At 38.0% G+C, this 144179-nt stretch overlaps 5 protein-coding genes across 16 annotated transcripts in view; 3 read left to right on the plus strand and 2 right to left on the minus strand.

The window, feature by feature from the left end:
- The first annotated feature begins 6377 nt into the window (after positions 1–6377).
- On the plus strand, positions 6378–78394 carry ADAM23 (ADAM metallopeptidase domain 23). 5 transcript variants are annotated; one of them, XM_027731449.2, is made up of 27 exons: positions 6378–6689; positions 7755–7981; positions 17036–17112; positions 29367–29430; positions 31544–31626; positions 32358–32421; positions 34674–34746; positions 35261–35334; positions 36210–36275; positions 39492–39563; positions 42004–42170; positions 44138–44222; positions 45010–45100; positions 46720–46768; positions 48295–48394; positions 50970–51041; positions 51811–51897; positions 52046–52126; positions 54051–54101; positions 54591–54654; positions 55903–56008; positions 57459–57578; positions 58563–58731; positions 60562–60673; positions 68677–68767; positions 71603–71657; positions 75123–78394. In XM_027731449.2, exons 1-27 carry the CDS (start codon positions 6536–6538, stop codon positions 75234–75236), a joined length of 2568 nt encoding a protein of 855 aa, XP_027587250.1. In that variant the 5' UTR covers positions 6378–6535; the 3' UTR covers positions 75237–78394. The 5 variants fall into 5 exon arrangements, with proteins under 5 accessions (XP_027587250.1, XP_027587246.1, XP_027587247.1 ...); XM_027731445.2 differs by lacking the exon at positions 71603–71657; XM_027731446.2 differs by lacking the exons at positions 68677–68767; positions 71603–71657 and adding an exon at positions 64045–64135 and having other exon boundaries at positions 75123–75263.
- A 14354-nt stretch (positions 78395–92748) lies between these two features.
- On the plus strand, positions 92749–96591 carry FAM237A (family with sequence similarity 237 member A). The gene is made up of 2 exons (XM_027731457.2): positions 92749–93157; positions 96236–96591. Exons 1-2 carry the CDS (start codon positions 92749–92751, stop codon positions 96382–96384), a joined length of 558 nt encoding a protein of 185 aa, XP_027587258.1. The 3' UTR covers positions 96385–96591.
- A 4068-nt stretch (positions 96592–100659) lies between these two features.
- Positions 100660–125701, minus strand: DYTN (dystrotelin). Of its 2 annotated transcripts, XM_039389612.1 has the most exons (15): positions 122555–125701; positions 120519–120565; positions 118409–118483; positions 116648–116849; positions 114664–114749; positions 113876–113964; positions 113141–113212; positions 112632–112795; positions 111674–111785; positions 108925–109070; positions 107140–107317; positions 105403–105473; positions 103177–103336; positions 102069–102549; positions 100660–101525 (listed from the first exon to the last, which is right to left on the minus strand). In XM_039389612.1, the coding sequence occupies exons 1-15, from the start codon at positions 122566–122568 to the stop codon at positions 101422–101424; spliced, it is 2001 nt and encodes a 666-aa protein (XP_039245546.1). In that variant the 5' UTR covers positions 122569–125701; the 3' UTR covers positions 100660–101421. The 2 variants fall into 2 exon arrangements, with proteins under 2 accessions (XP_039245546.1, XP_039245545.1); XM_039389611.1 differs by having other exon boundaries at positions 120146–125701.
- A 97-nt stretch (positions 125702–125798) lies between these two features.
- On the minus strand, positions 125799–136893 carry MDH1B (malate dehydrogenase 1B). Of its 5 annotated transcripts, XM_027731455.2 has the most exons (10): positions 133407–133443; positions 132760–132872; positions 131677–131811; positions 131382–131524; positions 130472–130754; positions 130252–130372; positions 129123–129264; positions 128005–128168; positions 126947–127086; positions 125799–126243 (listed from the first exon to the last, which is right to left on the minus strand). In XM_027731455.2, exons 1-10 carry the CDS (start codon positions 133426–133428, stop codon positions 126187–126189), a joined length of 1320 nt encoding a protein of 439 aa, XP_027587256.2. In that variant the 5' UTR covers positions 133429–133443; the 3' UTR covers positions 125799–126186. The 5 variants fall into 5 exon arrangements, with proteins under 5 accessions (XP_027587256.2, XP_039245548.1, XP_027587255.2 ...); XM_039389614.1 differs by lacking the exon at positions 133407–133443 and adding an exon at positions 136879–136893 and having other exon boundaries at positions 126081–126243; positions 130252–130754; XM_027731454.2 differs by having other exon boundaries at positions 126081–126243; positions 130252–130754; positions 133407–133449.
- FASTKD2 (FAST kinase domains 2) overlaps positions 133505–144179 on the plus strand; it is an 11121-nt gene continuing 446 nt past the window's right edge. The window contains exons 1-11 of one of the 3 annotated variants that reach the window (XM_027731453.2): positions 133505–133582; positions 134261–135028; positions 135428–135531; positions 136930–137038; positions 138294–138417; positions 139529–139668; positions 139967–140139; positions 140505–140668; positions 141663–141884; positions 142804–142888; positions 143896–144010. In XM_027731453.2, the coding sequence (XP_027587254.1) occupies positions 134369–135028; positions 135428–135531; positions 136930–137038; positions 138294–138417; positions 139529–139668; positions 139967–140139; positions 140505–140668; positions 141663–141884; positions 142804–142888; positions 143896–144010 (1896 nt within the window). In that variant the 5' untranslated portion in view covers positions 133505–133582; positions 134261–134368. Of the gene's footprint in view, positions 133583–133607; positions 133910–134260; positions 135029–135427; positions 135532–136929; positions 137039–138293; positions 138418–139528; positions 139669–139966; positions 140140–140504; positions 140669–141662; positions 141885–142803; positions 142889–143895; positions 144011–144179 lie in introns of those variants that run through there. The other 2 variants (XM_027731452.2, XM_027731451.2) reach the window with 2 other exon arrangements.

Below are 144179 nucleotides of genomic sequence, written 5' to 3' on the forward strand. Positions count from 1 at the left end.
ACTGTTTGGGTCTTATTTGCATTTGTACAAAGATGATAAAGCAGAAGAAGCAAACCCCTGAAGTATCTACTGCATTATAGCACTGGCAGCTTGAGTCCAGTAATTCAGTAAAATATTGTTGGACTGTGATTTTTCTGTGCTTTGGGAGACTGAAAATTTACTCAGTTTTCCATGGGAAGCAAGAATCTGCTTAAGGAACTAACAGCAGAAGTTAGGCAAAACATTTGCTAGGATCTGTGCATAATTTTGATGCAATGTTACAAAACATCTGTGTTGATGTTACCAGATGCTCTCTTTGGCAGATATATCATGAGAATGACCAAATCTGTGACTGACCTCTTTAAAATTTGGGAATCCATAGGTCCAGACTGATTGGTGGGAAAAAGGTAAGAGAGGACTTTCTTTGGTTGTATATAAAATGTGTAAGGATATTAGTTTAGCAGGTCTTTGGTGTGGGGATCATAACACACCAATCTGCGAACCACGTCCAACACTGCAAGTTGTTTATATGAGAAAAAATGTATTTTATAGCTCAAAAGTGTTGGGGACACCCTAGGATGTCAGTACAACAGTTCGATAATACTTTGCACTGATTTTTCTTAAAGGTTCAGGCCATCTCTCTAGAGAAACTATGATTAAATGTTTTAGGCTTTCTGAGGAATCAGTGCCAAAGCCTAGATACAACCTCAAATAGGAGTCTTTCAAGATAGCATGTTTCATGTCTGATTCATCTCTATGCCTAATTAGGAAAGAAGCTGGGAAACTGGTCCAAATTTGTCTGTGAAGAAAAGGCAGGATGCCTAATTGGATATAACAGTTTCTAGTTTTTTTTTTTTTTTCCCCCTGTTTCGTAGAGCTGCATTTTATAGAAACACCAGGATTTTCCCCATCTGATGAGCATTGCTGCTTCTCAGCATTTTTACCTACCTTTTATAGCTTAGGATGACAGCAGTGATGACACCAGCATCAGGACAGGGGTCTCTGCTGAATTCAGGTCTGTATAGAAGACAAGACTGTGTACCTGAGCAGCACCTCAACACTTGCCTATTATTGAAGGAAAAATTTATTTATTTTTGGGTGAACATTAGAAAAGAAACTATAACACCTTTAAATTCTGCATGTCCGTGCCCAGTGAACCATATTCCAAGTAGTAGTAGCTACAGACTAAGTAAGCTCCTTTTCCCAAGGAGGTTTAATAGCTCAAACATGCATTGTACTGCCGTGGCTATATTCCTTCTGCTTCTCAAGCTAATGCAGCCTTTTCTCTTTGGGGCCTCTCTGTGCTGAGAGATGTTTTCAACTTTAGTCTCATGAAATTTTCACCTACCACTTGGGCTTAGATGCTGTGAGCATTGGGAGCCTGGTCATTTTTACCAACAGGGGGAACAAGCTATTAGTGCTAGCGTTGGCATGAGAACAAATGGGTTTCTGTTGGGCATGAATAAATTTAGGCTTGGAAGTAGGAGGATTTACTTAGTGATTCTAACCACGAGCTTATGAAACAGCTTTCCAGTGGTAGTAGAAGGGCAAAACCCCCAATTACTCTTAAATACAATGTATGGACTGTACAATGGATAGCCAGTGGTAGCTGGGGGCTGCACTTGATGACTCCAGAGATCTCTTGCAGTCCTCTTCTGCCCTATACAAGCGTGTCAGAGAATGAATGACGATATCTTCCCTTCCCTTTCCAAAGGTGCTCTGGAATAGCTGCAATCTAGCTTTTTTAGAACCTACCACTTGGAAATGTTTGATCAGCTGTGGCAAGTCTTTGGGATATGAACTCAATGTATTTATTTTGAAGGATATAAAAATCAAAGTACATATTTAAGTAAGATTTCCCCTGCCACCCCATCTTACTTTCCTGACATTGCTTTTACATTTTACCTCACAAAAAGTGAAACAAGCTAGCAAGAAGGAGGCTGCTGTCACAGCCACAGTTAAAAGTGCTTGCTTATCAGAAGAGCAGCATTTTTTTTCCTGCTGGTGGCATATGTTTTACTTGCTAAGTATATCTGTATCAGAACAGTTGACAATTGTGTTCTAGGTAACCTCACTGACCAGCATGTTTCTGCTGCTGCTCTATCTCTCAGTAATAATTTGGAAAATATGGTGAATAATTGGAGCTTTTAGTATTGTAATATTTCCATTGATGGCATAAACCCTCACTGCAATATCTTGTATGAAATTACCTATATGTGGTTGTTTAAACACTGCTGAGGAATCCTACTAAACAGCTTGTAAAATCCTTTGCCTATGAATGCTTAGTTAATTATACAAGAGGACACGGTGAATTAATTCTGAAATTAGTCTGTCATGGTTTGTTCAAAATAATTTTTCCTGCAATCAGAATTAAATGATTGATGCCGAGTTGCACCTGGATGCAACTTGAACTGCAATTAATGAACCTTCTGACCCATTTGATATTAGCAGCCCAGCTGTGTTCCCTTTCCTTTCCTGCTGAACATTGGTAAGATATATTCTTTTTATAATCTTACTTTCTTCACTTAACCTTAACATTTCACAGGGGTGAGGGGAGGGGGCTGGCAAGTATATCCTAATTACTGTGTATAATGTACCCTGAAGTGGAACATAGAGTACTCGCGAAAGAGTTCATTTGGGCAGTACCTCTGGTGAACAGAGTTATTAATGATGATGTGTACACAGATCTTGGTAAATGAGTGACAGTTCTGAGAGAAAACTGGAATTTTTACTGTATTTTATTTTATAGTATTATTGTGTTTAAAATAGTGTTATGCCCAATATTGTACATAGTTACACTATTGTACATGGAGGGGAAAACTGGGGTTAGGGCTCTGTTGAACTACAAAGTAAGTAAGGAGAAAGCTCTTCCTCCTGAAGTGCATTAGGTTGAAATAAAGAAGATGAAAAAGTGAAGACTAATGGAAACCCAGTTCTGTTAGATCTACAGTTTGAAAAGTGATGCTTGCTTCTGAAGAATCTAGAGTCAATGCTCTGTTTCCTGAACCTGTCTCTTGCATTTTTCACATTACTGTATCACTTACTGCTTCCTCCCCACACACCCCCTCAGTTGCTAAAAAATATTTAAAGAACCTAAAAGAAACAGAATAAACGAAAAGTACTTATTTTTATGACTAAATACTGGTTTGCTGCTGCATTGTTAGGTGGTGGGACGTGTAGCAAGAGATGGTCTTATAATTAAAAAAAGTATTCTAACAGCCCTTCAAATAGCAATATTCTCTCACTCTACTGACTGAGGAACCCTTTGAGAATAGCTGAACATGACGAATCGGTGAGTATTCAAACATGTATGATTAAGAAAAGAAGTTATACTAATGCAATGCATTGTTCATTGCAATTATCAGGTTTTCTTCTAAGTATAAATTATCCATACTTACACTGCATATGATATAAAGTAAAGAAATATGGGTGACATGAAGTTTCAGTTCAGCTTTGTCTTAGCCGTTAACCTCCTGTTGAGAAACAGAGAATGGATACCACAGATTACAGGTTATGTGGATTAGTTATGTGCCAGCTAATGAGGTTCTATTGTTAAATGTCCCCTATGTAATTACTGCTTTTTAGACTTGCAGTGTGCTTGGTACCCCTCCTAGAGCTCTTAGATTTCTTCTGTTATTTACAGCACTGGTGGGGTTATTTGCTACTGCAAATAAAAAGGAAATTTCTCTTAACAGAGATCTGTAATTTTGTCCTGTGTCTGTACAGCACAGAGCACAGCAGGTCATTGGCCTACGGCTGAGCCTGCTAGTGCTACAGTAATATGAATAAATCATAATCAGACGTGACTACTCCCCTTCCTTGAGAGCAGAGTTCAGCAATGGCTGCTTCTGCTGTGCTGTTTGTGCTGCCTGCTCCCCATGGCATTTGTACCCCTTCATTGCCCGAGGTCAGTCAGGAGCTGCCCAATTGGTGTCACCTGTTATTACCAAAGTGACTGACTATGCTAGTGCTGCTATGATAATCCACGCTTCTGGTATTTTGTTTTCAGACATCTGCAGTGCAATCTATCTGGGATTATTTCATAGTGGCTTTCAAACTTGAAAGCAAGTTTAAAGGAAAAAAAAAACAACACAAAAAGCAGCTGTCATTCCTAGTGGGGTACTTCATCTTGAGCTGATTATGTTTGGTGAACTGCATATGACCATCTGAAAGTTTGTAGCAGGTTTATGAGGCACAGCTTAAACTACATGCCCAGGGCCTGAGAGACTAGGCATATCTGCTTTATATGGTTATTCAGGTTATTACTTCTGCTGCAGGCTTGTATGTGAGTTAAAAGAACTTTAGAAGATCTTTACCCTAGACAACCTTGGTAGAAAGAGGCAATCATTATTTCCTCCGCTCAAAATCTGGCCACCAAAATTAAGAATTGATTTTTTCAGAGCAGATGTTTCTAGCATTCATCGTTGCTAGTCTGGGGTTTTTTTTCATGTGTAGCGTAAGTTAGTTTCTGGATTTCTTTTCTTAACTGCATGGTCATTCTACTCTTTTGTTCTTTGCTCTAAAATATTTTTTAATTGTATTTATTTATTTTAGATCTAGCTGCACTGACATAACTGATCCTTTGATCTGTTTATATGTTTATGGGAAGAAACAGGAACTGCTGTTGGTTGAAATGTTCTAGTGATATGTAATGATGAGGAACAGCTGGCCTGGGTGGGCTGCATGGAAAATGTCTGGGAACATGAGTCTTAAGGGAGACCATTTTATATAGAAAATTGATACAGCTTTCTCCCTAGACCCAGAGAAATTCTAAGGGACGTTTTCTGTTCTTTTTCACACCTGGCCATCCCATGGGTCTGTCCCTTCTATGTGTTTGTCTGCTGTCACACACCTAGATTTGAGTTTCCAGAAGCAGCATCTATTTGCCCAGCAAGAGAACTCAGAATTAACTTTTTAAAAAAGGAATAACACTACTGCTATGAAGTAGTCTGCATTGTAGTTTTGATCTGCTTATATTTTTTAAATTAAAAATGATAATTAATTCAGGCTGGAATGTAGAGAAAATTATGCGAAACAGAGAAAATTCCTATCTTTCTGGAAATCCATGTGGTATATACTCAGATTAAAAAGAATAAAAATACAAAGCAATATCCAGAAAAAAAAAAAAAAAAGGAGAAACATCTTTATTTCCTCAGCAGCAAGACTTGCACCAAAATGAAACATATCTATTCTTGGATATTAGAAGTCTGCTGGGCAAAATGTTTGCTAAGAACTCCATATCTAAACCTGTCTCTGAACTCTGGTTTTTTGATTCCTTAAGTCATGGAATGAATACAAAGCAGCAGATTCCTCTTCTCATATCTCTTCGAAGTTATTTTTATCTTTGCAACTATTCTTCATATTGGTGGTTCACCCCAGGCATGCTGGACTGAAGTATGAGAGGTACTATTCACTGCACAGAAATGCACTAATCCTTCTGTTGATGGTCCAGGCTGTCTGCTGCTGAACACAGCAGGCCAGAGCGGATTTACACCAGGTCACAATCTGACTATGCACCTCACTGCAGTCCTTCTCTTTGTTTATTGTACACTTGTCCATTTTCTTTGTCGATATACGCACAGGTTTTTTGGTAACATTTGGTTCTCACCTCCACACCCACTTAATTGCAGGTTGGCTGCAGTCTGTAAGGATGAGTGGGGTCACAGGGACTGAAGAAGTGAGAGGGTGGGATGCAAACTATGAGCTGGAGACGTTGGGAGGGAGCGGAGGGCAGCCTGGAGCTCCTGCTTGGAGCAGGAGCTGTTCCTGGGAAGGGTCCCTTACCTCCCTCTGTAGCAGCTGGGGACTGCCAGCTGTGAAATGGCTCACTTGCAGAACCGCCCGAGGCGAAGCGACCCGCCTGCCCCTGCTCTCGGAAGAACAAGCTGACCCCGCCACTGTTTCACGTCTCCGGACCCTCCTCCCACCTTTCCTCAGGGCTGCCGGATTTCAAAGTAACTTCACTCTGCGCTAAAGCTCTTTAAAATAATTCCCAAGCCGGGCTGTTCGCAGCCGTGCACGCCGCGGGGGCGGGTGCCCCAGCGGTACCGCCCGGGGAGTCGCGGACCCGCTCCTGGCTGCCGGTTCAGCCCGTCCAGGCGCACCCGCGGGACCCCACGGTCGGGAGCGGCTTGTGCGCGCAGCTGGCGGCGGTCACCCCGCGGGCGGGCGGGCGGCACCACCTGGCTTCTCGGCGGGACCCGTGACGGGCGAGGCGCGCCCCGCCCCATGCCATCCCATCCCATGCCATCCCGGTGCGCGGTCCCGGCGGCAGCACATCGGACAGCGGCGGCCCCGCCCGGCCCCGTGCGCGCGTGCGCGGGGCCGCGGGGCCGGAGGCGGGCGCGGAAGGTGCGCGCGCTGCGCCGCCCGCCCGCCCCCGCGCTGAGGTGCCGGCGTTGTCCCTCACGGCGGCGGCGGCGGCGGTGGCAGGAGCCGGACGGGCGGTGCCGCCGCGGGGACCCGCCCGCCCCGCTCCGCCCGCGCCCCCCGGGCACAGCCCGCCGGCCGTGAGGGCTGTGCCGCGCTGCCCCCCCGCCCCGGGGCGCTATGAGCCATGAAGCCGCCCGGCAGCATCTCCCTGCGGCAGCCTGGCTGCGGTGGCCGCTGCCGCCCCGCGCTCCTGCCGCTCCTCGGCCGCCTCGTCTCGCTGCTCCTGCTCCTCCATGGCTCCTCCTGTCCCCGGGCCCGCGCGGCTGCGGCGGCCGCCGGTGGGTATGGTGGGGGTGTATGTGCGTGTGTGTGTGTGTGTGTGTGTGCGTGAGGTGTCTGCGGGCCCCCGTCCCCCGCCATAAACCCTGGCAACATCCATTTACCCTCAACCATCCTTTCATCCCTCCCCGCTTCCAGCTTAGTGTACGTGTCTGTACACGTCCCGTGTGTAAACCCGGGGCTCGGCTAATATTCCCTCGGTTTGCTTGCACGAAAGAGAGGTACGTGCGGTGCCGGTGCTGCAGTGTGTTGGGCAGGGATGCTGTGCGTGGACAGCCGCCGCTGAGGGATGCGACACAAAAAGCTGGGGTGGGCTTTGTGCGTGTCACGGCGCGTGTGGACGGGGATCTGCTAATTTGTCAGTTCGGGATCGGATTTTCTTGCGTTGCTTTGTTGTTTATTTGCTGTTGATTGCACGTAGATGGCATGTGGAAGGTGAATGTAGCCGGTCTGTGCATCGTGTTATTACTGTTATTACACTGCTGTTACGTTGTAATATTGTTATATTGTTACATTGTGTTGATTGACTGTATCTTGAAATTTTAATGAGGAGGGATACAGGATTTCGTTTGGAAAGCTGCTACCGAAGAAAAGAGCTCTCGTCAAAGTTAAAAGAAGTAGAAATCAATTCACCTTACATAATAGGAAGTTTAGCATTCAGTGCACATGGAGTCTGAATTCAGTTTGCCGTAGAAACATGGGGAGTATTCTTAGCCTTTTGTAGATTTTTTTTTTTTTTTTTAGTGAGAGAATTTAGCTGTCAAAAAAGGTGTAGGGCTTAACTACATATCCATTAAGTGTTTTTTGGAGGTTGGGAGGCATTAAAATATTTGTAATCTGTGTATGTATATGATAATATACATGCAATAAAATGATTTCAGAAAGAACATTATTTATTTAATGTGTGAAAAATGAATCGGATCTAGCTCAATGAGTAAGCTATCTTTTTGTTTGCTTGAGTGATTAGTAAAATGTTAGAAAACTGCAAGCAAATATGTAGCTTTTTAATGGAAATAAACACATTCTGCCATCTAAATTATGGCTGGCATATCTTTCTTCCCCAGGCCTGCATTGGAATGAAACAGCAAGCGGTATAGAGGGAGAACTGGCAGATGAAGAGAATACATTTCAACAGAGTAACAGCAGTAACAGTAAAAATAACAGCTACAGCAATGCAATACAGAAAGAAATCACACTGCCTTCAAGACTAATCTATTACATCAACAAAGACTCTGAGACCCCTTACCATATCCTCGATACTAGGGCAAGGCACCAGCAAAAACATGACAAGGTAGAGTAAAAAGAGGCTCATCTGCAGAATTTTCAAAACAGTGATGTGTGGTGTGGAACTGTGTGTGTTTAAGTCTGTAGATCTTCGAGACTTAGTGGTGGTCCTTACCACCATTTTTAGGAATTAAAGGAGGACACGTAATTAAAGCAAGAGTGTAATTTCCCTTGTGTTAACATAAAAATAATTATTTTCAATTTCAGGATGGTTCAGAAGCTGAACTGTAGATAAAACGAATGGGAATTATGCAAATTTGACTTGTCTGATCAGCACAGATTCTGGTGTTTTCACTTCTGGTATACCATCATCAACAAAATGCTTCTTCCCAGATAGCTCTAGACTGCAGAAATGCCTGCACAGGGAGCTTCTTTAGAATCCTGAACTTGCAGCATGAGTTACTTAGCTGTGGGTGTACCATGCACTGCCTAATAAATGCAGTATTAGTTTCCTGCCAGTGTATGACCACTGAAGACCATTGTAAAGCGTTACCGTTTTTTGTCAAATAATACCCTCATTCTTAATTTTTAATGACAAGATCTAATATTCCATTTTGTACAGATGCAGACAGTAAGTTGTTTGTTGGTTTTTTTTCTGAAATTGTGTGGAATTGAACAAACCTTGGCTTTGTGGAATAACTTAGTAACAAAGTAAATGTGTCTAAACTATATGACTCAGGATGTACCCTTTAGAATGATTCCATCCTATTTTTATGAATTTTTATTTAAAAAATTAATTCCTTCCTCCAGGATAAAAGGTAAACTGAAGGTAAAGATGGTTTGAATAGGAAGAGATTACCATGGTAGACAAGAGACAGCAATGCAGATCAGTGTCTATGGTATTACTGAAGGACTTAGCTATAATGGAGTTCCTACCTATTAAATTGCATTTCTCTTGAAATTTTAAACAATGAATTTAATATGCATTATATATGCTTTTGTTGATATTGATTATGTGCCATTTCAGATGTGGAATTAATATGGAGGCACTGAATAATCTTTGAAAAAAAAAAATGAGATAGTTGTATAGTTTTGAGGTTTTAAAAGGAAGAGGGGTTTCTTCCTAGCTTATTATTACATGGATACCACTATGTGCCTTTGGATGCATCTAAAAACACCAATATGTTATGGATGGCACAGAAAAGCTATTTGATTGTTGGAAACGATCAAGATACCTAAGAGAATACTACATTCAGAACTAATACCCCTTTAAAGTGAGACCAGTTTTTATAATACACTTAAAACACTAGGGGCTTGCTGTTCCTCTCTTTGGAGATGGGTGTGGGAAGAAAGGAATTTACAAGTGCTTGCAGACCTACCTTTGGGAATAATTCTTCCTCCGTGTTTCTAGATGTGTTTTTTTGTTGGGAAGCCATAGAGGAGAATATCCACCAATCTCTTCGCTTACCCAGCATTGCCCACAAGAATGTTGCTGCCATTGCCTATCCTTCCTATGCCCTACCTTGTATCTACCTGTTGGGGTAAAGCTCTGCAGAAATCGGTGCTGACAGAATGGGTATTGATTTCCTTGAGCATGCTTGCTGCTGAGTATTCTGTAAAGTGGATCTTCTTTCTACTCACTGTGTCCCTTTTAAGCATAGGGAACGCTAATGCTGCAGTTTTTCCCCGCAGAAGGGTTCTTTAATCTTGAGTCTTTATGGAGAGTGATACTATGTTGACTTCATTCTTCTGGAATGAAATTTCTATTGTTTTGATCCGTTTAATAGAAGGAAAGGGTGGATTATGTTCGTTGTCTGGATGGATTTTTGCATGTCTTGCTTCCAGATCATCATACTTGACACCTTCACCCCGAACTTGCGTCTTGTACCTTTCCTTCCATGAAGCAATTTCTTTGCCCTTTCATCTATTTTACCAATAATATAATAACAAATATTTTGTTCTGTTTTAGCTATTTTGTTCTGTTTACTATAACCTTCTCTGTGGAGCAATAATTTGGGACAGGGGAAAGTCTGCCAAAGGTGTAAAACAAAAACAACCCAAGCAACCCATAAACAAAATAGAATGCAATTGATTGTGAAAGATACACGAGGGTTTTGATTTAGGGGGAGGATTTTTTTAGTACTTGCTTTTATCCTTTCCCAGAGTTAAAATAGATGCTCTATTGTAATAAGTCCTGCTTGTGAGATTTTGATTACTTCCACGCTGGTAATAAATAGCCAAAATACCTTTATAGTTAGGTAAAGGTCTATTTAGGATTGATTTTTTTCTTTCTTTTTTTTTTTTTAGCATTGGAAAAAAGTAAAGACAGATATGATGGCCTGATATATGGATACAGTGGACGGTTGAGGGGAAAAAATACCATTTTTTCTTCTTTTACTGTTCTTGTGGATCTACTCCCTAAGTATGGATATTATTCAGTAGATGCCTCTCTGTGGAACTTCACTATGGTGGCCAGAATATTATAAGTCATATGTCTAGTTAATGGGATTAGGCCTGAATGCCTCAGAAATGCTGAGTCACTATGAGGAGAGAGTGAGAGTAGAGGAAATTGTGTGCATGTGGAAAGGAAGTAAAGCTAGGAATATATAATTATGTAAAATTATTTAAAATATTTTTAAAAGTCACATCCTAAAAGTAAGGATCTGCAACCATCTTCATGAAATGTTGGTAGAAAGGAAAGACTGGAGGAGAAAACAGTGTACCAGAGAATCAAAAATTTAAATAAGTTACTTTCTTAGCACTGATTCTCTCTATCCCCTTTTGGTGAAACATCATCATGTTGAGGAGGTGTACGTGATCAAAAATGTTGGTAGACCCTCTTTCATTCCTTCTTCTTGGAAGAAGCTTCTTATCACAGTTGAAAGAAAGAAATGTTCACCATAGTTTTGATGAAATGATCTATCTCCAAGGGGGACAGAGTTCTCGTGTATATTCAGTTTTTGCTTTATGCTCTAAAAAAAAATAGATTTTAAATACTTGATGCTTGAAGACTCTAAAATCTGTATACCTGTTTCCTCATAGTCAAATTAAGGCTAGCTGGTTTTGAGTTCTTCTGAAGTTATTTTTAGTGCAAAATGCTCAAAAATGAGCATCTATTTATAAAAACAGACTGAAGAAGCTCACAGAAATCCTTAAACTTGCTGAAGAGGTCTGAGTCATCTGTGTTCTATCTTTTTAAACATCTGCAGATGAAGGTAGTGTTTTGAATGAACTGGTAAACTCTTTATTGAACCAGATGACTGCTTTGGTTCATTGTCACAGGCTACATACACAAGATTTTTAGGGGGCACAACTTGTCACAAAAGGCTAGGAGCAAGTCCTTATGGTGGCCAGCAGAGCGAAAAATCCTGCAACACAAGGTGTGGTCTAAAGATAATAGGATTGCTGGAGAAACAGCCCAGGGCAACCTTAGCAAATTTTGAGTGGAAAATAGCTTGAACTAGGTGCATATGAAAGAAGACTCTATCCACTGGACAGTTTTTCTGAATCACAAATTTTCAGAAGCTGTAAAGAAGCAATGTCTTCATGCATAATTCTAAGCTCTTAGTTTAATTTCGGGGAGGAGAGAGGCGTTAAGAAAACTGTTTTGCAGGCTCTAAAGACTGGGGAAAAAATAAGCTAGAGTACTTTTGACTGTGAAAACAGTTCCACCTTCCTCCCCCAAAAATTACATTTATTTTGGTCTATTTTTCATGGGGTGAAAACTCCAGGTGCTTCTGGTCAGCTCAGCTGTTTGTCATTTAAATAAAGAAAATATTCCTACCAGCTGCCCTGCTTTAATAGTTGAGATGCAGTGCTGTCTCAATCCTCTATGTAATTTTGGTATGTAGCATATAAAAATTGGCTGGGAAAGCATCCTTAAGATGAAAGGAAAACAACTGTATCACAACCGTGTCAAAGGAGGTGGTCTTTTGTAAAAGATGAAAGGTCATGATTAGTAAACGCTCAAGAGGTGGCATCGTGAACTTTTACTAAAATCCAAATAAAAAACCTCTGTGCTGGTTATTACCTTCCCTTTACTTGCCTATTTCAGGCCAGGTCTTCACTTATAATCCCCACGTAAAGAAAACTGATCAAAATAATGACTGAAATTCATGTGGCTTATGTGTATAAGACTATTGGAGAATCTTTGTAGTATTTCAGCTGGCTTTGCTTTTTTCTTTCAGAATTTTCTGTGGTGCAGCTTCAGTTTGCTCTCTTGTAAGTGGATGATTGTGTGTACTTTGTATTTTTTTCTATTTCATATTGAATTTATGTTAATGCAAAAGGCTTATCTGGACTCTGCGTCTTCAGTGGTTACTGACTAATAGGAGGGTGCAATTGGTCTTCCTGTCTTTGGTTTCTGGGCATAGAAGATTTTCCTTATGCCAGATCTTTGTTTCCTAGTTGAAATGTGGGTCATGATATTTCCACAACTTTTTAAATCCTTTTTTTTTTAAATGTATTTCTGGGTCCTCTCATAAGCTTCACACAATAACCTATAAAAGGTTTTGGTTCCTAAGTGTTAGGTAGCACAACACTTGTACTTGTTATGCCTTGATCTGAAATAAAAATAAATTAAGTCTGTAGGTTTTCTAGCATTTGTGGGAAGCTGGGTACTGCAATGGATGTACTATTTTGTAGTCTTATGAACAAAACTTCAAGAGCGATATGGTTTTGGAGGCCAATGTCACCACAGATGGGTATCTAGGTACTGTCATGTTGGGAGAGAATAGTGAGTTCTGGCCCCTGGGATTATAAGCACAATAGTAGGGTTGTTTCCAGAAGCAGGGCTGGGTCTTTATTCACATGCCAGACAACCATTCTTTCAAAGAACAGTCTTCCAGGCTTGGGGTTCAAGTGCATCAAACTAACTCCTCTGTTGTTAGTCGTTAAAGACCAGAAACAAATCATTAACAGGAAGTTTTCTGAAATGCTGTATGTTTTAAGTGTGAGTTTTCATATGCTGCTGTGACATTTATGTATGCTGTTTCAATATGAAATGCTTTATTTCCAAAGAATAGTGGTATATGTGTCTTGGTATATGTGCAGTGTAGTAGAGGTTAACCAAACACTAAAAGAAGGATGGTTTCTGTATGAAGTCAAGGATGGGCAAACAAGCTAAAATAAGGATAAGGAACTAATATATAGTGAGTCATGTTCATTTGTGACAGCACTTGTGCTATTACCAGGATGAAGGTCTAGAGCAAAAAATGTTTTAATGGTGTAAAATCCACTTAAATCTGACTTAAATTTCTACTTCTAAAATGAGACTGATGAAACCCCTTGCTCAGCTTCTGCACTCAGAGAGATGGCTTTTGGCCATTATTTTAGTCAGCAGAACTGTATGCAAAAATACATTTCTAAAAGCAGTGAGCTTGTCCTTTGGAGATAATATCTGTATGAATATAACAACCCATAGGTACCATCAGTCTGTTAAATAATGCTGCTACTTTTGTTTAAAGACTTGTGACAGAACTTCATATTTTTGAAGGAATAACACATTATTGCATTTGGCATAGTTTTACTGTGAAGAAAGTAAAACCATGTAGTACTTTAGTTTTGGTTGTAAAATTCCTGGAAGTTTGGAAAAAATGAATTATGGACAAATGATGGCTAAATGCAATAATGAAAACAATCAAGTTGTGACATAGATCGGTAGAACTGAGATTCCAGTTACAGCCTGTCCACCTCCATCTTGAAACCAACTGTAAGCTAATGACTGATTTGAAAGAAACTGGAGTTCTTTATGTATATGGATTTTTAGCTTGGAAAAAACCCTGAGAGCTGCTCTTTGCACAAGCAGCTACAGCACTCTTAGAATGTCCCTAGTATGAGGAATCTCTTATTACAGTGACTACGCTAGTAATCTGAGCTGCCAGAACAGTGAAAAGAAGACTTTTTTTTTTTTCTCAGTAAAATTTGGGAATGGGGGCAGGTAGAATTTGAAAGACTCAGGCCCTCCTTCAACCCACTTCTCTATACATCATGAGTATTTTTGCTGCAGAAAAATTTTATATAATTTTGTAGCTTTGCCATTGAAGTAGGTTATATCTGTCAAAGCAGGAACCTCTGCAGAGGTTTTTAGATGATAGGCAAACATGGACAAAGGAACTTTGTCTCCTGTTTATGTGAGCAAATACTCATGCAGGTGTGAGCATATACATGTGTGCAAGTGGTACAAGAAGGTGATGTTTAATATTTTTCCTGTGAAATATATATGTTCTTCAAAACATATGCTGATCTATATTATATTCTTGTTTGAATTTGTATTTCTATGCCATTGAGAAGAACACCATATTTCAAATTTTACTTTGGGCATTGTATTACACAGTAGCTGAGGAGAGAATACAGTGAAATTATAAGCTGTAAAACAGATTCACACAGATACTTTTTTGAAATCCTTCCTCCCATCTTGGTATGGTACTTGATGGTTGTAAGGCCTAAAACACGTGGTGATAACTCACTGGTAGCTTTCTGTGTAAACTTGTTGCAGGAAAAAGTTCAGTTTGAGGATTAAAAACTTTACTCTCATTAGTTTCACCTGATTTCTGGTTTATGCCTTTCATGGTTGGTTATCTATTGTTAAACTGGCTTAACAAAATCTGTATTTTACTGCAGCTGTGGTGTATCACATTCACCTGAATTCAAAACAGTGTCTTTGCTAAACTGCAGGGATTTAAAATCCAGTGTTCTTTTTGTAACCAATGGTTTGAGCTGACTTTGGTGGAGAACATGCCCTACTGCAGGGCATCAAATAAGTGTCAGCTGCTTCACAGCAATTGCTTGTGTGTACAGGCTACATCTGTTGTGAGTCACAGTAAGAGATAGCAAGTAGTGTTTTCATGTACAGAAGTAGTTGTTTTCAGAAATAGCAGTGTTGTTATATCTAATTCTACAAGATGAAGTTTTTTTATAATATTGCAAACCAAGAATACAAATTATTTTTAATACTTTAAAACTGCAGAAAGATAAAGAATACATGGTCAATGGCTTAGAAACGTAAAGGGTGATACACAGGTATCATCGAATGGGCTTGGCTGAACAACAGAAAAGCTATAGGGGATCAGACTAGTCATCCATCTAGCTGTCCCTAAGAACAGTCAGATGCCTATGGAGGGATTTATCATGTGTCAGAATGATCTTAATGGAATAGTACATGCTTTTTAAAATTTTCCAGATAGTTGTCACTGAAGTCTTGTTTGTGGCATGTATATGAAGACGCATCATTTTAGGTAAATATTATATGTAGAGGGGACTCAAAGCAGTATCTCCTGTAACTCCAAAGTGGAATCTTTGTGGCATAAAACTAATTACAACCCTCTTCCTGCAACAAATTTTCATGCTTTTTAAAAAAAATTTAATTAGTACCTGTGCATGTTGGAAATATAATGAGGTTTTTGTCATGAACAGGTTCTTGGAAAGCTCCTTGTGACAATTGTTCCTTGATTTCACTCTTAAAAAAAAATGGAGCTGGGGCTTAAAAGCCTCTCCTACTAGGCGTGCATTTAATCTGAGATTCTCTGCTTTTTCTTTCTTTATTTTCTGGGTGTGTGGTTTTGGAGGGTTTTTTGTTTTTTTTTAATGCATATGCTAGCTTTCATCTTGCAGATTCTCTCTTGATTATGCCACTGGTTTGTCTTAATACTTAAACTCAGTTTGTCAGGCCAGTGTTAGCAAATTGGTGAACTGGTGAGACAAAAATATACATTTACCAAAAAATGTAATGGAGAGAAAGCTTGATGCTGGTTTTGGCTTTAGTTAAGAGATTATTTAATGATATTAAAGGTATTTAAAATATTTTGTAACTACACAACTTCTTTTTAAAAGAAGCTTGACAACAAAGCTCTGTGTGACCCTGTTGAAAGGGAAATGATAATTCTGGGGGCAAAGAATGATCAAATAGTAGAGGAAACATCACAACTGGTTTTAGTTACAACAGCAACTTTTAGAAATTTTTTTTAAATTATATTGAAGAATTTACTGAAAGATGATGGATAACTTTACTGAGAAATAAGATGAAAATCAGTGCTGCTCCGTGTAGTGCAAGAATGGAAGAGCAACATGAAGAGCTTATCCTTTGTGGAAAAATTTCCAAAGGAGAACAAAGTTGTAGACTTTATTGGCCTACAATTTAAGTTATGCCATAAACTAGCTAGAACTTGATATAGTTTCTGTGACATACCTGAAATGAATAAAAATAGTATCTTTTTGTCTTTTGATTAAAGGGCTTAGTCATAATATTCCAATTTTGTGTAATTATTAATGCTGTATCAAATTAGTGTATAAGTGGACATGATTTGATTAGAACATTATCAGGAAAGAGATTCTATGAAATTCAGATCTAATCTCTTCAACCCTGCTGGAACAGTGTCTTCAAAGGAAATTCCTGGATCATCTCTTACCATCTCCTTATTTTTCTAGAAAACAGAGAAGCGTGTTTTAAATGTCTTTGTCTACAGTTACGACAGTATAGAGAAGAATAAAGAATACAGTTTATGCATCTGACAAGAACTGAATATCCTGAAAGTTAAACTTAACTCCTTATGTGAGACAAGCTAATGTTGTTGTTTTTGTTGTCGTATGTCGAGCAGCATCAGTATTCTGAATATTGGTTTAGCTACAATGCAAAGTACAAAGCCATTAATTGTGAAGGGATTACTTTGAAGGAGTCTTTCATAATGTGTAATACCAGCCTTGCCATGATTTTAGTATTTGAAGGTGTATATTACAAATGCTTTAATTATTTCAGGCCTTTTAAAGGGAATGAATGCAATAACTCAATTAAAAGAACACTACACTGCATTACTTATGCTTTTATTACATAGCCATCTGGTTATGGCAAAATACAGACATTTGTGTGAAACTTTTTTTTTTCTTTTTTCTTTCTGTGAGGAATGAGTGTGTATTTGAAATCGTGCTTTGCAGGTACCATTTGCTTCTCTCGATCCTCTAAAAAGGATTCCTTTTGAATCAGAATATGGTACAAGGGCAAAAGTTTTCACATGCCTATGAGATTCATTAAAATAAGCCTGTTTTCCGTAACTTTGTTTTTCACAGTCACATTTGTTGCATATAAATCTCAGTGAATCTTTTGACAGCTGTGTGTTCCTGTTTACAGGCTGTACATCTGGCCCAGGCAAGTTTCCAGATCGAGGCCTTTGGCTCCAAATTCATCCTTGACCTCACATTGAATAAGTAAGTACATGACTTGAGGTTTCTTTTGTTTCTGCTCTTATCTTTAACTTATGGTACAAGATATGCTGCTATCCAAGTTTATTAATGTAAAATAACATTTAACTGTTTTTATGTGAGGTAGCAGTAACCCTTGCTGACACCCATAGCATAGATACCTTTAAAATTTTATTGTTTGTGATAAAATAAGTTATGATAGATGGAGAAATTCCAGTACTGGTAGTGTTTGAAAGGTGTGGATTTTCTTGTGCTTCTTTTGTGTAGGAACACTGTAAAAACTTGTATGAATGGGTTATCTTTAATGATCTGGAAAACACGCTGTTGTCACTGCAATCATGAAGTTCCTGATGAAGTAGGAATCTTGATGATGTGGCTGTACTGAAAGGTACAGCTAGAGTCTGTTTACCTGTGAGAGGGACAATTTTACATAATCGTGAGGTCTAGAAGATCTGATTTGTAATACATACAGGTCAGCGGTGGTTTAGTTGTTTGTATCACATGTGCTTTTATATCCACTGCTGAAGGTATGGAAATATGTGATTTTTCTAAAAATTGTAATGAAGTTTTTTTTTGCCACAGAAAGTTTAAGAATAAGGTAGAAGTATAAAATCAGTACCGAATACTGGATAGGTAAAATTATGTACAGTAATGCTTAAAAGTGCATTTGGCCCTTCTACTGCCCTTGAGACTTTCAGCATGATTAAAAAAGGAGAAACAAATTTACAAAAATTGCTTACGGGTTTAAAAAACTCAGTATGTTCCTCTGCTCTTGGGGTTCATATGAGGTCTTATTTTGGTCTTGACTGTCATGTAATGGAAGTTTTATTAGGGAGAAAAATGCAAGCTTATTAAATCTAATAGCTTTTCAAAGCAGCATTTATAAAATTTGCAGAACTGTTATATTTGTGTATTTTGCTGCTTGGCTGCTAATTATCAGATGTTTTGCTGTAAAGGTGAACTGGAAACATTTTCCTTCATCCATGCATAATTTTGGCGTTAAGTTGCTCTTGCATTTTGATCTTTCAAAAGGTTATGTGAAATCTTGAGTGGCTGGCAAAAGATGAGTTAGTGCAAAGGCTGGGAATGTCACACAGAACTGAAGGAGAAAGAACACTTGAAGATAACTGTGCATTCTCTAGACTCTGGAAGAACTGTATTATAGTACAAGGCTGTTGTTTTATGAGGGTTGGACCCGTGCTTATTAATTCCAGTGGATAATCATGACATATTTGTGAAGGGAATGTATATTTAGTGACCTCTAAGCTACAGGGAATTTCTTCTCTTAGTGTGCTTGCCACTGTTCCTGTCTGCACGTCCAGCCAGTAGTAAGACTGAGCACACATTCCCAAGGTGGCACTATACGTAGGGTATGGCTGGTCACACAGACAATCCCAGAGGAAAAGCATTGCCTTTACTGGCACCACATATAAATGCAGACAGCACTCAGGTGAATAAGAATACAAACAGCCTGATAAATTTCTTCTCCAGCTCATGAGAATTGGAAGTTTGCTGGTGGAACACATGCACTAGCCCTCTCCTGATTCACAGGCATGCCAGCATTCACTGACTCAAATGTTAACACAGGCTTTAAGTTCATCCAACATCGATGCCTAGGCCTGAAGTGTCTTATTTGGTCACTGGCTTAGGCCTTAGTCGTTGCAGATACAGGTCTCCTTACAGATGTTGACTGACTCTCAAGTTTGCTTGCACATCACACCTATGCAGAATAGAAACCAAAGTCATAAAGGAAATATTGCCAATAGGACTTAACATAGGACAGACTGCAGCGATCAGGTGTGGGCCTGCACCAAACCCACTGTCTTGCATCTTACACTAATGACTCCTTTATATGCCACTTCCTCTCCATTTTCTGACACTTGTTCTGTCCTGATTCACCTTCCCTATCTTTGGCACATCCGCTGAATGTTCCATAAAAGTGATTGCACATATCCACAAGTCCCTGCAGGCATCCTGAAATAAGTTTATTCCTTCCCAGGAGACAAATGATGTTGTTTACCACTTCTTATCTGTTCTAAAGTTCTGGTTGAATCTCTTCAGGGCTATGCCTGAGTGGCTTCTTCCATGGCCCATCAGACAGTGACCTAACAGAGATAATAATGAAGACCAGAACTCTTATCTCCTGTTCATTAGGGCTTGGGTTTTGTTTGCATTTCCTGTCCTAGTCTCATCCTGAATGGCTATTATCCAAATACCATCACAAACCCAGTAGCTTTACATTCCCCATATCCTTGCAGTGTTACCCACTGTCCATCCCTGCTGTTTGTCCTTGCTTATTTTGAACAACAAATGGTTCATAAAGAATATGAATATTTTTTTCTAATTGTGCTGTTTATCAGCAATCAAAAAATGCAGTGCCCTTCACCTCAGAAAGAGAGAGGGAGACTACTTGATGTAGAAGTTCTGCTCTTGTGATATCAGGAATTTTCTTACTGCCTGTACATAAGGTGCAGGGTGTGCAGATGCCGTCCTGGTATCCTTACTGCTTGCCTCTTTATACATTAGCTCTTCTCCTAGCTTCCTAAGTGTTTTTTGACTTATAAATATTTGACTCTTTATCTGGTGCTGTTCCAGAAAATGGCGACTTCAAAAACCCGTCCTATTTTTTGACTGGACGTAATACTCTAAAACTGTAAGTCGTAAAACTTGTAAGATAAATTGTAAATGCCTGTAGACAATGATCTGAAAAAGACCCATTCTCATATTTCAGTTACATTTATGTGTTCAGCAAAATGCTGTCTTTTGCTACGATGTTGGATGACGAGTTTTAGTTGACGTATTGGTATTGCCAATGTCTAGTTAGAAGGAAAGGCAGAACAGCAGGGCCACACTTATTACATGCTACTGGACAAAATAATGCAGTCGCATGTGGAATATGTATTCAAAATCCTCAATACCCTTGTATATGTAGAATTTATATTTGTATCAGTTACTCTATGGTGAGTTAGTGCCACCTATTGTGTATGTATTCTGTATATTTTCATTTTATTCTTCTGGGTTTTTTGAATCTTTTCTAAATGTATAAAGATAAAGTCGAGGGTGGTTGTTAACTCCAACAGGCTCTAGTTTTAAGTTTTGTTTACCTCTGTTGGAATTTGCGTGATTGCCTACTTTCTGTGTTGCAGCTGCTCTTTTTTTCACGGCAAATATTATAACCAGGCAGTGAAGAAATTGGATATTCACTTTCATTAGTAACTGTCAAGATTTTGTAAGAACAACAGGTGGCAATTTAGAAGTTTCTGGAGCATCTTACTATAAAACTTAACTTTCCATCTTGCCATAGTTCAATGGCACAAACAGCTTGAAGGAAATACAAGCCCATCAAACCCTTGAATCCAGTGCACAGAGAAAATTCATACATAAGATTTGTATGGAGTTTGAATGGGTAACCAACTTTGCAGTTGCACAAGGCCTAAACCAGATGAAATATTATTTGTTATCCTAAAGGTGATTGTTGGCAGCTTTTTCTTTTTCTTACCTTTTTTTCAGGAAAAAAGGTCAATTTTTAACTCTTTAACAAGGTGGGCTACTCTGATGTTTCAGACATTTTGCCTCTTGTCACACTTAAATGTTTGACCAATTTCAGGCTGTCAATGTGATGTCATTTCAATGCATAGTAATTGCAGATATGTGTATTATGAAAATAATTCGATGTAAAAACTAATACTTTTTTTAATCTGTAATGCATTAAATAAAGTTTTTAGTTAATGCTCTTAGTACAAAAATGAAAGTTTATAGGATACTAGTGGTGTCACAATCCCATTTGAAAAGTTAGACTTATAATTTAGCTATGATTGTCTGCCCAAACTCAATAAATTCCCTGTGCAATGAGTAACATGTAGCATTGTCTTAAAACACAATTTCTATAAAAAACCTTTAAAAGAATTAATTTCAGTAGGTTCACTTTTGTCCTCAAACAATAATGTCAGTCCATTTGTTGTAACAGTGCACTTGCTAATCAATGATCCTGGTATATCCAAGCAGTTTCTTGTTTTTCATTGATGCATTATATACATAAACAAATGTCTGCGAGGTGCTAGCAAATTAGTTTTTAATGATCTCTTTTCCATCAACACGTAAAAAGCTTTTAAGTTACTGTTCTGTTGAAAGACAAGTTTCTGTGGGTAACTTTTATGTCCTGTTTAAAGGTAGCAGTTTTTATGTTCTGGTGCAGTACTAAAACACATTAAAGAGCAGTACTACCAAAAGCAGTGAATTAAAAATGTCTGCTTGCCGGTTTTTTAATGCTGGGGGAAGTTGACCATATTGTCTGGCAGTTTTCAGACATGGTCTATTCCAGCCTCTAAACAAAGAGGTCTCCACCAGTGCAGGGTGCTGGGGCTGTACTGGAACCTTCAGCACTGGGACTGTGGTGGCTGAGACACACACAAGGAATAGGGAATCAGTTAACTGAGCTGGACAGAAGCAGAAGTTAAAAACCAAAGACAAAAAATTCTCTCCCTTCCTACTGAAAACTTGCCTCAAAATGTAGTATTTTGGGGGAAGGGGACTTAAAAAATCACCAAAACCAGCCTATATTTTCAGCTTTTCCTTCTTTTCTCTGTGGAAGTCCATCTTTCCAGGAAACTGTTTGCAGGAAAATGGATTTTTCGGTGAAGATATCATATGAAAAATATTTGGCATCTTTGGCATGAACTGAGAAAAGCCCAATCCCACTGCATTTTACTGTTACATAACTTAAATATTTGAGATGTTAAAATACGATGAGTATTGTGAAAAGTCAGTTTCTTGTGTGAAGTGCAGCCAACATTACAGCAAATTTTATCTATCAGTTTAAAGCTTATAATTGATGTTTACATTTTTTGGTGTATGTTTCTGTAGGGCTGAATTAACTTGAGAATAGTCCTAGAGGGGGTTACATTGTTAGCTTAATTTTAAAAACAGTAGGGCGGTAACTGTTTATTTGAGAAACTATTTGATTCTCGTGGGGTTTTTTAAATTCTGTTTTAATGGAAATGTGAAAACTAGTCACAGTTTTTCAGAAGGAATCTTCAAATATTTATGACACTTTCTTAAATGAACACTCAAACATTTAGGGTACTAAATGGATCCTGTAAGATATACAAACTGCTAAATTAAATGTGATAATAGTACTGCGAAAAGTTTAACTCTAGTTAACTTTTAAAAATTTGTTACAGAGGAGATGCAAAGACCTCAGTGTTAGGATTTTACAGCAATGTGTGTGCCCTCCTATAAGTGCAGTCTGGAGTTCCTCAGCTGTAGGTAACAGGGCTTTACTGCCTTGTTTGCCACTCCCAGAGCTGGAAGCAACCTATCAAAGTTATCATTTGCCTCAGTGGACATTTCATGTGCAAAAAGTCTTAGGGCAGATGTTGCAGGATGCTGTGCATATTAAACAGGAATTAAAGAACTGGAAAAACTTACAGAAAAGAAATCTACTGAGAACCATTGAAAACAATTGTACTAATTCCAGTTTATGAAATCCTGGTGTCACAGATCACTGGATGCTGAGAAACAACCTGAAATATTGTTATATCTGTGTATTTGCTGTCAGACAGCATACTAAGCAGCTGTCTGACTTGATGCATCCTTTCTTTGGTCACATGTAAACACTGTAACATGGCAATGGTGAAGAACTGTTATCTTTCTAATCTAGTAGGTGTTTCAGTCTGTTTCTGATATGGTCCAGGCTTGTCAATAGTGAGATCTTTCTGTTGAAGTGCATTCCTGGCATCTCGGATTCTGTTGCGGTCAGGCTGAAGTCTTTGCATTTGGAGCTAGTATAAAACCTGTGCATGCTTGGAGCCGCTAAGAGCCTATGTAACTAAATTTAACTTGATTCAATGACAAGGCTAAAATTGTGCAGTATAGATCAAAGTGGAAACGTGGATTAAGGGAACCAAAATAAACTTTCAGTTTGTTGGAATACCAAACTGTATCTCTGGTTCTGCTATAGTTGTTAATATAACCTGAAGGTGCTCAAGTCAGCTCTCTATAAGTATAAATAAGCCTATTTCACTCTTTTTGATATTAGAAATAAAATAATAATGGAAAAAACCCCACACCCATGGTTGGATTTTTCCTTCATGGTAGGAGTTGTTTAAAACTGGACCGTTACCACACGAAGTATCAGAACATGTGGAGCATTCAATGAACTGTTTAAGAGGAAACATGAGTTTCTTTAGTGTCTAAAACACCCTTCTTCAAGTGAAGGAATCTGTAGCAAATGTAGTTACCATTGGATGAGACCATTCTGGCAAGGACAGGTGGCAGCCCTCAACCTTACACTACAGGTTAATAAAATTCTTATTGATAATTCAGAAGTTTTCCAAGCTGGTGAGTAAAGAAAAGGGATCAATCAAAAGGCAATTCTGAGTAAACTTGAACAGTTGTCAAAATATTTTATCGAAACAGTTGCTCTTCTAGAAACTTCTGTCTTAGCAAATTACACTGAGGTGTTTTGCATGGCATAGAACTAATCTTCTGTAATATTGTCTATCCATTTGTGTTTGCATATCCTTCTGCATAGCACTTTTTAGAGTGATATCATCTTCAGTGCTATGGTAAATGAAAATATGGTGGAAACCGACCAATATACTATTAATATTCTGGAAAACTCTTCAAACTGCTACCTGCAAAATGCTTGCTGAAGTAGCCAATAAAATGCAGCATGTTCCATTCTCTGTTGGAGAGCTTCAGGACAAAGCTAGAGAAAGGATCATGAAGAATTTGTTTCCTGAGCTCCCTTGAACTGACTCAGGATTTCTTGCACTGGGGGTAGTAGACTGATCCAGAAATAAATCTGGAGCATTTTTTGCACCATTCTATATGAAAGTTCTATACCATTCTATGACATGCTTTCCTGTCAGTCTTTTTTGGAGATCTTTTCCCCTTTTGAGGCCCTCCTGAGGGATCACCTAGGTAATTTCAGTTTATAAATTTGTGGTCGAGTCATCCTTTTCTTATCTCGAAGACAAATGAAGCAAAACCAAGCAACAATAGCAAGACCATGCAAGAAGTGATTTTTTTAAACAAGTGTACAATTTACTGTTGCAGAATCATTATGGTATTAATAGCAGAAGTGGGTGATGGCTTTCTTCTATTCCATAGTTATTAAAAAAGTTAACTCTTACGTTTACATCATCAGTTGTTTCTTTTAACTACTTGTAATCACAGTTTCTTGATCCACCGTATCATGTTCTGATTTTTTAAGCTCCTTCAAGATAATATAAGAAAAGTAGTAAAACCTTGCCGTGTTTTAAAAAATAACAGCGAATATTTGCAGTGTATTCATTCCTTAGAGACACTCTTATCAGAGCAGCTTCAAAGACAAGAGCCAAGTAAAGATTAATGTAAACACATACTAGAAACTTAATAAATTCCTATAAGAACAGACAATTCAACAAAGTTTGTGAATATAATTGAAACTGGTAATGGAAACAAGGCTGTAGATGGCCATTGCATTAGATGGCACTACCTTGATGATCTAACAAAATGTTGCAGCAAGGTCTCTGTTTTTTACATCTTTTTGTGCTGCTAAACTTTATCTCTCAAATGGACAAAAACATCTGATGGGTGTTCTGTCAAATAATTCAACTAAACTAGGTTGCTCAGACAGTGGTACTGAACTTGAATAATTTCAGAATACTTAAAAATAATAAAATATTGCCTGGTAATAGGTTAGTATAAAGATAATTTAAGAAGTATGTCAGAAGGATAGTTCAGCTGTACTCTGATTTTCTACTATGTTCCTGGAAGCTAACCTGGTTACTTGTATATGAGATACTTATTAGTCATTTCATAGCTTTTACCTACCCAAATCAGTTCTCTTCATAAGGATGGTTAGATGTCAGCTGAGGTAAGACACTTTTCGCTCTGCAGCTCTCCTCCTAAGGAAAACATCAGCACTAAACTATGTGCCAGGGAAGTGGATGTGAGTTCTTCAGAAAGCATCTACTGCTGGCTTTAACAGCTGGCCTGTGTCTTCAAAGGCAGCAACTACTGGGAATAGCATGTCCCTTTGCTGCTTATTTTGCATTTCTCAGTGTAACTCAGAAGAGCTGGGGGTGCAGGACAGCTTAATAAGTACAATTATCTAAGACAAGCAAGGCAGAGTGGAAGAAACTATAGAAAAGAACATGGCAGACAAATTATTTTGTCATGAGTTATTCAACATGTTGTAATTTGATGTGTTCATTGTAAAGGATCGTACTAATGTGTCACTACGTAAATATACTTTTGTCTGACATGGTCATGACTGATGATTGTTTTAGTTAAATCCTGCACTGTTTCTGGTGCTCATAATATTGAAAAACAAATTTGCTGTATTGAATACATTTCTGCTCTAATCAAAATGTAAATGGCTCTAAAGGGATCAAAGGTGGCGGAACAGTCCAGAGTAGGTGAGGTGTAAAATATATTTTGTAAAACTCAGGTCTGCCTTTCAGAGGTTAATTTATCCACTCTGTAAATGATAACAAAGGAAGAAAAGTTATTTTGTGATGTGGAGACTCCTACTTTATGCATGAGTTCTGTGTCTCATTCCTCAGGAAATTGTACTTCTACATGAGCTCTTAATCAGTGTGTTCTAGGCCTTTCTTTTTGATGCCGCTTTCATGAAGAATCCCATCACACCTCCTGGTGAAATTACAATGCTCTTCTACGTATATCTTTTGAGTAGGAAAAAACGTTTGAAAGTTATTTTGGTTAAGTACTAATTTTTTTCTTTTCCTTAAATAATTTCTCATGTCTTTTGTCATATTTGTCAGTGTTAATAACAGGTAAAAGCTTTGGTAGGGAAAATTTACAGTGGCAGTTTTATATGTATTTTTACAGCTGTTGTTATTCTTGAAGCTGTAGCAAAATGTAGAACAAACTCCCTTACCCAAATTCTGCCATTTTTCTTTGCAGTAGTAGTGGAACATTTTTGCTGAATTTTTTGGTCCTAGGCTGCTCTCTGCAATATCACATTTCAATACTAACCATTTATAAGCACAGTTATAGCTGTGTTTGTACTGATTTTGATATGAATATAGAGAACAGGATTCAGATTAGCTTTATTATAGAAGCAACTGGCTGTGTATACTAGAAAAGCTGTATTAGAAAAAGCCTGCAAAAATACTTTTCTGCTCCCATTCCCCCCTCTCCCTGAATAAGATCGATGTTCTCTCAGATTAGCAGTATACCTTGAGGGATTTCTGAGTGATTACAAGTAAGGTGTTCTTTAGGACATTTGCTAGTGTAGGCAGATATTTGAAAAAAGAATAGGTACCTGACAAAAATCAGGTACCTACCAAGGTAATGGCATACAGTTTAAGGAGCAGCAGACAGATTTTTTTTTTCCCATGGAATGTTCAAAATTCTTGCTGTCCTGAGGGAAATGTTAAGAGAACAATGCCCTTGAGTAACCTTGGTGATTATGTGTGGCAAGCTTAAAAACACAATAATGATCAGAAACTAGTGATCTAGTTCCAACTGTTCCAACATAGCATGAGAAACAGGGTTGTGAAAGGCAAGTCTTACAGAAGATTTTCTACTCCAACTTCTAGGTGGTGGATACTATGTTACATTTGGCAAAAGGGTGCTTCAGAAATTAAAGGTGCATTTTTCTTACAGCATGGGAAGTATATCATGAGCAGCAGGCCTTAACTAATTTTCATTGCAGGGAATTTGTTTGGTATGGAGAATTTAATGTGCCTTGTATCCAGTAGATCCCAAAGGTCCATCTTGGAGCCAGCTGGCACTGCTCTGTTGGACACAGGGCAAGCTTCTAGCAGCTTCTTGGATAAGCCACTCCTATAGCTCCCCCCACTACCAAAACCTGGCCATGAAAACCCAATACATATTGGAAAGTCAATGATGAGAGCGTCTACTGGAAACTTGCTCTCTGCTGCCTCCTTGCTTTGAACTTGTAATATATATATATGAGTTTTTCATCATAAGCATGCCATGTTAGGTATCCTATCATGTGGGATACTTTATTTGGACACTACCTGAATCAGGAATTCCTTTGCAGTGGAAGTAATGATAAGCTAAAGAATGGAAAAGGTTGGCAGATGAGGCAACTAACTGTGTTACAACAGAAGCTGAACCAAAGCCCAAAAAAGAGTACTAAACTCTGGAAAGGTTCTTCAGCGGGTGGACTAAAGAAATTTTGAGCTGCTCTTGTGTCACATGAAATGGGATAAATCTGAGACAAATGCTGTAATTAGACTACAGTTGTGAGTCAGTACACACAGTGTGGATCACCTACTGCAAGTCTTATGAGATGCAAAAAGCACAGAAAGCAGTTCTGAGATCAGTTGTGCAAGGTTACTAGAAGAGGGGAAAAAAGAGGGTGTGAAAGTGTGATCTGATTTGGAAACAGGTAGATAAATGCTGATCCTGGAATTGGTTTGAGGAAACCAAATAGTCTCAGTGAATTCAAGCAGAAGTGTCTAAAAATCTGAATCTGGTCAAGGCTATATCAAGTTGAGCATAGTTCCCGTGTTTAACAATCCTCAATTTTTTTTTTTTTTAAATACTTATATCCTAATCAGAGTTTTCCATTTTCTTACTTGTGTCAGTTTTCTGCAGCCTTGTCTCTACCATCCCATTAAGTACAGAGAACAGCAGTCCTTACGCTTGATAACAAGTATAAAAAATGCAAAGAATAAAATTACATTATCAACACTTTAAAGTTTGTTTTGTATATGTAAGCCTTTTTAGAAGCTTCAAATCTGGCCATGCTGAAGAAATGACTGTTTGCATTGTAGTCAAGTGCTTACACTATTTATACAGCATTTGTATTTTCTGCAGAATGTTTTTAACTTACTCTGATGCAAATAGAGAAAGTTAAAATGATTTTATGCAATTGAATTTATTTTTAAATCTGCGCTTTAAAAATATATCTATTAAATGCTGCCTTCAAAGTGATGTTTAACACAAATTATGAGACTTCAATAGTTATTCAGGGCTATTAGCACTGGTTTTGCAGACACAGAGTGCCCATAGTGTGGTCTCTCAGTTCCACGAAAAAGGACTTTTAAGAGAACCGCTGGTAACTGACTTCTGCAGGATGCTCTCTGAGTGTAGTGCCTGATAAATGTGGCATGAAGAATTGATTTTATGAGCCATGAGTCCCAGAGTTAGCGTGTTATCAGGACTGCTAATAGCCTAATCTGAGTTTGAGATACCCATTATCATAAGTTGCTGTTAGTCCTGAATTCCCATCAGAGCTATCTTGTCAGACCAGACTTCCATAATGATGTCTTTTATTTGTAGCAACGATATTTTTGTTTTGATATATGTACCACTATCAGACCCTTTAATGATTTTTTTTTTTTAAATTGAAAGGGTACATCAGAGACTTTAAAAATGCTAAGAATTCTGGGTCTCATTAAATAAAATGCTTATCTTGCATATTTGGTAGGGCCATTTAGCATGTTTAACTGCTTTGCTCTCCCTGGGCACTGTGCTGCAGCCTTGGTTATAAAGGGGTGGGATGTGAATGGGGCATTGAGATTATTGCAGGATATGTACAGGCTAGCTTAGTTAAAAAAATCTTAGTTAAAAAAAAAGAAGAAGAAGAAATCTGAACTGTAAATTACATAGTATGGGAAATTTTTATGCTTCAGAAATTTGTCTTGCCAGAGTTAGGAAAGAATAAGAGTGAGAAAGATATCTGAGAATAAAACGTGAAAATATGAAAAGGGGTATTATGGAGGGTGTTTTATGATGGGCTTTGTTTTGGCCTTTTTTAAGGAACTTTACTGCTTTGGGAAAAAAATTGAGTATTTGCAGTTGTGAAAGTGAGTATACACACAGTGAGTATACACACTGTCTTCAAAACAGCTGTGTGTGTATTTGTTCAGCCTTACATATACTCTGTTTGACTTTTCGATAAAATGTAAAATTTATTTGAAAACAGTAATAAACTAAACATATGTTTCATAAGTTACTGTCAGCAAACAAAGTTCTAAAGCCATGGGATTTTTTTTTTTTTGCATATTTAAAAGGCTGATAATCTAATTGTAAAGCTAAAATACAGGGGATTAGATTGCAGAATAAAATTCCCCCTTCTGTAACACACTGTGACTTCCAGTGCACTGTCAAACTGTTTACTGGACACAAACTGCTTGATTTTTTTTAAACTAATGTACAGGGAAAACAAAAATGGTTTCAAAATTATAGCAACCCCCCACCCCCCAAAAACCTACCCGTAGTAGTAGAAAGAGTATTCAGATTTTTCTCATTTTGATTTTTCCTTCCTTTGACAGTGACTTGTTATCTTCCAATTATGTGGAGATTCACTATGAAGATGGAAAACCAAAGTTTTCTAAGGTATTGTGTTCTTAAATTGCATCATAATGGTGTTTTTGAGAGAACAGTGCCAATAAAATGTTTAAAAAAAAAGTTTTGCAAAACTTAAACCCACCAAAATTCTTTTTCCACACATACAAGGTAACTGTGATCTCATTTTGTAAGGATATCTCAGTAATCCAAGAGGAATTGTACAAAGAAGAAAAGCTGTGTTTTGGGCTGAGGGGTAGGCATTCGTAGGTGGTAGTAGTGAAGATGATCCAGTTACTGCCAGAACAATTACATCTTGTAAAATGTAGGAGGTGGAGCGTTTGAAGCCACCATCAGATTAATCTTCATTAATTATTCACATGTCCTTAGCACAAAGTGCAAGGAGAAGGGATAATGGTAATGTAAGACATTCAAACAAACAAAAAAACTGGCAGTGACTTTTCTTTGCAAGAATTGTACAGTTGTGAAACAGAAAATGAAAGACTTAACTGAAACCTTAACCTCTGGAGTTATTACAAAATCAGCATATTGCTTGATATCCAATTAATTAAGTTTGTCAAACAAGCTACCAAATTGAATTCAGTGCCATAGGCTATTAATCCAAGGGCAGATTAAAGTTATGCAAGATAGTTCAGCCCTAAGGGAACCGCATCAGTCTTTTTGTTTGTTTTAGTAACAAAATGAGGGCTGGTATGATCCTAGGAAGGTTAAAAACTACATTTTCCGGGAATTACTTTTTTCGTATTTGGTATGAATATTGTGAACTTATTATGTGTGAAATATATCTCTATTTAGAGTGGAGGCAGGCAAACATTCCAGTTGCATTTATGCATTCATGCATTCAGAAAGTCAGGACTGTTGTTTGTCCAAGTATTAGATATCTAGTTTATTATTTTGCCCTTGTTATGGAGAATCTCAAATAAAATAATACATTGCAGAATTAAACAATTATATTGCAATGTAATTATTGAAATTGTTTTCTTCCACTGTAAAGGAAAAATAATTTCGTGTAACATACAAAGGAAGGTGTTTCATTAAGACTCAGCGCTCTGCAGAATAGGCAAAAATGCTAAATGATGCAAGAAGACAATTCCCATTGGCACTTAGACAAGCTCATGCAATTGTCAGCTGCAGCACTAGTATTGAGCACTGCGGTTGCTGAATCATGAATCTGAATGGAAAATTATATTAGAACTTCAGACTCAGCAAATGGGCTACCTTTGCATGCTGCAGTAACTTGATCCAAACTTCCTAAGGGATGTTTTCTGAGTTGTGTTATTTAGAAGCAGTAATAGAGCTCCTGAGATCACATTATTAATCCATAAAAGGCTTTGTTATGGGTTCAAAAAATATACACGCAATTTGTGTAGGAGGACTGTATCCTGGTCTTTTGCAGTATCTTATAATACTTTTTAGACCTAAGTAGGTACAAGATTGTTTTTTTCCCCAGTGTGGATTTAAAGAAGAGAGATCTTAATGAAAAGTGATGTATTTTATAGAAAGGGGTAGTTTATTACAAGAATGACTGAAGAACAGACAACAATTTCTTTACTCAGATGATCATCTTGAAAAAAAAAAATCTTCTGTGAGAGAGATGATCACATTTTAGCTGTTAAAAAGCATGGTTTATGCATTCTCACTATGGAAAGGTAAACACGTAGTGATTACTTTCTGTATAGTACTTTGATTTAGTTATGCACACTAGCCTGTTAGGAATTTTATTCAGAATCTGAATAACTGATTAAATAAGATGCAAAGTGGAAGTAATGCTGTGCATAGATAGACAAACAGCATTTACATTTTTGATACCTTCTTGAGTTATAATTGCATAAGGAATGGGTTCAGTATGCTTGTTGGAGTTCAGATGACATGACACCAGAATTAAGAATATTTTTATGATGAATGGTAGGTTTTTCTAACAATGTGTGAAAGAACCACACTTACGGGTTTTTAATAAAAGTTTTTGAGAATACTTTTTATCTTTAATTTAGCTGGGTTTATTGTGATAGATAGTAAAGATATTACTTAAATCAACTAAATGGGTATTGTTAGTGTTAGATCTTTTTTTGCCTTGGTTTTAAGTAACAGACATTAAATCAGGGTAATTTTTTGTGTGTGACTGTTTGTTTTTAAACGTTGTTAGGGGGGAGAGCATTGTTACTACCACGGAAATATCAGAGGTATCAAGGATTCCAAAGTTGCTCTTTCGACTTGTAATGGACTTCAGTAAGTGCATGTTCTCATTTTTCAAGCAAAACTATAACTACTTATGACTCTTGAATATTATCACTTAATATGTGAGGAACTGAAACTCTACAGGCCTAAAGATTTTGATGTTTTGGAATGCCAGTACCAGCTAAGCCAAACTGCTAGCATTTTTTTTCTAATATCGTTGGAGTTAACATTTTGATGCTGTCTTATAAAACCTTTGAATATGGTAAGTGCAAATAAATATTTCCCCAGATAACTTATTATGGTGAAGGATAAGCAAGAATTGTACTTTAGAAGTTTGCATGGTCAGTATTCACATATGATTCTGTCAGCCAACAGAAAAATTGATCTTTTTGTTAAATTATACAAAGAAAAAAATGTGGGAAATTGGTCCTTACTAGAACTAGTTACTGTTAAGTGCAACTCAGCTGTTGATTATATTCTGCATGGCAATGTGGATCTTAGTACTTCCTCTTTCCAAGGTCAAACCTTTACTCTTTTTGGTACTTTATCATTGCATTGCCATTACATTTAGTGTTGGTTCATTAAAATGTGCGTCATATTTTAAAAAAAATATATACTTAGCTTTAACTACATGTGGTGGTAATGAACATATATGGAATTTATTTTAATATTGGTCAGTTTTTCAGCCCTAAATTTGCTTTTGTCTCATCAAAATTCATATCCTGGAGTCAAACTAATTGCCATGTAATCCTAAATCTCACTTCTTTTTCTCCATGTTCTAGTGGCATGTTTGAAGATAGTACTTATTTGTACTTGATAGAACCGATGGAACTGACCCACAGTGAAGTAAGTTTATTTTTATCTAATTTGTTTGGTTTGGGAGAGTGCTCAAGGAATAACAAATGAAAATATTAGAACAAATCGATAAATGAATGTCTCATGTGTTCATATGAAAACCAAAAGTATTTTAAAACACTTGATTGGAATTTATTTAGGCAGGAAATTTGTAAGTATGATTTACCTATGATTTTTCTCTCCTTTAATTTTTTGTTTCTTACTTATTGTTGATTATTTAGATGCTGGGAATAGACTAATAAGACTGTTTCTTTAGCTCATGGTTATGGACTGTCTAAAAGTGTTTATCAATTTGCTCTAGTACTTGAACTGAAGTATTTATAAATTTGTAGAAGGGATCTCTGGAACTCATTTATACATTCCTCTCTAGACAGTTGCATCAGGTTGCTCTTGACCTACCATGTTTCCACAAGGAACTTAATTAAGTAGATAATTCTATGTGGGTATCTTACACTTTGTATGTGTTATCTCAGTGGTCACTGTATAGCTTAAATGATTCTGATATAGCATATTCAAATACATGACTATGCTGGATCAGCATGTAGGACTGCATTTATGCAAATATCTTGCTATTATTATTTTTGTATTTCATATTAAATATTATAATACAACTCTTCTTAAAAATTTAGCTGTTAGAGCTGACACAGTTTCATAGACAGTAGTAAAACTAGGTAGATTTCTACCTCTTGAATGATTCAAATATTTGAGTTATTTTCAGTGAAATGATTCTGCAACATTAAGACAGAGAATTCTTAAGGTTTTTATCCTTCTTGGTCTGTAGAATGTATTCCAGATGCTGTAGCACAGCTCTTAAGCTCGTCTCGCTCTATTACATACCAGTATATGACAAATAATTAACTCTGCAGAACCAGTTTTAGTGCTTGTAATGCTGAACTTACAGTCCAAATAAAGATCTGCAAAAATCATTGGCTGATACTGTCAAATAAACTGGACCAACATTTGGAGGAATCAGTATCAATTGGATGTTCAATTATTGGACTATAAATGAAACTTTAGAGACACAGGAAAATATTACATCCTAAAAAACTTCTCTGTCTCCCCAGGAGCAACATTCCATTCCATATGTCTATGTTTGCTGTAGCACACGTTCATAAAGATTTTAATCATGGAGATTGTATTTATACAGCAGTATCCATATAGTAGGAAGAAGAGAATTTGACTAAACTGTTTTCTTGCTTGGGTGAACAAACGAAACCAGTATCTCTCTCTCAGTGTGGTATTTCAGTAAAACTTTTTAAGTGTAGGAGAAGTTCTGGTTATGAAAGTGAGATACCATTTGCCAACTCTGTCGAGGATTCATGTTGAATTCTAGATGATAAGAAGACAGATGAGATGCATATTTTTCTCAAAACTACTGAAAATAAAATAATACAGCTACAGAGAGCTTTCAGAGGCTCATTTTTTGACTGCACTATGCAAAATATATATCTTGGACACAGCCTTCAGTGTGTAGTTTATTCAGCTTGATTAATGTTAATTATAGTAGATACTATATAAAACTCCCTCTCTTCCCCCCAAAATTCAGCGAAAATATGCAGTATTGTCCTTCAATGAGTTATGTATTTCTTAGGAAAGTTACAGAACAGTTGCATCCTGCCCTTTGAAAAGAATTGCTTGTTTTGGCAGGCTCTGCAAAGGAGGTGTTATGGAAGAAAAGAGTTGTTTTCTAGAGTAGATACTCAAATGTAATAATTTGGGGTATGTCAGACTTTTAAAGAAAATATGCATTAAAGGCGGTAACCTTTTTAAGTGTTGTACACACCAATAAAACAGGGTGAAATAGTCCTTTTAAGGATAGCATATTGATTGGTTTCTTGCATTTTGCTGCAATTAGATAGGATTTTTTCGTAAATAGTAATAACTTGCTTTTCATCTGTGGCAGGAAGATTTCAAACAGATATAGACTTTCTAATTTGATTTATTGGAATAAATGATCTGTGTTCTCTAACAGTAAGGCTTTTAAGGGGCTTTTTTCAGGTAATCTCAAAGACATTTGTGATACTTCAGTTTCGTAGGCCAGTAAATGTGCTGAAGCAGAGAGGCTCCATGATTTGCTCAGGATTGCAAATAGATTGCTTCAAATTAGTACTATCCCAAATTGATACCGTGATTGCTTGCATTTTATTGAAAAAACAATAAAAATGATAAATGCTGAAAGAAATGCCACATCTTTCACTTGACATTATTAATTAGAAGAAAATTTCACATATTTTTCTTATCAGGAAAGTAAAAGTAGGCCACATATCATCCAAAGAACTTACGGAACACAAGCCTCCAAGCAGTTGCAGGACCTTGGTATGTTTTTGCTTATGTTATGAGTTTTTCAATATGGGAAATAATCGTATATATAACTTGAAAAATTTGAAAATTAGGCTAACAGGGTACATAAACTTGCTGATTATTTACAAAAGCTTGAAAAATAGATCCTAACCTGACTTTTTCCACAATTATTGCAATGGAATTTAGATTTTTCAATAAGCAGCTGAAAGATTTTCATCCATCAAGACCTGTATTTAGGTTTCTTCTGCAAATCACTAAATTTATTCAGTGATATTAATGCTTTTGAGGACAGAAGATGGAAGAAAACATATATATATTCTAAGCCCAGGTTATGATCTCTTTATCTCTCCTTGCATGCTTTCTAAAGATTTCTAAATTACTTGAGTTTTGATATGAGATATATATTTAAAAAAATGAACCTTTCAATAGCAAAGATGGTTCTCATTTTGATGATGTACTTTAGGTTTGCTCAGTGTACTTAAGTAGTTTAAAATAATGCCATGAAATTCTTAAATTGTAATTTGTACAGAGACTGACTCTAGTTCTGAATGGCCCTTTCTGTCTGAACTTCAGTGGCTGAGGAGAAAGAGAAGAAAGAGAGCAGTGAGTAAAAGCGTGACCCTGAGTTAAGACCATTTATAAAACCAAACCCACTAATTTTTGTGGTTTTTAATGTCAAGAGAACATAGGCTTTAGGAAACTAATATTTTTAATACCTTAATGTTGTCACATAATACAATTATCAAGTGAGAAAATAAAATCGTTCTTTAAAATTAGAATATTTGGAAAATAGTTGGTAAACTTTCTAAAGTGACAACAATACATCAATTCAGGGGAAATTTAGTAGTGAGAATGAGTTTAGAATTTTAAATTTTGGGTCTGCTTGAGGGTAAAGAATAATTTTGAATGAACTTTTGCCTACTTTGTGGATATCTGACTTTGTTGTCATTTGGCTCATTAAGTAGCACAGTTAAATCAAAAGTCCAAACAAGGACACCCAGAACTGGATTATTCAGAGAACATAAGTGGGCAGTCCTCATGAACTTCACGTGCATATGCGTCAGTTAGGGGAATAATTGAGTTAAGGAACATTAATCTGTATTTCTTCACTGAGTTGCACAATCCACACCATATTTTTGAGGGTGCATCTGTTTTTAGTAACTTCCTTCCTCGTTAAATCCGTGATGAATAGTACATAATGAAAAGAGGATGGAAGAAGTGGTGGAGTCTGCACTGAGCCAAAAAGAGTAAACTTTGAATGTTCTTGATGATGTGACTCAGATTCTCAGTCAGTGTCTATCATAACTCACAAAGTTACTGTTTCTTCACCCTAGCTGAATGTCTGACCCAGTTTTTTACAGGTTTACACCCTCCCCATATATATATGTAATATGTATATATAATATAAATCAACTGCAGTTATTTTTGAAAATCATTACATCTTCATGATTTCTCAATCAATTTCTTTAATCTGTCAGATATCTCGTGGTGTCTTCGAAGAAATGAAATATCTGGAGCTCATGATAGTCAATGACCATAAAATGGTAAGTATATCAATTCAAGGGTAATCTTCCTTTTGGTGATAGTTTGTAGGTTGATGCACAGCATTGTGCTGCATAAGCTACTTTTGGGTCCAATATTTTGTTTATCAGCAGCTATTAACAGCTGTACTGTAAGACACAGTATAGGCCATAATACCTAATGAAGCTTAGTGTTGCCTAAGATTTTCTACAGCAATTATATATTCAAAATAAATCTGAAACACCTTGGTATCATATGGATAATTTAGTATGCCCATAACCAGTGAAGTAAAGCAACAAAACATTTATGTCCAGAACCAACACACTAAATGTTCTAAAATTACATCTTTAAAGTTATATAGAAAGAGGTCAGAATTTGTTACTTTGAGTTTAGTTTTACTAAATTAAATTTTAATGCAGCAAAACATATAGACAAAACTCTCATGGTTGTTCTTCCTGGGTATTCTGCACTTATGAACAGGATTCATAATGAAGTGCAGGATAAGTTGTTTGTTTGATTGAGAAAGTGGTTGCCATTAAAAAAATCCCAGGAGCAGGGGGAGGAAAGCCCACTTTTTTCCCATTTTTTTCTTGAAAGATAACTGGAAAATGTCAAGCGGAGTGACATTTGTGTGAGCAAGACTTTTTTTTAAAAAAAAAACAAATTCTGTTGATAAACCAGTTTTTGTTTATTTTATTTGCAAGTAAAGAGATTGCTGTGTCTCTCACTCTATGGCATGTTTTCCCAATGCTTTATGTTGTTGTGGGCTCTTTTGCCAATACTGAAGAATAATTTTTAAGAGTAAGAAGCAGCTAATATCAGAACAGGATGCAGTAATTTGTACGTGTTCTAGTGCTGAATAGAAAGATAATATACCCTTCCATCATCTGTCTAATAAATCATAGAAGTGGTCTGGGCAAACATAACCTATGTTTGGAGGTTAACGGTGTGGAGGGAATTTGAGTGGGTGGAAAGCGTAGGACAGAATTTCTTGAGTTGTTCTCATTTGTAAAGCTACCTGGTAGAAAACTACTGTAAGAGTGTTCAGGTGTTAGTTGTTCAGCAGTAGGGCACAATAAATGAAGTTATGGCTGTTGTGTTGTCTTGTTTGGTGTCTGTGGTTGATGTTCCTTACGAAGAGAAAATCTTTCTAGTCTTTCTGTTTCCTCTGGCCTCTTGTATTACAGACAAACTTAAAGGACAACTGCTCTGTTCACTACAGTGGTTACAGACACTAACTGTTGTCTCCCCTCACGCTTTATTTGTTAGAATTTTTGACCACAAGAGTTGTCAGTGACTCAGAAGCAGATAATAAATCTTTTCAAGGAATAAAATGGATGTACTTAAGGAAGCGTTCACAATTAAGCGTCACAGCTTGCCAGTCCAGGAGCTCACTAACTGTACTTTCAAGGTTTTCTACTTACCAGGAGAGGGCAGGTTTCCCCTGCAGCAAACGTCTGTGTTGGAAGAAGTATCTTAAACCTCTTTGACCATTGTGTTAAGTGGTAAATACTATGTATTTCCACATTTTACTTTCCTGTAGCAATAAAGACACAACTAAATATGTTTAATTAGGTTGTTGCACTTTTTACTGGCTTAGATTAATTTCTGGTTTAGGAGCTGTGTTTAAACATATTATGTGGTATATTGCTATTGATTTTAGCATTTTAGTACTTTCACAAAAACCAAGAACATTTTCCAAAGCATATTGTTTTACCTTTCCACTTCTGGAAAGGTTTGGGATTGACTCAAAACATGAAGCCAAAGCTGCCCTTTCCCCCTGTCCCGTTGTCATGGTTCCCTAGGGAGCAGAGTCTTGTGATGTGTACATTCCTCTCAGTGTACATCCTAAGCATCTACTAGCACTGTACCTGAAAATGCTTTGTTTTGAGAATAGTTATAGGGGAATGGGTCTCTGCAAACCTATGTTGTAGGATCTTTGGGTGTTAAAACCTGCCATGGTTGTGCTGAAGCATTGTGGAACCTAACAGTGAATAACTGCATTTGTAAAAAAAATTATCTTCCTGCAGTCAAATGAGTGTCCCCATTAAGTTTGATGAACTTTTTTTTATTTCTATGGCATTTCATCCTTATAAAACTAGGTTGATTGTGCAAAAATAAGTTGAATTTAACAGAATGGCAAATTTATCATCTAATAATATAGTGTGTTTGTGTGGGTGACACTTCTTCTTTCAATTTCAGAAACAGATTATTTAATTTTAAAAACATAGTTACTTTCACCTTTACACAAAGAATAATTTTGGAAAATGGGGCATTTGTCTGTTTTGTAATTCTTCACTAGATGCTTTCAACCAGTAGTTAAAATTAGTAAAAGTTTTTTTGTGAATACTTTTTTCCCTCTTTGTTCTAAGCAATTTTATGTGCCTTTTCTGTGAAATTTTAAAGACTTATTTTTCTGTCTGCAAATCATATTGTGTAATGTAGTTTTGGTTTATAATTTTACAGTTTCCTGAAAGCGATGGATTCATGTTCAGATACCATAGCTGCATCTCTAAAAAATTTGACTTAGAACAGAAGGGACTTGTGGGGCAGGATGAGGAAAGACATGAAACCATTGTAATGCAATGCACAGAAATTAGGAGGCAGAACTTCTAATACAGCTCATCTAAGTCTATAAAAATAGAAAAAAAATTAAAGTTAAAATTTAAGATATTCAGCTCAACTCTTTTCACATTCACATATTTACTTTTACTGTGCCCTCCCTCTTCCATTTTGTCTTTTGGTATAACTAATACTACTTGTCATAAGAGTCTTGTGCTGCTGTGGAGAAAGCATGGCTTTGCAAAGAGCTGTGCAGAGGACAAGTGGTAAATGCTTCATCTTCCTGTCTTATAGTCATGGAATGTGTCTAGGACAGTCTGATAGGTAACTCATCAAGTTAAGCACACTTTTAATGGGCACAGTATCCTTTCAATCTTGAGCTCATGTTTATTTTTATCTGTAATTTTATCTCAAACATTTGAACTCTCTTTATAAATAGGATATTTCTTGAGGCTAAGTGCTCCTTTTACAGATGTGAAAGGCTGTCTAGCATACATGGCTGCCTTTATTTTCCAGGGATTCTTGAATGTGAGATGTAGGCTATGATTTGAAAAGCTTTTTGAGGTTTTCCTTTACTCTTTTTTAAAATATTAATTTTCCTTTCATGCTGTAAAAATAAAGAATTAGTAATAAATATTTAAGTTCTTACTGTGTTCTACTTTCTTTTCTCCTTTTAGTTCAAAAGGCACCGTTCTTCAAATGCATACACAAACAATTTTGCAAAGTCTGTGGTAAATCTTGTAGATGCTGTAAGTATCCATGTTTCCTCTGAACACTGATTCACTGACTTTTAGTTTAGTAAAAAAGTTAACATTTTCAAATACCAGGATAAAAAAAAAAAGCAGCTATGAAAATTACATTTTAAAGTGCATTTCCAGTTCCTCTGCAGAAGAATAGCCTGGGGTGAATGTATGAGAAACCACCAGATTTTCCATGGCATTTTTCTCAAGCTTTCAGCTGCCAGAGTTTGCCCTTAGCAGAGGTGATTTCAAACTTAAAGGAGATTTCAGTATCTGTCACCAATTAAGAATGATATTTAATCAAGTTTAGATTTGTGAAACAAATCCAACCACGAGTGTTTGAAACTGGGAGTATAGTCCACAAAGAATACACATATCTACTGGGAGAAAAAGAGTGCGAATAAAAAATTCTCCTTGATAAATCTGTATTTGTAGCTTAACAAACAAAATCCCACTGTAGTACATTATAAATGGGTGAAAGTGACACAGGTACCATACTTGTATCTGTGACTAAATTTAGAACAATTTTGCATACAGCACATAAACTAAAAGTAATATTTGTGGTAAAATTTGATTTTCTTCCCACTTTTTGATACACATGTGGTGACCACACATTTCAGCTCTGTTTGTGGTGAAAACAGGATTGATTCTCTAGTAATTATGAATACAAAGGCTACCAAATGCTGACTGAGTCCCTTTTCCATGTGACATGATTGCTACCAATGGAACCGTGTGATATGATTGAGTGCAAAACATTGTCAACAATTTGTTCGGCTCGGAGGAAGCAATATGGTCTTTGTTCCTAGTATCTTACATATAAAGTATACTGTATATATGTTGAAAATCCAGGTGAATATATTTATAATACATGAAATATGGGAAGTGTTTTGGAATATTTTTCTGTAATGGTCTGAAAATGCCAGTAGTCTAAAGAAAAGTTACTAGAGCAGGTAAAAATGTAAATAATTGAAATAATATTTCTCCAATTTATATTGTATATTCCCAAGGAAAAAGTGGCATTTTTATTTTTTCTCATCTGATCATTACTTCTTTGTATTTCTTCTGCATTTTAACAAAAGTTATTTCATCTGTCTTTCCTTTCTCTGACTATTCCATCTGCTTTTCCATTTTTATTTGCTCTGTGTGTGTGTATGCAGAAACATTCAGCTTCACTCCAGCGTAGAATTCAGTCCCCTTATAGAGATCTTCCAAAATGGCATCTTAATGGCCTTTTCTTTAAATAAAGCATGAAAAAGAGGAGGAATTTCTGCCTTGTTATTCCCCTGTGTCCATAGGGAGTGGGCTGTATTTCTTACTGATTTATTATTGGGAAAAGGATCCTGACTTTCAGAGGCTTTCAGGTTCTCTGCTCCCTCTTCCATTCTTTCCTTCCTGTTTACTTCAGGAAATAGTTTTCCTCTCAGCAAGCAGAAGTAAAGTCTTTATTGATCGACCCATATGTAATTTCAGGGGCGTTAATTTTATGGATTTTTCTCATTTTGTATACCATTTTCTGTGTATGTTGTCAGCCTGTCTTCCTCAGATTGAAGCATTTTTTTCCTTCAAGGGTCTTGGACAAAATTGAGCTTAACTAGTTGCTCTCTCCTGCTCTTACATTTATTGTCTTTTTTTTCCTGAGATGAATATTTTACATTTACTTTTTAATAAGGATAATGCTGTCCTGATACAAAAGACCAGCTTTCTAGTCAGGGTGGATAAGGAATGCATCTTTTGTAGATCTGAAAGTTTTGCATAGCCTTAGTAAAATTTGACAGTTTTTTTACCTGAGCCTAAAGAGAGTAGCAGTGTTATGTCAGAATCAAGTATTATGCACAAAGTTAAAAAGCTTATTTTAAAACTGTTTTGTTATTTTTAGGACCTGATTGTTGTTTCCTTGTCTATTACTACAGTTAGATTAAAATTAATAGAAAAATTAGTAGTTTTACTTAATCCTCACATTGCTTGAGTGGTATTAAGTGATCATACTATATAAATGGAAATCAAGCATTATGTGAATTGAATTTTGGATGTACTGAGAAATTATTTAATCTCCACTTAAGGATTTTCTTTGGCTATTCTTTGTCTTTGAGATCTTCCTTTTTTTTCTTTGAGATCACCCAGTGTACCTTTACATTTCTTCTTTGCTGATTTTTGTACAGGTTTTCTGCAAAACTCAGTGGCAAAATTATTTGACATGAGAATTTTAAAGAAAATGAAGGGGCTAAAAAAAAAAGAAAGAGCAGCAAGGGATGTTCTTGTCCTCTAAAATATAAAATTTAAGTTGATCAGAATATCAACTTCTAGGAAATCCAAGGCATTTCCAGCTAACTGTTTCCCCATGTTTTCCTCCTGCTTTATCCCTCTTGTCCTTCCGCTTTACTCTTACTGGCTAACTGTGCATGTTTGACCCAGTGTTCTACTCCTGTGCCTGTCCTGTCTCTGCCCTCAGATATACAAGGAACAGCTGAACACCAGGGTGGTTCTTGTTGCTGTGGAAACTTGGACAGACCGAGATCGTATTAATATTCACCCGGACCCTCTGCAGATGCTCCACGATTTCTCCAAATACCGACAGCACTACATCAAACAGCACGCTGATGCTGTGCACCTGCTCTCGTATGTACCATTATGTGATGGCTTAGAATATCAGTTTTATACTTTCCTCTCTACTTGTCTCTTCTTTCATACTTTTTTGCTCAGTATATTCACTATATGAATCAAATCTGCCTTACTTAGGAAACTTAATCCATATGTAACATGTTAGCCTGCTTTTAATAGGTGTGGTATATGCCATGGTCATGTTGATGTACATCTATAATGAAATTTGAATGCCTTTAAAACCTGGAGACAATATCACATATTTGAAGTGTCTTCTGATGAGCCCTTAAGGACACCTAGCTTTGCTAATCAGGTGTGTAATGTACTGCTTTCCCAATAAAGATCAGGAGAGGGCAGAGTTGACAGTATTATGTGTTGCCACAAGAGCGTTCCAGTTAGCATTTATTCACACATGTAGCTGCATAGATGATTTGTTAGTGGAAGGTCTCCTCCTTTAGAACTGGCATGAATTGTTCTCTGAGACACAATGCATTTTGAGGGCAAATTCCACTTGCATCATTAGGCACAATTTCAACCTTGAACAAGTATTTTTTTTGCTTCACGGCATTGTAAGCAAAGAGCAGGAAATGTGTGTTCCCCTGAGCAACATAAAGATCTTAAGCCACCTCCCAGCAGCATGACATACTATGAGGATGAAGTGACAAATGTCTTCCATGGGATTCTCCTATAATTCATCTTCTGCAGAGGAGGATAAAATTAAGGGTTGAAGAATTTCCTCTGGATTTCCCTAATACAGGCATCACAACACAATGCTAATTGCATTCTTGTTAACGTAGGCAAAGTGCTGCTGACATGCACTCCTAATGATTTTCATGCTTGTATCATGTTTCTTGCTGAGGAATTTGCCAGCGAGAGCAAACAGGTTCTTCTCAGTGGCGCATGGTGAAAGGTACCAAATACAACCTGAAATACAGGAAGTTCCATTTAAACATAGGGAAAACGCCATTTCACTGTGAAGGTGGTCAGATGCTGGAACAGGCTGCTCTAAAGAGGCTGTGGACTGTCTATGCTCGGAGATATTCCAAAGCCAGGGGAACACGGTCCTGAGCAGCGTGTTCCAGCTGAGCCTCCATGGAGCAGGGGGGTTGAGCTAGACCGTTTCCAGAAGAGCCTGTCAGCCTCAGCCCTTACTGAGATTCTGACTACTGTAAAGGCTCTGGATGTAAGCGTTTGTTTAGGCTGCAGTCTGAAAGTTCTGATGGCTGTCAGAATGTTCTGAAAAGTAAATATATACCTGTATGGAGTATCCTGTCATTTAAAAAACCAATAATTTTAGAAGATTAGGGTCATTTGTAGATCATGCGAGGTCACTGTAGGTCATTTGTAGGCGGTGTAGATTTATTATTACGACTATGAAGTTCAAATAGGTATCATTCATAGTAATTTAGAGGCATTTTATAAAATAATTTAGGTCTTCCAGATTACTTAACTAATTATTATATCTAAATTATTTGGGGCTTATTAACAATAATTGAAAGTAGGCAGGGTTAAAGAACAGTATTAAGTTACTTTCCCTTTAGGCATACTTCTCAGTGTTTTCATTTGGAGTTGAAACTAGAACTTGAATTGGTTTGGATTAAGATCATAATTAAAAAAATTCTCAACACTGATACATTTCAGAACAGCATTCCTTCCTGACAGATTATAAATTGGAGCATATTGTTAACTTTTTAAAGAAATGTGATCATTTTATTGTCTTAGGAGTCTGGTACTCTAGCTTTCTGTGCTTGGTTTGCTGTGGGTTAAGACCGATTCTGACTCTACAAAATAAAAATAATAATTTTCTCTAAGCTTTCTCTTTCAATGTTGGTATTCTGTTTGTAAGCTTTCAGTTGCTTTTGATGCTACAAGAAGATGTATATACATGCAATCTATCATAGTATGTGTGAGAGTATGATCTTTAAATAAGCTCTTGGTGCCAATGTCAATGTGTTATATTTTCTTCATTTCTATCTTCTTGTAAGGAATGTGACATTTCATTACAAAAGGAGCAGCTTAAGTTACTTTGGAGGGGTTTGCTCTGTGGCCAGAGGAGTTGGAGTAAATGAGGTAATTTTTTTTTCATTACTAAGGTGAAATGAAATAGAATCTGCACATTGTAACTTCTGAGTTTATGTATTTCAGTATTCAGGGCTTTAAAGATAATTTATATATTAAAAAGTTAGGATTCTCACAGCCAGCCTTCTTGATCATCATTAAACTACTACTCAGTGTACTTTTCTTTTTAAAAAGCATTTTTCCTGTCTGCATTATTGTCTTAATAAGAATTTAAATTGGCTTTTAATATATTTGACAGAAATTTAGACCCAAAAATCTCCAGAGTGTTTGAAACTCAGCACTTAATATTTTTTTGGGTCCTCTCACTGTAAGAGGCTTGGTCTTCTGAGGTGCCAGTGATATGTAATTCTTCCTGAATTTTTTTAACATTGAAACTAGAAAAAAACTGTCCTGGTGTATTGAATTTTTAATTATTATTATTATTATTTTATCTCAGTGTAATGTTAAATTGATAATTAAAGTCTCCTGTTTTAAGATGGGTTAATCATACTATACAAAAGTGCATTATATATATATCAAATAGACTTCTTTCTTTAGGTTAACCAGCAGGGAGAGATTCCCTGTGGTTAAGGGAGGAAATTTTTTTCTGTTATGTTAAACTCAACTTTACTGAGTTTATTTTCCTTGTATGGACACAGAATTGTGATTGACGGTACTGAATTACTGAAGTAGTAGGTACGTGGTAAGCCAGAATGAGTCACTGTAGTGTTGTTACAATAATTAATTTTTTCTTTTTTTCTTTTTTTTTTTTTTTTAATTTGCTCCCCTTGAAATGCAGTATGGCCTGCCTTTGCCCATGGCACAGGAACTAGCACAAAGTCTTGCTCAGAACCTTGGAATACAATGGGACCCAGCTACAAGGAAACCGAGTATGTATATGGACTCAGAGTCTTCTTTTGTCTTCTTAGCTAAGCATATAAACTCTTCCTTTGTAATGTTTGAAAGAAATGCCAAAATTGCTGTAACTGTAGAACAAGAAGTGCTGCTTTTGGAAATATATGCACTAGGATTTGAGTTTAACCAAAATAAGAGACACAAGTTTAGCACTTACTTGGCAATGACCTCAGTGATGTCCTGTGTCAGGTGGTTAGATTCATAACCAGCATTCAAAGGTATATTGGTAAAAACGCCATTTATTTAATTTAGAACTCCTTTTCTATCATAATGGAATCTGTAAATCTTATTACACAATCACTGACTTCTTAAAATACAAAAGTACCTGACTTATAATTGAAGAAATGATAAGGAGCTGTAACCTAGTCCAGTGTGACGTTTGCTCAACTTGTTATTTTGCTGCTTCGCAGCCAGATTAGATTTATGTGGCCTTAACACATGTAGTGTCAGTACAAAATCTGCTGCAAAGCCCTTTTTGAGGCTAAAGAAAATTGTTGGGTTTTTTTACTTGCATTTTGTGAGCAGTTTGGCTACCTTTTCTCTTTGTTTCCTCTTCAAAAATATGAGTTATAAAGTTGACTTAATTGTGGAATCACTTCAAAAATCTGTGGATTAGAAAACAATGTTTAGGGAATGTTGTTTTGTAAAGCATTGGTTTTGAATTGTGTAAACTGACAAATTGCTAAGACATTTTCTATATCATTGTTTTTGATAACAGGTAAAACCGAGCTCATTTAGTTTGGAAATCAGAACATGTTTTTAACTGTAAGATAAAGGTTTTTGATATGATAGTTTAGTTTCCTTATTTGGATGTCCTTTATAGAGAAGGATTAGTAAAAGACCTGGATAGAGCAGAAATAACCATAAAAATTATCTGTATATTTCCCATGGACAAGCAGTGTGGTTTTCCAGTAGCAATTACAATACAGAACGTTTCTTTTTAAAAATATTACTTCTTTGGTAGATAATTTTATGCGTAATTTGTAACTTCTGTTTTACCAACCATAAGGTGTTGATCCTTTACTTTTATGTTATGAATTTGGTCACTGTTGACTTACATGCTATAGCTGTAAGTAAACTGTAAATCCATTTTCATTCAACTACTTTTTCCAATGAATGTTTGATTGGCTGTTTCACATATTACTATTAATAATTCTATTATTAAGAAGAACTGGCCTGTCCAGGAACAATTCTCTTTCAGGGTGTTCTGCATACTTTTTAGGGAGGAGGAAATGCGAATATTTTAAATCTTGAATACTAAGTGTACTGCACACAGCCTTGTGCTGCCTGTTTTGAGAGCATGTAGGGAAGAACATTGCCAGCTATTTTTAGCTTTCTGTACTGCCTGAAACTTCGTGCTGAGACTAAGAGGATGCACATATGGTAATTTGAAAGTACCACATTTATTAAGTATATTAGTATGTCTTGAAGTGGACTGGTTTCCTTCTTGGGGCTAAAGTTTGTACAGCCAAGCAACCATCAGATCTTTGTATAATTAGTCAAGGTCCATTTTTATAGTAAGTACTTTATATTTATTGTAAACATGTTTATAACTTCTTTCCTTTTCTGTTGTATTTTGGTCTTGTCTGAGAAGAGTGTGACTGCACTGACTCCTGGGGTGGTTGCATCATGGAGGAAACAGGGTATGTCATAAATGCCAGTAATTGAGGACTCTGGAATGAGTTCATAGTTTACATTATGACAGAAATATTTATATATTGGGTTTTATCCATGTGTTTTAATGCTAATAAGTGAAAAACTAGAAGCAGTTGGAACTCAACCTTAGCTAAATGGTCAGTGAACTCTGAGGGGGAAGCACATCTCTATGGGAGGAATTTCATTGCCCTCTACCCTCACACACTGCCAAAGATTCTTTTCTCTATACTGTAATTGATTAGAAAAGGGTAACTTTTGAAACATAGGATTTTGAGTCTTATAAATCACTTCCTGGCAGAATCATCCTCACTATGGAAGCTTGACTGAAAAAATCAGGAAGAAAACTATCTACAAATAAGATAGAAGGAGCTTAGTTTCTTCATATGGTATTTGGAAATTGGTCCTTCAGGAGAATAACTGGGTGGCTTCCCTGTAGACTTGCAATTGTCAGCCACTGTATCAACGCAACAGAAAATCATTCCATAAGTTTACTTCTGGAATCCTAAGTAAGACATTGATCAGAATAGATACTGGCTTCCTTCCCGTGGTGAACTCATCAAAGTATCAGCCTTGAGCTGATACTTTGTATCAGCTGCTACTTTCAGTAGCAGTAGTAAAGATATTCTTCCATAGAGAAGGTAACAGTATACAAAAATGCCAGGAGCAAATAGTCACCCAGGAGCTGAAAAAGGACTGACTAATGAAATGAGCGAATAATTAGCTGCAGTTTCAAGCCTTTTCACTTAACCACATCACTGAGGCTTCAGAAGGCGTTTTTTGTATATAGAACAATTCAGTAGGGATATGGCAGCTTGGCAGCAGTGAGCAGCTAGGAAAGGGTAAAGAACCTCCTTACGGCATGGCTACCCTAATCTTTAACAGTGTGACTAGATCTTATTCCCAGATCTCAAAACATGACTAATACAAATATCAGACCGTTTCTGTGTGAGAAATTACTGATAAAGTACGTTTTCATTAGTCTGGGAAAAAGATGGAAGTGAGGAAATGTGAGAGAAGTCTGTAACGTCATGAACAAGTGATTACTATTTCTTCCAGTGTAAGAACTAGGGAGACATGAAATGAGATTAGCAAATATGACATTAAAAAATGGAATGAAATTATTCTTCTACCAGTCTGTAAATAATCTGTGAAACTTCTTGCTATAGCATCTTGTAGATGCTAAAAACAAACACAAGGGGACACTGGATTGTGCATGCAATCGACAAGATGCATAGCAACTATTATGAGAGTGTATTTTCACCTTATTGAGAAGATTAGAAGACTACAGTTTTATATACTTTACACCCATAAAGTAGATATATAAAAATGCAAAGTGTTTTAAACCTTTTTCTTTTGTTCTGATTTTATTGTTTGAGAATAAGACTGAGCTGTCATACTGTTGCACACTGTGGTTGTAAGAAACTGGGATTTACAGTATTAAATGTAAATTACCCCCTTCCAGTAACTGGTGGTGTTTGAAGTCATTTACTCAGCTAATTCTTTGCCATTTTAGGGTATACCATTCCAGGAAATTCTCCAAATGCAGCATTGCAGAATACAAAGAATTTTTACTTCGTGGGGGAGGTGCCTGTCTTTTTAACAGGCCAACAAAGGTAAGAAATCAGTTGGTAGTCAGCACGTCTGCCAAACATTGCAGTGAAAATGTAATAATTTACTAATATACATCTGTTCTAAAGTTTATTCAGATGTCTATGTGGGTAATTTCTCTAGGTTGTTTGTAATTAGCTGCCTGTTCATTCCTTTAACATTTAAAAATAATGTTGAGAGGAACACAACTTGTTTTCCATCAATTCTTCATGGTGAAATAACGACAAATATTGCAGTTGATTTTTCACAGCTAGCTAAATCCCCATCAGCATAAATGCACTACTTATTAAGCTGGAAGCAGTGCAAAATAAATCCAGAAGTGAGGTCATAGTATGTGCTTCACATACACTCAATTCTTGGACTTTTTGCCTGAGGTTGTTAAAAAGATTGAAAATTACCACATTAGGAAATAAAAATCAATCCATAGCTCATTTCATGTAGACAGTAGTAGCTCATGGTTGTTTTCAAAGTTAACTTCATTTCATTTCAGCTGTACATCTAGCAAACCCTGTAATTCATAACTGTTTCCTTGTACCATCTAATGCTTTTTTTCACCTAAAAACTTAGCAAGGTCATAGTTTTTTTCTAAGGCAATGTTAGCATGACATCCTTCTAAAGCGGAGTAGTATAAAAATATTCCATGTGGCTCTTTTTGCCAAGTAAGAGCAATCCAAAGCATTAATATTCTATTTAATCATGGTGTCAAACTTGCTGTCCTTGTGGAATTTAGTATCGCATGAGGCTATTAGGCTGTTCTGTTTACTCTCCTGTATCCCTTGGTAGACCATCACCTTGCATGATTAACTAAAATCAGTTTGACTTGTTTGAGTGGTTTTTATCTTTTCCAGGGTAGCAATCTTTGCTTATAGAATAAGAATGTAAGAATTTTTACAGGAAGGAGTAAGTAGGGAAATAGAAAAACACAGCTTCATTTTTTAATGGTAGTTATCTAGCAAAGTAATGTGAAGAAGTTGTCAACTCTATACAGAAAAAAAACCTGATTTACTTTGGGAAAATGCTCCCAGGGTAATGGTCTTTATACATTATCTGTGTCAGTGTTTTACAGCTTTGAAGTGCTTTGAGGAAAAAAATAATCATACAATGCTTAGAATCCTGTTATTTGGAGGTTAGGAGTTAAGGCTCAAAATGGTGTGTTTAATTCTTAGGTAAACAAAACAGAGTTCTTGTTAAGCAGTCACTTCTTTAAATTACAACCTGAGTTATGTTCTGACATATATATGAACATTAGATGGTTCCTGATTAATACCACAGGAAATTTGTGTGTGCATGCTTGTGTTCTGTAATTTCTTGTTTGACAGAGAACTGAATTTCAGTTTCGGAGTAAGAGCTCTTGCTGTTTCCTCTGAAGTGTAATAGAAACAGTGGCTTATGGAGGGGGAAGGAATGAGAGATTTCAGTGGTTTTTTAATCATGACAACATTGCTACTGAAGAAGAGTACATATGGGTATTGCTTCAGTATAGTTTTGCTTTTGGTACACAAAATTGTAGGTGCTATTGATTACGTATGTGGTTTATGCAACAAAAGTATAATGTTTTATTTGTTTCTTATTAGGCATTATGATTCCCCACTGCCCTCCCCCCCCCCCCCCCCCCAAAGTCCTCCAAAGAACAATTCCATCCAAGTTTATGTATCACTGGTATTATATGTTATGTTTCATATCTGCATGATCCTCAACAGCTTCCTTCCACTAGAAAGAACATTTACTTGCATCTTTCACTCTTATCTAGCTGTAGATTTATCTGTTCTCATTTTAACTTAACTTTTAACTTCTCATTTCAACCATGTTCTAGTGAATGTGTTTCTGCTACTAATATCCCAGTTAAATTGGAGATTCTGTATATTCTTACTTTTACTATTGCTTTAAAGTAGAATTATAATTGATAACAGACAAGCTTTTTTCAAAATTATATCTTTGACAAGACTGAAAAATACCTTTAATCAGAATTATGATATGTGAAATCAGTATAGAACCTATATCATCCTGAACTGTAGAATTTATCTGTATTGTATATGTCTGGTCCTAGGATTAACTGTTTAGTATCTGTATGTGGTTGCATATAACTTACTAATAAGGCACATAGAACTTCTTTTTGGCGGTGTTTTTTAATGGTTGTTATTTTCATGCACAAACATGGTGCACAGGAATAGACAGTAGCTAATTGCATGAGCAAGAATGGGTACCTGAGTAGATCCCAGACATGATATTGCAGACTAATTTCTTGAGGGAATTGTCAGAGAACTGGAAGTATATAGAACAGGAATGAAGTTCAGATATTGTCCCCTTGTGTGTCATTGTAGTGTCTCTCTGTTTATCATCATTTCCTGAGATCAGTATTGTCCTAAAGAGGACTAGCATCCATGTGATTTAGCTGTACATCTTTCATGTCTGATCAATTCTGAATAGGAGCACTTGAAAAACACGCTGCCTTTCCCATTGCCAAAGCACGGCACGTGACAGCATGTGTCTGTAGCACCACAGAAATGGGTTGTGTGTGACAGAAAAGTCATTTGACACTAGTTTTATTCTTACTTTGGGTTGGGGGCTTTTTTCTTTCAGCTCTTTGAGACCACAGAGTGTGGAAATGGATATGTAGAAGCAGGAGAAGAATGTGATTGCGGTTTCCGAATGGCAAGTTGAGATATATTACTCCACAAGTCTTTCTTACAAAATATGCTAAGATAAACTAAGTGATTGGTAAGGGAGGGGGGAAAGGTTATGAATATTTGTTTTTCTTATTGTTTGGGAACAATTTCATTAAAGCACCGTCTGAAAACATTTTTCTAAATGAGAATGAGTGCAAAGACAGAGAGTGTCCTCAAAACTGTTCCTGTCATACTAATGACAAGATGCAGCTGTTTCCCAGCAGTTTTTGATTTGCAATGTAGAAGTGATTTATCCCTTTACTTTTCCTAGATAATGTGTCTGGAGTAGGAGACTCCATATTGATACTTTGGAGATAGGTGCCTGTGTTTGGACAGAACAAGTAAACTGTTGTTTTCTTCTCTATTCTAGGAATATTCCAATAACGTTTCTGCAAAAATCTACCCTGTAGATTTGAATCCTAGCTCTAGTATTTAAATATAATTGTATCCATAATTAGTTTTCTTAATCTTTTTTTTCTGCCTTGAATATGATTAAGCAGCATGCATTTGGCACAGCTGTTCCACACCTATGAAGAGGCTTCAGAAGATGTAAATCTCCATGTTGCTATAGCATTATATTATCCCTTTACTTCAGTACTTGAGTATTGGAAAGTTTTCTTCCAGATGATAATTTCAGGTCATCAGTGCTAAACTGAATCTTTTGTTGGCTGCTATGTAATAGTTTGTTGGAAAGATCAGGAAGAAAAAACTAGCTGAAAATGAAAAAACAAACTTTTGCTTAATATTTTCTTCAGGAATGCTATGCAGACTGTTGTAAGAAGTGCTCTCTTTCTAATGGAGCTCATTGTAGTGATGGACCCTGCTGTAATACATCATGTCTTGTGAGTGTTGCTGCCTTATATCTATTGTTCTTTTCGGTTGTCCATGGTCACGTGCAGCCTGTTAAAGTTCTGAGTGTGTTTTATGAATGAAAAGGAACAGCTTGTGTGGATATAATCTTAGTCCTGAACTATATTTTTCATTTTCTAGTTTTTCCCACGAGGTTACGACTGTCGATATGCAGTGAATGAATGTGATATTGCAGAGTTCTGCACTGGGGATTCTGGACAGGTATGTGTGCAGAACCCTTCTCTGCTTACACTGTTGATGCTTGTTTGTACTCTTTTTTGTGTTCATTCAAGAGGAAAACTGGATTAACAAACTGCACGTTCATATACTCAAAATGATGGGGTATGTGGGTGAGTATTTCTTAATACTAACAAAAAATTTTAAACGTAAGAATGAACTATTGTAAACTCACAAAAATAATCTAAGTGGACTCATAATAAGACTTCTGTAGGTTTATTTGGTTTTTTTACTGCTCATGGGGTTTTGTGTATAATATTTCTCTTTGCCTGGTCTGTAACTTAAATAATACAAATATACTTCAAATTTGAATGTATTCAAAGGTAACAGTAAGATTTTATGAAATAAAATAGTTAAAAATATAGATGTAGAAAATTACAGTTAATTGAGTATAGAAGCATAGAATCGTTTAGGTTGAAAAAACCTTTAAGGTCATCGAGCCCAGGCATTACTCAGCACTGCCCAGTCCACCACTAAACCACGTTCCTGAGTGCCACATCTACGTGTCTTTTAAATACCTCCAGGGATGGTGATTCTGCCACTTCTCTGGGCAGTTCCAATGCTTGACAACCCTTTCGGTGAAGAAATTTTTCCTAATATCCGATCTAAACCTCCCCTGGTGCAACTTAAGGCAGTTTCCTCTCATCCTGTCCCTTGTTACCTGAGGAGAAGAAACCAACCCCCACCTGGCTACAACCTCCTTGTACTCTTGTAGAGAGTAAGAAGGTCCTTGCAAGCCTCCTCTTCTCCAGGCTAAACAACCCCAACTCCCTCAGTTGCTGCCTCTAAGACTTGTATGAAGTGTTACGTTTTTTAAGGGTGTGCATGTGTATGAGAATTTTAAAAGTTGTGGATCTTATTATGCATTTCTCCTGCAAACAGTTCGCTAATACTCAGAAGTTTAGGAATAAACAGCAACCAATATGTTTTAACTTGAATTCTTTTAAACACTGAACATTCTGCACATTTTCTGTTTTCACAGCAACTTTGATACTTTAGGTGATACATGCACCCTTTCACTGAGTATTTATATATTTATTCTATTTATATGAACTCCAAGTTTATATGAGAATTTCATAACTGGTGCAGTCATCTGCTGCATCAAGCTCTTAGCTTTGGAGAAATAAGATTCAGGATGGATCACATTCTCTTCGGGCACTGGCTGTAATTATAGATGCCAATAAATTACAGTACCTTTTTTTAATTTTATCATCTAGGGCACCCATACTTCCAGATAAGTAGCTATTGCTGGTATTTTATTGTAAATCTTTTATTCTGTAGGTAGAGCATTCTTAATGGGAGGGAGAAGGGCTTTCTCAAGCTAGAAGGCTGCCCTCAGAGTACTGGCTAATATGGCACATTGCAGCAGCATACCCTTTCCAAATTTTCACAGGTCCATTTTAGATGAGGAAAAACTTCGAGAATGGTTTGCTCCTAGCTTTAGTAGTCTAAGGTTTCTGGACCAAAAAAGTTTCCAATGCCAAGAGAACACAAGAAATAATATCATAAAACCCCCCAAATCTCTGTAAGCAGTAGGCACCTAGGCTATAACTAGGTGCTTGCTTACTTTTGTAGTGGAGCTGAACTGAATGCAGTGGCAGCATTACAGACACGGCCCCAGTATTAGCTACCAAATGTCCTGTTACTGAACACCTTGTTTCCATTTTTCCTCAGCTCCTTAATTTTTACTTAGAATATACAGAAAGTTAGACTGGAACCGTGTATTTCATGGCTCAAGATGTTGATTATTTTCATTTGTATTTGTAACTATAAAGATTGCAGCACCAGTTATGTTCTCTACCCCCTTTATATGTTGTGTGGTTGTCTTAAACCCAGGAAAATTCCATATGTGATACTGTGATGTATTATTACAGGACACATAACAGTAAAAAATCTTAATTTTTTTCAGTGTCCACCGAATCTTCATAAACAAGATGGGTATGCCTGTGATTCTAATCAGGTATGCTATGTTTAAAATTGCACATCAGCATATAGAAACCAACCAAATACACATTTTTGTTTTGGAGTTGTTTTTTTTTTTTTTTTCAAATTCTGTATTCCATATTTCGTCATAAATTTTATCCTTTCAACATCAATGTTGCTTGTGCTTTATGCACACTATGAATAGTCCAGGATTCTACTTTAAATAAAATCCACTTGGTATCTCTACATTTTACATGTAGCTCTTTTATTACACTCCACATTAATAACTTCTTTATAACTGTGTAAAGGGGAAATATAAAGCAACTGCTGAAATGTCAATATGTATTGGACACCAACTGGCTTTGGGAATCTGGGCCAAAATGTGTACTCCATCTACCCAAATCCATGAAAACTGTTATAGATCCCAACATGTGTGTGAAGAGTCAAAATGAGACATTTGTCATGGGAGGGGAAGGAGATGAAGTAGTGTTCAGTTCTCATTGCTAACATCTTGTGTTTTGTTTAGGGTCGTTGCTATAATGGTGAATGCAAGACAAGAGATAATCAGTGCAAATATATCTGGGGATCTAGTAGGTTGACTTTAACTACCTTAAATGTATTTTATTTCTGGTTCATTCCTGCTTTTGTTTTGTATTTTCAGTATTTTTATTTTTTGTTCTTTTCTTTCTAAGTTAAAGTCTTCTGATCAGTAGAGTGAGTAGACTGCAGTGGGAAACTGTGGCTTGATTGCTGGGTGAAATTCTGTCTGGGAGTGGTGTCAGTGAGACTGTTCTGATGTGATGTGGCTGCAGACTTAGGTAGGGCAGCAAACGTTACCAGGGTGAGGGGGTTTGAGGATTTTTTGGTTACAGTTCAAAAACAGATGTCTTGAGTGTTTTTAAATGACAGTTGTCAATCCCATTATCCCGGCAATGGTTCATGCTGCTCCACCTTGCCTCTCTTTGCTGTAACATCCTACAAGTCAGGAAAATTAGTACATTATTAAATAGGCATATTACAGATTTAAGTCTAGAGGGGGTGAATGTTCTGTGTAATGACTTTGAGACAATTCAGCAGAGCCGAACTACCACGGTCTCCTGTACTCTGGCAGTTAATGTTTTCTTGTGCATCTTGTCTAATTATAACTGCCACTGAAACTACTCTGTCTTATTTATCTTTATTATTGTACCTTCCTCTATATATTGTTGTGGTTTTCTTTTTTCTTTTTTTTTTTAATTTATTTTTAGAAAAAACAAATGAGCTTCTTAGTAAATAATTGTGGGTTTGAAAACATATTTGTTCAGATTTTTACTCCTAAAAATAAGTAGAAATTACACTTTGGCTGTTCAACTTTTGTTTTGCTATCAACACCTGAAAAATAGAATAAAATAAGCATAGAGTTGATGTCAGAACATATGCTTATCATAAATGTCATATATAAAATCTTGGATCTTCTGAAATGCATATCAGGAATGACATCAGAGAAAACAACTAGATTTAAATCTATGTACAACTGTTATGAAGTTAACAAAATTAGACCACAGATAAATTTCATATGCAGAAGAAAATTCAGGCACTGTGGAGGCTACATTTTTAGAAGTTCAGAGCAAATTTTGAGTTATTGAGCATTAGTTAAAAAAGCCATCAGTAGGTATTTCAGTTTAGCCTGGTGGTTTCCTACTGTAGTCACTGGAAAATATGGTCTCTACACATACATGTGTGTTTAGATTGATGTTTTGTACTAAAAAAATTACAGAGAAGTGCTGCAATAAATTATGCAGGTTTCAAAGCTCTCATGTTGCCAGTGGAAAGCACGTTTCTTTTTTCTTCATCAATAGAGTCTTCAGGATCTGACAAATTTTGTTATGAAAAGCTTAATACAGAAGGCACAACAAAGGGAAACTGTGGAAAAGATGGAGACCGATGGATTCAGTGCAGCAAACAGTAAGTTCATCTTGGTAGAGATTATTTGTAATGTAAATAGATTGATAATGGTTTCATATTGTCTAATTTTTCTACTTTTTCTTGAATGCTTCAGCAGTTTGTTTTGCATTATTTTGAGTCTTCTTTCCCTCACAAGGTTTGCCTCTTGAAAAAGTTCCACTCTGACAAATCCATGGGTGACTCAGCAATACACTTGGAAAGAATTCCAGGTTTTCAGAAGAATATACTGACTTTAATTATTTCAGAGGAGCTGAGGGACAACACAACAAAAATGCACAAGTTTATAACGTACAAACACTTCAGACTTGGTAGTGATACATTAGGCTGCAGATGCACATGCTATTTTTGACTGCTCTAGGATTGATACCAGATTGTGCTGTTTCAAACTCATTCCAACCATTATTTTGATCAGAGAGGACCATTAGACATTTGGATGCTATAGAGAAAAGGGCTGATTCATTTGCGTGTGATCATTACTAGATGAATATTTGATTAAATTTACTTTTCTAGGTAATGATCATTAGTGGATAGACTTTAAAATTACAGTAAATAAATCAGAAGAAATTTAAGTATGCACATACAAATTTCAGTCTCACAATGGTGTTTTCCTTCTTTGACTATTTGATGTTTGTCAAGTGCCTTTCTTAAAAATTATTTTTCATATAGGATCATAAGGAAAGGAGTTGTTTAATGAATTGTTTAAAATATATTTAGATAGGAATAGTGTTAGTCTGATGTGCACATGAAAAATTTCATTTCTGTAAAAGCTTTTCTTTGTTGGTAGAGAGATGCAGGAAAATGATCTAACTGAAGAGCTATTTAAACAAAGCAGTTTTAACAAAGGCATTTTCCATCATTCATTTAGCTACTTCTGTGACTTAGGACAATTAGTATTAGCTGATATCCTTCTATTGAAGATATAAGAGTTATCTTGTGTATCTTATGTAAGATATATTGAAATATATTTAGATATAAAACAAAATAAAATAAAGCAGATTTTTAATGAAATTTTGGGCACACACAACTGCTAATGATTGTTATTATGGTTCTGTTGTCTTGCAAGGGAAATAAAATTCAATTAAAAATTCAAAAGTGACATTAATGTGTGGCATATAAGCTGCTAGAGAGAGTGAAAAGTAATTTAGCCTGACATGACAAAGCTTTGTATGATTTGGCTCCTCTAAATTGTACGGTATGGTACTTAGAACCCAGATACATTCTTTGTTCACGTGAACATTCACTGGTCCATTAGAATGAATGGTGACTTGTTTCTGCCTTTTATCATTTATATAAAATAGTATTTTATTTCCAGGCTTGTACTCTGAAAGTCTATCATGTGGCTTATGGTAATATATTACTGTGATCAGCAGCATCATTGCCAGACTTTCTTTTTTGTAAGTCTACCTTGTATTATTCCAGTAATATTTTGGTTTATGTTTTCATTTTACAGTGATGTTTTCTGTGGCTTTTTGCTCTGTACTAATCTTACTAGAGTTCCACGAGTTGGTCAAGTTCAAGGAGAAATTATCCCAAATTCTTTTTATCATCAAGGACGCATAGTGGACTGCAGGTAAAAGATAATGCAGTATTCCAACGTGATTTTGCTCTGTCAAACCTAATTGAATTAAGATAAGCATAAATGTAAAATTCTGTGAATTTTAGGTAATTAATATATTGCAGCAAAATCATTATTCTAAGCGGTATTTCTTTTGATTAAAAAAATACATAAAAGCCTGTTATTCCACATTTGAATGTGGGTTATCCTTCTGATTACTGTATCTGATCCCTCCAATAGCAGAACTTCACAGTCAGAGCTTAATGATAACGCTCAGCATTATGTTTTTCTGGGGGTGGAGAAAGTCTGTATTGCCAAAGACCCATATTTTAAACATAATGATTTTGAGTATTAAATACTCAGAGAAATAGCTGTAGGGAAGTGAAGACAAAAAAGAAGGAAACTGCAGAGTTGTGTCAGGATAAGATATTAAGCTACAGTTCAGTTAAAGGACAGGTAAATGGGTTTTAGTCTGCTTTTCACGATACTAGGTTTGTATTTTAAGGACATTGGCAACATTCCTGTCATGCTAAGAATACTCTCTTGCATAGTTAGGTCCTGAATGAACTGTGATTCTTAATTCTTCCATTATTCTACTAGTGTTTTTATTTAAATATCATCATATGGGAAGTTAGTTCTTGATATTTTTCTAGCATTAGTATTTCAAAGCATTTTGGTGGAAAAAAAAAAGGGAAAGAAAAAAAGAAAAAAAAAAAAGAGAAAAGCGTGGTTTGTCAAAGGCTTAAAAATCTCCTAGGCCTAAGGTGCCCTTCTTGAGTAGTTAAGTTTATATATAGACTTGTTTTTAGTTCGACAACTGGAACACCTTATCATTGCTGTGGACAGGCAGAAAAACTTTATAGTTTTGTTCAGTCTATCAGTCTATCTTTAAATGAAAGAAAGATATGAGGCTTTTAGTACCTACACTGACATGTTTTTAATATTTTCAGGAGATGCCAGACATAATACTAATAGTATCTTAAAACTTATTTCTCCTAGTGGTGCTCATGTTCTTTTAGATGATGATACAGATTTAGGTTATGTGGAGGATGGAGCTCCATGTGGACCTCAAATGATGTGTCTGGACAAAAAGTGCCTGCCAATTCAGTCCTTGAACATAAGCAGCTGTCCCACTGGTTCTAATGGAAAAGTCTGTTCTGGTCATGGGGTGAGTCTGTACTGGGAGTGAGCAGCTCAGCTTCCCCAGCTCCCTCTGCTGTACCTGATCCTAATGCACCCTGTGCAGTTCTCTACCTGAAAGTGTTCTTAAGACCTGCTGATCTGAAAGCAGAAATGTTAAGATTCAGGGGAAAACTGCCATTTTGTGAAGCAAAGATAAAATTTTAGAAAGCAAAATTGTCAGATTAGTTCTCCAATTACATCTGAAGTATTTGGTTTGTTACTAGCAAGAAGGAACTTTGACACTAGTTATTGTAAAGACTTCTGTGATGGACTACCCATATTTCAAGCCACTTGCCATTTTCAGTTAAACTTTTTCCTGCATACTGTCACCTTTGTAAAGTTGGTCCTGTGTTCATAGATTTATACTTTATGACTTAAATAATTAAAATTCCAAACTGTGGGTCCTCAACAGAGAGGGTACATTCTTCTTGAACAGACTCAAAGTGTATAATTTTACATTCAGGCACATTATATTATGTTATTCTATCCATAACTCCATTTGTCTAAGATACTAGGTATGTTTTGATGAACAGATTTCCTGTTTTAAATAGCGATAAAACCTTTCTGTGGTGGGATTCAGTGGGACAACACTTGCCAAAGGGGCTAGACTTGATACAAGAAGGTGTTTTTTTTTCTTCTTGTTGTCTGTAATTGAATATGAAATTGAGTGTTTCAAAAAAGAGGAGGGTTAGGTTCAAAATCAAGAAGAAAAATTTTAAAATTGGAAAGTAAAGTATCTAGGAGATCTAGAAATCATCTTGGTACTTTTTGAGAGTGGCATGGAGGGTGAGTGAACCATCTTACCTGTTTTGTTTTGGATTATTACAATTCCCAATTTTAAAAGGGTATTTCACTTGATCAAACCTGCCATAAGATCTATTTATCTTCAACTTCCTAGATCAGATTCTTCAGTGAGTACTTTAAGAAACAAAGTGTGATAAAAGTTGAATTAAAAAAATCACAAATGCTACTTAGTGTGTAGGTTGTTTGCTGTTTGCTTTTTTTTTCACATCATGTTCCAGTGTCCAGAAGATACTGTTAGCTGTTTGTCTAATGATTGACTTCACTCTTAGTTTTCTGTTTCTCATGTCATTCTTTTTTCTGTAGTAACTTCTCCATGTTCTTTTTTGTATGCAAAATTTATAGCTATTAACTCTCCCTGTTGATTTGATGTTTTAGGTTTTGTCCATTGGTTAGATTTTCCTGTATCTGATAAATCTATTGTCAATTTTAGAGTCCTAAGTCCTGTTTTAGAGGTCATTCAACCAAATGCAAACTTAGGAAGCACTGTTACCTGTCTTTTAGAAGATGAACAAGCACTCCTCATTGCTGCTTAGGAAAAATGCCAGTGAAACCAATGAAAATATATCGATTTTGTTTTACATGGGAGCAAACTGTAAATGAGAGGTTGTAAAGTGTAACCATGTCTTGAACCCTTTCACACACAAATGCTTGTGTTCCTTCTGGGCATTCAGGCTCAAAGTCTAGATATTTGGTTAGTGAAGTTAGTGAAACATGACTAGTTTAGACAGGGTTTTTTGGATGAAAATTTGTTATTTTTTTACAACCTGTGCAGGTTGTAGTGCAAGTGATGATAGAACCAGTTCTGCTTTTCCTAGCATCTGAGTGTATTAAGAGGGTTAAAGCAAACTTTCAGATTATTGTTGGGTTATATCATTCCAACCACTCAATGCCATTGTTAAAAATATATAAATGGGTAAGTTTTATATCGTGAATTAAATATCTCATTACATGTTAAATAAAGTTAATAAAATGTAGTTAAAAACTAACTGCTGTCACTTATTGTCTTTTCCAGGTTTGTAGTAATGAAGCCACTTGCATTTGTAATTTCTCCTGGGCTGGGACAGACTGCAGCATTGATGATCCTGTCAGGGATACTGGTGGCAAGAAGGAGGAAGGACCCAAGGGTTTGTGTTTTGTTTCAGTTTTGATGTTCTTTCAAGTATTTATGACATTTTTCCATTGATACATGGTAGTAGAATTAGCATATAAAAAGAGAATACTATTGCACAGCTGTGTAGATGAAGTAGGTTTTTCTACTTTGAGAATTGATGAAACTTTTATTTTTCTAACGTAAATTTGGGGAAGATTTCAACAGGTAATGTTTTTTCCTTTATTCTCTATTTTTTAATGTTAATTTTCTTTATGATTGGAACCTGACTGTGTCTCTTGTTATTTATATGATAATTGAGTATTTATGTTTTACTAGGGATTTCCAGTTTCCTTAGTTGTTCTCAGCTAATTCAGAGAGCTATGGCATAAAAAAGGGAAAAGTGGAATGTCCCTAGTGAAATCAGATTCCTTGAAATCAGATTTCAATGAAAGACAAAAGAAATAAATTAAGATTTTAAGAACTTAAATTATTTTTACAATCATTATTGCTTATTCTTATGTACTTAGTTGGTATTTCAACTGCATATGAAGTATAAATACAAAGAGGAGGTATTGAGGAAATAATTCATCAAAAAAGTTTTTCAAAGAGGAAGAAAAGCACTTGAGATTCTCTCTGACTTCTCTGCCAAATAATATCTTTGGATTGTGCTGTCCAGTTTTTGTATCTTGTCATCAGGGTATTGTCCAACATCAGACTATATTCATCAAATCTTATGCATTTACGGATAAAGTTCCCAATAAACAACTGAGAAACACAAACAAAATTTTTCCCCATGTCCCAGTTCCAGGTTCTTCTGCCTTTTTTACAAGGCAGATGGGAAAAAGATAGAGTTGCTTAAATATTTAGCCCTTAGGGGTCAAACTCTAATTGATTACTCTAAAATATCCAAGGTTTCAAGAAGGGCAGGATTTTGGTATGTCCCTCCAGAAAGGCTCTACATCTGTCCTGTGTGCCTTTTCCTGTTGCCCTTTAGCAGAATGGTTCCAGTAGACCTTTACCAAGAACTGTTGAAGATATAGTCTTAAAACAAATTGCTGTTGTGAAGGAGGCTCTCTTGAACAGTCCAGATTTGTATGAGGGAATCTGTACAGGTGCTTCCTGGATTTCTAATCCCACCACTGTTCAGTGTAGCTGCCTGTTTTGCACCCTGCCTTACACAGCTACTTGTCGTTCCATTTCCCCTGAAAACCTTCCTGACTGTAGAACGCTGCTTACAGAGTCTTAAAAAAATTATGGAGACTAGCACTATAGAGCTGTTCAGTTCTCTGTGTGTGTGGATGAGGAGAGCAGTATTTACAGCTGTGACATTGAGAGAGTACATGAATTTTATTTTGCTCGTTTCCAAATCCTGTAGGTAAGAATTAATTCCCTTCTCTTTAAAAAGATCTGTAGGAAGGGCAACACAGGAGGTATGCTTACCTTGGTTATATTAGTGTAAGCCAGATTAACTCCTCTAGTTCAGAATGGAAATGCCTGTGTGAAAATTAATACATCAATGCTGAAATATTTTGGGCAAAAGCCTTAAATGAATGGTATGTACATGGATTTCTGCCAGTAGGTACAGACAACATTTAGACTGCATTTTTTAATGGATTCCTCTGAAAAAAGGCAGACTATGCTTTTGTACAAGGTGGCTCAGTGATCTCAAAAGATGGATTATATTTCTTATATTGTTACAGTAATTTATTGATGTTGAATCCCCTAGAAATGAATTTAGGACCCCTGAACACTAACAGAGCTACTGTGATTTCTTTCTGCATGCTTATAGAGGAATTCCTTTGTGAGAAGATTTCAGAAGAATTCAGGAGTATTTTTCTCTGTTGTAAAGATCCAACATACTCAAGTAGTTTCCATTAACTTTTTTCCCCTTATTACTCCCTTTGTCATATGCCAGTTTACAAATCTGAGACAGAAACCAAAATACTAGTTTTTTCTTAGCCATAAGATTGAATTTTGTTACATTTCAGAAATGAAACACTCATGATGTGAAAATTAAAGCCTAATAGGTTTAAGATTTTTCACACCATAAATCCAAGCATTTTTCTTACTACAATTAGAACATGTATAGTTAGGAAGTATTGCTAATTATTTATATATTATTATGATAACTGACAATTGGCTGCTACTCCTGCTGCACTTTTCAGGCTTTTCCATCATCCATCAATTGCTCTTTGGCTCTGTTTTCTATTTCAGGATTAAAAAAATTAGTGGTCCTTATTATTATGTTGCTGTTAATACATGACCCTTGAATTGTTCTAAACTCAGCAACCTACTGTATCCTGTACTAGAAGATGTACACAGCATTTAGCAGTTTGGGGAAGACAAAGAGTTCTTGCTGTTAGTTTTTGGTTACTGCAGAAACTTTGAATTACTTTAGAGTACTGGCACATGAGATTCTTCCTTTACCATTTAATTTGCAGAATTAGTCCTTTATTTCACTAGTGGAGTAGTGTTTATTTTAGTATAAAACTTATGTCTTGAGTGTGTGTGTGTGTGTTTGTGTGTGTATATTTATGAAACTTTTGGAAGAAAATTTTGGAAGAAAACTACCCAAAGCATTTCAAAACAGACTTCATTCAGCATGAAGTCTGTAAAGTTTTTGTCCCTTGGAAGAGTTCCCATTGGATAGGGAATTCAGCTGCTTCCTTGTGGTCTATTGTGAGTCAATGAATCTATCAAACTTTTAATCTCTAACATAGGAAATGTACAGATGTTTTTTTCTCAAACAAGTATCCTTAAAAATTAAAAACAAGGCCTTAATGTCTTAAGAGAGACTATCTGAACATATCAGAATTTCCAGAGCGTTACCCGAAGCATGTTGCTAAGGTAGGTTTTTGCTTTTAAAAGGTGTTGTCTGTCTTTAGGTCATATAGATAAATAGCGAGTCCTATTAATAAATGCAGTAACAAAGGAAAATATTACTATCTAGTAAAGGAATGAATTTCAAAGTTGTGTTTGGGTTTTTTTCCCTGCAGTGGAACTGTTTCTGAACAGTTTTCATTTGCTTAGTTTTGGTGATCAAAAGGAAGTTTTCTTATTGGTAATTTATTTACATTTTGGCTGTTATAAATAAGCAGTAGGTTGAGGATGTTCCTCTTTTAAATAAATAATAGAATCACAATGGTAAAAGGAATAGTCTTTCATTTACAGGAAAACTTCTCATTGAAATATTTGCAAACATTCAAAGAAAACCGAATATATGTCACTTCAGAATTTTTAAAGCTGCAGTATTTGGTAAATAAAGGTTTGTGAGGAGATTTGAATTGTTTATCCAAACAGTGGATTATAGCATAAAGTATTCCTTTGAGGAATTGTTTCATGTTTACATTTCAGACATATATGTGATAATTTCCTTAAAAAATCTTCCCTTTTCCCTCCACACAGTGAGCATGGCTGCTAACAGGCTAATAGGTGCAGTGGCAGGGACCATTCTGGCCTTGGGGGTGATTTTTGGAGGCACAGGGTGGGGAATAGAGTAAGCATTTTTCCTAGTTTGAGTTTTATGTTTGGTGCCTAGTGTGTGAGGTAACCGTATGCACCTGAGCCCTCTGTGTATGACCCGTTAGCTTTGTCATGTGGTGACCGTATTTGTCCTGTGATTTGACTGTGTCCGTGTCATGTGGTTTGCTCATGCAGTGTTGAACCTTCTCCTGTCTGGGATAATGTGGGGCATAAAACAATAAGTTTGTGAATTTTTTACATTGTCACCATAAAACTAAGTGTCTAAATGTTTCCATTACACCAAATTACAAAAATAACGGAGAAAAAATGGAATTTCGTGATTATTTCACAAAACAGACTGCGTAATGTGGACTATTTCATAAAATGCAGAAATTGTTTATTACAGTCTGTGGGGCTTTCAGTCTAATGATAAGCTAGGCAGATGAAAGCTGATGATAGTCATACAGACAGCGAGTTTTACAGTAAAACTTCTGAAAGTTCTGTTGCTAGGATTCTGTTACCCAAAGATAGCACAGTGCTGAAGTATAATATTCACATATACAGAATATATATGAGCAATTTTTGTTGTCTTTTCATAGTTTTAGGAAACTGTAACCTCAAGTATTATCCCCCTACCTCCATTTTAACAATGGCTATGATTTATACAAATTTTGTTTATATATATATACACACATGCATAAAAAGGCCCACGTAAGAGCTCTCTTCATTCTGCGTTCACTGTACAAACTACAGCTTAAAGTACTATTATTTTGCTCCTCTGAGAATTCCAACTTCACCAGGTTTCTGGTACTATATGTTACATCTGTCATGTGGCAGTGGCACCTCTCTGAAGGGGGACTTGTGACAGGACAGTCTGTGATTTCTAATCAGGCTGTGTGAAAAGGCACCCATGTACAATTCTAGTCTGGCAAGGCAGCATTTTGTGTGTCTGAGTTCACAACCCTAAGAACCTATCTGGTACATGACACTGATCTCAGATTCTCAGAAGAGTAGAGACCTTTGTGTTCAGAGAGGACAACTAATAGAAAACAAATAGAAGAAAGAAGGTAATAGATTATTTGCTTGAGAAAGATCAGATCTGTGTTTTACTGGTGGCTTTTACAGCTTTTTGCTAAAAACTGACAACTGTTAAGGTTGTAGAGGTTTGGGACACAGATTTGGAAGGAGAAAATTTACCTACAGGTTGAGGACTACTTGCCTTTTGCTTACATTCTGCCTTGTACCCTTCTGTTTTTCTCTCCCCTTACCTGCTGTCTGAAGCCACTCAGCTCTGACCAACATCCCTGACCATTTGTTCTTGCTCCTGTATGGTTCTACACTAAGTCCAGCTTTTCTTCATCTTTCCTCTGCTCTTATCACTCGCTACCTGACTCATTCTTTGTGTTTCTATCCATTCTTCTTTCCTGCATCCCATCAATCTTTCTCTGGTCTCTGGTTCCTTCAGGTACAAACGTACATTCAAGGCAAGCCACTGCTACTTTTTGTTTGGTTTACAGAAAGCACATGGGGAATCCAAATTCCCTCTCTTTTCCTAATACCCTTCAGTCTCTGGTGGCTGTTACTATCAGTGGCTGCAGGGGAGGGTGTGTTCATCAAGCACAACCTGGTGCCAGGTTCTGCCCTTCTTCCTCCTTCCTCAACACTTCACTTGCAAATCGTAAACCTTTGTTTGAAGTGCTGAAAAAGCTTTAACTTTTAATACTAGCAGAGTTTCAAAGCAGTGTATATTAATTCTTGTAGAATCTAGCTGATGATGATGAAGACTTAGGGAATAGTCTGAAGTCTACCAAAATTATAGGTGTATTCTGTTTTTAACACCTTCGGTAGGATTTGTATCGGGGTCCTAAAAGATGACCTGGGATGGTACAAATAGCCATGCCAGAGCAGGTAGTGCTTTGCAGGAAAAGGTGGTGTGCCAGGTGTTGTGCAGGAGTTTCCTCCTGAAAAATCTGTGTCTGTAGGTTATAGCAGTAGTGTGGTGGAAAGAACAAATGTACCCAAGTATTTCATCTTGTGATAGTCTGGATGAAAAATGACCCCACAGTATGGTGGTTATTAAAACCTTCCTCATACTTCTGGTTTCCTGTCAAGCATCTGAGTTCAGTGACTAGAGAGGCTTATTGAGCAGAAACATATGGATTTATACTTTTCTTCGTAAATGTTACTTTACTGGTAGAAAAATTCTAATTTAGTAATAATACAATTTTTTGATAATGCTTAGTAAAACATAAGACTTAGAACTTTAAGGTAAGGTATAACATGTAAAAGTAGTCCCATTATAAGTACTTTTATGTGTCCAGTCTATTGTGGTCTTAGAACAACTTGCCAGTGATCCTCTTAAATCTCTGTGTTTTGAAACTGGAATTCAGCAGTTGGGAGGACTCTGTTCTCAGAAACAAGTGGTTGCTGTTTTAGTCATCATACCTATTCTGCCAGCTTGGGTTTTATATTTATACTTTTCCATTAACTGAACCTAACTGGTTTGTATATTATCCTCTTCTGTTTAAATTTTGATTGCATTCTTCTGTATTTATAGTAAACAAAACCGATATTGATTTTCTGTATTGAAAGAACAAACTGCTGTTTGGTGAATGGATGTGCACTATGAAATGGATACACACCCTCTCCCTCCACACCCCTTGACATTTAACAACCAGGAAACATAGTGAGGAGGTGGGATGTAAAAAGTGGTGATTTGGCACTTCTTTATCTAAGTTAAGTTATGACTGTTACTATCAGTTAATCTTTGTACCTCTGTGGGAAGATAGCATTCCATGGCTAGAAAGAAATCAGCTTTAGAATTTTTCAAGGCTTATAAAATCTATTACAGATAAAGTACTTGCTGTGTTTTCAGTCTTTTGTTGTGTGAAATCATTTGATAAAATCCAGAGTAAACCCTAGATCTCAGTTAGACACAGTAGCTCATTAGGCTCATTAGACTGCTGTTGCAAGCAAGCCTTAGTTGGGACTATAATGCCTGTGGAATGGCATTTACCCTCCACCATGCTCACTCCTGTTGATTTGAGTCAGGTGTGACTTTAAAGGTAAGTCCAAATAAGATACATTCTTCCAAATTGTGAAAAATTACCATTTGATTTTCTTCGTCAAATTTGTGCACTGCTCATCTGTAAAGCTCACTATATTTCATTTCAGTCCAAGTATTTTGTTCATGTTCCTGAATATTGTTTGTATAGGAACTGCAGGAAGCAATTTTTAAAACTTGGTTTCTTTTAGCTATTCAGATCTCCAGAAGCACTGATGTGGGAAACATGCAGTGGCTGCAATGAAGTTAGGTTGCTGCAGTAAATTTTAAAACTTACGACATGTGCTTATTGTAGTGTGTGGGACTGGGCAGGAGGTTTTGTGATACCAACCTAACAGCTTAGAACTTTCAGTTGTTGCAGCTGCCCTTGCTCTTTCTTTGCTGATCTCTGGCTACTCCTCTTTCTTCTTTATGTTAGCTGTCTGACAGTTTTCCAAACTCAGTTTCAGAATAATTAATTAGGAAAATTTCCATTGCTGTGTAGAAGTGTTCATTTGGGGAGACTGAGATAGGAGATAAGAACTGTTTCTGAAGGCTGTTCCTGAAAACGTAAATGTTTAAACAAAAAGTGTACAATATGCTGCAGAAGAACTGTTGAGTTGGCTTCCTTCTGCCTTGAGTGCAGATGCAATTAGCTTTACATCAAAAACTGCGTGATAGGAGGTTTCGGTACAGAGCAATTAAAATGTTACTCAAGCTTATTATCAGTTTTCCTCTGCCCTATGTAAGTAGAGCACTTACGGGTCAATTATTAATATCTTATTTAGGTGTTCTCTTGCCCTCTTCAGAAAATTGCACAAACATATTTTGTGCAGCTTCTTTTTGTTGCTCTTTTTTCCTGCTCCGCCCTTCTCCACTTTGTTGTTTAGTACCTTTCTTGAGGATGATGAAGAGATGCTTTGATGTTTGGAAAGCTTAGGAGGAATACAGCTTTTATTTAAATGTTTGTTCCCTATTATATAATCCTTTGCTTTTGTCAAACAATTGTTTGTAAATTTAGCATTGATGTAACTGTAGGGAGTCTGGATTATGATTAGCAAGTGGTGCTGAATGCTCTTAGCTCAAATTAAAAAATCTACATCTTTCAGAAGCTCCATGAAAAAAGACAGAGCTTTTTGATTTTTTTTCCTTTCTAATTTGCTGCAGTCTTAAAACATACAGCATTCATACTTCTTCCTTTAAGCAAAGGGATTATTCACAAATATCTTAGTGTCCTCAGCTGACTGTTCGTTCACCAGATAACGGAGTAAGTTACAATGGAATTCACTGTCTAATACTAGATTTTTATCTTTAGTAGAAGTCAGCATAGCACAATGCAGAGACCAACAGCTTTGTTCATTCCTATTGTTAAAGAAGAGTAAGTTAAGTTGGGCTTGTTGAGATTGTCTGGAGGCATCACCTTGTGTGCTGTCTGTATTCCTTGAATTGTTTGACTACCCTTCAGATGCTTCACATGACGTGAATAAAGTCGTTGGTTCTTATGTGTGTCTTACCATAATCCTTTATCACAGGTCCTAGTGCCACCAATCTTATAATAGGCTCCATCGCTGGTGCCATCCTGGTAGCAGCAATTGTCCTTGGGGGGACAGGATGGGGCTTTAAGTAAGCAATGCCGCATGTCTTCTCTTTGGTGGCTATGGCATTTCTATTTCTGGCTTACATCACTAAATTTTGAGTTCCTGCTACAAGATTTCCAAGTTAAGCCCATCCCCCAAACTCTAACAAACTGCTTTAAACAAGAAAAAAAATTACACACACACTGAACAAGAGGAGGAAATGGATTTGAAAATGGCAGATGTTATCAGGGTGCAAAGTTGAACAACAGTAAAATCATTAATTTAATTTTCATTAACTCAGCTAAGATTTAGGAAGCAAGGTCTTTTTTTCACCTCCAGTTAGTAGTGTTGTTCTCAGAAGCTGACTGCAGTGGTTAAAAACCCCCAAAAGATACATGTCTTGAGGAGTGTTTCTTTTGAATGCAGTAGTACTTTCAAACAGCTCATCTTTTTCATAATTAAAGATGTCATGTAAATGGTCAGTAGTGGCAGTAGCAGAGTAGTTTTCAGCAACAAATGTGTTGAGTCAATGTACCAGAGCTAATTTTTAGTGGTTATTGATTATTTTTTTATTCTCAGTACACTTAAAAAAAAAAAAAATCAAGTGCAGAGAGATCATTTTGAAATCTTGAGCTGTTTCCAGAAAGATGAAAGCATTTATCTCCCAATTCTAGTCCAGTGTGTTTTATAACTATGAGGAGTAACATACTAGTCATTCTGCTTGTGACTGTTAAAGCAAAAAGAGAGTCTTGTACAAAGGTATTTAATTCTTGCCTTTTTTGTAGGGTCCAGTCTACCTCCATGCATGGTCCATATTTGGTAAAAAGGATCTCACTTTATAACCTTACAAATCATGGAAGTATTAAGCACAAGTAATTTCTCATGGAGTTTCAAGTTGCTATTTCTATTCAATAACATGAATCGAAATTAAGCCATGATCAAACAATAAACCATAAATCTTCAAGGAGGTTTTTATAATAATTAAAACATTTTTTCTATGGTCTCTATTCATATTTCGTGTCTGAGTTGAGAAGAAAAAAATTACTCCCTAATTGATTAAGGCCACTATCAAAGTAGAATCTAGTGATCAGGTCATATTTATCTGGTAATTCACTTTCAAAAGTCACCTGAAAATGTTTACTTGTAATTTAAACTCTTATATTTTCAAAGGTTCAGCTGGCCTTAATTAAGCATGCATGTGGAAGCAAAATACTTCAAAATCTCATTCAGCCCTGCTGAAAACAGCAAACAGGCTTTGTCCTGTCTCCTGGACAAGGCAATTACTCCCTGTTGCACTGCCTGCCACTGTAGGTGTTCTCAGAAAGACCCACCACCTGCCTCATTCATTTTTCTCCAAGTGCTTGCTCTGAGGGAAGTAACATTCCCTGTGCTTCCAGTTGACACTGGTGAGAGCTGCACGCAGCAGCCCTGGGATTCACTGCTTCTCCTTTGTTTTAGTAAGAAAAGAGTAAATACAAAATGCACCAAAACATCCATCTGTAAGCATGGGTGTATGATCTTCAAAAGCTTTTTCAGTTCCTGACTACAGACCTACCTTCAGCTGCTGGGTTTGTTGTTGTGGTTGAGGTTTGGTTTTGTTTTCTCGTACATCTTCTTAGTTAAATAAATCCAATCCACTTATTTGTACAATAAATACCACTAGGTCAGCCTCCAGTATTTAGAAGTTACTATAGGGCAGCTCTAAACAAGGTAGTCCTATATCTTTTGCGCTGTATCTCATATGGCTGAGATTTTCCATATTTATAAACAGTAAAATAATTTAGTTGTCTTTTAATGTAAATAGAGCATATAAACAATACATAAAAATTTCAGTAAGTTGCAGAACAGAGGGTTTTTTCCCCTGCACTTCACTGCAATTAGATTTTTCAATAAATACAGGCACATTTTCTGCAAGGCTTGCATTAACATTTCTATGAAAATTTTTGGTATATTGAGAACAACAATGCATGCACATTTAAAGCAGTAATATTAGAAACACGGATATTGCGAGTTCCTCTGGGAATTAACCAAGCTAAAATTTGTTGGAAAAAATAAATGTCAGCTTATATTTTTGGATGAGTTTTCTGCTGTAAGAGACGTATGTCTATTACTCAGCATCTCATAGACTTTGCAGAAAACAGAGTGCTCATCCCTAAATAATACATCTGTATTGCACAAGGTAGTTTGTTGAAAACATAATACATGTCATTAAAATAGAAAAGAAATGTAGTCAGTTTTTTCCTCTGAATCTTTCCAAGCCATTTTGTGTCCTGACCACCTTTGCTCTCATGCATCAGAGCTGCAGCCCCTGCCCACAGCTGCGAGCGGGCTGGCTGCGGACACAGCTCCAACTTGGAAGAACGCAGATCAGCCAAAGAATCCCTCCATGTCTGAAACAATACAGTATGTCATTGATTATTTCTTCTTTGTGTTCCACAACTCTCAGTCTGCTCTCACAAGTGTTCAGCTTTGCATCCTGGTGTCATTCGTTTGCCCAAATGAAGAAGCTTGCTGTCCCTATAGATGATCTGTATTGGAAATGTGTCCTGAAGCTCTTACTCTCACAAGAGCAAGATATGACTGTTTATTCTGTAGCAGAACCTCAAATACACTGGCCTGGCCTAGCTCACAGCTTGAAGTGCATGTTTCTTCTGGGGGTCAGAGGGGAGTTGGAAAGGCTTTTTGGTTTATACACAAAAGAGGGCTAGCATATGTAGACCCCCTGATACTTGGCTTCAGATAGATCTGGAGGGACAGATGAGGGTAATAAAGAGGGATTTTAACTTTTCCTTTTTAAGCAAGTGATATGTTTAGTCTCTGCAAATATGAGAGAAGGTAGCTAATGCTTTACAAACTGGGAGATGTGATTTCTGTTTCACAGGTTATCAGATGTTCATATGAACATACGGTACTGTGGTGTCAAGTCCATATCAAACGTAAGCTGCAACTAAGCAAAACTTTGTTCATGAACTGAGAGGGGGTGGGGGTTGGAGGGGAAGTGTAAAAGAAGGCTTGATGCAAGTTTGGAGAAACAAAGTAAAAACAAATCAACAAAGTAAAAACAAATCCAGTTTCAAGAGTGAATCTGAGGTTAGTTTTTGTCATCAAGTTAATGTGTGGACAGAATAGGAAAGAAAAAAGTTAATGACATTTCTAAGAAGGCATAGAGCCTCATTACACATTTCAGGTGGCTTAGAGTTAACAGCTGTGTGTGGAAACCTTGTTAAGTAGATTTTACTTCAGATGAGCCTTGCATAGTACTTTTAAAACTGTTGGTTTAACTGGTCTGTGCAGTTGCATTTAAACCCTAAAGGTTTCCACAAGATAAGGCAGTGAAATGCTGGTGGGAACATTGTGAGGAAAGAGGTTTTGGTCCCTTACCAGCATTACCATCAATATGAATCATAGGCCATAGTCATCACTACACAGATGTCAGCATTAGAATCAAATGTGAGGTATTTTCTCACTTTTTTTTCCAATATACTAGAATAAATGAAACGTCAATGTCTTATTTTAAGTTGCTAATTTTAGTCCCTCATTCTGTTAATTTGAATCAATTTTGTAGCATAAGTTCATTTATTTAAGCTCTTCAACATTTGAACAATGATTTAGGAATGCCTATGAAAACATTAGCTAGTTAACGTGGTTAAAATACTGGGTTTGGATAAATCTTTAAATACTTAAATAAAGCTTTGTATTTATGTGATCACAAAGGCATACATTTGTAAGTAATGTACTTTGTGACCACATTCCCAGTTAGCTGCACAAAAAACCGACATCAGATTGCAGCAAGGTATTTCTTAGATATATTCAGCCTTTTTTGAAACCAGTTTTTTATTTCTGAAATATTTTTTGTTTGTAAAGATGACCATGTTAGAAAGGCAGTGATGTGCTGTACCATGGTGTACTTTTGATTCAGAATCACCTATAATTTTCTTTGTGTTAGAGACTCTTTTCCTGGTTGGATTACAGACTGAAAGGCTGACCCTCGTTATTTAAAGAGGCATTAAAACTTTAATGCAAAAAATAAGTTTATATTCTAAGATCTTCCACATAAACCATCAAAGAACTAGGAAGCAGCATCATTCTCCTATGTGTCCTCCTACAGAGGACTCTTCTGCCCCACCATATCTTTTAACTGAAGCATACTGGAAGGAACATTGCAGTACTATAACATGTAGCTATAAAGAGGTGCAAATATCCAGGTCCTGGTACTTACCAAGTTTCCTTTTATTGTAATTTTCTTGAGAAAGAGAGAAACTTGTTCTATCTGGCAATTTAAGTAAATAAGACTACGGTCTTCCTTTTAGTATTATAATGGTCGATAATTCGGGATAAAGTTGTTAAAGCAGGTCAGGGAATCAGAATAGAATTTGGATTCCTGGCAGGGTAACACCTGACTGCCTACCCCTGAAGTGCTACAATTGCAGTGCAGAGATGTGGCAGGGTCTTGTTAAAGCTTTGTACTACGTTCCCTTATTGACACTGTATCTCATGTTCCATATTTCAGGCTCTTATTCTAGTTCTTCACATGTTTCTTTCTCATATAACATTGTTAGCAGAATATCCTAAGTGAAGAAAGGCAGTGGTTTTGGTCAGTATCTTATTCCTCAAACTCTGTATTTCTGCAGAATAAAACTAGGAATGGAGTAAATATATGGTTTGGACACAGAATGCATGGCGAGGTTTGTGCTGGAATACTGCACTTGTGGAGATGTGAGATTAGAAAAGAATCGATAGGATAAAAGACAGAGTTTTGTTACAGAGTTGTACTGGGAAACTAGCATAGCATCTGTCCTCTGCACCTTGTTCTAAGACTTATAAAGTCCATTTCTTCTACTAAAATAAGCTCAGGTAACAGAGCATAATTCAGCATCTATTCTAATGACATCCTCTTCAAGCAAACTGGAATATGATACTTTCCGTAGAGTAGGAGGACAAGTTACATCATCTGGATTTTTCACATATGTTGTTGATTTAAAAGGACTGACTAGTTAGTTGTTGATGGGTAGTGCTTGAATTCAAGTGTGCTAGACAGCTTTTAAAAAGGGGGGAGGGGGAAGAGAAGCAGACACGTTTTTTTCCCATTGAAACTGGCAGGATGAGCAGACACACAGCAGTCTTTAACTCACATTCAACCAAGTTCTATTATATTCATATTCCTATCATGCAGTTCTGCAAGTTGGGCTGAAAAAAAAAATTTGGTCATCTCAAATTTACCTGTATTGCACAGGGGGAGGGATTGAGATATTGAAGTAACATCAGCCTCATTAAAAAAGAGCATTAGTACAGTACTCCTGGAGGGGAAATGACTGGAAGATGAATCCAGTGATCTTCTTTCAGAAACCCCCAGTTATTTAAACAAGCATCTTACAAAAATCTAGGCACAGTTGTCCAAAGAATAAAAAACAAAACAAAGGATTGCCAAGAACCACTAGCCTCTGGAAGACTATTCAAAAATAAGTTGTCTTTGCATACATCCATTAGTCTCTAAAACCACCAGACAAACCTTGTGTATAGAATATTTATAAATGCTGTAGCAGTGGTAGTAGTTAGCAGGGCTGCAGAAAACAGAAAATCCAGGGGTTGGTCTGTATCTTCAGGGAATTTATGAATTCCTATTCTGTATTTTTTGCATGTTGGGTTGGTGGCGGTAGTGGTGTGTATGCCCAATGTTAAAACTAAATGCATGAGCCCCTTGCTTGATGCCCCACATAAAGCCAGATACTGGGGAGGTTGCACCCAACTTTTGTTGTTGCTTCCTTATGTCTTGCTGTTTGACATAGGACATCAACATCGCAGGAGATTGGATATCACCAGCTTGCTGTTTGCTGTTAACATTCAATTCCAATAACACAATTAACAAAACTGTCCAGTCTCCTTCGAATGCAATGTCTCTGCTATATTTTGCACCTTACTAAGATTCACTTTTGGTCAATAGTGTGGTAAGAGCTCACAGAGGCACTCACTTTTTTGTCACACTAGATTACATAAACTAAATTCTGATGTAGCCAGATGAACTCAAGTCTCCATGGGCTGACGTATTTCCAGTCCTGGCACTTATGACTCATTCTTTTCAGTTGTACAAATGCATTCCTGGCTTGGGGAAACATGTGCTACTGGGAGCTGAAAGTTTCTACAAATTTAGAGCACCACTTGAAGTACTACGGAAATAACTGTATTCTGTATGCCAGTATGATCTTTAAACTGCATAAGGAAACCAGTACTCGATATTATGCTACAGAAAGCATGCAACTAAATTCCTTAAATAGTTACTGGTTAAACTGTCTCAGTGTGAGCCTTTTACTTTACTATGACCTTAGCAACGACTTTGTTCTTGTTATATCTAACTAATGTCTTGCATTTTTCTGTTCTCATCTCCTTTTGATGCAATCTGGAAGAAATGTCAAAAAACGAAGGTTCGATCCAAGTCAACAAGGCCCTATCTGAAGAGATGCCATTCAAAAAGCTGTTTCTTGCACTACTGGATTTTGGGTATGATGTCTTCACTGTAGCTGCACAGGAACTAAATCTGTAAGGAAGAACTTGAGAAACAGTAACTAAACACAATATTGGGATGTTGGAATTTGAGTTGATAGAACACTGTCCTTTTTGGAGATAAGTTGGAAATACTTCCTCTATTCACCTTTCTCTTGTTAACATTAACTGACAAGTGTTACAAGCAAACTGTTTCAAAATCAGGTGTTTTTTTTTCCTCAAACAAAGGAGACACACAGACCAAGTGCAATAAGAGAACTGCTCCAAAATAATGGAATAGCAGAAGATTCTTTTCCCAGCCTGCTGGCACTCTTAACTTCACTTGAGTTCGCATGACTTCCTTTTTCTTATCAAACTCCAGTGGCATGAGGAGCTAATTTTGAAAGGGTAACCTGCATGGCTCACATACAAACAACCAAGTTAGAAGCTGACCCCAAGCAAAATCTGCAGCCCAATAAATATAAATCACTGGGAAGCCAGTGCCAGGCTTCGATAGCTTTTCCAGCCACGCAGTGCATTCTGCTGCTGGACTTGAGGGTTCCCTGCTCCGTGAGCTCGCTGTCCACCTTGTTTTGGTCTCCTAGGTCAGGAGTCTGTTAGTTATGGAAGCTAGTGAATGATGGATGGAATTTTTCCAAGAAAGAAAAAGTGTAAATATGGAAATAAGATTTTGATGTATCATTTTCACAGATTATATATAAATATATATATAAAAAAGAGAAAAGAATTTCCATATAAAAAGGTTCTATTCTTTATGTAAATCTATTTTTGATGTTGGGTTTGGTTTTGGGTTTTTTTTCCTCCCCTTTTTTTCTGTAGCATGTTGTACAGCGGATGTTCTGGGCTTGCTCAAAAAAAGGCAGTAATAGCATGCAGATGCAGGGAGTTCTGACACCAAACAGATGTGATCTAAAGTTTGTATGCTTGAAACCAAAAACAATTAAAATGTATAAATGCATATCTATGTATTGACTATAAGTCTGGATTACTTTTTTTGGCTCTTATGCAGACTTTTCCATAATATAGGATAAGTAACACCCTCTCAAGATAATCACAGAAGTGCCAAGCTCTTTTTTTTTTTTTAAGTGTAGCTAGTTTTTTTCCTGTAAAATAAAAACTTAAATAAGCCTTAAAATACTCGCAAAATGTTAAAAGCTTGGAATGAGTTATTCTTCTCTTGCCTTCTGGCCATCCACTCAAAGCAACTCGCAAAGGTGACTGACATTTCTAACTCACTCCCTGTATCTCTTTGGTGCATCTCACTTTTCAAAGTTTAATGCAAGATTAATACTTTGACCCTTGGCTGCTGATAGCCAGTTACCATCACAACGTGTACAGAATGCCATGTAATTTCAGGGGGTTGTGTGTTGTTATTACTTTTAGATACACCTTGCGTACGAGCAGATTTTTGCAGAGAAGTCCTGGGCAGCAGTACCGTGCCCCAGGAACCAGGCTAGCCTGGCTGCATCTGCCTTGAGAAAGATCTGGGCAGATGTCTAGGCCTCCCTAAAAGTATAGAGCTGTCCAGTCTGGCTCATCCTTTGCATCTTGGCTTAAAACAGGTAATTTAGTTTGTGTAAGTGAAGTGACCTGAAAATTTAATTGCTGCGTCTGATAATCAGAATTAAAAACTTTTGTAATTTTGGCTTTAATTTAAAGGTTGAATATTAGTAACAACAGAAGCCCAGTTACATTACATACTCCATCTTTGTTCAGTGAAATCCATTACCCAAGTTAGCTTTAAGAGCCAAAACATTAAGAAAATGCTGCAGATTTCCTGTGACTTAGAAAACATAATTTCAGGTTTTTTTCTTATTATGATAATGTTCAATTCAACAGTCTCACAAAAGAGCTACAATATATTGTTTTGCTTGACAGTTATTATTAAATATTTTTAATCAGCTTTAACATAATCACATTAACACAACTACATTATGAGTTAAAGGTGCTGCACACAGGTAGTTGACATTTCTATGAATTATAAATCTTATTCTGAAAAATTCCTGCCTGGTTTCAAGCAAAATTACATTAGTGACAATCCTTTGATGGCAAACCAAAAATACTTGCAACTATATTATGGTTATCTAAAAATGCTTTGCTTCAAAACATCCAATTTTGTTAGGGTTCTGCTTCCAAAGCAAGCATAACCCACAACAGAAACACTAGTGGTTACCAAAAATAAAAATAAGTAAAATCAACTGGACATACATAAACTACCTGTGTAATAAACCTTGAAGAAGCATTTCACAAACAACATTGTTAGTGTGTGATGTGATGTTTTAAATCAGACCACAGTGGTCCCCAACTACTATGAACATATGTTCAGTGCTGGAGTAACTTTTTTATTTACACCAGCCCTTTCATAGGACTTACAATTTCTTGACTGAATTTATGCTTCACTCATCAGCCACTGTGTGTACGTGGAGGAACACATTTGCTTTTTGCCCTGTGTGTGCCCAGCACAAGTGACAACACAGCTCAGAGTAGGTACTGGATGAAGTGCTTCCCATGGCAGTAGATAAAAAAATTGGGTTTGGTAGGTGTTGATTTTCTACATCCCACCTTTGCTATGCTTTGGGAAGTGCATATCCATTTAGTGTTACTTTGTTCATTGCAAAGTGTCATCAAAAGAAGACTGGGTTGACTCCGCCTCCATTTCATCCACTCTACATTTGCTCCATTATTTACCTACTCAGCTGGACAAGAAACTGTGGTAACTGTATAGCTCATTCCAGTTTGCTGCATGATCTTATGATTTGATCTGATGCTCCTAAAAGAGAAGTCTGCTAGGCAAATTAACAGCTGTATAGGTGCATGTTCAAAGAAAAAGATTACTTAAGGCTGGAGTTTAACGAATTTTTCTTTACTATGCAAAGATGGGTATTGCACAAACAGATGAGACAAATGTCTGAGGAAATGCCATAGAATACTTGAAGCTATGTTTTAAGCCTAATCGGTCATGTTTTATATTCATTACTGCTTCCACTGTTACTCTTCCTTTTTAAAATGATTTGTAATTATTTTTTTAAGTGCACAACTTGATGTTGTTATAAATCAAGTTTCTGTTTGAAGTTAATACTCATTCATATCTTGTTGGCTGCTAATGAATGGAAATTCAATAGTCCTTGTTCTGCATATTAGCAAGATGAGTATTAAAAATGTCATGAACATGGAACGGAGTAGTTTTTAATTTTCAATTTTTTTTTCCTGTATTTATTCTCTCAGTTTTATTTAATTTCTGTGTTCAAGGAATCATCACCTGGTAGTGGAAATTGACTGGAGTTTTCCTTTATCAAAGATCTCTAACACTGTGTTGGCTCTCCCAGCGAGGTTCTGTCTCTGAGAGGACATTGCACGCAGGCTTTCCGACGTGCATGGAACCAGAGCAGCGGCACCCAGGGCTTGCCAGGCCTGCTTCAGTCCCAGCCGCTGGCGTCACTGAGTTGAATGAGACCTGGGTGCATTTGTAAGTCGAGGGGAGCCTTTTGCAGCTCAAAAATCTGAATTACATAATGACAAGAGTCTAAAATGAGGCCTTCAAAGTATTTTTAAAATAATTACATCATCATAATCAGATAATATGGTCATTATTTCAATGGATTACTGAATGAAACTCAGCTTCCCTTTTTGGATTTTTTCCAGACTAACTCTAGTGATGCCAGCCTGGGAAAACTAAAGGCATGCATGTCACAGTTACCAGATAACTATTGATATTGTTTTGCTTTCTCTAGCTCCAGACAGGGAAACAAAATGCACTTTTGTCTTAATATTTCCCAAGGTTATGTATGAAAGCATGTTTCTCATTTAGAACTATAGAGCGAGGGAACACTCTCATTAATGGATCCACTATCATCCACTTTTATTTCCTGTCATTTGAATCTAGGACTTTTCTATGAACTCAACACAAACATGCAATGTTTTGGCTATAATTAGAATAGTCATTCCTTAAAATAAGAGTTAAGTCTTTTGCAGCATAGAAAAGCAGAGATAGATGCATATCGACTTTTGATTTTACCAGAAAAAATTCTTAGAATTGTTTTTGAAAACTTCACAATTACAGCACAAAACGCTGAAGAGTGATCATGCTGGGGCATTTAAGTATCAAGAACAAAACCAATACAACAACAAGCCATCTTTTACAAACCCAAAAAATCCTTTTTTTTTTTTTTTTCTAAATCCACTTACAATAGATTCCTACCCGTGAGAGCTGAAAAGTTAATGTAACATGAATCATCCATCAGTAGCATCACAGAGATTGTTTAAGTACCCTTGGAAAGCTTAAAGAAAAAATAAGTAAATAGGAATTTTAGCGGCAGTGATGCTCAGAATGGTACTATTGAAAGCAAAAGGTCACAAAAACATTATCTTGAAGCTGCACATACTATAATTCAGTGCAGTGATTTATTGCTCAGAACTCAGCAAGCATGGCCTGTTGACTAAGTTATTTTGTGGCAGCATGTAACCCAAGAGGACACATGGTCCCTAGGTCAGTACAAGGACTCCACATCAGACCAGCAACGACATCCACTTAAATGTGTTATTACTGAACAAACTCAAACTGATAAGAGTAGCGTAATTCTGAATGCTCTTATTTGTAGAAAACCTGTAATTTGTTCTTGTTAAAATTTTCTTTTAAAAGATCTTGTTTTTGTCATAAGTCACAAGACACCCCTCATCTTTACCACTAATACCATGCTTTAGTGTGGCACTTTCTGAGCCAGTATAAGAATTTCCCCATCAAAGCTGGTAACTCAAGGCATGAAGGAACTAAATCCTTTTAACCTGCTCTTGCAAGCAAGATGCAGCTTCCGTCACACAACCCCAGGGGAAACAGGTCAGTTCTCTCAGCACTGACCTAACCAGTGCCTAAGTCTCCCAGTAGCATCCCCCACAAAGGACTGGGTTTAGTCTGTAGCACTGACCCAGGATTTGGTCCTCTTCAGGATACACACTGTTACGTGACACTGAACTGTGGAGAGGCAGAAGACAGAGCAAATTTTCTGATCCAAGTCCAGTTCTCAGAAAGTTTGTATGTATATATCTCATACATTCACAGATTTCCTCAGCCATCAGACCAACTATTAAAGGCTTTGAATTTATTTTAGACTGTGAAGCAATATGTTTGCATCTGCACTACATCAAGAAGTTGAGAGTTCATTAAAACTATATTTTAATTGGTGACCAAGGCGTGAGCATGACACACTCCTAACATTACACACTGATAATATGCTGTGGTTTTTAACATCTGTTTTGCCTCTTCTGCAGAAGGGAAGTGTCCCCACACACAAACACACCCTGCTTCTCTGCAATGTAACTTGGGCAGTGTCCAGCTGAATAATGACACAAACAAACAGTACTTTTGACAGGTTTCCTATCTCCAGCTGAGACGGCAACCAGTTTATTCTCAAGAATGAAATGTGTCTAAATAACTCAAACCTAGTGCTATTTGCACAAGCTTTAAGATAAATTTTAAAATGGTAATTTCAAGACAGCTGTGCTAAACTTGGTTCCATATAAATTGCAGGAATCACTGGGCTAACAACTGACAGCTCCCAGCTTTCCCATTTGATTCCTTTGAAAGTATTTTGTACATATTGGAAACAAGAATCAGTATCCTTATTCATGTTGCCCTCACATGTTAGATACAAGATATAAATTTAACAATTTGCCTTGAAATAGAATAAGCACTGACCTTAATTCAGGATAGTTTTCCTTAGATTGGGTCTTTGGGTTGCTGAGGTTTTAAACATCTACTATGTATCTGCTCTTTAGAGGGGATTCTTTAACACACATATTACTTGGGATGCTATGGATTCACAGCACAGCGAAACACTCCTAATCAGAACATAAAAGGTTTACTGTTACAAGAAAGGAGTATTTAGTGTTGCAGAAACCTGAACAGATCTACATCTACTGTCTAATCCAGGTGATGGGTATCTGGATGCCTCGTGGAGCTACAGCACAACCAAATATTCACAGTACTTGTAACAGCAGAGGTATTTCTTAGAGAGAAATGCCTCTTCCCCTCCCAGCAGCACCAGCTGATTTTCCTGGGACCCTGCAGCTTTTACTCAGCACAGACAGTGTCCAAGGACACTTGCACAAAGGTAATGGGAGTTGTGCTGAATTGCACCTTGTTCTGTCAAGCTGAAGGAAGTGCCCAGATCATACTGGGGGGCACAACACCCCCCTCCTTTCCCCTAGTCACTGTGCCAGGCTTTGTGGCAGCAGCACGGTGGACACTTAAAGCTCCACCTCTCTATAGCACTTAAGTTTGGCAAAGCCTGAATTTCAGCCTTAGTGCAGTCACAAAAATATGCTAACACTCATCTCTTCAGCTTAATGTAAACAGAGATGTTTATCTCCCTGACAAGGATCACTCCCCAAAACATGATTTATAGCAGTCTGGTTTGCTCCAAAACACACCAATAACTATATAATTAGAGAATGACTGCACAGCTCTTGCTGTAGCAGTGCTCGTGGTCACATTAAGCAGTCTCCATCAGTGCTTTCAAAGAGAGGGCTCCAGCTGCTTCTAAAATACAAGAACCACAGTCTAAACCTCTGTACTCCATTCATATATTTATGTTGGCGTTTGACATATTCTGACCATCCATTTCCTCCACAGACCTTTTCCCTTGTCAACATGCCCTGCTCTAAGGGTGCCACAACAACGAACTTGGATGCAAAGTGCACAAACAAGCTTTGGAGTTGGTCATTTCTCCCCTATTTCCTTTCAGGCACATCTGAACTCTGTATTGCTATTGCTCCATTATGAAGTTATTCTTATAGATATTGTTAACAATTGTTATCAATAACATAGTGTACAGACAATGCATGCTTGACTAGGGTTTCTGTGCAATGAGAAAGCAGTTCCAAGAAACTGGAACTATTATAGTGCCCTCCAGCATTCACTGAAAAGCTTCAGGAAATTAAAGATTTTAAGTTCTCCTTTGTGTAATGAGGAGGTCCTGAACTCAAGACTGAAAATTGCCTCATTTGCAGAAAGGAATCCTGTCCATGTGCTGTTGCATCAGAAGGCTGGACAAGTAGGTAAAAGATTCAGGCCCCGTTATATTTTTGCTTCAGTTTTCCTTCCTCTGATTTGGCTGGGCATTTTTCACTTCAAATATAAGATCTCTAAGACAGGAACTGTCTTACTCAAAGGTGACCTTTAGCAGCCTTTGGTTTTGGGCAGACTTGTTTGGCTGATAGGTTTGAGACACCACATTTTTAATATACACGGGAATTAAAAAAATAAATTATAGTCTTTGTGAAACATGCAGCTTTTTAGCTGTGCCTAATTAATAATAGGAGAGAAAAGACCTAGTTAAATCAAACTACAGTCTTTCTAGAAGCTCCAATTTAAAGATAAACTCGCTACATAGAATTTCCACTCTAGTATCACTTTTGTAGCATCCCTTTTGAGAATAGGTTTCAAAGGGTACATTTGTGAAATAAAAAGGGGAGTTTCAAAGGCTGAGTGGTCTGAGTTATTAAAAAATAAATAAAAATGAAGGGTTATGGATTTTTTAAATTAAAAAAACCCAACAATGCTCTATCTGCCTATATCAACACTGTTCCCTACTGAAAACATATGGATTTTGTGTCATTTAAGTATACTAAATGGCAGAGCTTGTACTACTTCACTCTGAAAAATCATTCAAGAAGATGGATTTCCCTGCCAATAAATAATGCATGATAGATCTTGCACAGAAAAAAACCATTTTCCTCTGACAACACCAGTAGCATTAGTGTGGTTTAGAGATACAAGTACTTTACAAGTGCCAAGGAACCCTAGGCCAGAACTAGTAGCAGAACATACAGTAAAGCACATTGTTTGCTGGTCTATCTGAGAATGAGCAGGGAACCAACAAAAGCCAGATTGCCCAAGTCCATCCCTTTCACAGGAGACAGAATATTCTCATTACTCTCCAGAATCTCCTGTGACCTACTTTTTGACCCTAAATAATTTGCTGTCCTCACTACAATTTCTTCTTGCAGACTATTTTCCCCAAACAGCTTTGGACCTGAATGTGCAGGTTCCCAGCATTGGGTCCTGCCAGGGCAGTGTCTGTGCTGCAGGGCGACTGTGACAGTGGCAGGGCTGGCACACTTCCCTGCCTGGCCCCCTGGCATGGCAGGAAAGAAACACCCTTAGAGCAATAAAAGGTAGGAGACATCACATCGCAATCCTACTCACCTTCAGGAAAGAGCACACTGTGAAAGTGTTTTTCTTCCCCAGAGGATTTGGCTGTAACACCCTGGGAGAAACTGATCCCATAATAGCTGTGCTTTCTTAGATGTTAGTGGCAGTTTTATGAAAACATGTCTCACTGAACCACTCTTAACTGTGACATACCCAGAGTGACTCTCCCTTCTGCCTGGAGTGCCTGAAGGTAAGAAGGGTTTCTGTGAGTATGTGAGGAAGGAGGAGGGCTGAATCAGGAAGAACCAGCGACTGGAACACAGAGATATCAGTCCAGCACCCAAGTGGCAATGAACCCCTTATTTCAAAAAGTAATAGTTGTGTAGATATAAATATCCAGGATGCCATTAAAATTAATCAAAAGCTCTTTAACTGAATGGCTAATGTGAGATAACCTGTCCACAGGACACGAACAGTTAACTTTTAATGTACTATATTAATCAGTTTAGGGGTTTTTTATTATTTTCTTGGCATGTTTTAGTCTAGATAGAAATATGGTCACATTGTTTACAAAGGTCATTTGGATTTACAGTGTCACATCTCACCAAATTACATTTCCAAAAACATATATTAGTTTTCTAACCAGCAGTGCTTAGCTTGCACTTGCAAAAATACCTGTTCCACATGCCTCTTCAAAGCTTTTGGTAAATACATTTGCCACAAGAAGTGTTACCTGTTTCACAAATTCATTTAAATAAGTGTCAATGATGAAGCCACTTCAAACTTCTGACAAATGTCACCTAAGTTTATTCTTGGGGAAACACTCCAAATATGATCCTAGTGACAGAATTGCTCACATACAACAGCCAGTAGACAGGGAGAGAGAGAAACACATTATTAAGGTAGGATAGATCTCTTCTAATAAGGAGCTGCAGTTCCTCAAACCTAGTGGAAGCAGAAATCTGTAGGTGTAAGAGAATGCACACTGGACCCATTTATACTAAGGACAAAATACACAAGTGATGTGAAAGGCTGTAATAAATGAAGTCCCTACACAATGCTGAAACAGGATGAGAAGATCTAGCAATAAGAGGTAAACCTCTAAGTGCTAAGATCTGGGGATCTGCCACACAGTAGGGAAACCAGAAAAGGAATATGACCCATTAGATGGCAAGCAGGGAAGAAAACAAAACACACTACATGGCTTGCATGTCACACAAATATTCACCTAACATCAGCTTTATCAAGAAGATATTAAGAACTATAAATCCTATAAAAACTAGATGGGCTTTGGCATGGTTTTCTTATATAAAATACTAACTGCATCACCAGCTCATAGTGAAGATCTGCACGCACATTTCTCTGAATACACAAGTAATCATCAGTGGGAAAACCCAATGGTATTCCAGACAAATACCACAAACACTTGCTCCAGGCTCAAGTTGCATTCTAAGTGTCACAAAAATCTATGCATTCAAATGGTCTAGAAATTAACCAAAAGATTAGCCTTGCATTGTAGAAAGGTTTAAAGGTAGGACTTAACAGTAAGGGAGACATTGCCTTTTAAAGCTACAGGCAAGGAGAATAGCAGATGTAGCATGCATCAGGAAAGAAATACCTGAATATTGCAACTTATAACTGGCTAAGGTTTAGTCAAAGAAGGCGACAAGTCAGAGGCACTATCAAGCTCTGTGGGGTGAGATACTGAAGCCCTTTGAAAATAGTGGTGTTACATGTTCTCACAGAGCCAAAGCAACATATGGCAACCAAGATGGTCTCCTGCTACCCCATGAAGACAGGCTGAGGTAACTTGGCTTATTGGGCCTGGTAAAAAGGTGGCAAAGGGATGATCTAGAGAGTGCCTACAGCTTCCCTTCAAATAACTGTAAAGATAACAGAGTGAAACTCTTCTTGATAAAGTCATACGGGGGGAATAGCCACAAATTAGGAAACTCAAGCTAAATAGAAGAGGAAAAAAATTACACCAGGAGTCCAGCCACAGCTGACTTGATCCAGTGTTAGTAATAGACCTGCTGCAAGCAGAAGTTTGAACTACAGACTTTCAGAGGACTGTTTTCACCAACACTTCTCAAACACCATGAAATCCAACAGAGCTCAGAATTATACCCCACAGAGAAAAACAGCAGAAGCAGAGCACCAAAGCTTGCCTAAGTCATCACAGACTCAAGTCCACTTCTCAGGCACAGGCCAGAGACATGCCAGAGCGTGCACGGGGCTCCAGCTCCTGGCACAGAAATACACTGGACTGCCTGTCCCAGGTCTTGTCTGCCAGCTCCATGGAGATGTTTCAGGTCATCAGCAATAGTGTACAGCACTGAAGAACTGGGTGTTTAAGTAACTACATCCCTCCACCAGTTAGAACCGAATAACTGTTGCATCACATCCAGTGATTTTCAACAGAGAATAGATCCAGAGGATTGTTTCGAGCAGTGTAGGGTCATCAAATGCTTTGAGTGCAGATTCAATCCACCAGAAAAAAAAAAACACAACAACTTGACATCAGAATTTTAAAAACACATGTTTTAGATATATATTATTTATCAAGGGTTACACAAACCATCCTGGATAGGGGTATGGGTGTGATCAAATAATTTGGTGAAGAAATTGTGCAATTCTGCCCATCTTTCCACTTATAAAACATCAGTCCCCCACTAATAGGATACAGACTCCTCACTATCCTATATGATTTACTAGTTAAAAATATATATTTTTTGATACAGGTATTTTTCAAACAAGTTCAGCATTCAGAGGCTTTCATTGTCATTTACTGAGTCCACTGAGAGTCCTGACTCAAAGCCCTTTAAATATAATTTTAAGAATTAATAAAAAATATCCACAAAGACACTTTGGATGAAGTATTTAATTTCATTTCCAAGAAGCTTTTAGGTATTATTTGTCAAGGAGCCAGCTTTAAAGACAGTTTAATCTCCTGCTTAAAAAGGGTTGGAAAAGGTATAAATGGGAGTAGGATTCCACACTTCACCTTTGTGGATTTTGAAGGGGGGGGCAGAAATCAAGCCTCTGCCATGTACCATGAATTTAAAAATTAAAAGACCTTTGGGTTTCCCCCTCTCTGAGAGTCACAAGTTTTGCTTTGCTGTCACTTAGCCAGGTTTCACAGAAAGCTGGAATAATTTGGATTCCAATTCAGAAAAACTCAAACTTTCAGCTAAGACTATGTCTTTAAAGCTTTTTATTTTTTTAAGCGTGTCTTTCATCATGCAGAACATTTCACAAAGCTTAATACTAAGTCCAGGTGTGGCTGCTTATGGAAGTAACAGGCAAGCTGTACATACCATCACACATTGGTGTCTCTTAGTTTCAGTGCTGAATTTAATTTTTGTTTAAATTTGTAAATACTTACTTAGGTCAAGCAACCCATAAACCATTGCCTATTATTCGCTAATGTTAAACCACATCGGAAGATTTGCCAGGAGCAAATGCAGGAAGGAAGCAACTGTGCACATGGCTGTTTATGCCTTTTTTCTATTCAAAATGAAAATACCAGTGAAATGGCCTCCTACTTTTCTCAATTCTCATCTCCTGTTCCTATAACATGATTAACTTTTGCTTATATTTTTATACTTTTCTGGTAGGAATAGCATTTTTTTCTGTAGTGTTACATGATCTGAAACCTCTGTCTCATCCCTGAGTTAAAGAATCAGCTTTTCTTGATAAAAATATCCTCTATAAATTACTCTGACCTACAGCCAATCTGAATTAAATTTATAAGATATGGAGACCCACTGAAGATGTGAACACTGGCTGCCAGGGGAATATATCATGCACTGCAATGGAAGAACGATTATTGATAGCCTAAAAAGGGCACAGAAAGCTGTACTGAGGGAGAGTATCTGGAAGTGAATGAGATGGCCAATCCTTCTATGTTTATTCTCCACTAGGAAGCTGAGGTGATCAATCTAATGATCAAAAACCTCTTTCCCAGAAATAGAACGTGAGTGCTCTGGTTCAGAGGGAACATAGTGTAGTAGGCTCAGGAAGTATTTGTGGAGCCGAGTATTTTATCTGTAGCAGTATTTCCCTTGAGCAACAACTCTCATTTCTGTGAGAACCCCTGGTTCAGCACCCTTGGGTCTACCAGGATTCTGAGTGCAATGAAACCTTGATCCAAAACCAGATAAAAGTGCATCCCAGAAGGGGACTCAATTAAATAAACTCACTTCTTAACAATGAATCCCCAAATGTTGCACATTGACAGAAATGTATAAACTCAGAAGAAACATTTTACCTTTTCCTTTCCAGTTGGAGCATTTTGCTCTTCCCTTAACAGCATAGGGCAGAGTACTTGGAGCAATGCCCCATAGACCCAGAAACATCAGCAAAAAACACTGCGGCATCTTAGTCCTGCTCTGGTCTGGCTTCCTATACCCAGGCCATCCACAAACACAAGCTGCCTCAGAGCCTTTTCTACCCATGAGCTGCCTTTCGGTTACATCACAACATATATGTCTTACAGGTACACTTCCCTTCTCTCTCTTGCCCAGTTCAGTCCTCCAACACAGAGGAGTAGTACGCTGGTTACTCACTTTCCTAAAAGGCTCTAAATTGCACACGGGCCCAGAACCAGCTCCTACAGAGCAGACTTAAAAAAAAATAGCTGATTCTTAAAGATCGTTTCAGCCCTAGAACCTGGGAGAAGAAAGTCTACTGGAACAGCCTGTATTCAATAGCACAGAGAAGAACTGCTGGAGATCCTATATATGAGAGGTTTCCCCCACCATGTTGCAAGGGCCCCTTGCAAGGCATTGCACTCTTCAGTTCATCCCGAAGTCTGTTTCAGCAGTTGGTGATCACTATTCCCTCATTTCCAACCCCAAACTTCTTGATAAGTAAATGGAACATTTGCAAATTTGCAATATAGCCATTTACAGGGGTTCTATCTGGATGTTCTCCCATTCACAGGAATTTCCTTTCACTTTTGTTAAACAGTAGCATTACCTACACAAAATACACCTTCGCAGGCATTGCTTATTGAGAAGAGGAGATAAAGCATCAGGAGAAAAGCAGTGTTTATTGTCATAGGCACATCACAAGATCAAGGGTTAGAAAAGGAAGATGCTTCACCATTTGCATGGACTGGATGCACAGAAAGAATTCAAATTATAAAGGTATTGACGAACAACAGAGAAACCAGTGTTTCAACAACTTTGCAGCTGATATAAACCAATGTGGCCCCACTGACTTTAATAAAGATAAGACTAGTGCTACTGAAGCACAGTTGCTTCCTGGAGAAGGGATTATGGTTCCAAGTGCAAAGACAGGAGGGAGTTGCCAGTGAAAGTCTTGGAAAAACAAGTGGGTTGCTGCCCAGCTGGTATGGACTGGTGCAGCTGCACTGGCTTCAGACAGCAGAGCACTACCTGGTTTGGCCTATGAACTTCCCTACCAGCTTAGCCCATTTCACCAACACATACAGAGGTTTGATAGCAGCTACAAAGAGGTGACAAGGGAGAGAGGCTCCAGTAAAGCACCTCACAGAGAGAAAACGCAGCAATAACAGACCACATAATTTTTCTTGGAAGGGAAAATGTAGCCAAGGCTCTCCATTGGAAAGTGAGCAGCCCTCCAAGGTAGCTCTTCTTCAGGTAAAGCTGTGTAAATTGCGCTGCAGTGAGTGCATCTCAGCCCCACTACAGCAATTAATGCCTTTACTGGCTTTCTTCTGTGACTCTGCTCTTGTCTGGGTCTCTGCTTCAACTCCCAGGAGAGCTGGACCTGCTGCTGAATGTGCTGACCTCTAGCCAGCAAACAGCTCTAGTTGTGTCACACAGACTTCTGTTCTGGGGTGGAGGGACCTCCAGCAGCCAAGCACAGAAAGCAAGATACCTGAGGACTGAGCCAGGTCTAGACAACTTGAGCTCCAAGGTGGGGACCTGCTTTCTACTTTTCCCCTTCTGCCTCCCCCCCGATGCAGCACCAGTAGGAGAGGGGGCAAGAGGAGAGCTGCAGCTTTGCCAAGTTTGTTACTCTTCCAGCCCCCTGTGCACAGCTTCCCCTCGGCCAGAGGCAGCACAGCTACCAGGCTGCTCCCGGGCGGGCCGGGGTCCGCAAGCGGAGGGGAACAGGCAGGGCAGAGAAGCAGAGCACGCTTGCAGCAGGGGCAGCTCCGCGCAGGGAAGGAGGGGGCTCCGGGTGCCCGGGAGCAGCGGCCGGGCCCCGGGGGTGGGGGCTGCTCCCGAGCCCTGACGTAAAAACTAAGCGGGGCTGCCCGCTCCGGCTTCTTAAGGAGCGCGGCGGCGGCAGCGGGCGTGGAGAGCTCTGCCCTGCCCGGGCCGCCCTGCTCGCCGGAGCGCAGAGGTAAGGGATGAGGGATGAAGGCTGCGGGCGGTGCCGCAGCCGGGCGGGACGGGACGGGAGCGGCGCTGGAGTGGCTGCACTGCCCGGCTCCTGGCGGGAGCGGCGCGGGGATCCCCGCGGGCGCTGCGCCGGGCGGGCACACGCCCCTGGTGCGCCGGACCGGCTGCGGCAGCTCCAGGGTCGAGAAACTTAATAACTGAGAGCTACAAGTTAAATGGTGGTAACGAATGAACTGATTAACTTTTTAAATTATTATTGCACGGCATTATTCATGACGGGGAGTGGAATGGGGGAGGAAACTGCGAGGAGAAGCGGGGATGAGGGGAAAAAAAGTCAGAGCCGGAAGGTGTAAATTGCATGCACACACACACACACAAACTTCAGTTTACGGACAGAAAGACCTAAAGATTGGGGGTGGGGGGCGGAATTGCATGGAAGCATTCACCACAGGCACAAGTAAGAGATTAATGAAATCTGGCATTTCCTGAGCATGCCCTCAGTGCTCAACTATTTAAAAAATAAAATCCTGAACCTTGTGGAAGGCTAACAGCACAGTGCTGTCTAAGTTTGATCAGACTATAAGGATTAGCAGCCTTAGCTACTGGCCCTGACTAATGGCATTCACATCACACCTTCGAGGGCACCCACCCTCATATTAATGCCCTACCCAGGGCTGTCCCTTTGTTCTGACAAATCCAGAACCCTTGTCTTACTCAGTTTTGTAACTTAGAAAGTTTCTGATAGATGCTGGGGAGCAGAAAATGCAAAGCAACCTGTTCAGTTGTTAACCTGTACAAACCAGATGTGCCCTGTCCAAGTCACAGAACCATCCTTTTAAGGATTATTATTATTTAGTATTATTTTATTATTATTTAGTATTATTAGCCCATTTTATTATTACTCCTTTGTCTGAACTATTTGGTGTTGGGGCTCCCCCCCCCACTGCTGTCTTGTATCTGTCTCCCCACCCCCATGGTCATATCTGAGATTTCTAGGCTGCTTTGAAAACTAGAAGCTTGGAAAAAAAGTCAATTATGTCTCCTGAATAAGTCTCAGTAAACAGATAGGTATGTGCATACTGCATAGCATATATGTACAGGTGTCTGCTGCCCAGTGGAAGGGCTCTGATGCACAAACAAGAAGGAAATAGTGACTCACAGGATGTCCTTTGGTTTGCTTCCGAGAAAGCAATCAAAACCTGCCTTGTGCAGTAAGGTACAGAAGAATGATGCTACTGGAGATCTTAGGGGCAGCAAAAGGACAGCCCCATTACTGTCATAAGTGACATCCCACTAGGCAGAGCAGGATGGGAAGAGCAAGCTGGCCCTCTTTTATTCATTAAATGGAAGGTTCAGAGCCAAGGCTGTTAAACCAGTTCTCACAAAATCCCAAATCAGATTAAAGAGTGACTGCAAGCAGTTGGAGAGTAAAGTTTGAATACCTAAAAAATGTTCCCAGAACACGACCAGGTGACCAGACAGGGGGCCAGGTAAGAATATCACTGCCAGGACTGAAGTCTCTGAAGAGTCTTTTAGCTCTACAATGAAATATGTTCCACAAAGCAGCCTACTCTTCTCTAGTCTTGCACACAGGCTTGTGTCTGAGCTACCTTTTATGTACAATCCCTCTGCACATCCATATCCCGCCTTTGGCATTCTCCTTCACACAGCAAAGCAACATTTCTTCTGCTCTGCATGATCACTCATGGAAGAGACTTTCTACACCAAAAGCCAGCTGATTATCAAGTTAAGCTCATTAAGAGAGGTAGCTTACCCCCTGCCAACAATCAAACTGGAAATGTAAAAGCGTGAATACTTAGATGGTCAGCATATATGTTAAACAGAATTGTTTGTCCTAAACACAGATCTCAGATGTTGCTGATTTCCACAAATGGAAAGTTCTCCATATGCCATGAACAACATTAAAATCAATCCCCAAACTCATCAGAATCTTAAAAATTCCAGAAGCATGTTTGAAAACTCAACATAGAAGCACATATTAGAAATGAAAACTGACAGAGACAACTAGGCCTTTCTGTCCACAAAAAGTTATAATTCTCAGGATTTCTCTAACCATTATAGGTGCTACTTCTCAAATTTCACAGTTTTAACAGACAATTGTTAGTGATCCGCAACAAGCATCTGTACTTCATATATATAGAGATATATAGATATATCAGCACAGGAAAGACAAGGACCTGTTAGAGCAAGTCCTGAGAAGGGCTACAAAAATGATCAGAGGGCTGAAACTGCTCTCCTACGAGGAAAAGCTGAGAAAGTTGGGATTGTTCAGCCTGAAAAAGAACAGGCTTCAGGGAGACCTTATTGCAGCCTCCCAGTACTTAAAGGGGGCCTATACGAAAGCTGGAGACAGACTTTTTAGCAGGGCCTGTTGCAATAGGACAAGGGTCGGACTAGATGACATTTAAAGGTCCCTTGCAACCCAAACTGTCGTATGATTCCATGTGCATGTATACATGTTGTACAATACAGCTGCCATGCCATGGCTTTGCTATACTCTCTTTTCAGAACTGTACTGCATTTTAGCAGGCAAAACACCACTGGTCAATGGATGAATTTGCAACTTTCATTAACTAGAACCATTAAAACACATTTTCAACAAGTTTTCCACCTGCTGCTCCACTGATGCTTGTGATTCTGAAGACTCTTTGAAAGGTCTCGTAAAATTTTGAGAAAACTAAGACTGCCTAAAGGCTTAAAATTTGTAAAAAGGAATGGATTTTTACTGAAAAAGTAGGGATCTGTAAATCAAGAAAGGTAAAAAACTTTCAGTGTGAAGAAGTTCCAAATAAGAGAGTTCATCATACAGATTTGAAGATGATTAGCAAATTTTTACACATGCTTCTGCTGCACACAGTATTGCAACTCCTCTAGTATCTATATTCACACATGTAAAAAAGCATACACACATCTTCAAGGAGCAGAGAAACAATTACCATTTGAGTGCCTTCTATATGATTCTGCATCTAAAAGCGAGAAAATTTTCAGCTTCTTTTGGTTTTCTTATATTTTAGTGACACAATGGACCTTGGGAGCAGAGGAAGAATCCACTGTAACATGAGACTCACCTGCTCTCTGCTAATCATGGCAGCATTCTGCATGACACCTTTCCTCTGCCATAGTCAAACTGATCCACTAGCTCTTGGGTGGGCAGATCCCCAGTGTTGGGAATCCTCCTCAGTTGTCTTACTGGAGATGAGGAAGCCTCGCATTTCTGACTCTGTCAGCGGCTTTTGGGACTTCATGATTTTTTTGAAATCATCAGAGAACCTGAAACATGGGGCTTTGTTCTGGGACCTGGCTCAGCTCTTCTGGGATATCTATGTGGACTGTGTGCTCTCCAGAACCCACGGCCTAGGGAGAAGGCAGCTAGCAGAAGCTGAGCAGAAGACTGCTACTCTACATTCTCAGTTTACAGGGAGAAACCAAGGTCACTGCTCCTTTAATACAAGTTTCATGGGCAATAACTAGAGTCTAGTGGAAAAGAAAAGAGATGCAGTCTTATTGTGTTGTGTGGTTATAGTACAGAAACAGAGGACAGCGCTGCACAAACTCCTCCTAATCAAGTACAGAGCTATGTTTATGTTCAATGTGATCTCAGCAAAAGTTTGACCTCCAGACAACCTGAACTGTAACAACAGCTTTTAAGTTTCAGTTTGATGGAGAAGGAGGGGCTCAGAAGGTGAAACATAGGAGGATTAGAACAAAGAAGGCAGCTCAGCAACTGAAAATACAAATATATTCTTCCACACCAGCATTTTTACCACTATTGTGCTATGAATACAGGCTAATTCCGAATTCCCCATTCTGAGAGGTGTGTCACCTCAGGAATGCAGGGCACTGGTGCTGTTGGGAAGCATGGTAGTCTTTCAGCAGAAGAGGAAGGGTATGTTTACTTGCCATCTAGCAGTCAACCACTAGTTTCCATTTCCATACTGGTAACTTTACCCAACACACAGTGGAAACAGAACTAGGACTTAGATGCATGTAGGATTTCAGGCACAGCTACAGCTTCAGGAAGACACCACTATGTGTGACATTAAATGCTGCAATTCCTTATCTCCAGGTTCCCAGCCCCAGAGCAGAACCCCTAGGCTTAAAGTGTTTCCATATGCATGTCACTTACCCTCTCCATTACCAGAAGGGAGATACAGCATAGCTTTTCCTAAATCTCAGTCCCTTCCAAGGCTTCAGTTCTGATCCTACTGCCAACAGATGCATCCTTCCCTTGAGCATATCCACTTCAGATAGGGGCAGGTGCTATGATTTAATGGAGAGGTAGAATGGCTGTTGCCATCACCAACAGCTGTAGTGCATTGGGCCTATAGTGAGAAGGCAGAACACTCTTTACACTTAAGCAGATTGAGACCTGTATCTCCACTTCCTAGGTCGGCATCTGAGTTATTAAGGTGTTTTGGGGGGAATGTCCATGGAATAATGAAGAACCTCTCTTGGCAATTACCTATTAGAGTATCTCTAAAAATGGACTTGAACTCAGGGTTCTTGCACCACAGGGACACTATACCACTGGACAGTCCAGCTCTGGCCCACAAGCCTCAACATTTTTTTTGAGTATTGAAAGCTGAGATTTGAGATAGGAAGGATTAAGAGGTCCTTACCCCTGTTACCTAGAGACAGTGTCGTAGCCATTAAGCTAGGATATAGGAATTGTGTTTGAATCAATCCCCTCAGACTGAAGAAGCACACACACAGGGTCAGTTTCTAAAATATGAGCCAAACAACCACTACCTGCATTTTAAAAGCAAGGAGTGTACCCTATCCTGCTCCACAAAGAATCTGAGCTATCGCATTGCTCTGACTGGATCTTAACCATGTTGGAACTTCCAGTTTCCAATTGGTCTTAGACATCACAAAGGCAACAAGTTGCTCAGTCCTTACCAGACTGATGCACTTTTGGGTGTAAAGAGAATGCAGCTTTAGACACATGAGGCAGTAGTATTGTTAAAAACTTAGATGCTCATCAGGCGAAAGCCCAGGATTAATGTTTGTTTTCAGGATTGCAGCTTTGAATATCCCTGTCTAAACTCCCACCTAGACTTTTGTTTACATCTAGCTCTTCATATCTATATCACATCGTGATTTTCCTAAACAAAGAGCTTTTGTTCCTAGTCAAGATTAAGCGTAACAGATGTACTTTGCAGAATCAAATTACGGGTTTTGTGATAAATACTGACTTTTGTTTACACTTACACAGAGATTTTAAGCACTACTAAGTATTCATACTTTAAGAAAAACAAAGACTCCTTCCTTTCCTTCTTTGTTTTGTGAATTGTAATCAGTTAATCTGATTTTTCTGTACAACTGATTAACATCAGGCTATAGCAGGCAGCTTATAGCAGTGACAGCCTAAATTTTATTTTTTGGAGGAGCTATCTAACTTCTCATCCAAGTCTCACAGTTTCTTAACAAAGCCGGTTGTTTTAATCTTTGTAACCCTTGATCCTACTGCCTTATTTCATCAGTGAAAGCAGAAATCAATTGGTAATAATTGCAAACAGAAATCACATCCTAGCAAGTGATGAGGAATGAGACAAGTAGGGAGAGTCTTCCACAGTTACCTGGCCAAGGTATCTTTAGTAACTCATCTTTCTCCTAACAAAATCCAAAAGACTATGAAAAAGCAGATTTCATAAAGGCATTTCCAAAATGAACCAAAATATGACTTTGGAACCACAAGGAAAACATAGCTTTTGTACTCACAGCAAATCTTCCTGAAGAGCAGCTAAAAAATCCTCCTCAAGAAGCCACATAGCACATCCCCACTATAAACACTTGAAGACTGCAGCCACAAAAATCTCTCCACTCCTTTTCTCCTTGCTCAGCAGTCCCTCTGCCACTCAGTGGCCACAGCTGTGCACACCTCCCTCACAGGTACAGCTAATTAGGCTCAGAACAGCCCTTGCACTTGGCCCAAGACACATAATTTGCTGTCCCAATGTTGCAGGGTGTTAGGGAGGGTAGTGGAGCAGATGCTACTGTACATTTGAGGTCTGGTAAATAAGCAGTATTAGTCAGTTAATTTTTCAGAAGGCAAATATGTCTAAAAGAAAGAAAACCAATTTGCTGGCTTTTAGAGATCATTGTAAAGAAAATGTCCCATAGTTCCTCAAGCAAATAACAAATCTGCAACCAAACAGTGTGAGAGATCTCATGCACTGTGCAGGGAGGTTGATAACAAGCTGGTGAGTCAGTAAGATTATGAGCAGACTTAAGTGCTGCTAATTACAAGTAGAAGAGTTTTTTAAGAAGATTGAAGGAAAAGGTCCATACTGGGGGAAAAGATGAAAGTAACCTGGCATTGAAATGCAACTCTTGCAAGTGGAGGGTTATGGATATCACCAAAGCAAGAGGTTTGGGGGCAATGCTGATAAAATGGGGACCAGCAGCAGCTAAAAGCAGAAGAAACAGATGTGGGAAACTGAGTATTCAGCTGCTCTTTGCTGTTTGGAAATCATTTATTTATATGCATTTTCATGTCACTTTTCAGGGATATTTTCTCATATTCAGAGGTCGCCAATTCTGAAGAAGAGAGACTCATTTGAAGATTTAATAAGTATCCACATGCATAAGAGTAGACCTACATTACTTCGAAGAGTCATTGGAGAGCTAGGAAAAAAGAGGAAATCACACTTTTAGTTCAAGATCTTGATTTGTAGATATTTTTTAATTACTTCTCTTTATTTTTTGCATTCTAATCCTCACTGATGTCAATTTACATGTAGAAAAAGGCCTGTAAGCATGGGCACCATATCTCCGATTAACTTGGACTTATGGGTTTTTTTAATTATCTATTAATTTCATCTCCTTAATAAACTGCATGATTTATAAGCAGTTGCCTACTTTAATCTGTGTGTATCTCAGTAATACATGTGACCCATTCACACGTGGCACAATTTTGGGTGCCAAAACAGGAAATAACTGATCCTTCAACAAAACACAGACAAGCAGAGAAGGAAATTATCAAAAACCCTCCACTGGTTCCAAGACTGGATTAGAGTCAAGATGGTGATTTTGATTGTATGTGTAGCTGTACACTTGCACAAAGCAATCACTGCTCAAAGACATCATCCTACTAAAAGAAAAATAGTACATATTTTTACATGAAAAATACCTTCCAAAAACGTTTTAAGTTTTCCAGCAAAAGTAAAAGGGTTAACAGATTTTACCAGCTCCTCTGCTTTCACATTATATTTTTATGATATTTTCCCTAAATTCTTAGTTATTAAAAATACTACTTAAAATGTTACACATTCTCATTTAAAGTGTTTAATACAAGAAACTCATGTATAACTTACAATTGCTTCTGTTTTCGTTTGCAAGCTCTTTGTAGAAAAATCAGTTTCCTCTGTTATTTATAACCCTAACAGGCAATTTGATATTAAACTAATGTAACATAACTTAGGACAGGTAACATTTCATGCTTTTATGAGATAAAACATTTCCTTTGCCTGACTGGCTGGATGCAACTACAAATTTCAGCTTTCCAGGGCAATTATATTTAATTGCTCATTCAAAGTTTCTTCCCTTGAGCATGTAGCAATATTTCATTGCTCTTTTTTCTTTTTTTTTTTTTCTCCAAATGCCCACAGAAAAACTGGTTTGCTGGTTGTTCACCAACTTGGAGAAATAGGTTCAAGTAACAAAATGTGTAAAGGAAATCTTAAAATGGTTACTGGACCTGAACAAAGTAAAGGTTAAACACAGTCCCACTTGGTGAAATTGTTATCTTAAGGAAGCAGACAAAGAACTGTAAGAGGACTATCAGCTTCAATGGCACTGGATTTGTGCTTCGAGTTACACATGCAACAAACTATTTAAGTGTTCAAGAGAAGAGGGAACACTAAAGCAGGATAAGCACAAGAACACAGAGTTTAGTGTACTCAGCAACACCCCCCCAACTGCAGCCACAGCCTATGAGTGTGCTCTGCTACCCTGTGGGAGGGCAGCAAGACCATTGTTACAACAGGTCCTCTCTCTCCTGTTCCTATGTTGTTAATTAACTAAATTATATTAATATATCTAAAAGCCCCATTGTATGCAACTTTGTATCAACATAAGACATGTCTTCAACCACAGTCCCTACAGCTATTAAGTCCAGCAACTGACAAAGAGCGTGTTAAGGGCTGGATGCCTCAGCCAGTACTACAATACAACTGGTATTGTAGTAGACCAGATGTTACCTGTTCCCATATGCTCTTCAGCTCTAGAAAATATAAAATCAGACAGATTACCCGAACAGGTACTGTTTATCTTAGCTGCTTTTCCACAGGGCCCTTTGGGAAGAGGCTAGTGCTTCCACTTTAGATATATCCCAGCTGCAACAATAGGACCCCTTAGGAAATGGCTCATGGCAGCTTTCTTCCTCCCTTCAGATAGCAACAGAAATGGTGAAATACCACTATGGGCCAAGATGATATTTAGCTTAAACAAATTTTCAATACTTCTCTGCTTCAGCAAGCTTCTTATTTAATAGTCTGTAGCAAAATTTGGCCTTCGAGGAAAGGATGCGCAGTTAAGACCGAGAAAACAGATGAATCTCTAATATAGGTCACACTATGGAGAACATTTGGTAATTGCTGATGTAAAGGACACAATCTGTGTAATTAATTGTGCTGAAATAAAAAAGGAGATGCAATTCATTACATGTAAACCTGCATGTGATAAAGTGCAAATGACAAAAGGTTGTCTGTGTTGAGAAAAAGTAAGGACTCCGAGTATGAGGTGAAAGTAGATCTGCTCTACAGGAACAATTCAAAATGTTACTGTGTTTACAGACAGGACATTGCCTCCTACTACTCTTCCTTACAAAGGTCATGGCAGATCTTTGAGTGAGTTAGGACTATTTTTGTAGATACTGCACCTGGCTTACTGTTTCCCAGCCTGAGTCTGTCAGAAGGATGGGATGAACATGTCTGACAGAAGTTGATTCCTTGTCAGCTGAACTGAGTAACAGCAAAAGAAAGACCTTATGATTTTGTCCCTTTCGTCTTGTAGGTATTTGGGAGCTAAACAACTGCTTCTTAGCATGGGAAAACACTTCTTTCAGTCTTTACACACTGCCATGAAGTAAGAGTTCATGGTAGTTCGGGAATATCTATTTGTAAGAATTTGGGCTCCAGATATGTTCAGTGAAATTGCATCAGACCAAACTAGTATTTGTCAGTTGTCACTGTTTCCAACCATTTTTAATTCAGATGCACACACTGGATGGAGATTTAAAGCCTCATCAGAAGCTGATGGATACCTTCCCATAATCAACAACTAGGATTGTTGTTTGTCTCTTGGCACTGGCATCTTGCAAAAGCTATTAAGCTTCTATCTAACACTGTATTGTTTATGTGCTAGTGTGGCTGCATCCACTTACTAGTGACCTCATCACTATTTGTTTTCTGGGGCCCTTCCTCAATAAGTTTTTTTCCACCATTTTCATACTTCCTTTACTAGAGACAAACCACTTCTTAGTTTCCAGTAGCTAACAGTTGCTGTAAATTCTTGAGTGTTTGCAGTGCGTGTAATTCAGGCCTTCTGTGACCAAAACTAGCAGAAAGAACCAGGAATGTTCATTAATCTCACCACACTGTAAGGTCTTTCAAGAAGAAGGCTGAGGTGCTACCAACAGAAAATAAGACTTCTAGCCATTTTAATGAGTCAGACAGTCCCTTTATCACCCCTAGTAGATCAAGGGAAGCCAGTTGATATAATCTTTTTGGATTTCAGTAAAGCTTTCGATACTGTCTCTCACAGTATTCTTCTGGACAAAATGTCCAGCACACAGCTGGATAAACACATCATGTGGTGGGTGAGCAATTGGCTCATGGGTCAAGCACAGAGGGTGATAGTCAATGGGGGGAACATCAGACTGGTGACCTGTCACTAGTGGGGTTCCACAGGGCTCCATCTTAGGCCCTCATCTTCATAAATGATTGGACACAGGACTGGAAGGGATACTAAGCAAGTCTGCAGGTGACCCAAAACTGGGAGGAGCTGTTGACTCCCTCAATGGCAGGGAGACCCTGCAGAGAGACCTTGACAAATTAGAGGGTTGGGCAATCACCAACCATCAACAAGGGGAAGTGTCAGATTTTGCACCTGGGATGGGGCAACCGTGTATGTACAGACAGACGAGGGAACGAGAGGCTGGAAAGCAGTGGTGTGGAAAGGGATCTGGGGGTCCTGGTCCATGACAAGTTGAATATGGGCCAGCAGTGCCCTGGCAGCCAGGAGGGCCAACCATGTCCTGGGGGGCATCAGGCAAAGCATCACCAGCCAGTCGAAGGAGGGGACTGTCCTGCTCTGCTCTTCACTGGGGCTGCCTCACCTTGAATATTGTGGCAGTTTGGGGCACCACAATATAAGAAAGATATTAAACTGTTGGAGAGCGTCCAAAGGAGGGCAATGAAGATGGGGAAGGGCCTTGAGGGGAAGCCAGTGAGAAGAGGCTGAGGTCACTTGATCTGTTAAGCCTGGAGCAGAGGAGACCGAGGGAAGACCTCATTGCAGCTACAACTTCCTCGTGAGGGGAAGAGGAGGGGCGGGCACTGATCTCTTCTCTGGGGTGACCAGTGACAGAACCCAAGGGAATGGCCTGAAGTTGTGTCAGGGGAGGTTTAAGTTGGATATTAGAACAAGGTTCTTCCCCCAGAGGGTAGCTGGACACTGGAACAGGCTCCCCAGGGAGTGGTCACAGCACCAAACCTGACAGAGTTCCAGAAGCGTTTGGATGATACTGTCAGGCACATGTGTGACTCTTGTGGATGGTCCTTTGCAGGGCTAGGGGTTGGACTCTATTATCCTTTTGGGTCCCTTCAACACAGAATATTCTGTGATTTTTTGATTTATCTTGATGATTACAATTAATTCTGAAAAACACAAGACAAGGAAAATCTATGTGGAAAATTAAGAGTTCTGCTGAGCAGCTTTTTTTAGGCACTACATTTTTCATTAGTCTTTTCATTCACATCAGCCTAAACTCTGTTTGATTATACATGAAGCAAAGCTTCAGAATATATAATTTATCTCACTTTTCTCCCAAAGCTTTCAAAAATATTTTGCTTTTACCCAAGCCAAATTTATTTTCTCAGTAATCACAGAAAAAATTCTGTAATAATTAGGAGAATTTCTCTCTTGAAAAGCTGGTATACTTTCAGTGACATCCTTAAAATCCTTAACATTATGCACATTTTCTTGAACCATAACTGGTTTTGAACACACATGAACGTACTCATTCACTATTTTTTATGCACCTCCTGCAGAACTGTGATAATAAGTAACTAAGTCTATATTTTTTCTCTCTGAAGTGGTACTGCATAATTTTCATTTCTCAGATCTTTAAAATACTTCTGTGCACTACAAAAAAAAAAAAGTTTTCCTTGTTGCTGGCACCAACAAGAAATACTTGAGTGACTTACAAAGAAGTAACTTGACTATGGGATATCAGCTAAAGAGAGAGAAATGGGCAATCATTTGTACTGCTGAGGAATCCACTGCACAGGAGCTGGAAACCACAAAAAAGGAATATTGTTCTCCAATATGTTCCTGGTGAAGTCATTAAATGCAGAAATCTGTTATGCTGTGTTATTACAATGCAACACCTGAGACTCTTTAAAGAGTTTGACATGGCATCAATTACCTTAAGTAGTTCAGTGAAGCTGTAAAGGTGAATGGTGGTTTCCATCATTCACAAGCTGGTGAAATTACTTGGTTGATGAGGTCAGAAAAGGACCTGCAAACATGCTCAGCTGTAGAGAACAACTCCTGCTGCAAAGTAGTCTGTTGGGCTGAAAAGTAGAACAGATTTTAAGTCTTTCTAAGCTTTTGAATGCTGCCAGAGCCCTGGAAAACTGTCTATAAATCTTTAAGTTAAGATAACTCTGTAGAAATGGCAGCCTTTTATGTCATATTCCTGATTACATCCTCATTATCAAAAGTGTTGAACAAAGCCCTGCTGTGTAAGATCATTGATTACATAGGAATTTTGTACTGCTGGAAGTCTGCCTGTGACTGGAGTCATAGTTACAGTGTCACAGAAGTGGTAATAGCAAAGACCTCCAGTGCCCTCACCAGTTTAACTTTGCTCCTTAGTTAACTGCTGAGACTGATTTTCTCTTATGAGCTCTAACTCATCCAGTTTCAAATCAGTCAAACATTAAGGGTTATATTTGGAATATGCTCTACCTTACAATACAGAGCTTGAATACTCCTACAATGGCTAAGGCAAGATTCTGAATTTCCTTGAAGAGTTAAATGATTATGAACAATATTATAGAGTAAACTGGATGAAGGTGAGAAGACAGTGTCGAGATTACTGGGAGAGCTTATACCTGGTTGGGTTTGGAGAGACAATCCATCCTTCAGTTTCATCACTAGCTGCTGCAGCTCCATTTCCTCTCTGACTTCCTTCTCATCAGGTGGTAGTTGCACTGCAGGGGGAGTAAGAACTGTATTCCTCATGACGCCACTGAGAGAGTTTTCTGTCCATTTAGGCAGATATGTTTGATTCTCATTTGCTTTTTTATACTGTCCCATAAAAGGTCTGTTACTCTGCAGGGACACTGACTCCAGTGGGTCATCTGAAAACATAAAGTCCACTGCAGTGGGAACCTCAGGTGTCTGTAAAAGCTGCATTCTATTTGCAGGGTTGGGGGGACTCAAAGATTTCCAGTCTGCACATGTTCTGGAAGTAGGCTTTATTTGGGCAGGATTTAATCCACCCTGCATTTTCCTTTCCAGCAGAACAGGGGGATTTCTTGGCATTGTATTCTGATACTGTGCAAAAGGACGTTCTGATGACTGTAACATTGTCTACAATAGAAAAAACACAGAAAATACATCGTGAAAATAACTGATATTTTGGCTTGCCAGTAGTACTAAAGCAGCATTGCAGAAAATGCTACAAAATGCTGTAGGTGGCAAATATGTATACATTCTCTGTGAAATAAGGGCCTTTTTAGAATCTCACAAATAATTTTAATGACCAAGAATCAATACAATTGAAAAGAAATAAAATATTTTCTGTAATACTGTCTGTATTACTTTCCAGTAAAAGACGGTAATTAGGAATGACAAAAGAGTATTTTATTTATTCAATGCCAACACAGGACTCTTCTCTGAAGAAAAGACTGCAGTGGAGTATTTAACACTTCTGTTGGAAACCATTTTCTCACTCTTATTGGAATATTCATTATTTTCATTGCAGTAGTATCTAAACATCCAGTATGGGTATCTGTGCTAGATGCTAAATATACACAGAATGACAAGAAAATCCCTGCTGCCTTCTATCTACTTTCTCTGAAGACAAGAATCTAAGATAACTGAAAATACTAGTGGAAGGTGCATGAAATAGTACCAAGAGTGCTGGTCTGCAGGAAGCAGTAGTTAGTGTTCAGTAATTGCCCATAGCTCTGACTCTTGGTATATTTGTCACTATACCTTTACTTCTTGCTCCATTTGCTGCAGTGTCATTTGTAGGTTTTTATGGCTTACTCTCAGTCTTTGGAGTTTCGCCTCTATTTTGCAGCTTTTTTCTTCCTGGCAGTTGTGAAGAAATTGTATTTTGTCCTTCCATTTGTTGAACTGCTTCTTCATGTACCTGCCAGAGACACAGGAGGGTGGGATTTTTGCTAGATCACACATACACAAATACATGCAGTCATGGAAAAGAGCTAACACTTTAGCACAAACTTTATCCCCTTTATCAGTTTAGAAAATTTTTGTCAGCTTTGGGATTAGAGACCAATGTTTCAGGAGCTGGGCTGTATCCACGGAATTAGCAAGAACAGGAGTGTTCTAGATGAGGAAAGATGTGTGCTGGCTGTAGCTCCATTCAGGATTGAACCTTGCATTTTACCTTTCCCACAAAGGTGGCTTCAACAGGGGAGACATTACAGCAGTCCCTCTGCCTAGAAGCAAACTATTTATGGCAACTCCCTGAACTGCAAAAGTTCCCACTACATGCCACAGGCAACAACAAAGTAAAAGCAGCCTCTACCCCTTTGATAGAGTTTTCTTCTTGCTCATGGTATTCTATGCAGTTTCTTTGATTATATGAATAGTTCCTGCACAGGCCACTTGTCCTTGAAAAGACATTGTGATTTTTGCAATAAGAAGTGCCACCCTCCCACACATACCAGAGATTTAGAAATTACCTACTCAGAGCACAGTATGACAAAAATACCATAATTCTGTTCTAGTTGGGACTTCTCTAAGAAGTCAGGGTAGAAATAGTTTTGCCTTCCTCATGGCTGAGGTGGAGACAGTAAAGTTTGTTAACACTACTGTAATAAACCAACTGCTTCATATCACAGAGCTGAAATAGTTATCTGTCCTGCTTAGTTACATCCAGAAGTTCATCTGATTCACTTTCTTTTGGTTATACTTTGGCTTAGAGACAAGAGTCCCACCAGATTTCTCTAGAATTATGCAAGATTTGTCTGAATAGGACAAGTAATATAATTTAAAATTAAGATTAATATTACAGTGGTCCCTTATAACAGCGTTTAAGGGGTCTTTACCGTAAAATGCTGACTCCCTTCAACTAACTCAGAGCCAATTCTGTGAACAGGCACATGAATGCTGGAAGTTGGTCCACAAATAAGAATAAAGAGCTTCCCATGAGTAATGTGATTCATTCACCCCATTATATGATAAGCTCTTGGTCAGAGAGTGATGCAGCATTTCAGGAGCAGGCTTCCCAGATATCCTCTCAACTACTGCTAATCTTAACAAAAGCTGAAGATCTTTGCCATATCTCTTTATTTGCCCAGGTGAGAACAGAGAGTGAGGTAAGGACACAGGCTTACAATGGAACTGCAATTGTTTAGCTCTGATCTTGAAGTGGCCTTGTGTGAATTTGGAGCAGCAATTGTACTTAGAATGAAACAGAACAGGAACAGAGAGAACTGAACATACTGAAGGAAATAAAGAGTAGATTCAGGATAAAATACTACACTTCACTGTAATTCCATTGGGGGGTCACAGCCATGGTTTTATCTAGAGCACATTCATATATAACTACAAAAATTAAGGAGGGGAAGGCAAAAATGCAAGAAAAAGGTTAGCATTATTGCCCATACAGCAACTTCCCCTCCTGCCATGCAAACAAATAAACCTCTCAGGAAATCTGTAGTTTAGGAATTAATATTTTTTCCTGTCAAAGGTTTGAATATCAGAAGGAACTTCTCTGATAATATGTCATGGATTTTATACCAATAGTTATTGTATTAAGCCTATTAATCTCTATTTGATGTACAGCACATTTTTTAGAAAGACAATGTACTTTGATTTAAAAACTTCATGCAAATCATGAAATTTGTTTTGATTAAGCCTTATTCAGAGAAAAACTTGAAAAAGTATGGTATTCTGGTATTTTTATGTGAATGAACATCTTTTCCCTTAAAAATTACCTTTAGAAATATAAACTAGCAATTGCAGAAATGCTGATGAAAGCAAACAAAAATGTTTTGCTTTTCCAGACATTGTTTTTCCAGTGATCCCCATTTACAATTTTTGTTGCTGAGTTTTTATCATTCATCCTCATTTAATAGGATCTTTATTTAATCTCAAAATCTCCAAGGTATAGAAAAATAACCTGTCTTCTAGCCCTTCACTGAGCCCTGCCCACCAGTCTTCTGTCAGTGTACCACTGCATTTACATACCTGCTGTCACTGTGAACGCTTGTGATAGATTTGTGCATTTTTAACACATCTGCTTCAAAAGAGGCTATTGCCTAGAACACAAAGAAGTATCTGGTCATAACCTTATCAGCAATAACACTCCTTTTTATATGCAAATTTTACTATAAGAGGGCATGACAAATTTTGGATTTGGTCTGTTTTATAGATTTACTAGTTAGCTTTTTAAATCTAACTTATTACAATCAACTGATGCATTAAAGTATTTCTAATGGCTATTAGAGGAGACTGGAAAATTCATTCTATAGAGCAAGTTCTTTGTTCTATGACAAATTCTAAGTGTATGAGAATTTGTTTTAAATTAGAACAAAACACATATTCCCTAGAATTTCTGCAAAATGGAATATTCTGATTTGGGAACAGTCTCTCCCAAGTCCCACAACTGCTTTGGGACAAGGAGACGAAGAGAGAGACTGGATGTAGAAGAGAGAAGAAAAACTCCTGGTCTTTGCATGGAAGTAGCAGTCTCTGGGCCATGCAGGGAACAGTAACCCAGAAGTCAAGGACACAAATGCTTTCCATCTGCTTTTGGGGCATGATATAAGTTGGGCTGGAATCAGGGCTGCCAGGAAATTATGAGACTAAGAGCTGGGTCCCCAGGACCTCCATACTCGTCAATTCTGTTAAAAGCGATCATTGGACCTACTGTCCACATCTTCTGAAGCAAAGTGGAAATAAGCACTATAAGATCTTGGAAATCAGTATAAAACTGCTCAAAAAGAATTCTCAGCCCAGATTCAAAATGAACAAATGAGCAATGCATGACAGAATCCCAGTACAAGGATGCAAGTCCTATCTTGCTGTCTCCTAAAATGACAAATGCCAGCCGTCAAAATTATATGTTCAAGCACTTTAAGTCTGCCCACAACTTCTCCTGCAGATATATGCTGGCTGGCACTATACCTTGAGTGGGGCAGCAGAGTCCTAAATGACATCTCTTTCAAAGGGCAGCACAGGAGTAGCAGCCAAAGGAGTGACCTGACACAAAGAGGCTAGTTTTCAGTTACTGCACCCCTTGGCTCCTGGGAAGAACAAGATGAGCGGATGACACAAACTGGTTTGAACACAACTCAGTGTTCCCTATATTCTGAGTATATGCAGAGCTGCCAATCTTTCAAATAAATATAGAAACAAAAAACTGCTATATACTTATTTTTAGCTACACTATCCTATCCACTCCTCTAGTATTGTTTCTATGCAGGGAAGCTGGAAATAGATTAGTGGAGACCTTTTGTACATTAGCTATTTTAGTTGGAGTGGACACCACTCTGGGTTTATCCTTAAGAGGGGATCATTCTGTCCTCTTGCTATTGCCATGGTAACAAAAATGGCCTGAACCTAAAAAGAATTAAGGCAGCAGTAGGAGGATATGATGGCATTTTTTACCTGTTAAAATAGAGAGAAGACTCCAGTCTTAGCTAGTCTTTAGCGTGCTACTCTAAGACAACTCAGCAAAACCCAAAGCAAATATTCTTACAGGTGCTTCTGAAGGTTATGGAAGTCAAGGAGACTAGTCACTAATCTTGGGAAGACATCAAATTCAAGCTTCACTGAGTTTTCATATTCCACATTTTTTTTCCATAAGTGAGGAATTAACAGAAAGCTGAAGATGTGCAATACATTTTCATTAGTAATTAGATAGTTAACTTGGTAGGTCTTCTTCACAGCTGTAGCACTATTACTGCTTCATGTTTTGCTCACCTGAGCTATTGTCTCGCCTTGCTCTAGTGTCTTTCTGGTCTTTCTGTTATTCTCACTCTTCTGCATTACAGTCCTGTTTTCAGCTATGAACTCGGGTGACTCTGGGACACAACTGTCCCCTGGGAAAGACAGGTTTTCAGGGCCAGGGAGTGGTGAAGCACTGAGTTCTGCAGGAGGACTGTGTGCCAAGAGAGAAATAATGAGTAGGTAAAGGATCAAGACTCACATGGTTTTGGTATCGAGAAAGAACAAAATAAAACTAATGCACTGTGAGTAGACAGACAGTTATGCTATTGACTAAGCAAGAAGTATGGTTTAGCCATGCCTGCTGGCACATTTTGGCTGAAAGAAGGAAATTCCTAAAAACGAATTCCACTCTCCCAACAGAATCTCAACAACAGGTTCTTCTTTCCACTCATTTAGTTTCAGTGCAATTTGCTGCTTCTCTTCTATGCTTCCTTTCACCAAGAGCTAAATATATTGGGAAATTCAACTACAAAAATATAGCAAAGTATCCTGCTGCTCCGTCCATTCTATGTCTGGAAAAGGCCAGATATTTATCAGTCCCATAGCGACACCTGTAACAGCAGCCCTAAATTATTCTTTGTCCCATTGCTACCCAAGCAGTAGGTAGAGCAAAACCCCACAGAATTATAGATAAATCTTGTCTGCTCACAGAAAAATTAAATGACATTCAAAATGATGACATATTGTTTTGTTGCTAAATACAAGAGAGGAAATATTAGCAACGAAAAATGTTTTGTATTTCACCACATTCTAAAAAACAAACACTGAAATAATATTCTCTATGAGAATTACTGTAACTATCATCCATTGCTCTTATAGCATATAAAAAATTGTTTTCTAATTGCAAACCTACCAGAGTAGCAAAATCCAGTTTTATAAACAGATTTTTGTCCTCCTTTGCACAAGGAGGAAATTAATTCTTTTAGAGAGGACTGACCATTTTTTCCCTATTTCAGTCTCACTGAAGCCTCATTTGGAGAACATATGTGAGATGCAAGAGAGTTGCTAGGCCTTTATACAACTAGAAAGGAATCTCACCCTTTGCACGGTTGTACTTTATATGCTTATCTCTTTTAATCATTCCCTTCAGTTTCTACACCTAAATATCAACAAAAATCTCATAGCAAGGAAGGAGAAACTATTGGGAAAAACTACAACACAACCTCCAATGCTCATTATTAACCACTGTGATCAGTGGAAATACAGTAATGAATTTAAATATTAACCAAAGCACACCAAACAACTGGTCTGAAAGAACTGGAATGGTGAGATCAGCTCACTACTGTGAGTAATCCCACAGGCCTGCAATTCAGTGGGACTTGAGTAGAATGACTGTCACTGAATGCACTGTGGGTCACACGTGGAAAGTATTACAGTTAATTTCCAATGAATTTTTCACAGAGGAGTTGCTTAAAAACCCATGCAGTTGTGACAGGTGCTAAATATTTGCAATGCTTGACCCTAGACTGAGCGTAAGACATGGCACAGAGCAAGAGAGACAACATAAGGAAGGAGGGAAGGAGGACACGAGCATGTTATATTTTATAAGACAACTGGTCATTAGGTCATCAGCATGGTAATTATGGTTAAGCTATAGAACAATGTGCAGCAACTTCCCAGTTATTTTTTCCCTTTTTAATAGAAAAATTATGACATGGTATCTGTCATAACAAAATCATTTATTCAAAGGGCATAATCAAGCAATATTCCACATTCTGACATTCAGAGATTCTAAACTCATCTGAAAATGAAACTCACAAAGTCTTTTTGTGAGTAGGGAAGTGCCTCTCCTCCACTGTCTCCAGAGTCCTTCTTCTCTGAGCCTCCTTTCTTCTGCAGCGCTCTTGAAACAGGTTGTTCCTGATGGTGCGGAGAAAGTGCTTTGCACTGGCCTTTGCTGACATCTATCGGAACGAGCAATAACAAAGAAGGGAGTGAATTTTCAAGCAGGTGTTGCACAGAAGTAGACACAGCCCAAGGCAAAGGCAAGACATAAGACAACAAAGGTCAACCTGCTCAACAATTGAAGAAGTTTGTGGCTGCTATCTGAGTCCTAGAAGGGGAGCTGAGCTGGATGATGATGCAGGACCACAGGCAAGAGCAGTTCCAATTCTTTAAGTAAACAAATCACTTTGCCTGGGCCAAATTGAGGCAGCCTGGAAATCCCTAATACAGGATTTTGGCAGTTACAATGACTAAGCTCACAGACACAACAATAATTCTGCCCAACTAGTATCTAAGTTCTCTCTTGATCAATGGGAAGAAGTACTTTTATATTTGTATGAAGCATTCACAGATGTAGTCTTCCACAACTCATGTCCTCCTCTCGTAGCATATAGTAAAATACACATCCATTTGTCACAACAGTGTCTGGCTCAGTCAGGTACAACAGCTGTATTTTAGGAGGACACAAACCAATTCTGCCCCAGGAAGTGACTGCTGCAAAACATGGGGTGAACCCTGACAGACTGAAGGAAAACACAAAGAAAACACACCACATGCCTTCCAGTGTTTCTCAACGTTGTAGTAACATCACCACAAGGTGTCAGCACAGAAAGGAAAAACTGCCGTCATTTCAAATGCCCACGCAGCAGTTCACTCCCTGATAAAGACAAAGTGAAAACTTACCCAGACAAGGCCAGCATCTGCTAAAAGTGGAAGGGATGGGGACAGCAGCTTACTACTGATTCTTTTATGTCCCACACAAAGTATATAAAAGTGGTACCTATCATAGTGAGTAGCTTATCTTTTAATTTTGGTATAGACTTTGGCCTGTATTGTAATATTTGGCCTATAAAGTAATATTGACAGGGTTAATGTAGGATTAGGGCTTCATAAAGTAAACCCAAGTTCAGTGATCTAGTTGCAATACTGCAGAAACAATGTTGGAAAGCTCATTGTCAGACAGTATAGGTGAGGAAAGGGACTTCATTGTACAACAAAACTGATTTCACTCACTCATATTCACTCACAAGCACTAAATACATGTGTCCAAGTAGTCTTTCCAGCATTCACACACCAAGGTGTATGTATACACATGATATGACCATAATGACTTGCAGTAACAGGGAGGACAAGAGATACTAGTTCTCCTTAAGCCTCCATGGTCTTAGTGTGATCATGGGCTGTTTTTTGGATGCACCTTTAGCTCCTTTAGGAGCTGGCAGTAATTGTGATCTTTTGCCTCCTTATTTGGGTGTCTTAGAGGTCTTGTTCTTTAACTTTACATCGTCATCTCTTGTGATGACATCTTCAGATGGCACTTTGTCTTTTGTTTCAGGCTACCTTATGTTTTCCTGATTTGATTGTCCTGAGAAGCTGTGTGTGGAAGTTCTGTGATCTTGGTTACCAGCTTATCTAGGCTGCATCACCTCCTGCCTTGTTATATTCCTCTTGCCCTTCCTTCTGGTGCTTTGACATCCACACTCCCATTCACACCAATTTTAATGTCTCTACTAGAACTCTCCACATGAGGAGATCAGTAGCCATTTGGTTCTCCTACTTTATCACAGATGGAGAATAAGGAAGAATATTTGGAAGAATGAACTTTTTTAATGCAGATATTGAGCATCCAGATACAGTTTCTCACAGTGTTAGCACTGTGTTAGTGTTAGTGTTCAACAGTGTAACATTTCCCCGGACAAAGGGTGACTACAAGAGCACTCTAACATTCTTTAGTTTTAGTGCAGACACTGGTTACTCAGGTATCTTTCACTTTAACTGCAGGGCGTTGGGAAGTTAACCATGAAGTTAAGCTTTCTAGGGAAACTTTCTTAAGTGCTTTTCAGTTCATTTACTGGAACAGAAGGATACTGTTATATAAATCCACAAAAAAACCCCCACAAAACAAACACCTGTCTGCTGCTGTGTGCACGATCTGGAATCTCCTGCTCAAAGGAGAAACTGGTCTTCCAAACACAAATTCCCAGTGCTGTACTTCACCACTAGTGTGATGAAAGCACAAGTTGCCCCTGTAATGGAGTCCAAGTAGGTGAGCTTGGTTGGGCACACGCTGCCTCTTTGTGCCACATCCCTAACTGACAGAGACAAATGAATCAGAAGGGTTTACAATAAAGTGGGAAAACTCTGGGAGAAAAAACATTTCATGCAGGAGTTTGTACAACTTTAGGATGAATTAATTTTTGCATGAGTCTGCATTGGGATTGGGATGAAGGAGCACTGGGATACACTGACGGGACTTTACACAGGTTTAAGGATTATCTGTAAACAGCAAACTTGCCATTAAAGTCCTTGAAAAGAGGACTTGCACTAGGATATTTCATCGCTTTATTCAGTTATTTCAGAACAAAACACTCATTCCAAAGTTAGAAGCCACCTTTTTTCCTTTTCCTGTAACACTGTGCCCAGATTAATAATGCTAATATGTCATGGCCATTATGGCTAATCCACATATAATTTTATAATGAATGTAGTTCAAGAATCTACTGCCTACTTGCCTACAGGAAGAACCTGAACAGGGAAATTAATCAGTACAATGGGACTCTACCTGCACACAGTGTTCCACAACAGGATGTGACCTCTTATGTGGTTTGCAGAGACGGCCAGTGAAAAAACACGCTTGGCAAAGGTCAAAATTGAGGCACTTCAAACAGCGATACCTGCGAGGGAAAACAAAGGGATTCAATAACTTCTCCACAAGTAAGGACTTGGTGTAAGTGAGCTTAACTACTGAAAATACAGATCCCTGGGCTCTGAAATGCAGAGAAACAGCTTTGTTAGAATTATGACTTTCCTCAACATTCTCTGAATGTAAGTTATTTTGTCCAAATGATAATGGACTATTCTCCAAACCCACTAGTGATTTTAGTATTATTTACTCACTGCATTGAAATGCAGTTCATGAAAGAAACAGCTGTTTAGCATCATTTTTGAGAATGCAGTTTCAACTTCATATGCTTCTTATGCACCAGCTTACATCTATTTGCTGCTCTCATGGAACTGTAATTTTGAGTGACACATAATACATGATTGATGTAGGATTTGCAAGCAAAAAACTAAAAATGCAAGAAACTAAACTTGCAAGCTTACTACTAGTGAGAAAAGAGTAACAGTAAATTGATTTTCTGAGCATTCTGGTCAGAGGTAATGGATAGCGTTCTTTTCATACCACTATGCCATTTTATACCATTACTTAGATGAACAAGATGTTAAGATGGATAACCTAACTAGCCAGTTAATACAACTGGCTATGGGACAAAGAACTAAGAAATTAGAAACTCAGGTTTAATTGGCTTTACTTCTGAATTGCCAGTTTACCTTCAGCAAGTCTTCATAATCATGTCTGTGCTAGTGAGCTAAAGAGAAGCAGGATGCAGGCTTGAGCACTAGCCTGCGATGGTTCTCTCCCTCTTTTACTGACTACATTAGATTACATCCAAAGTTTGTTGCTTAATACATCAGTTATAGCCTGTAAGGTATGCAAACAATAGTAAGAACTGATGCACCTGAGGCCAGTAATGGGGAAAACTTTGCAGACTCTACATCTAGCTTGGTGAAAAACCATTTCCGTGGCTGATAATCTGTAACATGTAGGGAGCCACAGGAGAACAGCAGGCTCCGATCTCAGCCAAGACAGGAATTTTTCTTCAACAATAGCTGAATTCAGAACCTAGAAAAAAGACATGTCTCAAGTTCATACATTCATTTGAAAAGAACGGGTGTTTCATCTACAATTCCTAATAAAATCTTTGACATTGGACCTTGCTAGCACAGATTTTCCATTCATATGAAATGTTACTGGGTTCTAAAGGTCTGGGAATAAATGTAAGAGTCTTCAGCAGTATCTTACTGAACATCTTTTCTATAGATGCAAATCCTCCTTTACTGTGAGACTGTTGGTCAGCCCTGCCCCTTAACAGCAGGTACTTGGGGATGTTATGTGGTGACACACTTGTAGTTTTAATCAATCAGCAACATTCAAAATAATTTCCCAGGACATCAGAATTTCACTCACCCCATGGAAACAGTCATGAGTCGCAATTTCCACACAAGACAGAGTGCAGCTTTCTCCCACAATGGCTGGGATCTGCATTAAGAAGAAAGGCTCAGAAATACCTCAATAAAAAACAGATGTTCCCATCATGCTCTGCTGCGATGGTGATAGCACACAGATGGTGAAGAATCTATAGAAATGCCATTTTACATACTGATCTGAAGAAAGCCTGTTCATATCCATAGCATCAGTATGCAGTTTCATAGCTCAACATGCCTCAGAATGATTTGCTTCCAACTCACTTACTGATATGGATCAACATACTATGTTGCCACACTATAATACCGAAGGACACTGGGTTTGAACCTCAGGAGTCATTTTCAGATCCCGTTTTCAGCACCAGTTCAGCTGTAAATACCTGTATGCTAAGGTATCTTCCTGCAACTGCAAACTATTCTAGTGAGTACAGACATCTGAAGTTTGGAGTTGCCTTAGAAACAGTTGCATGCAGCTGTTCCCAGGATGTGTAAGCTCAGGCAACATGACTGCAGAGGCATTCACCGATCCAAGCAGTGACTCTGACGGAGAAAAGGGACAGAATTTGATTCTATTACCTATTTTGCATGGTAGTTCCCTATGACCACAGAGTATCCTATTGACTTCAGTCTCATAAGGTAATCAAACACAAAATGTATCAATCAGGTATTTTTTTTCTCTTACAAAATCCGTTGTGTAGCAGCATTGCAGTGGCATTACCTGATTTAAGTCTGTTAGTAGGCTTCTCAGGGCACTACGGGTAATCAAGGCCACCTTCCCATCAGGGACAGCGTAAAACTGGAAGAAAGCTGAAAACAAGGGGAAAGAAAGCAAGTAGGGAATTTACGGCAATTCCTTATTGCTGGCATTTAAGACAGGTAAGGAGGAAGGAAGCAATGAGCTCATTCTTGTGACATTAAGAAAAATATTTAAATATGTTTATACAGGAAGTGCCCTATTTAAATTGTGAATTGTTAATTGCAAATTGTAATCTGGACAGAAATACGCAGTAGGCAGTGGGAGAGTATGAGATGAATATTTCACTGGTGCTCCATTTGTTCTCCATTTTAGCCATTTAATTCAGGCAGAAATCTTTGTGCTGCACATTACACTGGGCCACCTTTATCTGTTATACTTAGTTCTTTAAGCATTTTTGTCTAATGTCTAAAAGCTTGCTGGATCAAATATAAAAAATGGCCTTCTAATCCAATGAAATTTAAAACTAGTTTTCTGTTCTTTTCTGCGAGGCAAATAGAATGTGGCCTTCATTTTTAAGCTCTACTTATTTTAAACTTTACTATGATCTGTTCTGAGACTATGCAAAGATGGCTACAGACATTAATTGAAAAGTATTATTCTGCATCAGTCTTTCTCTATAACTAAGCAGTCAACATAATTTACTTTTTGCATGGCAGAACTGTATTCTCTTCTAAAGTAAAAAGTTACAATGGAGATTTTTCTTGATGTTCAGTATTTCAGGCAGTGTATAAAAATCATATATTTCCCACCTCTGTATTTAGCCAGTAGAGTGTCTCCTGAAAGGGCAATTAGGGCAGCTGCAGCAGATCTAATTTTGACATACCCTGTTCCAGATCTAAGAAAATAAAATAAGTCACAATACATTCACCAAGAATGTAAAAACCGAAACTTCTAAAGAATGAAATATTGCTATGTTAGGAGACAACTTCAAAACTCATACCCTTTTATATGTATAAATATAACTGATGTAACATTTCAGTGATAATTTATGTCTAGAACCCTTTGCCACTGAACATAACATCAGAGTTAACTGTTCCAAGATGCCACGCAATCATAAACAAAACCACAACATCTCCTTCAAAGACCTCACGTTCCAAGTAAAATATAACTTTACTTTTACAATACATGTCCTAAAAAAAAAAAAATCTGCTCTTTATTTGTGGAAAGCCTTCCCAAATATGGAAGAGAATACAGGATACAACCTGGTTTTCGCATTATAACATCAGGTAGCTTCACTATGGCCCCAAATCTGCACTGAGCTTTTCTTGGGCTGATTCCATTTAATTTCACTGCAACTCAAATTAAACAAAAGGATATAGGCAGGACCAGGACTTCAGTTTTGACCGTTAGATAACAAATAGCCTATATTAATTTAGAACCCAAGTTTTTGACATAGGCATCTAATGAACAAAACAATTATTTTTTTGTGAAGACTAAGCAGACATGAATTGGAAAGCGCAAATCAGGAAATCCTGGAATTCTATATTTAAGATACCACTTTTGTAAAGCTGTATTGCACTTCAGAATATCATTACATAACATTTTTTCCAAGAGTCTTTAGATAAATCCACAGTGCATAAAGCTGCAACATACTCTTCAAAGTATGTGCTCCTCCTATGAAATACTTTCCAGTGTTACTACGGAGAATAGCACTCAGAGAAAACTTGATTAGAAGAAAATTATAAGAAGCTTTTTCTATCCTATATACATGTAAAGAAATTTGTGAAAATTTAAAAAAAAGCAGCAAAAAGAAAATTACACAGTTTTAAAAAAACAGAATAAAAGACCAAGATAGTCCTGTTAAGGAGATTCTTCTAAATTATTTCCCTACAGTGCACACAAATTACAAAATACTCTTGATATTTCTAGCTTTTTTTCTTAATACACCAGTTTATTCTTAGCCTTCATTGATTTTTCTAAGTAAATAAACATTAACAATATGGGACCTTAAGGAGTAGTGATCATATTATTAATGAACACTGACTCAAGAAAAAGTCCTGAGACCACTTACATCTCACTCAATTTGAGTAAAAAACTTTGCTCCAATATATAAGGGAATAAATTTCACTCATGGTAAATAAATTGTACAATGAATTTAGCCTTTTAAATCTGATACAATCACAAACCAATCCTGCCTTTAGTTAATTAATTCATTATTCACAAACAATACATGAGAAAAATACACTCTGTGAACTGCCTCCTTATTACCTCCAGAAACTGCTCTTCGCAGGAGCTGATCAGCTTAGTTATGAGACATCAATTTTTTTTCATAATTATTTGATGAAGTTTTTAAGCTGGAGAAAAATGAATGAAGAAAAGTGACTGGAAAATTCTTGACCTCTGCATGGGTGCTGCCCCTCAGAGGCAAATAGGGATTCCTTTGCAGAAGTGTATCAAAATATCTTGGCAGTCAGAAGAAGAGCTACTCTGTAAAGCTGTTCAGAGAAAAAGCAGGCAGGGACTGGCAGAAGACTGGACTTCCAGATAGTTTTGGAAACATTTGACCACCGTTTCTCTGATACAGCTTTTGCCTCATATTCTGACAGCTGAACTACTCCTAGTTTGTATACCAAGAAAAAAAATCAAAAGTGAGAGTTTTATACAGAAACGGTGCAAGAGTGGAAGAAACAATACTTGGGGTGGGAACTACATGGTCTTTAAGGTCTCTTCCAAAAAAACATTCTATGATTCTATGATACTTCACGATGGATTTACATTTATTCTTCTTCTCACCTGTCATACATGGCAACGAGCAGACTCAACGTGAATTCAGCGGCTCTCAGATCTACCTGGCCTGGTTTTTCTAATCTTGCCCTTCGGAACAGTTCTGTCAACATTCTAGAGATTTGCTGCATATTCAGAGAAATCTGCTCTCCTCTCTGGCTCCGTTCACTTGATAGGATGTGCTGAATCAGAGAAACGTCAATCAAATCCACTGTGGGAAAATTAAGGAAGAAATGAATGAGAATCCCTGCCTTTTCATGAATGGAAGAGCGACAATTTTGTATTAGAAAAGCCTAGCTAGGACAAGTTTGTAAAATGAAGTCTAAAACAGTATGCAACATAGAAGTAATCTGAGAAAGGTCTTGCTGGGTTTATGGATCTAGCAAAACTTGTGAGGCTACAAAGAAAGAACAGCTCAACTAAAATTCCCTGAATGGGATTTTGGGATAGATAGGAAGGGGAGAAAACAGCATGATTAATTGCATCCAAATTATAGAGGAAAATAGTATGCTCAACTCCATCCAAATTACAGATGCAAGTTTTTTTCTATATATAGATAGTATAAAACGACACACCACTCAGTATTGCAGGAAAAAGCTCACCTGTGAAAACAATTCATGCTTTGATGTAAGCTTTCTTCTCATGCACAAATACAAAGAGAAGAGGGGTGCTATGGCCAAAAAAGGGGTAAGAAGGCTGTATTATAAATGTCCTATGGAATAACTAACATCCCGTAGGAAGAAAGCTATGGCTTCTTATAGGCCACATTCAGTACCACAGAGGCATGATCAATTGGCATTAACTTCAGAAGTGAAAAATTGTAGTAGACTGAAAGTCTGTGGATTGCTGAAGCAGCAGAGAATCTAGAATATGTCACCAGTGGTCTTTCCAGCACAGATGGGAAAATTGCAGTGTGAGTGAAACTCAATCTGGAAACCCATGTGCACTTCTGGTCACCAGGGTTCAAGGAGGAGTAGAGCAACTGACTGCCTAGAGGAGACATGAAGGACTAGGCAACAGAGGTAATGAAAACCAGTACCTGTGGTTGTGCCCAAATGAAAAAAAACTATGGCCAAGGCCAACAAACTAGTCATCTGTTCTGTGTTACCCTCAAGACCTCACTTGCAACATTGTGCCTTTTCAGGAACAGTTTGTTTCAGATGGAAAATTCAAGGATTTCCATAAAATTTAGCTCAATATGGCATTTACATCCAGTAATTTCAAAGTGATCTAGGTGAGCAGGACTTTGTTCCACAATTCGTTGCTTGCATAGAATTCTCTCTCACTTCAAAGACAGGGAGAATGAATTCTAGCCAGGGTTTTTCTGGTCTATTGTACTTTATTTTGCTCTCATTAATACTTATAGTATCAATAATGATGCCAGTCAATGCATTTTCAATGATCCATGATTATTTCCAACAAATCAGCTACTAAGAAAAATGAGAATTTGATTTTTCACAAGCATAATAATGCACAAAGATTAATAATTGCCAGTGATGTCTACATAGCAGTGTTGCAGACTGTGATAACAATTTGATTCTCCCATAAGTTTAGAATTTTACTAATGTATTTCCACTGACATTCAAAAGGAAAAAAAAAATCAATTGTGTATGAAGCATTATCTAGATCTTAAGTGTTCATAATGCATTCTGAGATTCCCATGTGGAAAATGAGAGAGCAAAGTAGCATAATAACTCATGGTGACAGCAATGCAAATTTTTTAGAGATTCTTCTCCCTGTAAAAGCAGAGGATTCTCTTTGGCTACTAACACTGGCACAGACTTTGTACTGAGCGTAGTTTTAAGGCTGTTCTGTAGACGGAGCTCTGAACATCATTGAAAGCCTCTGTGAAAGAAAACAAACACACATTACAATAGAGCAGTTCATTTAAAACTAACTAAAAATCAAAACAACAAAATTTGGAGTTTGGAGTTGGTCAAAACTCTGAAGGAAAATTTTGAAAAAAAAATTCTTTTTTTTTTTCAAATAACGGTGGGAAAAATGATCTCGTAACCAGTGACACGGCTGTAAAAATAGAATTTACCATAGAGAGCACACCTGCATCTTTGGGCATTGAGTTTATTCATGGATCAGGAAAAGGGTTATGAACTGCCCATACTTTTAGCCAAGATCATAATGAAATAATATTTCTTCAATCAAACAGGTTTCTTGATCAGGGATGCTCTTCGACAAGGAACAGTTTGTCAGTTTGCACAGCAGGGTTATTGTTTTGGATGTATACTGTTTCAAGCATTAAACAAATCTTCTGTCAAGTATCTGTGACTCTTGCAGAAGAAGATAAGCAATTTATCAGAGCAACTGGCTTTTGACATTTCTGCTTAGCAATTCCACTCAAGCTGCTTGACTAAATCCCATACCCCTACATGATTTCAGCTCATTTCTTTCATATCACTATAAGATGTTTTCCTGAGTGGAAAGTAAGGTCTGCTGAACATGACCTATACCTGATACTTTACATACATACCTAGAATTTCAAGACCAAAAAAAAAAAGGCTTGTTCACTAAACTTTAGAAACTAGAATGGGGTTTATCAGTTATCCTCCTGTCATCAGAGACTCTTTTTTCCTGTACTTCAGAGAGAAAGAGTTATACACAGTTGATTAAGGTTAAAGATAAGCAACAAATATGCGTAACTGAGTAGAAATAACTCACAAAACACTTTACCTGTTCTGTTTGGAAACAAGCCAATCTGTGTGCTCCGCTTTCCCACAAATACACCAGATAAATATTAATAGTCAGCAAATTATGGGCTCTGGTGGTTCCCAGATGCTGCCTAAGCTATAGAAAGAAGCCAATAACTGCTATACCATCTGTTTAGTCCTGCTCTTGTCATACTATGTTTTGTGATATTATTTGGAGATGTAGTGTAGCATGTCACACAATGTGAAAAATGAGTTTTGACTTCCACGCATCATCAGTTCCCTTTCTCCAGTAAACTGATCCAAAGCCCTTTTGAAAGTATCAGAAAGGCTCCCACAGTTTTCACTAGGCTGTGGATTAAATTCCAAATGCTTATTTTCAAATACAAATGCTAGAAACATACACATCATCCAATTCAAACACCTTCCATGTGCAAGATGACTTTCTAAGTGAAGGGAATCTGTTTTAGTAGCCATCTGCTACTAAATTCAAGTCCATCCTTACAGACAAAATGTGGCCTCAAAGTCAGGCATTCTGTGCCTGTCAAACACAGTTCCAGAATTAACTTGCGAGAGCACACAAGTAAAATAGCAAAGAAAAAAAGCTCAAGTAAAATATAAAGCATTTTAGGATTATTCTTTATGAGAGGCTATTTAGGGGCATTAAACTCTTTAATATCTCATAGGAACGGGGTTTCCCCTTTGGACAGAAAATCAGCATGTAATCATTCTGCAGCGGGTCAAATTTCACCTCAAGAAGCATAAATGCCCTTAGTTGAGAAGCTGAGAAAGGAGCTCCTGCACATATCAAAGAGTGTGTTGTTCCCTGACATCTTCAGCTGGTTACCTGCTAGTTCTGCATTTTGTGCTACTTGTTCTGTAGCAGATGAAGCATTTGATGAGATTTTGCACTCAGAGAGGGCATGTATGGCCATCCTTCATGCCTGTTTGAGAATATGGGAAAAAACATAGCATATATATTATAAATTAGGGAAGATGATCCCAGTGTGCCATGAGCCAATGTGATAATGGCAAGGAAGGTGCCAAGGCAGATCCAACAATAAAGGTATGACTTAACAGCTGTGTAATTTGTCATTCATGTGCTACAGGACAGAAATTCTTAAAGTGGCATGACTTCATTACAATTCAGTAGTTTCTGTTCAAAAAGACACAGAAATGCCTCTTGAGAAAAGCTGGGAAAAAATAAGAAAAATCCTCACCCTGCAAGTCTGGATCCATTTGAAATGAACAGATGGCATTAGGCATTCTATAACAAAACAAAAAAAGTGTAAAAGCACATATTCCAGACAGAGACATATCGAACCATTCAAATAAAACCTTTTAATCTGAACAATTTACTGGTTGCATTTCAGAAATTAAATTAAACAGAATACATAAGACACCGTAGCAGTTCTGGTGCCACGTGCAGAGAAACGCCAGGAAATTGCACACTCTGTGCTCAGCATAAAGTAGGAGTAACTCAAGTAATTGCAAAACTCTAGCAGGGCAAAACTGATCCTCAAAACAGTTTCAAGTACAGGAAATGGGACCTTTCACTGTAAGAGTCCAGTGTTTACATGCAGGATTACCACACAGTCCATAGTGTACAATTTCAGGTCACAGAGGGTATAACTGTAAACCAGCCTCTTCCCAAGATTCATTGATTGCAATTGCTCACAGGTATTTCCTAAAATTTTCAAACAGAACTTACGTTTTTGTCTGAGGTGACATTATTTCTTATTGAGCTGACTTGGAAGGGAAAAAGGAAGGATAACCATGAACCTCCTTTTTTAAACAACTCTGAAAGCAAAAGTAATTATGTCCCTGATAATAATGGAAACTGAATGTCTCCCCTCAGGATTTATTTCACTAATGCTCTAAACTACATTATATTTTCAAACATAAAAATATGAATTAATTATAGTAACTATCAGTTAATATTAGTTAATATCAGTTAATATCAGTTGCAAAACATTAGGTATAATGGATCTAAGTTTTACAAGATTCCAAGGGCCACATATACGGCTTATTGTGGAGAAAAAAGGGAAATTTTGCCAGAATAAATAAAAATTAAATACTTGGAAAATATTTAAAACTTAAATAATACCTTTGGTGTTAAACCCTAACTTAAACAAATGTTCACTTACTACATTTCTCCAGTGAGAATCATTGATCATTTGACATAAACATGACAGAATACTGGCCAATTATGAAGCATAAATATTCAATGATCTGTAATTGTTCAGTCTACCATAAATATGCTTCTCACCATTTTAGTTGGTGAAAGCTGCTACTTTGTGTTTCAGTCTCTAAGTAATCTATAAATACTTAAAATAATGTGATACAGATTTGCTTTCATAACTTTTCATTAAAGACTACACTACCACAGTTTTTACTTAAGTCTTTCTTTGAAAGAAATACCACTATGTTTCTTTTCCACTGTTCTTCTATTTTCTTCCTTACTAAGATTTAGATCTCGGACTCCACACTGGGTTCTGCAAGACTACAGCTCTGCCCAACATTTACATAGGCATGTAACTTTGTACATATACATATGGATATGCAAATACATACGCAACATATATGCAAATATGATACAATTACTCCTAAAATACATGCAGTAGTAGGTGCCTCTGCATAGCCTGACAGAAAAGTCAATGTAGGCAAATCAATGAAATCAGAAGATTCTAAACAATGAATTAAAGATAAGTGTTTATTGAAAGCTACATGTTTTGTAAGAAACCTAGAAGGTAAACTTACAAACACACAGCTTGCCTCATGTTTTCCTCCTGTTTTTCTCTGCACCAAGGGTACATAAAATAAAGAAAGAGGATGGAACGAATGTAAAAATATACAGAACTCATTAGAATTTGCTTACTCAAATAAGAACAGATCCTTACTGAATTATGCAGCATGCATAATCTATGAGCACCTGATACTGTAAAATGACAAGATCTCTATTCAGTACAGTGCAGAGTCCAACATTTAAAGGACCCATATGGAAAGACCCTATACCCTTCTATTAGGGTATTTATGGTCTTGGTTAAGCACGTGTTTATGTGTTTTACCAAACTGCCCACCATTATACAACATCATACCTATGAATCCTCCCTCCAAAACCTTACAAAAGGCATTATTAATGTATGTACAGTCTACATTTTTATATACAAAACTCTGTGGACAGTCCAGATCTTGACTGCAGTTAGAAATGCCTGGGTGAAATGAACAGAATCTACTTCAGTATTAGCACATCTACCTTATAACGAACATAATATGAAAGTAGAAGCAGTATCTGCAGCCACCAAATCTGAACTAACTTTGCTCATTCATACACCATTTCAGTTAGTGTGTTATATTTCAGCTACTTGTGCCCTTTAACAATAAAAAAAACAGAAAACAAACAAACAAGAAAATTAAAATTATGTACAAATGTGCAGGAAATAAATTTTTACAATTATAAATCTTGGTCCCATTAATAAGAATACTCTTATGTGCAGAACAAGAGCAGCCCTTTTCTTGAAACCTATTGTAATGTGAAAGAAAAGCAATGTTTGATTACTTATATCTACTTTACTTGCCTTACAGGTTCTTAGAATATGTACTTCAGCAAATAAAATGCACTTTTAAACATGCTACATGATTAAGTTACAGTACAGAGAAAGACAAGCCACATGAAGTAAGGCAGAAATCTCCCAACAGATCAACTGACTTGATCACAGAGAATTTTTTTCTTTTGAAATCAGGCAACATATCATCAACATTTTAAATATGCATAAAATAACCTACAGCTACTTTTGTTTCCTGTGAAGGGTGAACACATTCTATGTTTTGTTCAAAGGCCAAAATTATTGTCTTCTCTTAAATACAGTAGCTGCTCTTACCTTTCTCTTATTACTTACTAAAGGCCCAAAAGTCAGACGACACTGCCAGAGGAGTCCGGTAGTTTTATAGCACTTAAAAGTTGATTTCAAGATGTAGTTCTAAAGGTTTTGCTTTTAAATTAATGCTGCTCACAACAAATGCCTGGCAAAGGCCCAGATCAAAGTATCAGGTAATTGTCTAAGCAGTCAAAACAGAGAACACTAATTAAATAGTAATAAATATCCTGAATTATTCAAGATAAAACTTCTTTGATCTTTGTTTCAAAGCATTTTTCTAAGGTTGGAGTGCAATATTTCTACATTGAGGGGCCTTTACTAAGCATCTCCCAGTTGCTGAGAAGCATGTTGCTATAGAGACTTAAAATAAGGTGGAAGCTGGCACAGTAATGCAGAAAGCACAGTGTGTTGAAACAAAGAGTTGGTGCAGCTACACGAAGAAGAAAAATAGTAAACCCTAGTGGTAATGTCCTAGAATAAGGATTGTTCAGACCAACCAGAAAGCTAACACACTCTTCACAACACCCAAGCGTAAGGGTTTATGAAGAATATATATAACATTTGTAAGACCCATATATTTAGCTTAAAGCCCTTTTTCATAAATTTTTCAACATCTACTCTAACATCCAGGTAGTAGGAGTCATCAATGCTATGAATATCCTGCATATATAACATTACTTGGTAATTTGTGAGATGATGTGTACTGGCTTATTACTTATAGAAACCCCAAACTTAGTGATGACTGAGTCAATTGCTGTGTTACAACTGTAACCAACTTTGAATACGTTACTACATTTTAGCTTTCCTACTATTTTAATTTTTGTCTTTCTCTCCCAAGCAAAGCTAGGAAAAGAAACTTTTCCATTCTATTATGCTTCCACAAGGGAAGACATGAATTTCCCTGCAGGTCACTAGGCAAATCCATTTAGAATAGTTTAGGATACAAGAGACATCCCAAACATTTTTTTTCTTTCACCTCCCAGCCTCTGAGAAAAAAAGCTTGTCAGCTAGTGACTAAGTCTGATAAGCCTGTTTATATATTGCAGAAACAGTTATATAGTTTCTCATTAGCAGCTGTGCAGTGTTGGTGCTTGAACTGCAGCTTGTTTGAACTGCTATCCCCCCAGGCAAATCATATTCCATATAGAAAAAACCCCAAATGTAAATATACATTAGAGAAGATAACTTTTCCTGTCCTGTCTTGGAGAAGGAGCTATGGAACAAACCAGGTAGTTTATAATGACTACTGGTAGCACCCCACTATGCTCTCCTGAGACTTCTACCTCCAGATGCTCCCCAGAAACTCAGCCAATTTTCTGTGCATATACTAGAAACTAATTCTGTGGAGACCATTTCCTCATGAAATTACTGATTCCTAACCCCTTTCTTCAAGATTTTCTACTACACCTGCCTCTCAAATTTCCATGTGAACTCCTCCTATATATAACATATACTCCTCTTGGTTTCCTCATATAAGAAGTCTACCCCTGTTCAGAACTTGAACCTCCACTTGAACAGAAATAATGAATTTATTCCAACTATATGTATCTGATTCAAAGAACAGGAAGCTTTCTATTTTGCTTTAAACATAACTGATAAAATCAGCAAGTACAGTAACATTTCATTAACACAGTTTCCATTTTTTAAGACCCCAAAGACATACAAGTGAGAGTGGTTCCTCAATAATTCTGTTTACACAAGGACTTAATTAATTGCATGTTTGACTTAAAACATATGAGTATTCCATTGAAACTCATGAGATAAATAAAAAAACCCCATGGGGACAAAAAATTATCTTGTCACTAAGGAGATGGACTTATATTTTTGTGTGAAAAATCAATTTTGCCTAAGAAGATATATTATTACACAAGTCCTGTGTTTCAATACATTCAAAATAAGTATCTGGAGTTAGAAAATTGCTACTCTAGGTGTGACAATCCTACTCAATATTTTCATAATAGGAACACTAAACTATGTTTTTGCAACAGTTTATTGGTCTGAAGAAATAAGCTGTTGGATGCAAATGAAATCCTAGACTCATTAGAATCAGTTGGAATTTTATTTTGGTCTCCAGATTAAGAATGTTATATTCATTCTGATTTTGAAATATTTTTCTGCCTAGAGATTTCCTGTTTTTTTATGAAGAAGATACAGCAAAAGCTATGACAATGTTTAAACGTTTTTTGTAGTTTGCTCTCTGGAGCAATGAAAGTCTTATTTTAGTATGGGAATTTCCAGCATTTTTCCTCCAGACAACTCTGGCTAAAGTGACCCAGTAGGCAAGGTTTCCATTTCTGTAAAAAAAAAAAGGCAAAAACACTACATAATTTTGCCAGCCTTTTAAAATGCCTACACATTCAAAGAGATCAGCAGGGCACTCTGGGAACATTTGAACACCTGATACTGATGTCACAAGACAAGACCACAACTAAGCAGATAGCTGCTAGCAGTGGGAAGGCCTCTGCCTAGTGTTTAACGCAGCCACAAGAGGAATAGGGCAGCTCTACAGAAGAGCAGTGCCATATACATAGGGAGTAGACAGGGAAGGACACTGTTATCTAATTGAGAATCTCCTGTCTGGGTTAAACAAGGTCATGATTAGCCAAATAATTAAACTCTGTATTATCAAGAATATTTTATTGTGTCTGTAGTTCTTTCCCAAGAAAAAAGCATGGATAACCAAAAGGCTTATGTGCTTGCTACAGGCTCTGGGCAGCTCATAGTATGGTAAGTGCTGATATAAAAGTACTGGAAAGAATTTGAAGGAAGGGAGAAAGAAAACTAACTAGAAAAAACGTCTGTATGACTTAAAAGTAGAAAGAAATTGCTATAACATTGGAAAAGTGCAGGGATTTCAGAACCTGGGAATAGGGGAAAAGTGAAAAAAACAGAACTAAAACACACTTTTAAATTCATTTGCTCTTATTTTGATGCATGAGGACAGACAACTTGAAAATGAAATTACGTAGGAAAAGCAGCACAGAAAAACTTGGGAAAAGATGTGGGGGTTTTAGCCTTCTCCATATGGATGTATTTCTTTTATTTCCTTTAGTGCAACGAGCTTTTCCTAAATGGGAAAAAAAAAGGTAGTTTTAATATCATCCATTCTTTTAATCTGCTCTAATTTCTAGTACAAACTTAAAATATGTTAAAGAAAAATAATCCTTACATGTTACTAGTATGACTGAAGATTCCAAAACTGACCGAAGCTAGAATGTAGAGTTTTGAACCAATCTTTTAATATTTCAATACTAAAAGTAAATTAGTTTTGCCTCACTAAGCGACAAAAAGTTCATGACGAAATTACTGCTCATCGATTTTGTATTTTCTGGAAAATTCCGAATTCTAGTAATATCTGGCCTTCATTCATGCAGAGTTACAGCCATAAAAATGCCAAAAGATGTGTCTTCTAGCACGGAAATACTCTGAATACACAGAAGCAAAATCAACATCAGTGGCATAGAATGCAGAAACATTAAATTGAATGTACTATTTCTGTTTTGCACAAAGCCTGCAGAATTTTGGAGTGCAAATTCTCCACGTACATAGGTAAACTTATTTTACCATCTCCTTTTTGGGCAACAGAATTGTTAATTTCAACATACGAATACTACCTGACGCTTATAAATACCTGATCTTTATCATGCCCAAGTGCATGTGGGCAGTGTGTACATCTAACATTGAGAGTAAAGGTCTCGGTGCTCAAGGCTGTACCACAATGTGCCCATAGGTGGCAGAATGGGCACACGGGGGAGACAAGAAATCCTCACCTGAATTAGCTCGTGGGCTAAGCGTCCCAGAACTTCTTGTGTCGTTCCATCAATTTCTAATTCTTTTATGACTTCCCAGCTACCATTCTGGAAGCTCACTGGCATAGAGAAGATAATTCCTTCAGGAACGCAAAACTGACCTGAAGAAGAGGGAAAAAATGACCCAACATGTTATTTCTTTTTACAAAACACACTCTCACCAGTGTCAACATTAAATCCTATAGACTTGCAAAAGTCTGCAACTGCAAGATCTTAGTACAAATGGAGACTGCACTTTTCAGGCTACAGTTCAAAAAAGAGTTCCCCTTTTACAGTAACCTTGTACTTTAGTTAGATGTACATGAATCATAGACTAGTCTGGGTTGCAAGGGACCTTTAAAGGTCTCTAGTCCAACCCTCCTGCCATGGGCAGGGACATCTTCAAATATACCAGCTTTCTCTGAGTCCAACTTGACCTTGAATGTTTCCAGGGTTGGGGTATCTCCTCCCTCTCTGGGTAGCCTGTTTCAGTGTCTCACCACCCTCCTGGTAAATAACTTCTTTAATCTATATATCTCCTTCAGTTTAAAACCATTACCCCTTGTACAACTGTACAAATTTAAGATGTACAATTGTGCATCTTAAAAGGGAGAAAAATGATTTATTTCATATAAGGGTTAAATGGCTGTTGTGAAATATTACATTTATTGGTCCATATAACTACGCAAAAAGAACATGCTTTTCTGTCTTAGGCACTAAGACCTATAAAGAGTTCTTGGGCAAAACACATATATCAGAAAAGCATTAAAGCTAAAAGACTAAGAGAAAATCTGCAAAAAGACAATATTAACCTGAGAGATGCTTCTAGAAAGTGAGTATCAAATCACTAGCCCTGGAAAGCAAAATTACTTAGATTTGGAAGTTCTTATGATGAAACAAACTCTCAGCCTCACGTGATTTGTTTTACAAGTTTTTGTTACATTAAAAATATTGATTAAAAAGTAATGTTAGAGATAGGGGAAAGCTATTATACGTAGTGCAAAGCTACAAGAGAACACGAGAAGCAAAAATAGACTTACCTTCACTAAGTACTCCCACAGAAACAATCTCCCCAGGAGGAGAGCCGTGATACCAGTACTGCAGTGCAGTGGCTACCGCGTGAGCAGGTAACATTCCTGTGCAACGACCAACTCGGGAACGCAGTGAACCCTGTGCAGATAAAAATTCTGAATGGATCCATTCCCTACCAACAAAAAAGGGCAAAAAAAGAGATTAAAAATCCAAGATGACTGCAGAAGTTTCATAGACAAAAAAAGAACTAAACCAGAGGAAAGAAAACAGTCAAAACTTACTCCAACTTCCCTGTTGGAGGCAAGGCATTTACAGCCATTAAAAAAATTGTCTAACAAAAAGTAGCTCAAAAAGTAATGCCAAACACCATTTTACTATGAAAGTTAGGTTATTTACTCAAGTTATAACCTCTGTTATTACTGTAATTTATATGTATTACTGATTTATGTAAGAACCCAGCCATGAACCATAATCCCCCTATGCTAGGCTCAGTATAAGCACAGAACAAAAGAAATGTCTCCTCTTCAGTAAATGGCAGGTTTAGACCAGAGTGGGAACTCCATATAACTGGGCCATGGTGCATCTCACACCTGCTGCCCTCTCACTGCGCTTATCCTTTCTCTACTACTGTTCTTTCCACAAGAAGCTATCTGACTGCCAGGTATCCTTTTCACATATGTTAACAAATTGTTTCTCTGTTTTGAGAAACTGACAACATTAGTGTGCTCAGGCTGAATGTTTCATGTAATTCAGGTACAAATATCTGTTTAGTACTATTTCAAAGTTTCTTTGTGCGTGCTAGATATCTAAGTCACTGTCTGGACTGTCATTACTTCTTATAAACTGCCCATGATATGATAGAAGAGAAACCCACTTAAAATATAGGAAAATACAGTTATAAACAAAATTGGCAGGAGAGCCAGAACTATGTACAGTGCTAGGAACTACTCAACTTCTTTCACGGATGGAATACCTCAACTTGTATTTCCCTTTAAAACAGTGCTAATCAGTAAAGACAAATCTTGGAAACAAAAACCTTTCTTGATGCTTTATCACCCAGTTCAGAAAAATATGGATTAATTTAGTTATTTAGTTTTTACTTTACAGAAATAAATGTGTACTGTACCTATCATAAATCATATTCAACAAAGGACGTTGAAAATTAGCTGGGCCCCAAATAGCACCATCATATCCATAAAGTTTTGCATGCAACAAATCAATGTAGTTTGAGCCAGTAATATTGCCCCAAACAATCACATCTTTAACTCCTGTAACAGAGGAAAATATATATATTAATGAAGGGACAAACACTTTCACAGTGTAGGCTGGACTAGATGACCTTCACAAATCTCTTTCAAGATTAATTATTCTTCAATTCAGTGCCCTGCCTTGCTAGCAGAAATTATCTGATCTGAAAAATGCAACCAAGTTCTCCATAATATATGAAACCTCATCACAAGTGGAAAAAGGAATTTTAACTTATATCATGCTATTTTAAATAACAGACAAACCCCAGAAAATACTTAGTGTTTAAAATCCAAACCAAATCATATTGCAAATATACAGCAATATTAATTTTAAAATCCTGTAAAAATAAATACAGAAACAATAAAAAAGTCATTAAAAAACACCTTCTTTGCTGGAAAAGAATTTTCTCAAATAACCTGCTGATAGGCCTCTCAGCCTAACTTACTTTTCTATTTTATTAGGTTCCAAAATATCTAGACTTGCCATCAATGACTAGTTCTGCCCCTACAACACTGAAAGAATCCTGATTGTGAGCAGGCTGTCAGAGCACACCTTTGCTATGCAGTGCAGAACTGTGCAAATATAACCAAGCTATAACAACTGACCTGAGAAAGAAAGCTAATTAACCCCAAAATAATAGTACAACACAGTTCTACTTTATTCTCATTATCTGCACAGCAGTATGTTGCCACGTTTAATCACAGCTAGTTTGTGTGTCTCCAAAATAACAATGCACTATTGAGTGTAAATGCAACCTTGATATCCTAGTTCCTAATCTGCAACACAACTCAGACCTTCTTAGTATATTTCCAGCATGAAATACACACCAGAGTGGCAGGGCTGCATGCCAGAGCTACTAAAAAACACCCTGGCATTCTGTGCACCCATGCAATTCAGTGGGTGCACTGCTGTGCTTGCATTTCGGCATGCACATCAACTGTGTTCTGCAATGAAATACACACTCCCAAAGGTGCACTGATTTCCCCAAATGCTACATAAATATTCACCTGCTGTGCTCACATTCAACTTCCTGGCCAGCGTGGCTTTAGCTGCACTTTCCCAGGATGTCGCAACGGCAATGATATTCTCAGGCTTAATGGACGGGCCGTACGTCATAATCAGCGTCGCCTTAAGATTTGCAAAGGTTTTTCCTGATGAAATTACTCTGACCTCACTCTTGGCATTCTTCTCAATCAAGGGAGCATACACTTGACAGATCTCACTTACTTCTCTGATGTAGTTCTCAAGGGACTGGACTTCAAGGTTTAAGAGGACATCATCAAGAACAATAATAACATCAGCTTCAATAAAAGCCTCATCTATTTCAGTGTGCTCCAAAATACTGCGGAGAAGTGGGAATGCCATGTCTTCAGCTTCCATTACAATACTGCAAAGAACTTCCTTAAACTGGCCAGTGTCAAGCAAATGGATACTGATTTCTGTGGTCATCCCAAACACTTCTCCATTTGCCAACAGAGGGATCAGTTGATAACAGATTGGAGTTGATGCACTGATAAGAGGAGGATGTAGAAAAGTTAACAATGAACCACTGCTTGTTAGGAAGGTGTGTATTTTGTATTTGATCACATTTAAATAGACCATTAGCTTGGATCCTTTACTTCTCTTTCTGTCATTTTAACAGGTTAAGAATTAAAACATTTGGGTCCTCCTGTAATTTGAAGGTTTTTCCATCCTATACATTTCAGGTGATGCTGTCACTTAAAAATTGGTGTCTTTATAGAATGACAATTTTTTAAGGTGCTCTGTTAGGACTGCTAAAATATAGAAATTTCTAAAGGTAGAACAGCAAGAGACTTTATCTACTTAAATATTTCCAACAATATTTAATGCAAGATAGTTACACTACAAAATTTCCAGCTTATATTGTAAATACTTGCTTTTCCCTAAACTGATCTGGGGCCTAAATGTTGCCTTTTCACAACCCTCACTTAAACTGGTGCAAAGTGTAACAAAAGTAGTTTGTTTGTCATAGTGAGGGGTACAGAACCTAATTCAAATCATCAAATTACAGGGATTTGTGCATAATTTCAGATGGTTACACCTGCTATATGTGATAGGAAAAAGTGCATTCTTTTGAAGCTCAGTGAAACTTCACAGATATTCTCTTTACTCTCACCTGGTGATCCAGATCTGCATGGGCTTGATAAGACTTTTAATCTTTTCATCCTCTTTTACAATTTCAAGATGAGCCTGTAGGTTCTCCTCAGCAATGTCTAACATTTCTTTACTCAACATCATTGAAGTGATGCCATAATATTGCTAAGAAGAAAAAGGACAACCTCTAATCAAATGGCAGCCCACACCCAGCAAGGTACCATTACAAACAAGAGCCTTATTTTACATTTGAAGGAGGAATAAAGAACAACACTGTTATAAAACATGGATTTACAGTATTAAAGGCAGCTCATTACCTGAGCATATTCCAGAAAATCATTAAGTCCTCCCAGAAGCTGACCTTTCCCTCCACGGTCCAACAGTTCTCTCCAAATGATAGGAGACTGTCTGTGTTCCCATCCATTTGTTTCACAAACGTCATGAAGCCACTGCTAATGTAAACATCCCCACCAGAAGGTTTTAACACTTAAATAACACTTAAATCTTACAACTACAAACATTCTTACTATTTCCTCTCAATACATAATTACAAGGTGCTCCACAATTTATGTACCAGCACGTGCAAAATGGGGAAACAGTACAAAGTAAGGCAGGGTGATACACAGTGATACCTCACCTAAAGGTCTTACTTCTGCTGTGATTTTGCTTAATTGCCTTAGTATACTGAAGATAGCAATGTTGTGAAGCAGTGAGTAACACGAGGATTACTTAGCTGCAGAAGATAAGTAAGGTGAAGAGGTTAATTGCTTTCCACTTAAGTGTTTGACTTACTTGGCTGAGGCGTCAAGCAAAATATAAGAGATAATAAACATCGTGGTACTGTCTATCTCATGAAGTCAGACTGCATTTTTTTTCAGATCCTTATAGGAACTACAGGGTAGACATGGCAACATGTCTACAGCACAAATATTCAGAAAGGCACATCCACATTGTAAACAAATATGTGATATTTAACTTCATACTTCCATAGCAATTCAAAGCCCTTGACTGCTAGAAATGCTCTTGACAAGTAACAACTCTGAAGGCATATGCAACCACAGTGACCAAAAGATTTACAGGCTGAGATGCCATGTATACATAAAACAAAAAAACTGGCCAATCAAAAAAAACCTCCTTGAACTTTTTATTGACAAAACACACCTTTAGGCTGGCCCACACTTTGTACCCATCTTTTGTGGTAAGACTCACAGTGATGCCAGTTGCTCAAAACATTCAAACCTTTCCTCTGGCTGGCTCTCACAGACAAAGCTGCTTCTGCAGCACCTCTACCCACATATAATACCACTAATACAAGAGAATAAACACAGTACATATAAGCACATTTGTTGGTTTGTAGAGCACTGGGGCACCTGCCAGTGACTTGGCTTACAATCCCTTACCTCCCACTTGTCGGGGTGCTGAGTGATCTTGTGAACCCTGAAGTTGGGCAAGGTAGCCTGGAGACAGTCAGCCAAGTGTTCAGCTTTGGCATAGTAAGGGCAGTTTGCCTTACCTGTGAACACAGCAACAGTAGCACAAATGGATGATTTTGTGACACTGACTGATAAGGGCTAAAAAGACCATTGTTTAATGTGAGCCAGCAAAAGGTAGCTCTGGAGGTGAAACAGTCTCTTCAGACAGCGTTCAAGGGGCCGAGGAGGGCACCCCTGGGGGGACAGCAGCAGAGGATGAAGCCTCACTGACGGGATAAGGGGAAAACGCTGACTCGGGTACGGCTGAGGCCGTGTGGGCACGGCGCCCGGAGAGCCTGAAGAGGGGACGGTGGGGAGCCCGCAATGAGGAGCAGCCGCTGCAAGCGCGGCGGGGCTGCCCCGCCCGGGTCTCGGTACAAGGTGCTGCTGCTGCTGCTGCTGCTGCTGCCGCCGCCGGGGCCGCCCCGGGGTCCCTGGTGCCGGTACGAGGCGGTGCCGCCGGGGCCGCCCCGGGGTCCCCGGTGCCGGTACGAGGCGGTGCCGCCGGGGCCGCCCCGGGGTCCCTGGTGCCGGTACGAGGCGCTGCCCCGCGCGGGTCCCGGGTCCCCCCTCACCCGCCACCACGAACTTGGCCATGCGCGCGCCGCCCCCCAACGGTGGCTCCGGCGTTGCTCAGCAACGCGCCGCGCGCCGAGGTAGTTTGTCCCTCGCCGCGCGCCATCCCTCTCGCGAGGCCTGCCGGGAGCGCGCGGGGAGCGGGCGGTGTCATGGCGGCGGCGCCGCGTGCGAGGTAACGGCGGCCGCCGCTCGCCGGGAGCCCCGGCACGGCCCAGCCCGGCCCTCCGGTCCCGGCACGGCTCGGCTGGTGCGAGCGGCACCAGGCACGGCCCGGCCCGGAGCGATCCCAGCCGTTGCGTCCGGGAGCTCCGAGCCGGTGCGGAGCCGCCGAAAGACCTCTGTCTCCTTGTGCCGTCCTGTTCCGCTGGGCAGCGCTCCTGGCGCCTGGGGGAAGCGATCCCGAAACCCTGCGGCTTCTCCCTGCCTGGTGTCCCCCGCCCGGGAGTGATCCCGCGGGTGAGCCGGGCAGGCGGCTTTCCCGGCGGATGGCGGCAAGGAGGTCGGGCCAGGCTCGCGGGCGGGATTCTCTTACCCGGGGCTAAAGGGGACCCTCCAGAGCCCTGTCGGGAGACGCGTCTGCCTGGGAAACGTCATTTAGGAAAAGCCTGTGCCTCCCGGCAGGGCTTTTGGTTAGAGCAGCAAAGAGGAGGAAACAGTTGACACCCGGGCTGAGTTTGCCTTGTGCCGAGATGTTTGGCTGAAATGTAGGAGACCGAATAAAAGCCCCTCATTTTCCAGGGATCTTTTCCCAAATCTTGTCCCCTCCTGTAAAAGTGCATAGATTTGGCAGTTGAAATTGTAGGAGTTCAAAGTCTGGTAACTAACCCATAATTTTCAATTGTTTTTACAGATGAGTAATCTTATGCACTTCCTCCGGAACTGTTTCCACTGGTAGAATTTCATCGGATCCCTTATTTTGACTTGGTATTTCAAGTCTATTCATGAGGAATTAGCAAAAATGAATAAGAGAATAAGTTATTTGTTAAATACTGTTAGATACCTGCATAGGTACAGTTCTGTGTTGACTCCCAGATCTTCAGGCACAACAAGAAAACACATTTTATGGATTAGCAGATACAGGGATCCCTTGGGAAATGTGAACTTCAGGGAGTTATTTTTAAATATTTTTCCTTCTCTGCATGGATCATCACTTCGATTTCTATCTCAAAAGACGGATGTGTTTAGCACAGGTGCAGAGGCTTTGGTGAGTGAGCAGGCTTCCCAGAGCTCCTTGGAAGCTGAAAAGTTGGATGATTCTGGGAGCTTCAAAGCGAAGCATGTAGTGGATCATGATGACCCGTTCTTTAATAGTCTCCGGAAATGCACCTGTCCTTGCGATGCGCTGGACTTGGCTTCCGAGTCTGCTGTCTCCATCAAGCATTACACAAACTGTTTAACCACTGCCTGGAGACTCTTCAAACACATGTCGGAGGAGCAGCAGCGCTACGAGAAGCAGCTGATCTTTGAGCACCCGGCCTTCGCCAAGCTGTGCCAGCAGCTGCTGCGGGACTCCCGCAGGATGACGCGCGGGGACCTGGTGTTCAGCCTGCACGCCATGGTGAACCTCGGGGTGCCCCAGAACACGCTCCTGGTCCAGACTTTGCTGAGAGTGTGCCAAGTGAGTGTGAAGATCCTTCTCCTAAATCTGGGCTGAAACCTCGTGGGCAATTCTGGGAGTCTGTGCAGCATCAGAGAACTGGGTTACATCCCTGGCTTAGTCTGATGTTCCATGGAAACAGGGTTCCCATAATTCATTTGTCTGTACTTCTTGTCTCCTTCGTTTTTGAAACCACTGCCTGATTTCAGATTTAACAGAGAGGAGAAGTCTCAAAAATCATTACCCCTCTCAAATCAACTGAATTTGATGTGAGTCCTTGTGGGGGTCACTGCAGAATTAAAGCTTGTGAATTGACTTTTGAGGGGGAAAAAAAAAAGGTACAGATTAAGAGTGGTCAGTTTTACTTTTCTGAAACTTCTGTTGGTTTGAAGTAATCTGACATTGTGGAAACTTTAACAGGAGAAGCTCAATCAACTCGATAACCGATGCGTCTCCGTTTTGGCAACTACTTTATCAGGGATGGATAAAGACAAGAATGTGAGCGCTCTTCAAGCTGGATTACAGTGAGAAAAACATATCTTTCATGTGTTCTTCCTATTTCAATGTTGTTAGAATACATGTCTGTTAGAAATCATCGAGGGAATGTCTGCGCATAGAACACATATTGTGCTTTTAGGATTTAAACGATCACGTGAGATAAGAGCTGTCCTACACAGTGATTTTTGGCGTTGTCTTTGCAGTTTTGAGCAGGAGGGCTTCCAGTAGTATAGGGTGCTAGTCTGGTCCACAGGGGATTGTGTTCTGGCTGCAGCTCCGCCAGTGTGGTTTTTTTGAGATTTTAAGTCCCTTCACGTATCTATCCCTCTTTTATCTGTGTGTAAATGGGAGGTAGTGAGACTAGCTTACTTTTTGAAGTATTTTTGATTTTTCATTATTAAAAATGCTATTTAGCAGCCTGGGAATGTTTTCTTTTAATTTAGTAAGTAAAAATTAGGATGAAGACTAGTTGCATCCAGAAAGTCCTTCTCTGTAGTGCTTTATCAGAATAACTTGTTTGGCTGTAGTGAATTTTTTCTGGGCCAATGCGATTTATGTGACTAACCAAGCTGCTCAGTCCCATAAGATTGTTCTTACTGAGGCTGTCACAAAACTTGCCATGGATTAGTACTTTTGATCCTGGGTCAGGTTCTACTTTGAGAAGGTGGATGTGCCTTAAAAGTTGGTGCAAAGCAGGAGAGCCATCTACAGCTCTCTCTCTGTCTTGATGTCTGGAGCTCTTACCTATTTGCAGGGGTGAATTTCAGACCAGTGCACTGCCTTAGAAAGTGACACTTCATAATTTGTAGCTGTGCAGGTATATTTAAGGGTTGTTTGGACAGAACAATTACAATACTACCCTCTGAGACAGAAAAGTAGGTGCTAGGAATGCAGAATTCCTTCATCTTGTGCTTATGATCCCTCTGTGTTGCGATATCCCCTTCTGTTCTTGCAGCCCACAGCACTGCTTGTTTGTTTTCTTTCCTCACTTGCAACAAATGGTTGTCAGTGTCCGTTCCTGAGTTTCCTGGCAGTTTCAGAACTTGTCTGCACATAGATGATTCTGAGATAAAAATATACAATTTTTTTTTCTGCAGAAGGATGTTAATTCTTTGACGCTTAACGGGACTAACATCTACACAGTCACATACGCAGTCTGGTCAGGTGCCCCTGCTGTTAATATATCAGCAACAGCATTCATCTATCAGGATAATGTTAAGAAAGCATATAAAATTATTTCTATGCGTAAAATATCTGTGCTGCAGCTACATCATGTAGAGTTATGCCAATATTGCATAAAAAAGGAGGTGGGAGAGGAGCAGGGAGTTACAGCTTTAACTTAGGGGTACATCAGTGAGGAAGAATGGGGGTACCTGCTGTTTCTGCTGAAGTGAGGAAAGTTCTTGTGTGTGTTTCTTCGTCAGGTTACTAGTGGAGCAGCGCATTTCAAGTATCAAAGACATCTTTATTCTGCAAAACCTGATGAAATGCATGGGAAAAGATGTTCCGGTTTTTCTGAAAAAGAAATTAGAGGTAAGTTTAGTTGGAGGCTCATTTTTACTTCCACAAAGCCTGTGCTCTTGCCTTGGTTATAAATTGTGTATGGTTCTTTCTCAAAGAGAAAATATAATAGAAAGGTAACTATTTACAATTTGAATCATAGTCCAGATATATCTGCAGGAAGAACTTAAATTTGGAGGTTGGGAACAAAAGGAGTTGAGGCAGTAAAATAGCAGTGCCCTTGGCTCTTTGGTTTGGCCACATGGTGTTTCATAGAAGCATTTAAAGGCTATTCCCTGATTCCCTTGCCCAGCTTGTGACTGGAAGACAAGGCGACAGAAAACTGGTCTATGATGGGGCTGTGTCTAGTAATGGTAAGGGGATGGAGGACTGATGGGAGTGAGGTTGGGAGCAGGCGTTAGGTTTTATGGCAGAGTGTACTGAGGTTTGTCACCTGATTTAAAAATCCTTTTTGAAACCACTTTTCAAACAAGGCCTGCTGTGTTTTCATCACATAACTGAAGGGTACTGAGGTCACAATTAGTAATGGCATTCATGAAATATCATAAAACTGAAAGGAAAATAACATTTACACTTGTTAGCTAAAGGCAGCTCTTAATTTTCTGAGCCCACAGGGTGCTGGTTTTTTTACAGTGTAATTTCTATTGTAGGTGCATTTTGTATTTAACCTTTGATATGCATGCAGTAAGAATATTGTATTTTAGTAGCCAATAGATTTTGTAGTCTCATTTTTACTGTCATTTATATCAATCTAATTACTGCTTCAATAAATGAAATCTCTCTTGTGGCAACAGAGCTGACCACCTCTGCCTTGGTCCACATTTGTAGCTGGGTGTTTATATTTAAAGATAGGCCGCTTGGTGTACTATGGATCACTTTGGAGGCTTACAGCTTTCATGGGCATGCAGATCAGTCAACTGTGCCATTTTTGTTTCTGCTACTTTTTTAAGAGTTTGCAGAAGACACATATTCACAGTACTTGGAAATGACCTTTGCTGAGGCTTCTTTCTTTTAAAAGAAGCGTATAAAGGCAAATTGCTGGGAACTTGCATAGTGACACATCTCTAGAGCGCTTGACCTGTTAAAATTGTATATTAAGAAATTGAAAGTGGTTACTTTATGCTTTTGCTATTTTTTGCTTTTTTTTTCCTTTCATATAAATCTGAACTAAGGAATTTGGGAAAGTTTTGGTGAAAATGTCTTCACCAGAAAGCAGTGATAATATACCAGAAGAATGAAGGATTTAATAAACTCTGATTCACTTTAGATGGCAGTTTTGAAAGAAATAGATCATCTGACTTTTCCGAATGCTCTGCGTGTCTTTTTGGCTCTTGTTGCAATGAATTATTGTTCGTATCCAATCCTGACTGCCTGCAGTAAAAAGATCCAGGGTAAGAAAAAAATATGCTTATTAAATTTCCCTTCCTTATACCAAATTCTTTCTAATTACTGTCTCATCTCCCTTTTCTGACTTCCTTTAAAACTCAGGAAACATCTTTGTTTTACAGGATATTATAGTTATGTGGAGCCATTTGACAAGAAGCAAGACAGAAAATTACTGATAAATAATGAAAACAAATAGCTCTTGTCATCTCTGCCCTTCTTAACATTTACCTGAATTACATGTTTTCGTTTATGTTTCTCTGTACACAGGATTTAGGAAAAAGAATTTTAATTCTATCAAGAAAAGACAGATTTCAAATAAAATTTTAAAACAAATCTGAATTGGAAATGGACAACTTACAGGATGGATTGGCAGCCTAGTGTGACTAGTTGGTAAACTAAATGAAAATAGTGTTTCCCTGAAGAACTGGATTTAATTATTGAGTACTGCTTAATAACTGACCTTATACTGTAGCCCATAGAAACATTAAATGAAAGCTAATGCTTTCACATCTCTCTATACCTTTACAATACATTGCTTAAGTATATGTGGTCAGTATGTATTGATTCATACTTAAAAATGCATTTGTGTCTCATAAAGCATTAAAATAGTAAAATAGCATTTTTAACATAAATAAACCAGAAGTGTTTAGGCTGCTTGTATAGCCTTTATTGTCCTTATACGTATTAGGACACAGTGTTTAATTACACATACTATTGGCTTCTCCCATAGGACTTCCACCACACTCGGGACACAGGCCAGGTGGCATACACAGAGTGAGCAGTGACTTTTTTCAGCATTTTTTAGTGCATGCTGAAAGTCAAGAAACCTGGAAGATGTCCTGGGAACACAATCTTCTTGCTTATTTTGTAAATTTGTCCCCTTTTGCTGATTAATGTGTTCTAGCTTGATTCCAGCTCAGTTTGTTTTCTTCTGTCTCAGTTTCTTCCTGTGTTTTAGCTCAGTTGAGCTTTGCCTAGCTAGTCTCAGTCTGTTCCATAGTTTCATATCAGATTTTTTCCCTCCTCCATCCCTTAACCAAACTGTTTCCACGGTGTCTCCAACCTACAGCTCCCATTGCTTTGTGTCATTTGTCCTTTTTTGATCTACTGTTACAGAAAATGTCCATGATGTTCCATTTCGGCAATTAATTCTCATTCTGGAAGCTTGTCATACTCTCCAGTACCGTAATGTAAAACTGTTTTCAGCATTAGCAGACTATGTTAATTCCACTGCCTGCCTTTGGGACAAAAGACAGGTGAGTTTGAGACCAAATAATTTATAGCAGTACTAGCAGAGTATCTGGTGCTTTCCATCTTACCTTTCTTCATGTTTGTGCTTGATCTTTGGGGAACAGATTTTTAGGTATACCAGTCTGATGAAGTTGATAGTTAAATTTTGAAAATGCTCTTCTATTAATTGATAAGTAAAGAAACAAATAAAAGTGGTGTTATGATTTGAAAAATTTGCTTTCATTAAAAATGCCTTTTATGATAGCAACAGGTAGGATTTACTTCACTGACTTTCTTGAGTTATAAAACTCTCTTTTCTTTTAGATTATCCTTTTTCTTTCTGCCTGTGAGGCACTTGGCTTTCAGCCTAGTGAGTTGATGGAGATTTTTGCTGAGAAGCTGACCGAAGACCCTGAATTCCTTAACTTGAAAAATCTTTTGATTGTTCTCCGAGTGTATTCACGACTCAACTATGTTCCCAGAGTCCAAAAGCATCGGTAGGTTTTCATTTAGGATGCCTGATAATACGTTACGTAGTCATTATAGAGCAATGTATGGCAACTTGTATTTGATTTCAGTTGTGGAAGAGTTCATAATCCTGTTTCATTAATCTGTAAAGTAAATTTGCTGTGTCTTTTTACATTTTTTCTACATAGGATTTTGTCTAGCTGAAGAGTTTGTTTCTAGACTGACTAGGCTACTAAATCTGTTGATAGGTAGCTGTATCCTCAAAGCAAGAATCAAGTGCTAATGTTAAATAACACAAGCTAGCAAAGATTTCTAACTTGTATTTTTGTTTGAAATGTGTGTTTTTATAGCCTTATTTGTGTATTTAGATACTTTTCTTCTGATTTTGGAAAAGGTTTTTTGAGACCCTTCAAAGCAGCTTGAATAAATGCCTGCCTCAGATTTCCGACACAGAACTGCTGAAGGCAACGTATTCACTTTGCATCTTAGGTTATCTTCCCCATCAAGCACTGGATGAGCTGCTGCAAAAGGACAGCAAGGATGAACTTATACTGTCAGGTCAGACCTTACTTTGTCATCTTCTTGTTTTAAAAAGAATAGTCTGCCTGTGTACATAATTTGTTGTAATTGTGTTAAAAGATTAGAAATTAAAGAACCCCAACATGATTAATATTAAATTTGAAGTCCTCAAGACGGAGCTAATTTAGTAATGGTGGTCTGAGTGATCTGGCTTTGCACTAGGGCTTCAGCTTATTGTCTTGGGCCCCATGGTGGAAACAGTTTAGTAGTAGGTATGCAGTTAAATGAACAGAGATGAAGATGGGATCTGTGGAAGTGGTAGAAATGTGCAAGAGCCAAGTGTTCTACAGTCAGTAGATGTTCAGGCATTTTTAAAAATATAGGAAGTCTTAACCTTTATAAACTAACTTTAGTACCTGGAATCATGAGTAAAAGTGAGATTTGGACTGCTCTGAGTTATAATGAGGTACTTGTAATGGTTTGTAGAAGAATTTGGTTTCCACATTACAATTTTGTACAGGTAGTAGAATAGTCGAGCGGAGTAGAAATTTGGGGTAAACACTGTGTCTTGCTGTTGAGCCTGCTGTGTCTCAACCTGAAAGCTGTAAAACTGTAACTGCTTAGTGTTTGCACAGCTTAATGCTCTTCAAGTACAGTTTCAAAATTTTGGCTGAGTCTGATATCCCTTTTTGGTTTATAAGTAGCGTCCTGATTGTCTGGATTTTATGAATGGTTTTTATGCATACTCTCCCATGATAACTGACAGCATGCACAGAGCTGTGTACAGCAGAGGGGGAAGACTGCATAAATGGGCAAGCTCCCTGCCATAGACTTTAATATTGTAATTAGTGAATTGATGGTGTGTATTTAACAATACATTGAAGAGACTCAATAATATTCAGTGAAAATCAATTGGGTTTTGCTTCTTACATCGAAATTCATTTGTTGTGCTAGAACAGACTATAAAAGATAATAAAATTAAAAATCCTGTGGGATGACACATTGTCTGTAGTATTTTTGTATCCTTTTTCAGATGATCTTTACAAAGAACAAAAGGAAATGATGCTTCGCTGTGTGAAAACGTGTATGGAACTTGATAGCCCTTCCTTCACGAAGCCTGCATTTGTGGTGACTGAGAATTCGTCCTCATTGGTCTCTCTTAGTCTCAGAAAGGCTCAGGAGGCACTGATAGAGCTTCTGGGAGATGAGAACATGTTTCGGCAAAATGTTCAGCTGCCATATAAATATCACGTTGGTATGAAGCTAAATTATTGTCAAATTCTTTTTAATATAGATTTATAATCCCCAAAATAATAAGGTGGTAATAAATTTGCATAGGGTGCAAGTGATTAAAAGTGTAACACTTTTGATGACAGTCTTTTAACAAATGATGTCCTTGATTGGTGAATCTACTTTCTAGGATGCTTCTGTTAAAGTATTTAAATCCATTTCCTAAAAGTTAATGATTTCTCTTATTCACAAAACTGCTTTGGACTTTTTGTTAAGCATCAGCAAGCAGATGTTAATTGTACATAAATCCAGTATGGCCAACTGTTTGAGAGAGTTGATATGTTGATACTAAATTACGTTAGAAACAAAGCTAAACAGCAGCTGCCTTTTGTTCTCTGACTTGTTTCTTCTCTGAAGTTCTGGCTAAGGTTTGGGTTTCACCTTCTTTTATGAAATGTGATATGACCTTTTGACAGGTGATCATTTCAGAAGGTTTGGTTTCTTTTATATTTTGATCTTGCTTATTTTTTTTGTCAACCATCCAGCTTACCAGTTCTTCTGTACTTGTAATAATTTTCTTCCCAAAGATTTCCAGTGAGGAATTGGACTACAGGAAAATATGAGTAGGCATGACAGCCTGTGATCAAGAGTAGTTTCTTTAAACAATGATTTCACTCCCATAAAGCTACATCTGCAGTTTCCAGAAACAAATTTATTTTTTCTGGAGATGTGCAAGCTATAGCTGTTTATATTGGTTGCAGGGAGGGAAAAGCTATCAGTAATAAGTCAATTATTAGAGAACAGCAATTAGACCAGCGATGGTGCCTATTAACTTTTTCAAATGAGCTGTTCATTTTAAAACAATTTGAACAATTAGTGTGTTCAAATGAGAACATTAATTGTAACCTCTTGCAGAGTTAAATGTTTTGTTGGGTTTTTTTCAGATTTTGAAATCAGAATGGATTCAGAAGGAAAAAAAGTGCTCCCTATAACTGCAACAGATGATCATCCTGACCCAAGTGTTCAAAGGTGTCTCTTTTACTCCATATTTTTTCTAGCAGGCTAGTTTTATTTGTATGTATTCCATCCAGTTACTTCTTCAGTTGACTGATTCGCAGGAGCAAAGTAGCTAACTAAATTGTTATTTATGGTCACTGAAATACACAAAAATTGCTGTACCAGTTCAGAGTAACAATTCATCCAGCTCAATGTCTGCTTCTGAGAGGGGCTAAAATTAACATTTCAGAGAAAGAGGCAGGAAACATCACAGTGATCTGATACTCTAGTAATGAATGCAGGTAGAATTTTAAAATTGCAAGTGTTTGTGTGTCCAATTAAACATTCAGTTATTCTCTTAAGTCTCAAAAATGCGCATCTTAATGATATGTTATGGCAGTTAATTCAGCTACTGAAATATACTTTGAATAAAAAGGATCATCATATGCACATTTTAGGTGATTAATTTAATCTTGTGTAGAAGACTGACCTCTCAGTAATTGAAGCAGGATATCTATCATTTAAGTAATGCTTAAGTAGAATTGGGTGATACTTAACATTCATGTGCTGGATCACTGCACAATGTATTTTATACAGTTTGCTTTTTGGTAAAAAGAGAGCTAGTGAATTGTGTTACAGAAAGTCAGTGTTCCAAGCCATTCAGCTTTTCTCACCCTTCCAAGTAGGTTTTTATGGAAAGAAGTAACTGATTCTGAATATCATTAGCAAAGGATCAAAGTAAATGCAGAATCTCTCATATTAATGGAGAATGCTGAATGATCTGCTACCTTCTCATTGTGGGAGAAGTGGAGATCTAAGTACTTAATTCTGCTGTAGGTACTTGGGTAGATGGTGGAAGTTGTGTGAGCTCATGGAAGAAGAAAGGGTCTAAATTACTTAAGTCCGAAGTTCGAAATTTTTGTAGTCCTGATATTTTTGCCTACCAGAAAGAGAGCTGTATATTCTGCTGTGTTAAAAGACATCATTGAATCATTGTCTTAAAAATGCTTGTTCTGCATTTGTGCTCTTCTTGGTTGTAGATTGGCTCTTCTGTTTGTTCCTCTGTCTACCTTCTGCATGGGTACAACGCACCCCCAAGGGAAGCTGGCAATGAAGAAGCGGCATCTAAATAAACTGGGCTATCACGTGATTCTGGTAAGAAGAGTCAGGTTATTCTCTCTGTTTGGGTTCTCTTATCAGTGTAGTGATGAGCATATTTGGTAGAACAAGCATTGTTCTACCAAACATGAAAGCTCACCTGGGATGGTGGGCCTTCTCCAGAGTGGTAATTGCATATCTTTGCTAGTTAAACCAGAGTGATGGT

This window comes from Pipra filicauda, unplaced genomic scaffold (genome assembly GCF_003945595.2).
Source record: "Pipra filicauda isolate LSUMZ 115617 unplaced genomic scaffold, ASM394559v2 scaffold74_size2892960_pilon, whole genome shotgun sequence".
Classification (NCBI taxonomy): domain Eukaryota; kingdom Metazoa; phylum Chordata; class Aves; order Passeriformes; family Pipridae; genus Pipra; species Pipra filicauda.

Coding starts and splice junctions, on each gene's coding strand:
- DYTN (XM_039389611.1), bottom strand. CDS start 120,233: ATGGCCATACATGCCCTCTCTGAGTGCAAAATCTCATCAAATGCTTCA. Junction 116,850..118,408: donor AGTACAAAGTCTGTGCCAGT/GTTAGTAGCCAA, acceptor ATTTTCCCACAG/TGGATTTGATTGACGTTTCT. Junction 107,318..108,924: donor CCTACTCACAAAAAGACTTT/GTGAGTTTCATT, acceptor CTTGGCACACAG/TCCTCCTGCAGAACTCAGTG.
- MDH1B (XM_027731454.2), bottom strand. CDS start 133,428: ATGGCCAAGTTCGTGGTGGCGG. Junction 128,169..129,122: donor TTGAATATGATTTATGATAG/GTACAGTACACA, acceptor TTTTGTTGGTAG/GGAATGGATCCATTCAGAAT. Junction 127,087..128,004: donor TGTGGGAGTACTTAGTGAAG/GTAAGTCTATTT, acceptor CCTCTTCTTCAG/GTCAGTTTTGCGTTCCTGAA.
- FAM237A (XM_027731457.2), top strand. CDS start 92,749: ATGGACCTTGGGAGCAGAGGAAGAATCCACTGTAACATGAGACTCACC. Junction 93,158..96,235: donor GTTTACAGGGAGAAACCAAG/GTCACTGCTCCT, acceptor GTCACTTTTCAG/GGATATTTTCTCATATTCAG.
- ADAM23 (XM_027731449.2), top strand. CDS start 6,536: ATGAAGCCGCCCGGCAGCATCTCCCTGCGGCAGCCTGGCTGCGGTGGC. Junction 48,395..50,969: donor TTTTTAACAGGCCAACAAAG/GTAAGAAATCAG, acceptor TTTTTCTTTCAG/CTCTTTGAGACCACAGAGTG. Junction 60,674..68,676: donor GAAGGAGGAAGGACCCAAGG/GTTTGTGTTTTG, acceptor CCTTTATCACAG/GTCCTAGTGCCACCAATCTT.